Consider the following 144,179-nt stretch of genomic DNA (forward strand, 5'->3'; position numbering starts at 1 on the left):
CTTCAAATATTGATATTTAAAAATACTGTAAGAAACAACAACAATAACAATAATAGATTATAACAAACTGCTATTTTGTTGTTGATTTTAATGATGTAATGATTCCTTTTATTGTTATTATTATTATTTCTAGACAAAAAAAAGAAAAAAGAAAGAAAAAGCACATGACAAATTGAATATGAATAAACTGATCCTTTTTTATGTAAATCCTATCAAATGTTTGCAAATATTTCTACCATCCTCTATTTGTCTCTCATTTGTAAATGTCAGTCTGCACAACTCAACCCAGAGAGCCAATTACACACATTAGAACAGCAACTGACTGTAAACAGATGTGACTGCTCCAGGTCAGGGTCAGATTCAGATTGTCTCCCTGTCAAAGTCAACTGAAAGACAAACGGACAGAGCTGGACGTTCACTTTACAGCAGAACCCAGTGCAGAGGGAGGGGTCAGTTCCTAATCACATTAGAGGATATTCAGCATTCTTGATAACGGTATTAGTACTCAACCTGCAGAGGTAATTACATCACCAGGTTAATACCAGCGTTCAGCCTTTGATAATCTCATTCTGCTTAAAGTGGGAGAGCCAAGCTGTTAAAGCTGGTTTATTGGGTTAGTCACTATCATTTTCAGCAATTCAGTGGGATTTTAACAGAGTTCAGTGAGTGATGTGCCGGCCTGCTGCATCCCCAAGGAAATCAAAAACAAATCGAACATGATGAGAGAATCAAAAGCATCATTCATCCATCAAAACAGTACATCTATCATCTGCTCAAGAACCTCAGGATCACATAAGTGTCTTTCACATAGGTGTCTTCATACATGCGTACAAACCTTAGTCTTGATATAGCAATAAAATAAGAATCAAACTTTAAATAGATTTGGTGAGGGCATGGCTCAATCATCAATTTCCACTAAATGAAAAAAAAAGAAAAGAAATATAAAAAGCAATTATATTTATTATTCTGTTAAAACATTATTTTTAGTCATTTAGGGTTTAAGTTGCTAAGTTGTATAATTGGATATAACTTTACACTGATGTCACGTCATCACACATATTACTTATGTCTTAGCTATACTATTAAAAAAGTGAATATTTTAATATTTACAGATTGGCTCCATTTACTTTCAGTGATGTTCCCAGTCATCACGCTTTAATTAAAATTTTCAGATTAGAAATACTTTATAACCATTAAAGTAACTGATACTTAAAATACTTAAGGTTCAAAAGTACAAGTAAATTCCATAAATAATAGAAATAAGTTCTTAGAAAGAGTCAACTTAGTAAAAGTCAACAAAAATATTTATACTTGAGTAAACTATAAATATCCTGCATCATTTAGAAGTATTTGTACTTCATTACTACATACCTGTGCTTCAGTTGTAAGTGTCACTTTCCTGAGGAATCCTGGATATCTAGACTAATCAAAATGCACAAATTAGAACCATTTCAATTTGTCAATTATCACAACAAATGATTTCATTCATTTCAGAAACAGCGATCCCATCTATTCCCAATGGTCTAAGAAATGCTCAATTAAAAAGATAAATAATTCATCATGAGACTGAATAAAATGTCATTTCATATTAAGACTTTATAAATATCTTGAATTTATTACCAACACAGTTCACCTCATTTTCATGTTACTATTGTGTTGTCAGTTGTATTGAAATGGGCCATCCAGAAAACTGATGATATATTTCCAATTTCAAGCTGCAAAATGCAAACTTGAATTAACATCTCATCCATTACCAAATGATGCCTCTAAACAACATGTAGTTGTTCACCAGTATTAAATTACACTGTGGATGAAAATGATTTATTTGAATGTGAAGAGATTAGTGGACGAGGGTAACCCATCTATCACAAGAGAATCATTACAAACATAATTCTCCACCAGACAACACAAACGACGTGAGGCATCCCAGACAAACAACTGTCAGAATGCTCTCCATTTCCACCATCTCCCCTCTTCCCTGTTATTTACCCCTTCTGGCCTTTTTTTGGATGTGGTGTGCTTTGTAAATTTTGCAGAGAAGCCTCTTACTGACTTTGAAAGGCTAAAGCTTTGAGGACCCTAGTCAAGACCCCCGATAGCGACTGCTCTATTCACAAAGCCTAAGCAACCGTACTAAACTTGAGCTCAACATACATCCATATTTATAGAAAATGTCTGGTGAGCAACCCAAAGCAACTACCCTAAATCTGAGAAATTTTCTTTAAAAGATTTCTGTCTTGATGTGCTGCTTTGAAGAAACAATGCATGACGTAATTAACCCAGAACACCGAGGTGCTCCGGGAAGCATCTATTTTTAATGTGTCAGCCACTACTCAAGCCGAGGTAGAAAAACACAGCTACTCACGCTAATGAAACCAGGGTGAAACTACTGTCATGATATTGACAAGCATGTGTTACTGATCAATAACCATCTTGATTCTGGAACAACATTCTTATTCGAAGGTCAGATTTTAGGTTTGGGTTACTGTATTTGACAGAATGTTGTTTCGAGACCAACACATGTTTTCAAACAGGGACAATTATATTTACCATAATCTTATTATTATTATTATTATTATTATTATTATTATTATTATTATTATACAAAATTACAGTCATCATGACATGGTTTTCAAATCAGATGGCACGGATGATACAGAAGAGCATACACAGCAAATTGTGATATGGAGAGACACAGAGGAGACTGTTGACAAAGGAATTATTGAATAAAGTTGTTATTTTTGTTTTCTTCGCTTACAGAAAGTTTTCCCGTCGCTTCATATTAACCTAGATTGCACATCTGATGGCAGATGGAGTATTCTGACGACGACTTTCTTAGCTTCTTGGGACCTTGACACTGTTATTTACTTGGCAGTCTATTCAACAGTCTCAAGCCTCCAGGTTTTCATCCAAAATATCTTAAATTGTGTTCCGAAGATGAACTGAGCTTTTACAGGTTTGAAACGACATGGGGGTAAGTGATTAATGACAAAATTTTCATTTTGGGGTGGAGTATCCCTTTAAGTCTCATGAGATGTTTTTAAGAATCTAAAGGCTTGCTGAATGTTATACCCTCCAAGAGAATCGTCTGTAACCAAGTTATCATGTTAGTCTCACTCCATCTCTGTCCTGTTATCATCAACTTTTACTAGCAAAGCATTTGGAGTTTTATATTGGTGTGATTTATGTGGACTTGCGGCACATTAATGATGCTAGCAAGACTCGCCCTTCATTCATATTCATGAACAACTGTGAGGAGAGGCTGAACAGAGGAAGGGGGAGGGGAATGGAGATTCTGCCAAAACTCTTGCAGGCACAATCCTGGAGAGCAACAATGCCAGTTTACCAGCCCACAACCAGGTGCCCAAATGTAGGATTGTCCAAGTGCTTGAGTCAGACTCATGAAGACACAAAAGACTCACTAATGAGTGTAATAGCGCTATAGAATGAAGGCAACACTTTAGAAATATTACCAGCATGACGTTGTCTCAACTATAGTCATTTCTCTTGCTTTTGAGTAAATAATGCATAATAAAACATAGTAACTACTGGTCTTAGTTAGGGTAGACAGCATATTTATGCAAAAGAAAATGAGACCATAGAGAAAGATGTACACAACAGTCTTTACACTCTAAACAAATTTATTTTCTGTAATGACTTATGCTCTGACATAAAAAAAAACTAATTTATTCAGTAATTATTACATTACAGTAGCATTTCTTTATACAGTAGGTTATACAGAAAAATTAATGAAAATGGAAAATTAATAAAGTTAAAGCAGTTTATTCCCAATTGTCTTTGTTAGCACAAACTCTTAAGCAACCCTCTGTACCACACGATGCAATGTCACTTCCTGACCCAGTTCAGTATCATCTATTTCAATAAAAGAATCACCAGGACTTCACCTCTTATTAACCATCATGTCCTGATCAATGAGCTGTAGTCTTAAAACAGCTGACACCTAATTAAAGGGGCAGTATGTGTGTGTGTTCAGCTATAACAGCAGTCAGGTAACCAGCGGTAATTAAAGCTTGGAAGATATGTCTGTCCAGTGCCCGGCAAGGTGGGAGGTAAACTAGACAGTTCAAAATGAATGGTTAGCTTGTCTCCAGAGCCAGAGTCTAATTTGCTCCACCAGACAAATCAATAGAACAATTTCTTCTCAGGCACTTGAGGAACAATGAACACAAAAAAATAATGAAACATAACAGGCACATCTTTAGGGAGTAGGCTGAGTTACATCTTTTTATAAAGCTATCAGGAAAACAGTCTGACAGGTTTATTGTACAACAAAGTTCTGGTGGGATTTTTTTTTTTTTTTACCTGAATTTGTTCAAATTTGAAAGGATCATAGCATTGAGCAGAGATCACCAATTAGCAGACCCCTAATTAGGACCATAAATCATACTGCATAAATGAATAAGCCAGTTAAGCCATCTTTGCACTGCAAAGGTGGCACTGAAGCTGCATCTAAAAAAAAATATACAATGACAATGTGCATGTACAACTGTTATAACTGTTTTGTGACACTAGCACTCAAACGTTTGGGCTTTTTAATTTGTAATTATTTTATTATTATTATTATTATTTATTTTAGATTAATTTCATCAAGGATCCTGTGACACTAAAGCTGCTGAAAATTCAGATTATTATTAAATTCAGAACATTATTGTTTTAACTTTATTTTTCATCAAATAACTGCAAACTTGGTGGGAGTTACTGATCCTAAACTTTTGAACAGTAGTATATATATATATATATGTATATATATATATATATATATATATATATATATATATATATACACACAAACTACTGTTCAAAAGTTTGAACAGCATTTTGTTCAGTACATGTATTTTCAAGTCTGATAAACTGATGAAATAAATAGTAATATAAGATATATTACAATGAAGGAAAGTTATTTTAGATTATATTACTATTTCACAAATTGTTTTTCCTTGTATTTTTCATCAGGGAATCTGGGTGAGCACAAGATATTAATTTCAAAAACATAAAAAAGGACCAAAAATCTTTGAATTGTAGCACACATATATATTTCTAAAAATATAAAACTGGGAGTCAAAAGCCTTTTGCAACCATAGATACAAATTTGCTAATTACCATTCTAAGCAACATCCAATTGTAAATTACAATTCACTGCCTACATTTCATGACATGTGTTGGCTACCCTACATTCACTGACATCTCCAGCTGTCAGATTGATTTCTACAGATTTCAGCACTTCAGTGTGTGATCTGTGCTACTGGGTGAGGACATTCACAACTATTCATCCCGATCTGCTTTTAAGCTTACAGTAAAACAGAATTTCACATCATGCAGCAGTGCTGAAGTCAGCATCATGAAAGAGCATCCATTAAATCCAGCGTTATGATTTTCAGCGGCCTTAGGGATTTCCTGCATTTCTTCTCATCAAGCAACCGTGCTGTAAAAGTAAAATAATTAGCTATCCAATAAGTTATGAGTTTCTTCAGACCTTTTGATGCTGAAGTCATGAGAATGGCTGAAGACCAACACTCCTGCTGTATTATAAAAGGTCAAATGGAGTGTTTCACTCACTGCTTCATGTAGCAGAATAAGATGTTCTGGAAAGATCAAACATGGAACCATATAATTAGCCTATATATAGCACCTACTGGATAGATAGATAGATAGATAGATAGATAGATAGATAGATAGATAAATAGATAGATAGATAGATAGATAGATAGATAGATAGATAGATAGATAGATAGATAGATAGATAGATAGATAGATAGATAGATAGATAGATCGATAGATCGATGGATGGATGGATGGAAGGAAAAATGGACAGTGAGATGGAAATACATAGACGATAGATGGACAGACGGAAGGCTAGACAGATAGACTGACAGAAGGATGGAGAGATGGACAGAAGCACAGATAGACAGACAGACAAATACATGAATAGACAGGCATGGATGGATGGATGGATGCACAGATGGACAGACAGACAGATAGACAGAAGGATAGATGGATGGTTGGATAGACAGATAGCTTGATATGCACACACACACACATGCATACATACATAGACACACACACACACACACATATATATATATATATATATATATATATTATATATATATATATATATATATATATATTTCACCTTACTCCTTTTGTAGCTGACTTTAATGTTCAGTCTCTTCTCAGAAGCAAACATTTATCTCACAAAGTTGACTCTGCTGCATCTAAAGATGTTCAAAGCACATTCTTTCCCTTTTCTCTTTCGCTTTTTATGTGCAGGCAGCCAATTTGTTTGCCAAAGAAGGTTATGCTATGACCTTCTGTGCATTCTCTGGTAGAGGAAGCAATCAAGCCGCAGACAAATCAAATGTCCACCTGCGAATGAAACATAATCAGGAATAGACGCCTTCCAGTGAGAAGAATGGCACAAAGAGAACACGAAAAAAAAGACTCAATTTGTGCATTCCATCCAAGAACAAGCCAAACTCATGAATTCAATTCATCTTATCATGTTTCTATAATGGAGAGCAGACTGTGAGGAAGAAAATACAGTTAACCTGTAGCTGAGATGGAGACTACATTTAAAGCATTTTCCCTCGACTTCTAGTCAAACATCAAAGCAATGAACATTATAATTCACTCATAATTACTACAGTTGAATTGTTTGTTAGTTTTGCCCTCCATCTTGAAAATTGTTCTGTGAAAAGACTAATTCATAGTGGAAGCCTGACAAATGGATTAATGATCCCATGTTGATGGTTAATACTGGTGGTTAATTACATTAGGAAGGTAAAAAGTACATGCTTTTAACAATGGTCCCAGGATGCAAAGCTGGTTATCCCAGCAGGGAAAGGCCATGTCATTAGCAACAACAGCATTAATCAGTTCTGCTTGGCTATGGGGGGGCTACACGACCCTCACTCCCTGTTGATTTTCCTTTTGTCACCATTACATTAAATCAGTTTAACATGCTTGAAGAATAAACCACCCTCCAAAAATGGTAAAGGTTGACACAAGAGAACCCCTCCCCCCACACACACCACCTCACCAGATCCAGCTCCTCGCTCGATTCTCTCAGCACCTTTCTGGCTCACTGAAGTGGGAAGAAACAAGGGTGCCACTTTGAGATCATAGAGCTCCCAGCCCACCAGATGGCAGATGCCGGGAGCCTGCTGCAAGGCCAGTTCGCTCAATGAAACTTTATTGGGGAGGTGGCCATACGAGGTGAATAAACGTCCATGGACAGGCTAATTAAAAGGGTCTTTTTCATTAGAGAAGTCCATCTGTTTGTAGCACAAACCCAGTGGAGTCTAAGCTTCTTGTAAGGAAATTCACACTAGCTGCAAATAAATCCCTGTAATAGATGGTTGATTATTTGGGCTGGGATTAGTGATTTACATATACATACTTTTATTCAGCAAGAACACATTAAATTGATCAAAAGTGACAGCAAAGATGCAGGTTATCACAACTATGATAATAATAAGAAGCAAATTTGTTCTAATTAAAATGATTTCTGAAGGATCATGTGACACTGAAGACTTGAATAATGGCTGCTGACAATTTAGCTTTGTCATCACAGGTATAAATTACATATTAAAATGTATTAAAATAGACAAGAGTTATTTGAAATTGTAATAATAATCCACAACTTTGGTGTTTTGTTGTATTTATGATCAAATAAATGCAGCCTTGGTGAGCATAAGACATTCTTTCAAAGAACTAAGTTTTTGACATGGTTACATTGAAAAAATCAGAAGGAATTCTTCTTTGAATAGTCCCTGACTTTGACTCATATGACAGACTGAACTGAAATTTCCAAACAGAATTTTAATACATATGTTTCATAAACTATGAAAAAAGACAAAGAGCACTGAGGACGTGCCTTAAACAGCATGCAAGGAGTCATTAAAATGCAAGACATATACACACTGAATTCTGCCATCACAGCCGGCTGTTTCAGCCAACTACTTTCCTTGTATGCAAACACAATTTAATACTAATTTATTTCCTTTCACCACAAGACACTCAAGCTTTGAAATCGACATTTCCCAAATGACCAGACCTAAAACATTGCATTCTGCATAACAAACCAAGTGCAGTTGTCTGATTCTAATCTTAAGTGCTGCGATCGACTGCATTCCAAACACTGATTATAGTGCGGACATGTGTGTGGTCTGAAGGAGGAAAATGCTGCAGATGAAAGTTCTAGATGTTGTTCAGCAACTGCAGTGTGAAGGTTAGGATGTTTCGCAACATATAGGATTCATGGGTGTCTATGACAACATAAACACACAAATCCAAATCCAGTAGCCTAAATCAAATGTCTGTTATGGTTGATGTTCTAAAATTCAGAATATGAACAACTTGTTCATAAAGAATAAATTCACCCAAAAATGAAAAATCTGTCATCATTTACTCACCCTTATGCTTTTCCAAACCCAAATTACTGTATTTTATTAAATGGAAATGGCACATTCTAAGCATTTTTCAAGCTTGTCTTTGTGAAAAACATGTTTACCTCCTGCTGCTGCCGGTGCTGCTGCTGCTGCTTCTTCTTCTGCTTCTTCTACACACCAACATAAAACATGCATTTCTGCAAGGCCTGGAGTGTGAAACAATGAATTGCGTACATTGGATGCCATAATTTCTTATTCTAGTTTTTATGGTTGTCGGCAGTCAACAAAAGGAGGGTAAGAAGCAAAATAATCCCTTAGAATCAGATGCATTGAATCTGTTAAAACTGTTAAAATTTCTTAAATTTCAGGGTGCTTTTCTCCAAAATCTATCGGGGGACTTGGACAATGATCTGTGTGTTTCAATAACTTATTTAATGTTAATATACCAAATTTCTAAAAATCTGTAGAATCCCTTTAGTATAGGGACCAATTCTCACTATTAACTAGTTGCTTATTAGCATGCCTATTAAAGTATTGGCTGTTTATTAGTAGCCTACTTATAAAGTACATATTCTACATGACCATATTCTACATCCCTAATACCTAAACTTAAGAACGACTTTACTAACTATTAATAAGCAGCAAATTGGGAGTTTATTGAGGCAAAAATTGTTAATGGTTTGTTAATAGCGAGTATTGCACCTTAAAATAAAGTGTGACCAATTCTTTTTTTTTTCTTAATGTTATGACCGAGAACCAATATACGTTTTTTGCTAAACAATAGAGGAGAATAATAAAGATATGAGGATGCTGGCTTCAGGTTTGATGGGTTATAAGGCATTGTGTGAGCCTAATTAGCACAATCCTCTCTCTCAGTGGTCGATCCAAGGGTCACCTCTCTGAAATCTTCTCCAGCAGCGAGACTGTCTGACTGTATGCAGTAGCTCAGTTGGGGGGCGAGAGTAGAGAAAGGATAATGAAGAGGACATACCAGCCTGGCCGACTGCTGCCAGGTTGCTGTCAGTCTGGATCAGACCTGTGTCTGCCACACATCTCTATTATGCTGAGATTCTGAGCAGCAGCTGGAATAACGTTAGCTTGCCAACTGAGCTGACAGGTTCACATCCATCCACACAAAGCCCATGTCACACTCGACAGCCACATTTAAGCTAACAGTGTGTTACCTAAAGGGATTGTTTGCTCCAATATTAAAAACTGAATCAACCTCACGTTACTCGAAACTACAACTAGTATAGAGTATCATATGTCTTCTGAAGTCATACAATAGTTTGTACGATGTCTGTTGGGTCAATAACATGATGCTCATTTTTAGATCTAGTATTTGTTCAAAAATACATTTAAAATGCAAATCATACATCCAGTGATTTGAATACACCTGTTCTTTGATGATCATGTGTTTGATTTTACAATTAAAAATTGTTTTGATAATTTTGTTGGGGATATAAAGTCAAAAATGTCAGGGTGATAAAATCAATATTATAATAAAGCTTATTAAAAGAATACATTCTTGAAAAGAAAACAGTTTAGCATAATTGTTTATTTTTTAAATTTATTTTCCATTTTAAATAAAACAAACAAACAATTATTTTAATAAAACTCTTTCACTGCTTATTCATATTTCGGGGGTAAAAAAAAAAAAATGTCCACCAACTCAAATTCATGTGGTGCAGCCAACATACCAAACACTAAATACATACATACACACATACATACATAAATACAGGAAATTATTTCAAAGAAAGGTTTCTAGGTTAATAAGTCTCTTAAATATAAAATATTTTTCCTAAAATATCAATACTTGACCATTTTATGACAAGACAAGGTTAGTTCAGGTTGTAAAATGGCATGATGTGATTCCACAAAAACATATATCATGTTTAGGAATTAATAATTCATGAGATTTATTAAATAGGTAAGTAAGCAAGCAAGCAAATAAATAAATAAATAAATAAACATTTTATCCTTAAAATATCTATTCAACAGGCTTTTTTGAAAACAATAATTATGTACATGTATTCAAGATGTAAAGAAAATATTTAAAATTAAATATTTTTTTAAGCTATTCAGAACCACGTGAAACCATTATGAATTCAAAGAGTACATTTCTAAGAATTTAGAAATAGATTTTAAATAGATTTTTCCCCCTTTTTCTTCATCATAGGCACTTTCATATGTCCTTCACTCTTCTAAAGCCTTAAAATCATTAAAGATATACAAAACAATCACTAAAATCTCTTAATTCATCTGAGTTTGTGGTGTTGAGAGTACTGTGCAGTGATTGTATGCAAACACAGAAGTTCTCATATGAACACAACATAGTTTGAGTAATCTTAAGTGTGTATACAAAAGTGTTTTACAAGTGACATGACAGTGATTAGATGATGACAGAATTTTTATTTATGTGAGAACTTTTCCTTTAATAGTACAACCACTACTTTAATTTAATTAACATACATTCCAAAATCATGTTTGCCCATGTGAGATCTTTTTTTTTTTTCTTTTTGAATGCATTGGAAAGTCTCCAATGTAACCATGTTTTGCATCATAAGACAGCACCATATATGAGAACACCACATTCATAGTCCCTTGAGAAGGCTCAGCTTAAAGCAGTGGGTAGTACTGACCCACTGGACAGTGATATGTGTGTTAGTTAGGGTCTGTCAATAGTTACAGCACCCCTGAAGCAACCCTAGGCAGGGTGAGGCATGTGCGAGCACTAAATCTAACCCACACACTCGTGTAGTTTAAGGTCTTTTTCTGAACCAGCTTGTTTTAATTACTTAGAGTAAGTGGCAGCATTTGGCTGAGTTTATTGCTCTTCTTAAAAGAGCAGGCCCCTGCTTTAGAAACAAACTCTGCCTGATTGCAAAGCTGTAAATCCCTACTCTTGCTACTCCTCTAACAAAGCCTGGGCCGGCTGCTGTACCCCTTGACTGGAGGGCACTCATAAATTCTCTTTTAATTTTCCAACTTGCAGAGACAATGGGTGGCACAAACAATACCAAAGTATCAAAGGATACAAAACCGAAAAACAGTCTAAGCTTGCATGTGGAAAAGGAAAGGACAGACAAGGAATCATATCCTATAATGTAATGTAAATAAATATATAATTATTATTTTATTTTATTTTACTATATTTTATTTGTGATACCTAAAAACATACAAAACAAAATATTTTTACATTTTATAGGTGTCCATGCTACAGTACTGAGTAATAGTGAGTAATAACATGTACTTACTATGGATTAATTTTCTTTCATTTAGTAGCTTATAATTATCCATAATTAAATTGTTATTACTATAAAAAATATAAAAAACATAATATAAAAAACACCGTTACAAAAACACACTAAAAAAAAGTTATACAAAAAAACATCTTTTTGTATTGTTTTACCAGTTTTCAAAACAAAATAAAATAAAATAAAATAAAATAAAACTTTATATAGTTATTGTAGAACGTTGAAATTTAACTTAATTTTATAACATTTGGATCATCTATTCTGACAAATCTTTTCAATCTACTTGAACCAATAAAAATGGAGCAGCATTAAAAGTCAAGGTGTGGAAGAGAACTTTTAGGATTGAAGTGTAAATACTGCTCTGGCTAAATTAATCCATGAACCTATCATGTCAGGTGTAAACCAAAATAAATTATAGGGGGCATGATGATGTTTTCCTTGATCTACCTAAGCAATATAGGGATTGGTTCAGTTCCCTCACAAATCAACTGTGCGTTTTTATGGGAGTGACCGACTGAGAGACCCTGTGCCATTAAGGTGCTGAAGGCTCTACTCATTAGAAATGACAAGAGGAAGTAAATCTAACAATCACTTACTCTTGGTCTGTGCACTCAGTATTGCTGGAAGCACCAATAATGTTTCCCGCTTGGAGACGGCACTTCATAACTTACATAAACAGTCTTAAAATAAAGTAAAAGGAAAAAAAAAACATCAATAAATCAATTACTATTCTGATATTTTATACCATACAAGATAACAGTGGTTCATTCAAAATGTATACTGTATACTAAGTCTTCTAAAGTTATGCAAAAGCTTTGTGTTAGAAACCAACCTATAATAACATTCAGATAAAAGAGACAAAGATTTATGTTATTTGAAAGGTAAGTAAATGATTATCTAATAAAAAAGTATGGGGTAAAAAAAAAAAAAAAGTCTATATTATAAAATATTCTAAAATAGTAAGCACTAAAATAGCTAATCTAGACAGGTGGAGCTGGGGAGGTGGAGGATTTCAGCAATCTTTCAAGCAATCTTTCTGGAGTTTTATGAATGAGCAAGACATATATTATGGGAAGATTTGTCAAGAAATTGTTGTTTTTGACAAATATTTAGTAATCAGTACATTCCTGATTTATTCCATACTTCTAACTCACATGAATATATCTTGGATTGCTTCTGGACTGGTGTGGTTTCTCCTGAACTCCTCCTCATCACATTGCTGTCACGTTCTATCCCCTGCTGGGGCATCCAGATGTTCTCATTTCAGCATCAGGGTCAAAATGGCCCTTTGAAACCATAGACTCAGCAGTGTAGCACATCTCCCTACAGCAGCTCTGGAATGTCTCCGTGGTAACAGATCCACTTCTGATAGGTAGAGTGCAGGAGCTGTGGCCCTTTCTAAAAGCTGAGATCTCTTAGAGAGAGTTAGAAGGGTTTGTGGGTTTGAAATGCTGACACACACACACACACACACACACACACACACACACACAGACAGACAAACACACCAGAGAAGTTGGCTTCATAAGTTAATAATGCATGAGCATGAATAGATATAAACTCAACAGGAAATATGGCATGAATGTGACAAGGAAATATTTTGTTCACATACACACTAGGGTATCTTTATGCATACATCTATGGCAGTATATGTGTGTATGTGTGCTGTTGAGGTTTGTAGGTACAGTTTTTCAGCATATATAATATATTTTCATGAGTGGCTGTCACTTTTTAGACTTGCATCAGATCCCTACATTTCCAACAGCATACAAATGCATGCTATATTTTGCAGATATGTATAAGCTAATATTAAGGTGACATTTATTTTTCATAGTTCAGTTTAGACATTCTACTAACTATAAGTAACTTTTTCAAGAACATGTTAACTTATTCTACTAGCCTTAACTTTAACCTTATAGTCTACTAACCTAATGAAAGTTAGTTGACATGTAGTTGTAAAGTTACTTGTAAGTAAAATATCTAAAGTGGACTATCAAAATAAAGTGTGATGAATATTAATTTAAGTTTTACTATCTTTTTCACAATCACATAACTACAAACTGTATGATCACATTTTTATGGATACTATTCTGTATTATATGCCACATTAATAAGATGAAATAAATAATAATAGGACTGAAATAAAGTTGTTCACAGCTTCTAGTTCACCCAGACTTCAAATAGATGGATTAATGACAACTCTCAGAACAGTTTTAGCATGTAAATGAATCTGACAATATTAATGTGTTTGATCTTGGCAGACTACATCTGTTACACACTGCTGCTGCAGCAAATCTAGTATAGACATGCTACTGTCAATAGATACATAGACAGACTGCAGTGAGCATATCAGATATGTTGCCACTGCATAAATACGCATACATAAATCTCTCAGACAGGATAGAATGTAGACAGGTGAAACTGGGGTAGGTGGAAGGTTTCAGAGACTCTTAAAAACACACCTTTAAAAACAAGTCCATATTCCAAACCATCTAAAACCATATGATAACTTATAATTCCTAAATGTAAGTATTCAAGTCCATACGATTTGTACACCATATGCCAAACCATCTAAAACCATATGATAACTTTAGTATTGAAGTATTGATATATAATTCCTAAATGTAAGTATTCAGGTTCAGAAAGATTTCAGGGTGAAGAAATGAATAAAAAATATACAGAAATATAACAGAAATGTAATATTAAACACATAAGCTTAAAAGTATCAAAGTAATCCTTTGGTAAAATGCCCAGAACCTATGTAGTCCTATTGTCACTCCCAGTTATGGTGATTATACCAGTAATAAATGACACAAAAATAGGAAATAGTAACCCAGAATAGATTGTATGTACATTTTAATCATTGTCATTGGAGTGATTTGGCACTCTTTCCTGCTGTCAAAAAGCACTCAGGGCCAGCTAGGCTAAAGGCTACAGATTTGATTAGCGATACAGTGACCAGCTGCTGCAACACAATAGCCAAATCATTACTGAGGCTTTCAGTAGAATCAAGACAGAAAGACTGTGGGAATTATAGGGCCAGGGAGATTTCAACATATGTACAACGTAACTAGCTAGCATTTGCATACTGTGCAGCTTGGTTAAAGACTTGCATTTTATTTTAAATGAGGGCCTTGTGTATTTTGGATGTGCAGTGTGTACTGTGAAATACCTGAACCATACACAACCTCTTTGTAGAAGAAAGCCAAAGTGTTATCTTAGATTGTTAGGTTGATAAATTGCAAGAACTGAGCGGCGCATTTATCAGTAATCACCCCCATGGACAGGTAAATGTGTGTGTTTGTGCATGTGTGCTCAAGTGTGTGTGCATTTGTGTGTACGCCCAATCAAATAGACTGCTCGTGTGTGAAAATCAGAGCAGGTGGCAACGCAACAGGATGACGAGGTGACAGGACTGTGTTGAATGCATGTGCATGTGTTTTTTTGTGAATCTGTGCTGTGCTGGTTTGCCGACACAGCTCATCACCTTCTATATTTCTCTCCAACACCTGTGGATTGCTGACATATTCTGCGTTCTTTATATAGTACTTGCTGTGTTTACCAAGATGGATAAACCATACTAGAATGATTGATTTATAAACTAGAATTCCACTGTGTTTAAATAGCAGCTTGGTATTGGATGAAATTTCAACTTTGTGTTTATTAATACTCAACAGACAAAATATTTACGATTTCAAATGGCACGATAGATAAAAATGGAACTAAACAAGTTCTTGCAGATATATTAGAAACTAAACTAGTTTATGATCACGTTTTTAGCCATATGTTTGTCCTTGACATTTACCATATCTGAAAGGCATTTTCAATAACACAAGTGTTCTTTATTTACAAACAAAATAGTGAGGGATGCTTTGCTGACATGACTATTATATTAAATATATTCAGACACCAAAATCTGCACTGGTTGTTTTGGAAGGTGTGGCAGTCACGCTGTTTTGCAATGTGCCACAAAATATTGTCCAATCAGTGGTAAAAGTACAAACCTGATAGCAAAGCAATGGACCTCACTAAAAAGACTGCAATCATATATTTATGTAATAGTATTTTAAATTAATATATCATATACAAAAATAATTTTCATATTAATATTACTGATGTTTGCAGATTTTATAACTTTTAATGCTAATGCTAACCCACAACAGCCTAGTTTTTGCATATTTTCTTCAGAAAACAAATTCGCCTATTACCAACCCCTTTCTTATGAAACACGCATCTAAATAATGAAATAAATATTCATGAAATATCTGTAATAAAAATTGGACAGACCAAGACATATAAGAAGGACATTTTTATTCACAAGAAAACAGTGTTATCCCAAGCTGCCATATAATACATTTATACAGAGGGTCAGAAAATTCTTTACAAAACCAAAAAAGGTAGAAAATATGATTTGATATGAAATATGACGCAACAGATGTTGTCAGCTTTTGTTCAAAAAAAGTTTCAGTTTGGTGTCAGTTAATTCCATGTACTTAAAGTATAGTGAATGCCAGCATAATCATTACAAAATTTAAAGAAAAAAGAATACAGTTTAGAAGAAAAAAATACAAATCTCATGCAGCATCTTGAAAAAGGGCCTGAGAGTATGTTTATAAAGGTAAATAAATCCAAGAAAAGGTTTTGAGTTCCTTAACGTCATTGTCAAATGAGATCTAAAGCTCATTCACAGCCTTTGACAGACAAGTAACAGGAAAGTCATTCTGGCAGCTACATGTTAAAAGACTGAATCACTTTCACCAGCAAGTTTCTGTGATGTCATCAGAGAAAAGCAGGTGGTCTTTTACAGCAGTTATTAAACAGCACATTGAGCGCTGAAAACACTGTTTATACAGTATGTCCTGTAAAGGCTAGTCTATGAGACGGTCATTTTCTGAGGTTGTTTGTTTTAAGACCATGATTGCATGGATGCATAGGACTAAGGCTTGGATAGACATCCACAGTGGAGTTAAAAAAACCTGCAATGAGTCATGGACTGGACCGTAATAATATTTAGGCTATATAGACTGTCAAGATTTTAATGACAGAATCAATGTTCCCCCTTAGTCTACAAAAAGTGTGTGTTATTAAATATGCCATTGAGCAAGACAGTGTTTAAAATCTCATCAGATATTTTTATGATAACTTTTAAGATGCTGTTGTCTGAATGGGTATGGAAAAGATTTCTTCCTGTACCGCATAAATGTCACCTCACCCCTCTTTAATCACACCCACAGCTCTTTAAATGCAACGCACTCTGTGTCCACAGAGAAAGGCTGAGCTAGACATGTCAGGTTACACTGATGAATGCCCTTTGCCAAAGTGTCTATTTAAAGTAAACAAGAATAAGAGGCCAATCAGCATTTTAATAGATTTCGCCCCTCTCACTCGCAACATGCATCCATCACGAGCATAACAATGACACTGACTTGCATGAATTTATGTGAACAAATAGCAATGCTTGAGATTTTACATTCTTGGGGATTTTTTGTGTTGTTCAAATCTTTTAAAGTACATTCAACATGGCTAGGAAAACGTAGTACCAATTCAAATCACCTATATGATTCTCTGGGAAATAAACATGATTAAGTCGGATATGTATCCATCTTTAGTCCGACTGGAAGAGTCAAGGCAACCAAACCAAACACGTTTATTAAAACTGGCTTGCATCACATATGACTGTCCATTGCTGTGATACCGTGTTCCTTAAAAAGACAGATATTTGATTTGAAAAGTAGAAAAAACACTCAGACAGAAAACTACAAATACAACATAAGGCTCAAAAGGTTTAATATCAATATGCTGACAGAGGTGATAGTTCAGGAGGCAAAGGCAAAGCACGGGAAGTCAGCTTATTGCTCTCCTTTCACACCCAAAATGATATTTCACACACTGTATGATCATATAAATACACTATACAATGCAATAAAAGAACAGAAAAAAAGATGGTTCGGCTTGGGTATGCTGGTCATAGCACTAGCACCAGTAGAAAAAATAATGATTGACAACAAATGTACAAAACAGTCATATGAAAAAGGCACTTTGTGGTGTGGTTGAATAACTCTTCGGTAAGTGAGAATGATTCTTCTTTTTCCTTGTGTAAGGAAATGCGTCAAACACATCGTTGGCTTTCCATTTGAGTAAGTCTATTCCATGTTTGTTATGAGGCACTGCATATAACCAGAACAATTTTCTCTTCTCCAGAAGATAAGTTCCTACTTCATGCAGAATTAAGTGTGCCATCCTATTATAAAGATCATTCTTTGATCCATTTATGTTTCCTCGGAATTGCCGGACCAGCTGCTACATTTCATTATCTTTCCTTTGAGACATCCAGGGTCCTGTCTTCCTCCATTACTTTGTCACTGTCCATAATATCACCTCATTCTGTTCTTAAACCTCCACTTCTCGCGGTCCTTCCTGCACGTCAGATGCTACTCGGATGTCAAAACAGGTCACCATCATGACGCGGGACTTGCATAGATTGACGCAGTATTCCAGTTCAGCCGTAGCCTGCTCCAATGCCTCCAAGTACTCTTGCGACTCCTGATCCAAATCTTCATCCACCTCAACTGCAAAACAAAACAGAACAGAGTTATTACAAATTAAGGGATTGGAAGAATTTAGCATGAACATTCACCTCTGTCAACAAGAAGCACTACAAGCACTAAATATATAATACTTACACTCTCCAATCCACTTGCTGGGATCCATCATTAATCTAGACTTTGTGTCCTCCAGCTCTTCATTCAGAGTCTTATGCTTGGCTCTGAGATCTCTGATTTGCTGCTGCCGTTTCTCAAGAACCTTTAATTTAGTGTTAAAATACATCACACCCTGTGGACAGAAGATTGACATAATGGTTAAAATGAGAGTTTCGTAAACTAACTCATTTTGGGCTTATCTGGATTGACTAGAAGAAATGCTGGTTCCTTACTGACTGCAACATTTTCTGCACAAAGGAAGAATGTGTTACAGAACTACAATAATAGTGTGATATTTTCCAGGCATTGTATGGAAGAATAAAATATTCCTTGCATTACATTCTGGTTCATTTATACAGTCGAGCTACATCCATGCCAGTTAATTGAACATACTTTCTCAACATCCTGAACTGACTGTTGAAATAAAGAGGAAAATAATGTCTATACTAAGAAGTCAATAATACTATAATACCCCTATGCTTGGATAAATACTCCGGTGCATGCTATAATGCTATAGCATAATGCTATAGAAGACACATGCTTCGAAGTAAATCTTGTCCAATAGACAACATTCTTTTAACTGCATCATTTTACTTCAACAGTTTTACACCCCTTCTTGCTTGCTGTTATGCTTGCTTGCTCCTGCCCAGACCAATTCATTTCCAGAGAGTTGATAGTTTTCCATCATTCTAGTATTTGAAATGTAATAATTTTTCCTTTTCCAAATAAACAACTGTTTTTCTTGTTCCCTATTACTGACAGGTTAATGCCCTATGCTGTACATTATCTTAATACTTTTAAATAAGAAGCAAAGGGCCAAAACCTTCACTCAGTGTCCAGAGTTTGAATATAATACATGAAGCATATCACTGAGCTAATAATATTGCTCTTTATATACGAAAATCTATCTTAACCTAGATCAAAGCAAATCTTTGGGAAGGTAGTTATGGACACAATTGGTCTCTGACATCTCAGCTATGCACTGTGTAAACATAGTTATAGATAGTTGTTCATCTATGTATTATTCATGACATATTGCAACTTTCCATGTATGCTGCATAAGCAAGCAGATATGACATGTTTTACATTCCCATGAAAATGGACTAAGGTTAAATATGTATGCACTGAACTGGATTTCAGTTTCCAAAAAACACCCAGACAACCCATTCTAACCTCATCTGTCTTTTCTTGTCTTCGCCGCTGAAGCCTCTCCACGTCATCAATTTCATACACTTTGATCTCAAACGGCTCTTTCAATGGGCCGGACATAGGGGGAAGGTCCACCCACTGACCCGTGGTCCCAGACTTCCCCAGGGAGGAGGTGTCCGGTAAGGGAGCTGGGATGAGGCGCCTCCTCTGGAGGCCTGCTCCATGGAGAGACAAAGGAAATATGTTAGATAGAAAAGTAATTAGGGCACAGAAACATTACATTTACATTTATGCATTTAGCAGACGCTTTTGTAAGTAAGTGACTTACAATGCATTCAGGCTATAATTTTTTTTTTACCAGTATGTGTGTTCCCTGGGAATTGAACCCACAACCTGCAATGCTCTACCAGTGAGCCACAGGAACACAGGAACCACAGGAACATTGCATGGATGGGTAAAGAAATAGCTAGCAAGCCAAAATATACTGAGGAATAGGAAAATTCTAAGCCGTGATAGTTATTTTTATATGTATGAGGATGTAGACTAAATTGCATGTGATGTGCAGATGCATGGTGTAAGCATTACCTGTGCTGTATTCCTCTCAAGTAGGCATATATTATTTATACAATAACACTAAAAAAATTTCACCTGTTTCATAGTCTTTTTATCTAGAGTAGCTATTAGGGGAAAAAATGCTGTTCCATGTGGGCTTCAATGTTAGCATGGTTAATGCTTGAGGGCCATTAAAAAAAAAATACTAAAAGAACATGGCTAACAAAAACTTCATATCTTCATAGACAAATGAGATGCTACTCACCATTTGACCTCTTCTTGGGTGCTTTGGAGTTTCTTGTGCGACCAGAGGAGGACATCCCACTCTCACTCATGGAGTCATGGGCTGAAGAAGCACTACCAGTAGCTTCACTATCACGGATCATGCTCTCATATCCACTGCTCCCTCCACTGTGGTAGAAGAGTGCAGTTCGTCCCATGGCAGGAGGCAACTCTCCACTTAAGACACTACTGTTATCACTTCCATGGCCACTGCTGTAGCGTTGAGGTCTTCTGGGGGCTGTGATCTTACTATATGGGGATGGGAGAATGGGGATTGGGGTATGCTTGTCATCATTGAGGTTCACTCCACTGTCATTGTCAGAATCACCTGAGCCCTTTGCATGTTTCCCAGAAGGACTGGCCAAGGCCAACTCACTAACGCGACTGTTTGCTGCCCGCATTGCTTGCTTGGTACCCATTATTGTTCCTCTTGTGGCTTTACCATTGGCTCCTACTGTTGCTCGAGGTAATGCAGTCTTTCCTGAAGGTGGAAGGTTGGCATTCCTTGTTGCAGGTGCCACAAGAGACTTAGTGGATGAGCTCAGGGCTTTGGAGTTGCTTGCAGATAATGTACGAGCTTTATTTGCATTAACAGGTATTTGTTTTGCATTAAGGCTGCCTTTGACAATCCCACTTTTTACAGTGGTTACTGGGTTTATACAAGAAGGTGGAGAGGTAGCAATTGGAGAAGAGGTGGCAACAGGTGATCCAAACCTACCGACAGACTTGCTTGACTTGCTGTTGAGACTAGCACCACTGTTTTCTCGACTAAGAGCAGGTTTCGACCCCAAAGATGACAAACTGTCACATCTGTCTAGAGATATCTGGCTCCCATAAAGCTGACCTGCATCACCTCTAGCTCCTCTAGCTTTGAGACTTGAGGTTGCTTTTATCAAACTATGCTCTGACTTTAAGTTAGATGTTCTTAAACTATTTGAATCTCCTCTAGAGCTAAGATCAATATCATCCTCTAAACCTGTAGCCCTTGGTGCTAAAGACTTTCCTGCCTCATACACAGACCTTAAGGCACTTGAGGGAAACAGGATTCGATTCTTTTGATCCAAACTAGATTTGCGAACTGGAGGAGGAGGTGGTGATACATTGCCAGGTTTAGACATACTCTGCTCTTGCTTGCTTGCCTTTCCACTTTTTCCTAAAGAGGAGAACTTTAAACTTCCTCCTGAGGAACCAATATCTTGAGCAAGCTTGACATCAATGGATGAATGTATGACTGGAACTGTCCCGAGTGTTGTTGCGCCTCGTCTGAGCTGTGGCATCTTGCTCGGGGACTCCATCTTCCTGTTGTTGTTGGATTTTTCACATCCATCCACCACCCTTTGGGATGGGTTTGACCCAAGTGTTTTGGGCAATCGAGGTACATTGTTGCTGCTTGTGCCTGCTTTTCTTGCAGGAATTCCACTCATTCCATTTTTAACCAGTCTGGATGAACCTGAATTAAAGGTTATAGAAGACTCCAATGAGCTATCTACTTGGTGCCATGGATCTGGTATGCAGTCTTGGCTTGGTGGCTCACGTCTCCAGTTGCTACTGGAGCTGCTTCCACCGATACTGCTACTCTGGGCTGTGGATGAGGTAGGTTTTAATTTCCTGGAAAGACTACACTGAACAACTTGAGAATCTTGAAAAGACTTGGGATCGGATAAATTAATGGTATTTGCCTTTGCTAGTTTTGGTAAACTTTTGGCAGAATGTTGTGGGGCCTCTGGAGAGGATGGGCACTTGCTAAGATATATTTTGCCTGATATAGCACTGTCACTGTCCAAATCTGAGAAGCTACAGCCACTATCATTCAAAGAGTTTTTAGGTTCCTTTTGAGGGCTGCCTTGGAGCATCCTAAGAGAATCAAGGTAGAAGCTGTTGTCTGGGCTGGTATGACTACCTTGAGGGAGAAATACATCTACTGTTTGGGCACCTTCACTCTCCAGAGTACAGACACTTACTTCACTAAGCCATGAAGTAATAGAGGAACCACGGCTGCCAAGTGAAGAACATGCTTTCTCCTGTAATGGTGCCACCATTTTAATGTTTGCCTCTGCAGTACCAACATTACATGTATAGGCATCAAATTCATCATTGATACTGCTAATGATGCTTACTGGTCGTGATCCCGAGGCAAGGGCCTGTAGTGAGCAATCACTACTGAAACTCACAATACTGGAGGGCCTTCCATTGTCCACAATGTTGCCAATTGATAACTCTTCCACAAGAGTGAATACAAGCTCATCCTCACCATTTAGCTCCACTGGCTGTTTAAGGGTTACAGTTGTCCTCAATATGTCTTTCTCCATGCACCTTTCCCTAAGATTGGACCTCATTTCCTCTGAAGTCCTGGGATTAAGGCGATGGAATTTTACTGGTGAGTTCTCATTTGAATCACCTCTTTTTTGATGACTCATCCCAACTGGTGGTATCCTTGTGGCAGACTTTTCTTCACTTCCACTACTGACCCTGACATAGTCTTTCTGTTGTGGTGGTGGGGGAGCAGGTTTGGGTAACTTTTTACTGAAATAAACCTTTTCCCTAACCACAGGCTCTGAATTTTGGGATACTGTTGGTTTACTTTGTTTTCCTGGAGTGCATAGGAGTGTTCCATTATCTGACATTTGCACCTTTTCACCATCTGCACTTGTCCTGCTCGCAGACATGTCTCTGAGATCTTTGTCCGATGTGGCACTTTGCAACTTGGAATGTTCTAATTTGGATTTGTGTTTTGGACTGCCAGGCAGTTTACTGGCTACAGAAATTGACTTTTTGGATATGCTGTCCTGTGTTGATAAGAGAGCTTTGGTAGGATTCTTGGGAGAAACTGAAATGCTACCAGAGCCTTCTTTCAACTTGGTTGCATCACGGTCCATTTTAGGGCTTGCAGAATTTCCTCCAGATTCTCCAGCAAAGTCTGTAGGTTCCTCACTACCATCGATGCATTCTAATCGCTCCTGAAGCTCAGCAAAGGTGTTACATTTGAAGTGATCATGGTCAACTGGCCCTTCTTTCCCTCGTTGCTTACGGTTAAGAGAGGGGATGATTGGAACAAATGCTGGGGGTCCTTCATTGTCACTGAGCTCTCGATCAGAGATGGCAGCACCACCAGGGCCAACATAAATTACAGTATCACATGATTGCTCACTACTTGAAGAGTAGTCAGGATCACTGAGGAATGATGGTAGATCTGGGTCAAGGGCCACAGTGCGAGGATGGAAGGGCCGCAAATGTGGTGGTCGACGGATCCTTCCTTCATCACAGGAACTCTCTCCTCCAGAGGAACTGGATGCATACGACAAAGACAACGTATCATTAAAAAAAAAAAACAATGGAGCTAGTTGGAAATATTTGTAATCATGTCACTAAAGTATGAACACAAGGTCAATACATCAATTGACTTTTTTATTTATTTTTTAAAGTTTACTATTTTTTATCATAAAACTTATGATACTCAACTACAATCTCATTATAATTGTTGATGTTAATATGCACTAAACATATTTCTATGTTGTTATTCATAGACAGTTGATTTTATTTGGTCTAAAACTGGATTTTAATTGGATTAAAATCAGCAATGATCCTCCAAATATAATATACAGTTATTATAAGAATTCCTAAATTCTAGTCAGTTAAAAATTTACCTTTGATTTCTTTTTCCTCATACGATGGATTCGGGAGGCCAGCTGAATGGTGGTAAGAGACTCTGCATAATTGGCAGGGGAGTCAGAGATGTGGGCAATCATGGTTGTCCTACAGTTGATGTTCCCCAAGGAATCTCGCAGTAACATGGTGAGCTTGCTATCCCTGGAAAAAATACATTTTCATTGTCAGCATAAACACAGGTTGATAAATTGTCAGCAGAAAGTCAGCTGTTTACTCAAGTACTGAGGAAGCCTGGCCGTTAACTGTTCTCTAAAAGTGCAGAACCGTCAAAAGGTTCACTATACAGTCCTAACATGACATTAATCACAAAAAGCTACAAATATGTCTATACTGCAATTCTGCCAAATGTGAATAGGTTTTCAATGGTGAGAAATAAGGTGAAAATAAAGTTTTTTTTTTTTTTTTTTTTACATTTTTAAAAAGAGGTGCATGTTCTATGAGTTCATTAAAATACAGATAAACAACAGTGCATTAGTCAAACAATAAACCTGTCAACACAAAGATCACAGGTCCAAGCTTGTTGCTCACATCATTCAGTATGCACTCAAACGCTTCAGTATTACATCCTCTATAAAAACGCATAAGACCTCAGGAAGACATTCAGAATTATCATGTAATTCTATTTATGCTAGTAATGTTATTTGATTAGAAATATTTATATCAAAGATGCTAGAACCACATATACACATTTGAAGCAATATGACCCATTTTGATTTCTTATTATTTTGTGGCAAAAATTTAGATTATCTTACCTGTATGGAACATGTTTAGCTCCATTGGCCAAAGCCAGTATCACGTTTCCTAATGCAGTCAGAGACAGACACAGACCTCCTCCTGCGTCCCTGCTCTTACAAAGCACCTTCTCACAGCTTCCCAAGTCAATCAGATGCAATCTGCTCCTACCACCAGACACTGACGGAGGGAAAAAAAGAGAGAAAATGAGATGTGATCCCTGGTGTCCCACACTACAACCAGTGCAAACATACTGTCCTTCCCAAAATAAAAATTTAATTCAGTTACATGTACATCAGCTCTGCTTTGATCTAGCAATTCACCTTCATTAACATTCATTGTATATGTTAATTATAGCAAAATCATGGAAAAACAATAGCGTTTATGATTATTTAGAGACATAAAAGCCAATAAGCAAAAACAAATAGAATGGTAAATGGCAATTATTTCATTGATATAGCTCACTGCATATTAAACTACTTACATTATGAAGTTTAATTCCAAAGTATCATGGTTGTAGACAAAGCAAACTTGACCGAACAAAATAAATGAGCACAGCACAGATGATTACTTGAGAGGGCAATATCTCATTCTGTATGGATAATTCCAGCACAACCTTCCTTGTAATGGAAGATACAAATACACTGTCAACCCCACTCATTACTGATATCACTGAAAGTTTGAGACACTGCCAGTGCAGTTATACCATGCTGACGACACTCCCACACTGAGGTAATGTCGGGCAGAGTGAGGAGTGGCAAATAACAGATATATTAATAAACATCCCCAGAGAAGACCTGCGGCTGACAAGACCGTGTGTGATTTATTTATGAGTAAGTTACCCAGCCCGTTATGATTCAAAGACAGAACAAGCTGGCCTAGATAAACACCTATGTTCATACTATGCTCTAAATATATAGACAAGTGAGTCTCTTTGATCTACTCATCTTTGCCCTGTGAATATAACAGTCCGTTAATAGAAACAAAAGGTTAAGTGTGTGTTAATCTGGATGCTGTACTGACGTAGAACTGTTTCAATGATTATATCCTCAGCAGTGGCACAAGTTTGCTTTGAAAAGTGGTGGGGACAAAGCGCAACTCTTTTAGCTTTTTTTATTTATTTTTTTTTTTCATTTAATAATAATTAGGTTTAGATTTGGAAAAACTTAATTTTCATTTTTCAAAAATACAATGTTGTACCAGGGGTGGCGCCAGAGATTTTTGAACGCAGGTGCTGAGGGGGTGCTAGATCATTGACAGGGGGAGCTGGGCAATTCATGGCTTCAGACTCATTCTTCCCATTGGTCACTCTTTTGCAACTAACTTTCTCAGCTGGTTGCACGAGCACGTTTTTTTTTTTTTTTTTTTTTTTCTACAACATGCTATTAATCAATGCATGCTGATGAACTTTTATCATAGTTTATGGTTATATGGAAACGAAAGTGGTTAACATGGAACACGTTCTTTTTCATCAATAGTATTATTTGAATTTTGTGAATGGGAGTTCCTCTTTTGCTATGTTATAAGCCCGGCTTCGGATGCTTTCACTTTCGATTTCGCGATCTTGTCAGGTTTTACAATAAAAGACGCTCCTGTAGTGCTCCTGTAGCTCAAGTGGTAGAGCATTGCATTACTTAGCGCAAGGTTGGGGGTTCGATTCCTGGGAACACATGATAGGTAAAAAATTGATAGCCTGACTGCACTGTAAGTCCCTTTGGATAAAAGCGTCTGCTAAATGCATTAATTTAAATTTAAAAGATAATTGTCTGTTTTGCTTACATCTATACACCTTTCACCTTTTAAGACTAAAAAAAGATGGATTCATTGTTATTTTTAATATTAATTAATTTTTTACAATAAAACAGTAAGATTCAATGACAGACTAGCTTACAAAATTTATTAACAAAAATAAATAAGATGAGGCATGGCATAGGCCTACACTACATGCTGTTTTAGGCTCTGTAATGACTAATAAATTACAGAAAGTTTAGCAAACACTGAGGTATCAAATAAAAATCAAACAAAAAATAAATAAAAGAGAGCTTCCATAGCATAACGTGAGTTAAACAGCAAAGATAAGCTTTTCAAAATGAAAACAAAACAAAAAGAAAAGTAAAAGTAAACTTGCTGCCGGTGACAGTGCTTGCATACGGTAGGATGCAAGCACTGTCACACACAAACACACAAGAATACCAACATGTTCACCTTCTCTGGCTTAAGAAGCGGTCTTTTACTTTACTTTAGCATGAAGACCATCAATATTTGCATCATTTTTGCTGAGCACACTTTCGTGCTCCTGCTGACACGGCGAGTATACACTCGAAGCGCTGTGCAGTTCAAACGAGTTGCCGCTTGATGTTTCTCATATGCAACAGAAATGGCAGCTTTTATTAGTTGAATAACGCGGTGGTTGCACCAATGCGACCAGTCACAAAATATAGTCGGTTGCAGTCTAGAGACCTGCAATTAATAGTAAATATAACCAAAACAGGTTATTATTATTTTTTACATGAATAATAAAATAAACATAAGGAAAACTCGCCCATTCGATTTGGTAATATTCTTCAATTTTGTAGTTGGTATCAAAAAAGGTGCGTTTCTATTAAAGGCACATTCATGTGGAGATGGCGAGTCAGCGTCGGCATTCGGCAACTTCATCTTTGCACCTGACACTGACTCAGAAAGCACTAGTTTATTAATAAATAATTAAAATGTCTTCTTTTCCCCCAACACGTTCATAATCACTTTGCCGGTGCTTTGAGGCAATTGCTTTATGCGCAAACTTGAGCACGGAATAGGCTCTAGCCTACGCCTGCCTATATATTAAAGTATGGTTAATATACTATTATAGTAATCAATTTAATATAATGTGCATCTAGTTGACTAGAAAAATCTTTAGTAGAGGGCAGGCCTACTAAGCACAAGGAAGCACTCAATTTTAAAAAAAATAAAATGCTATAATGACATTACGAAACTGCAAATCATGTCATTATTGCACTGCATGAGTTATGCATGCGTAAGGAGTCAAATGTTTTTTGTGTTTTTTTTTTATCAACCTAATTAGATTAAGAAGAATGATTTGTTGATCTTGTGTTCCCTTTAATACATACCTTCCGCAAGATATTTTTCAATTAGCCTACTTTCAAAAAGGGGTAGGGACAATATCGACCCTGGCAAAAAGTGGTGGGGACATGTCCCACCCGTCCCACCTGTCCCACCTGCAAATTACGCCTATGATCCTCAGCTATGTCTAGCAAGGACAATGAATATACAGTAGTTACTGCTCAATGGCTATAAGAAGGACAGTAAAATACCTTCTTAATTCATGGTTCAGCTACAATTGTTTTATTTCACACAAAATCATACTGAAGGATGACAGGTGAATTGACAATCGATCTTTAGAACGCTATGTTAGTACACATGATGATCCAAAGAAACGTTAGACCTTGAAACACTATATCATTACATTTGTGAAAAGCATGGGGAACCTATTTAATCCATTCCTAGGCATTTTTTTGTCTGGTTCTTGCTGTTTTTGTTTTCTGTTTTTTTTTTTTTTTTTTTTTTTTTTTTTGTTTCTAAAAGTGGTTTAAAATCTGCAGGCTTGATGAAGCCATTTAAAGAAGCTTCCATGGCAATTTCACTGTTATGGGATGGTGACCAACAGTGTATTTACCTATGCAAATTTGCAGCATGATGGCACAGTGACAGGTACCTCTATACTATGATTAGAGCTGTTAGCTGCTCATGAATTATTACTATCTGTTAAAATTCCCATTAAAGTTTAATGAAGTGGTCAAAGCAGACATGATTGATTTCCCTCCTACCATGATGGAGCGAGAGGCAAATTGAAGGGATTCTGGTAGCTCTCTGATTTGGCCTGTAATATCACAGCTATTACATTAATAAGCTTGAGATGTATTTTCCCTTTCACTGGGAAAATGAGGAGGAGGAGAAGGAATTAGACTAGACTGAGTATAATCGATTTAGCACACGCAGAGCCTTCAACAACGTGGCAGTATCATTTCACACAGTGTAAACACAAGACTTACTTCCACCCTTGCCGCTCTTCTCCATGCGGTACTGGTAGATGTGTAAGGTGAACAGCATGTGGGAGTTGCGGCGGTCTTCTTCATCTGCGTCTGGCCGGTTGGTGCTACGTGCTGCGATGGCGGCATCAAGAAACAGGGCGGCCTTCTCTGCAGTGGGAGCCCTTAATTCGCTCTGGTTCTGGAGCTACAACATGGAGAGGATTGTTAGGTTCAAGGTATATATGGTTATATATGGTTTTTAAGTCCTATATGGTGACAAAATATATTTTTTGGGCAATTCTGGTTATCTTGAGAAATTTTCTGTAATTTTTTTTTTTAATTTTATGAATTATCATATTTAAAATTAAATATTAAAGTAAATAGAAACAGATGTTATTCAATTCAAAAGTATTATTTAATATTGTTTAATTATGACTACATACTATAAACCAACAACTGTATTTTTTAAAGGTCCGACCTGCTAGAAATAGAATCTTCCAATTGTCAACTCCAAACTGTACTATTTTATATACCGTATTTTCATATGGTTTATCCCTAGTTGGAGTTGACGACGAAGGAGATCAAGATAACTGAGCCTCTTTACACAGTTCTAGACAATTAAATTGAGTCTCTGGGGCAATCAGAGAAACAAATACGCCCATAGAGGGAGAGGGATTAATGATGAGAGTGAGTGGTTGATAAAGAGGGCAAGAGGGCAGCATCTCTTGTCCCGCAAAAAGCCTGTTGGAACAAAGGGAATGAAAAATCCGCGCTGGCCATATTTATGGTCTTCTTCAAGGAAACAAGCAATTAGGCTAAATGGAATGGATCTTAGTTCCCTGCATGTTTTTCTTTGATATTTCTGATACGCTTACTGACTCAATCAGTTTTTTTTTTTTTTTTTTTTTTTTTTTTTTTTTAAAGCAGCCATCAAAAGCATATTCCTTTAGAACAATAGTGGCCACTTTCCTGCAGTGTTCGCTAACCGCCTGTGGCCAACAAGCTACTCTAACACTAAAGTGAGGAAAGAATGCTGTTCAAACACACTCCCCAGATTTGAACTTCACAGGCCTCTAGGCAGTCTTTGATGTGCTGCTTCATATGGACCCCCCAAAAAACAACATCTGATGCCAACACCTGGCACCGCTTTTAACTACCCTCTACCTACCCCCAAACTCTACCTACCCCCTTCTGATATTTACCCCCTTCCAATAGAAGGTAAGGGGGAGGGTGAAACAGCGCAGCAGCTCACCCAGATGGATCCTGATGGTGCACTGAGTAAAAAGAACCACCACAACATCTGGCCTTTAATTTAAGATTAAGAAATAGAAAATAGAAATTGTAAAATAACAAAATTATATAATATAAAAATATATTTATATTGTAAAATGTTATATTTTAAATTTAATTTATTATTTTAATATTATACTTTTTTACATTTTATAATACAAAAAATATATAACACAAAATATACACACTTCATTGATTGATTAATTGATTGACTGATCGATTGATCGATCGATTGACAGGAATTAACAATTTTATAATAATTTATTAATCAAGGATGTATCATAATTACCTGTAAAAACTAAGAGATTCTTCAAACTAAATTTTGCAATATAAAAAAATTACAATAATATAACATCAATCACTGAAAAGCCTTAACTTAGCAATAACTGTTCATTTTCACTTTTTAAAGTGTATGTTACAACCATGACCTGTAAAATAAGATGGAAGGTGCATCTTCGTAACATGACTCCCCATTTTCATCAAACATCAAATTACTAACTGAAAACCAAACTTATTTTTTTACTATTCTTTTTGGCTGGCTCATATCCCATTCGTGTACATGGAGAAGGGGCAGGGTTTCTGACCTATACTCCAAGGAAATGATCAAAATATTTTGGTTTAAATTTTCAGGACGTGCGGTACACTTGGTAACTACATGAAAAACAAGACTGGGAGGGCTTTATCAGGAAAAAGAAGCTAACTTTGACCTATAGGTGTGGTGTTCCTGACCTGTGTGCCGCAGATGGGGTCCTCACGCAGGTAAACACCAGGCGACTGGCCGTCCTGCAGACTTCCTGTAGGCACATCAGAAAGCAGGTCCTGCAGGCTCTCGTCCTTGCCGTAGATTTCCACGGCTGACACCCGTACAGAGAAGCGTGTACCAGTCTTCTCCTTGCGCTCGTTGATGAGCTTGAACAGCCAGGAGATGGCACAGGGCGCAATGCCAAGGCTCTGCGTGGAGCTGTCCGTGCCAATCATAGTGTATGTCTTGCCTGGTGAGAGACAGACAGAGAGAAAGCTGTTGATTCTGGCAAGGTGATGAAGATGATGAGCGCTCAATGAGCAAGTGTTTTAAGCACTGATACTTCTATCACTGATTTGATGAGATATCCCCCATGGATAATAAACCACCATCATAACACATTATTAGTACATGAATAGCATCTGATGACAGTTTTAAACTGCTGACTCAAGGTTCTTGCACACTGAGTCCGAAATTTTCATATGCATTTTTTTTTTTCTTATTCGTAATCCTTTCCTATCAAAATTCTTGCTACGGATGCGAAAACGCAGAAAATCGAACCTGGTCCAAATTTTTTTTATGATGAACAAAAGTTTCGGAGGCAGTGTGAAAATGTGATTAACACAATGTGAGGTCATATTTAATTTTTAACGGGCGAAAATTTCACACATGAATTTCGGACTCTTAACCTTAAGTCCGAATTCCGATATTTTATTTATTTATTCTTTTTTTTTTTTTTTTTTTTGAATTTCAGATTTTTTCAGTTTTCACTGTACCCTTACAGATGCTTTGGCAAGGGGACGTGGTAAAACAGAGCTGGCAATGGGAGAACGATACAGGAAAATCCCTGCTATATTTCCCTTTAAATATTCAGTTTTATATGTCACATCAGCAACGTTAAAGAAAGAGCATCAGTTATATAAATAAAAAACTTGTGATGAATATTGTTCCATATGGACAGTCTGGCTTTAAAAGAGTCGTAAATAATGCTTAAATGCTTAGACCGCATGTAGTAAATGATGCAGGAAACCATCGCAACATCTAACTAGCATAATTGGCAATAGTGCAGAACTCTGATGCAGTCTACTGTGAGGGTCAATTAGTCAGCTTTTAATTACACTCTCTAGCCTCTGGTCTCTCATACAGACACACACATACAATTAAATGCCCCACTCATGCCCATTCTGAAAGGCAAAAGCACTTTTTTTGACCTTCGGTTTTGATATTAGACATCAAAGTGTCTTTGCAAACTGTGGAACAAGATCAGTGGGTATCATATTCAGTAAACCGCAAAGTATTAAGAATAACTTACCAACTTTGACATGACCAAAGCAGAAAATACACCCATCGGCTCCATTAACCACTGATTGAATAACTTCAGCCACTGTCCCTGAGCAAACTTCAGCCTGCGGAAAACAATAAAATACTCATAACTTGTCTGGTATTATAATAAGTTAACACAAGCATGAAGTCAACAGGGTACAAAATACTTATACATACATACATTTATATATAAACATATATGCTATAAAAGCAAAAACCATTTAGACATCCACGATCATTTTAAAATGTACTATGTTGCAGTTCCTAATACAGTACTGTAAATAAAGTATATTTACTTTTTTAAAGGGCACTATTCTGTACTGATGAAAACGTTTATTTCAAAAGTCTAACCAACTGTGCACACCAGAGTCTTAATAAGCAATGTTCTGATGGTTTTTAACATTCAGTTGAGCTGTGAAATGTAACCAAGTCTTTTTTGCCAGAGTAGACTACCTAATCTTTTCTTTGATCCGGTGATCATTGATTTATTCATCAGCAAAAGAAAACCACAGAAAGCACCAACAAGGCAGATCCTCATCACAGATTCATCAGACATGGGGTTTTTACACCGGCTGCACTGTGCGGCCATAATGCTACAATCTGTTCCACTAGCCCCAGTCCCTGGAGACAATTTGGGACTGCAGAAATTTCCTCCCATACATCATAACACACACACATTCTTACATAAAAAAACAGAACAACAGCTCTGTGCTTTGCTAAGAAATATGTCCCTGCAGTCCCACTAAACCACACACACAGTAGATTTGGAGGATTTACAGTTACATCATTTCACTGGCACTGAGCACTGAGACCTAAAAGCCTTGTGCTGGTCATGAGTAAAGGAACTCCTAATCGATAAGCTCTATAGATCTTGTCTAGTGCATGCGAGTTTTTCAACTGAAATTTCTATTACAGTTCGGTTCCTAAGCAAAGTAAATGGCTTTTCTGTCCACTATCCACATATGAAGCTGCATGCAGCTGGAAATGCAGCCTGAAAAGTAAATGATTTGGAACATTATAGGCAGCAACTCTAATAGTTTCAATAACAGTAGGGCCTTTCGCACCACTTTAGTTCCAGAACTAAATGTACAGTACTAAAGTGACATATTATGACATATTTGAAGCAGAAACTTATAATATCTGACTTTTCTTATGGTTCTTTACAAGAGTACTTCAAGAGACAACCTTATTAGTCTTGAAGTGGCATATCTAAATTGTTCACACTTAAACATCTTCAAGTTTCTCAGTCTTCTAAAGTTCCTATTCCCTATTTGTGTCCATTTGTTAGCCACTTATCTTAAGATGGATGTCGCTGCAGCTTTGGAGGACAGATAATGAACTGTGAATGAGCTGCTAAATATGCGAGTCTGGAATTCAAACTATTTTCTATACTTAAAGAAACAGCTGTTGGGCTCATACTTTGAAGAACGGTGGTGTCCCAAAACAGGCCTTTTTACATTAAGCCCCTTGCCCTGCAAAGAATGTGTGCGTGTGCTTCTCAAATATCTTTTTGACACTAACAAAATATTTTCACTTCAAACCTCAAAAGCAAATGCCAACAAAATGATAACATCTTCACAGTGGCTCTTACTTGAGAGGCATCTTGGGAAAAAACAGCGTCAAAGGCAAACATCTTTGGGGCGGGCAGCACTGCTCGTCTGTGCACTGAGGTGGGCTGTGTGTTGATTGAGGGATCGTAGAGGGTCAGTTGTTTCTTACGAGTGTCCACCTTCAGGAAGGACAGGGACTCAGATGAATCCACAATCCCCAGTGATGGACAGATCCGCATCATCACTTTGACCTGGAACAAAAAAGAAAAAAGGCTATTGAAGCAAATAATTCCATTGACACTGTAATATAACATTGTAGGTGACATAAAGTGATTGATAAGCTGATGACAAGAGTTTCCACGATTCCAGAGGGAAAACAATTTAAAACACATGGCAATTTCTTGGAGTGTAATCTTTGCTTTCATGTTGGTTCCATATAGTTTTGAGAGTTACAACTCTCAAAATTACTTTTATAAAAGCATCTGACAAATTTATACATGTAAATGTAATGTAAAATGTAATTTGGTGTAACCATGAAGTCAAAATTAATGACATATTTTCCTTATACCTTATGTAACCATGTAAGTGAACAGTGTATTAATAATTGATAGAAACATTCGTTTTGGTAAGTCATAACACATGACGTTACAGTCTGAACTAACAATAACATTGTTATAAAAAGGTCAAAATATTTTTACTTTTCATGTTTTTTCTCCACAAATGATTTGAGGAAAAGTATTCAAAACATTAATAAACTTTTTTTTTTTTTACAAAAACGTATAAATAAAGTAATAAAATTATACCGAAATATATTCACTTTTAATAGTCATATTCATAATTCACTTTAATAGTTATATATATATATATATATATATATATATATATATATATTTTTTTTTTTTTTTTTTTTTTAAATGCCTTATGACTGGAGTAGCTGTTACTGTTTCAACAATAACTGATGTTATAAGTCAAACAGCTGAAATATGAAGGGAACATTCTGTCAAGGAAAAAAAAAACGTTATCGAATCATCGCTGTTGACCACACACCGAGTAAACTAACAAAACCAGCCATTAACAAATAGACTGCCTGTAATACCACACATTGTCACAGTTGTGTCACGGTGCACTGCTAAGACCATTTGCAGCAAATACAGTAAAGCAAAACAAACATACTGTAAGAGAACCTCATGCCATTAATACAGCATTCAGAGCTGCACAAAGCCACAGTATTCCACGGGTGATTTGTAGCAGAGATATAATTACAACATTTGGGCTCCAGTGCTATGAAACAATGTCTGCACTGCTGATCCTATTCCACGGCACCCGGGGCCAAGCGTCATGCCTGCGCCACAGCATCGGCCTGGCCTGAACTCCCCCTCACTGCTCCATAGGGGTCGATTACACTGATGGACATGTGCACGTGGTGAACGAATTACGCCGGCCGTGACATTGGAAATAGGCTTCCATATATGACTGGCCCCCGAATGGGACCAGACACCACATAAATGTGGGTTTGGGTTAAACCATTGAGTTTTACATTTGTTGGCAATTTGATACGTGGGGAGAGTTTGATCCCCCTAGCGCGGCTGCTGGCTTCACCCTTCCTAAACTTGGGTCTAGAAATGATATCACACAAGTTTCTGAGGCAATCCGAACAGTAATTATCTTGATGTGTCAAAATCTACTGACAACTTGTGTTCTGTATGTTTTGATCCACAAAAAATATCTATGAATAACAAACAAAAAAAAAAAATAAAATCAAATAAAATAATACAATTCAATTTAAGATTGACTAGTTTTTGTGGTGTGTTTCGTATTAGTCAGACCGTTGTCAGCGGCTTTGGAACCAATTAAGTATGTTAAATCATTGCTGGAGCCTGTTAGTGAGTAAGATCACTCTGATTGGCTGTTTAACTTAGCGAATCAGGGAACAAGAAAAAAAAATAGAGAAGAGACAAAAGCTAGCTAACAAAGTCAATAGGGCACACAATGAAGTCTCTTCTATTTTTTATCTTCATCTTAAGTGTGATGATTATCATCAAATCTGTCTTTAAAGCAAAGTATATGTACAGTGATAGATCTTCCAGTTTTCATTTTTGAATGACAAATACAGACTACTGCCACATGCTGGTGTGGAGAGCTTTTTCCTCTCACGCAGGTGCAGAATGTATGTGCCAGTTGGCTATAGTCTTTGTGGTGTATTAATGTACAACTAATAAATTCTGCACAATTTTGGGGCCTTAGTCATTTTTCACAAAAGACAAAAAAGAAAAAAAACCTTCCCCATCATTCACTCAATCACATTTGCAACCATTCAAACTTGCATGTCACAACTGTTCATGAGACACGTGAGAACCAATGGCACCAAATTGACATCGGTAATGACATGTGAATGGGATTTCAGAGCTCCACTGGAGCTATTTTCAGCTTGTTCCTCATACAAATCTAATGCATGGTTTCTGAAGACTCGGAATAGAGTGCAAGAGTCACAAGATCCACTTTGAAGTTGTTTTTGGCATTTTTTGAAGCATGACAGCCGCTGGAATTACAGCACATGTCTTGCATCCTTCTGGACAATTTGGTCATTGTGCAAACAAAATGGTTACAGACGGCTGGGCTATTATTCTAATGCCCATTGCTTTTTATAGTTCTCCCAAAAGCTGCCAACAACTGGAGCCCATTCAGGCAGCATCAGATGCGTGTTTGCAGTTGTAGGAAGAGGAAGCTCATTAGTGAGGCTGGGATGTAATGAGTCCATTCTCAGTGGGTACTTATCAATCATTTCAGCAGGCTACAGCTTCTGGCATGATGTTCTACAATCATCTCTCAGAGCAGGTGGCATCTAATCTGGAACAAATCCTCTCCATCACTATATATATACTGTAATACGGTGCTAAAGACAAACCCTCTGGACAATGTGGAGGGGTGGTGTGTAGATGCTGAACAACTTGCTACTCTTGGCCACGATCCCAATCCGAGATCCCAAATACACAATCTGTTCATAATCAGCAAAATAACTGTCACTTTCTATTTAGGTTCGACTGGATAATGGATACGGAGTATTGCAAACATTCTGCAAAAGACTAATGGTGAGAATTCCAAATCAACAAGCTTAATGGTTAAGTTAAAAGAAGAAAGTGTTTGTCATTGTACACTGATGTGGTGCGGTGGGTGCCTGACCTTGCCCATGCCAGGGTTCTCCTTGGCCTTTGACCCCGCCCTGAGCAGACATGGTGGAGCAGGTGGAGGTGAAAACTGAAGGACAGCACTAAAGTTAGTGGGGTAGATGGAGGGCTCCTGGGGATATACCAGTGGCGGCTGCTGCTTCTTCCGTTTGGATGACAGATTCAGCTTCTGAGCAGCCCTGAGACAACAGACAAAAATATAACACAGATTAAAAGTTTATAATAATGAGTCAAATGAACCCACATTTTTTTTTTTTTTTTTTTTGGTATGGTTTGAGAAACAGATACAAGTCACAGCAGAACCATAATAACGAAAACATGTTTACAAATATTCAGCAAAAAATCCACTCATGATGAACTTTTAAACGGACGGTTAAAATGACCAAAATCCTATATCGCGATATGAGTAATTTTATATCAAGGTAGAAATATATATCATAATACAGTTATTTTTGCTGTAAATAAGGTCTTTATGATGTCACAATTTTTGATACCATAGAAATGACATAATTCCTGTTACCAGTATCAATATCACAGAAAACGAAATGTGATATTATAAAATACTAAATGAAAAAATATATATATATATATATATATATATATATATATATATATATATATATATTATATGTATATATATATATATATAAAATACTAAATGAAAAAATATAAAACATATTCTTCACTGTTTAAATTATATAAATTATATTTAAATTAGATAGATAGATAGATAGATAGATAGATAGATAGATAGATAGATAGATAGATAGATAGATAGATAGATAGATAGATAGATAGATAGATAGATAGATAGATAGATAGATAGATAGATGACATGAAAAACAACATTTTGGTGTTCTTTGGAGACTTCAGTAATAATAATAAAATATATGCTAAAAAGGTGTGGAATGAGGTATTTTTAGCATTAAAAACAAAGGTTCCTCGAAGCAGTTGACTGAAATCTCTCAATTCCAGTTGCTCTGTCAAAGGGGGTTCCGTTAAAATCAAGCCAAATCCCTTTGTCACCACAGCGAAAAGTGATTTTCCAAGGAACCCTGCATGTTTTAAGAATATTCTTTTTCACTCAGTCAGAGGGGTGTATGTCCAAAATTCATTTTTGGTCTTTTCCTGATTGATTTAATGGTAGAGCTTGACATTTAAAACTCAATGCTATAAAATCAGACCTGAAAGGTCAAAAGCCCCCTATCGCATTGCCAAAGTAAACACAGACCAACTCGCTCTTTCTCCACAGGCTGCCTTCCCCCTCTTTATTTAACTAAATAGGCACACTGTGCTCTGAATCCCTTGAAAAATATCCTCTAAAAATTTAAACTCCAGAAACAGTAGATGAAGTGGTAATAATGGCAGGTTCAAGACATTTAGCCAAGTTACAGCTACCTTCCCAACAAGCTACATCATAAGACTGAACATTACAATCGTTCTGCATAAAATCACAGCATGAGAGGAACAAATGAGTGTAAGTGAGGGAAACTGAAAGATTGGGAATGAGAGAGAGAAAAACCAAAGGCTATCAAGTGACGTTTTGGGGCTTAGCTCACATTAAGAGATGCATTAAGGCTGTTCTCTTGAGCTGAAGTGTAACAGTGGAGAACTAACTAAAAGAAAGCTGTCCGCAGCAGTCTTTAACCATGACCGACTGATCACACTAAATGCAGCAATAATCAAAAGTGAAGTGCACTGAAAATCACACTCTGAACAATACTTAAATGCTAAGAGCACACATTACAGTAGCACATTGGATCTCTAATGTAATTGCCATGCCACTCTTCCTTTTTTTTATCCCTTACACATTTTGGAGAGCATTTTTTAAAAAGAGTAAAATACCAGATCAGGTAATATGTGACTACATGATGTTACCTTTAGGTAATTACACTCATTTTAGGAAAGGTTTACATTTATTGAATTTATAAAAAGTAATGTGGTGTAACTATCAAGTAAAAGGTAAGTTACTTATTTTTAATGCATGTGAGGGTACACATTTTAAACAATATTTTTAAAGCTGTTTTAAAGAAAAAAAAAATAAGGTAGAAAAGCACTTGTTTAAACATATAATGAATTATTAATTTATGCAGATAAGTATGTTTTGTTATGCATGACATTTTACAACCTGAAATAACCTGAACCAATGTCAAATAATTTTCTTTTTTTTAAAGATGTACTGACCTTGACACAGATATCGCCTGCTTTTTTTCCCTACAATGTTTCTGCATTATGCATGTTGTACTGCATGACTTTATTGGTAAATAAATAAATAAATAAATAAATAAATATTTTTTATTAATACATACTACAACTATTAATTACATTAATATAGTATGTCACATGGTTAAACCATTGTTTAGAGATTGCCCATAAAATGGTGCTGTCAATTATTCCTACAATGCAAAAGTGATGGATTTAGAATTTCAGAAATTATGGAATAATTGTGTGCTAATAATGTTTGTATAACCTGTGATAAGATCAAATCAAATGAAAGTCAGGAGATGGGAAAGCAGATGGGAACAAGTGGGAGTCAGTAAAAGCTGGGCATTATGGAGTTTGCTTGTGACAATAAATGTCCGTCTTGTCTTTTTTTTTTTCTGAGACACACAAGCACTGATCACAAGTGTAGGCACCAGCCCTTTGGACGTTCATGTGTGTGTTCCCCAGTATGTCTGGCAATTCTACACCCTTTTTTTTCTCTACCCCTCTCTGCATCACTCCATACCTCTAGAAGTGACAACCCCTCCCTTCCTCTTTTCTCTCCCTCCAATTTCTCTGCCCCACCCCTCTTTTCTCTAGCTCAGTTCGGCCCTCCACGTCAGCCCAAGAGCGCACTCAGAGAACACACCGCTGGCTGATGAAATAATTATAACATCCAGGAGGAATACATGAGCAGCCCCTCCCCCGGGGAACCGTCAGCCCACAAGAGGATGCAAGAGTGTGTGTATGTGTGTGTGTATGTGTACAAACAGACGAAGAGGATTGAAGAAATGTTTGAGCAATGCATTCAGAAAGCATTATGAGTGAAAGACAGAGAAATGAACAAGAAAAAACAGAAGGCAATAGACAGAGAGAGAGAGCGAGAGAGAGAGAGACAGAGAGAGAGAAAGAGAGAGAGAGAGAGAGAGAGAGTAAATCAAACAAATCAGGTTTTTGTGTGATGTTATATACATATATTTCTATTGTAAAATTATCTTTAAGAATATAAAATAATTCACTATAAAAAAAGAATATTGAACTGAATTTCTTATGGCAAAATGTAAAAAAAAAAGAAAATACTTTTATTTATGTTTAAAAAAATTTAGAATACTACAAGATTACATTTATAATCAGTTTGACCAGAAATGTGAAGTAGTATTTTATGAAGATATTATGAAATAATAGCTATAAAAAAGGGGTGGAAAAGAAAAATGTTTTCTTTAAATTAATCTGGTAATCTTTCAAAAACGATAACAAATAAATAGAATGAATAACTTATTTATTTATTTATTTATTTATTTATTTAAATAAACTGTGTTGTACTTTAGGGACTTCTCATTGAAAATATATTTTTATAAAGCATGAACAGACTGAACATTATAATCTATATTCATTTAAATATGCAACTGATAAGTCGAGGAGGTTTGAGATTAAATGCTTGTACAGTAATAAAGCAATTCATGAATCCACAACAACAGCTCAAGCATTCTCAGCACACACACCTGTACACTAATGCTGAAATTAATTGCTTGTTGAAGCACACATTCTCTCTCACTCTCTTTCTCTTTCATTCTCTCCATCTCCTCAAAAAAAAAAAAAAAAAAAGAAGCTTGCTCAATTCATGAATGGAGAGCGGCTATAAAGCACATGTCCATGTGCTTGCACTTTCTACTTGTCCACCTGCTCAAACTCATTGCAGCACACACACGCTACGCTAAACAAACATGCTTTGACATGTTCCACAGTCAAGGAGCAATCCATATCCCAAGTATGTATAAACAATCAGACAGCAGCCTTTGTAGAGTTTGGCAGGTGAGCTCAGAGGACGGAGAAAGAATTCCTGGCGTTAAGACGGGTGTGTTGCAACTGACATCTATGGGTCAAAACCCACTGCACCCACACACACATACAAACACATAGAGAAAAAGCTTTAAAAGTACTCACACTTCTTTCCAATCCATCATCTAACGTATTCACAACTCATAGCCAGAACGACGCAGGCGAGATGCAAAAAAACTGTACTGTCTGTGTGTCTGTACCCACATTTTGCCATCAAAAAAGAGTGATTTAAAAACAAACAAGTTAAAAAGGCACTGCAAGTGCTTCTCCGGTAATCACTGCACATTCTCAGTGCACAAACATCTGCAGATTATGGAAGTTTAAAGTCATTACAATTATATCCAGAACTTTTCTTCTTCACGTTCACGTTTTAATTCCTCTTTGCACCATTCAGCGAGCACCAAACCACTAGTACTTCTCTCTGTCTTTAATGCTCTCTCTCCCTGGACCAGTCTGTGTCAGTTAGTCCATTTCTTTTGTCAGGCATCCTGGTCCTTTTTGTCATCTGTGCCTCTTTTCATCCGTCTCGCAGAGGAGAGGGGCTGGAATCCAGCAGTCGGGATTTGCCTCTTGCTGCCGGAGCAGTGCTGGCAGCTGCCCTGCACTCAAACACACGCGCACGATTCCTCCCACTCTCTTTTTTTACACGGTCCAGCCCCTTTTCACTCCCCACGGCCAGAAAAGGAATCAGAGCTTTGTGAACACTCAGTCGCTCACTCTCTCTCTCACTCTCTCACTCACCCTCACACACACACAACATGCCCCTTACTGCATGAATTCTTCATGTGTGAAGGGTCTCTTTTTATTCTACCCCAGACTTCAAACAGATTTGCTTAGTATGTGCTGCATGCCTGTCTGTTTGTCTATGTGTGTGTATGCAACTGCTTTAGGTGTTTTGTATGTCTGTGGAGAAGAGTGTGTGTTGTTTAATGTGTGTGTTTAAAAAAATATATATTTTTCTGGTAAACAAACAAATAAATAAATATTCCTTGCTTTGGGGATATTCAGACATTATTATTGGAATTATTTATTTATGTACGTTTGTACGTTTGTATGTATGTATGTATGTATTTACAGTGCATAATGTGTGTGTGTGTGTGTGTGTGTGTGTGTGTGTGTGCGCTTTAGGTGTGTTTTGTGTGGAGGGAAGTGTGTGTTGTCTTATGTGTTTACTTAAAATATAAATAAAATATATGTTTTTTTCTTTTTCATTAATTGATCTGCAATGTAGAGTGAATGAATGAATGAATGAATGAATAATCCTTGCTTTGGGGACATTTAGATATTATTGGAATTGATTGATTGATTGATTGATGTACAGTCATGGCCAAAACCTTTTTTTTTGACCATGCTTAATATGTTTATTTTATTACGTAAAAAATAAATCAATAAAAGCGGGGGGAGGGATATAAAAATGTAAAAAAAAAAAAAGTGTGAGTTGTGTGTCGCTAGGGTGTTGCTATGCATTTGCGAGTGACATGTCTGATTGGTTAGAACAGTAAGAGCATACTTCTCTTCAACAAGCTGCACAATTTGAGGTACGATAAACAATATGGGTGGAGTTACACCCTGAAGGTTAATACGGAGCGTTAGGAGTTTGCTCAAATTAGCCTCAGCGAGCGCCGTTAACAAAGGAAAAATACAGGGCGCAAGGAAGGGTGTTTGTCCACGTCCTGCACCTGTGTCTCTGTGTGTGCTGAAAATCTCATTAAGTGTTTGCATTGTGACAAACATAATTGCTCTGACGGGTGGGATAAAGCTATTAATCATCGCATACGTGAAATAAGCACACAGCATATGCTAGGTGTGGTGTAGAATAGTGTGTGTTCAGGTGTTAAGAAAATCAAACATCTCTGGGCGACCACCACTTTAAAATCATATTCCAGACACATCCAGTGCTTAGAGATGCCCTTGGCCTGTGGGTAAGGGCAAGATGGGGGGAAAGCAGCAGCTGGAACAAGTCTAAGCTCTTTATGTGAGAGAGATCTATTCCCTAAACTGCTAATTTGAGCTGAGGAGCAGGAGTGAGACAGAGAAAGAGAGAAAAGGAGAGAGAATGTTTGCGAGAGACTCTTTTTCTGTCGGTCTGCAGCACGGCTCGCACACCACTACCCCACTAACACACTGCCCTACATATCAACACAGAGCTCAAACTCCCACTGCTGCCCACCGCTATCCAAGAGAGGGGCACAATCAAAGCTCCCTAAGTGCACAGACTACATGACTGAAATTACATACTCTGATAACGCTTTAAAAGGAAAATCCATCTTGCTGGAAAGATGTTCTTTGGATTAAAAAAAAAAAAAAAAAACTGCTGAGAGAAGCCCACAAAAGGACTGATTTGTAAGATGAAAGACAATACTTAATTTTAAATGCTCTGAAAATACAAATGTTCCCAATCAAATTAATCATAAATGACCATAACAATGTTCTGAACACCTTATTTTTCCTCTTAATTAAAATAAAAGTTGTACATTAAATAAATAATAACATTTTAAACTCTGCATTCAATGTACATAATACATACATAATACATTAACCACATTGTATTTTTAAAATTTATTTCTTTCTTTATTTGAAAAATTGTAATAAATATATTCAATTCAATCAATTCAATTCACATTAATTTGTATAATGCTTTTCATGATACAAATTCATTGCAAAGCAGCTTCACAGAAAATTTACATTATATTTAGGAATAGCATATCAGTGATGACTATGTCTAGGTTTTTTATAATTGCTTATAACAAACCAGAAATGTAATAATATATAAAATATTAACATAAAATATATATAATATATATATATATATATTTTATAAGTTTAAAATATATATATACATATATATATGTAATAAAATGAAGAGTTCATTTGCAAAAACCGATAAATGCCACTTAAAAAAAAAAGAGCTGAGTGCCATGCTTTTTTCTCCACATACAGCGCGATCTGAGCCCTGAACACGTTTTGTCAAAAAAGCGGGTATTTCAAGGCATCGCGAGTTCACGTTTTACTGCAGAAGCCGACAAGTGCCCTTGATGTTTGAGAACAGAAACCGATAAGTCCATTTTAGCGAATCAGTGTGCTGTATTCAGGTCAGGTGACAAGGCTGCTTTCACTTTGAAAAGACATGCTAGCAGAGAGGAGTTTCTTCAAAGCTGGCTAAAAGCGATCAAGGATGGATAATTTTGACGAACTTGATGAACCTGTTGCATCTTCTTAAGAACATAAAATGAAAATAAAAGCTGTTTTCACGGAACCTTGCAAAAGCAGCACATTACAATGGTGAGGGAAAATATAGGTGTATTGAATATAATCACATCCACACAGTCTATGATCACAACAACGTTTGTCAGGCATCTTCATTGTCATCTGAGGTGATTACCAAGATAAAACGAATGTTTTTGTTTAACTGAGATGTGGAGTTATCTGCTTTTGCTACAAAACAAACTTTTGATATATATAATAAACAATGAACTTGAATTTGGTAAGTTACCTGTGTTTGTTTAAGTTATTATTACTTAATCAAAACAACCCAACTGCTGTTTGATTGATATTACTTGGAATGCACAATAAAAAAAAAAAAAAAAAAAAAAAAAAATGTTTTCTGAAAATAAATAAAAATGGGAGTTATCTGATTTTGCAAATGAACTCTTCAAATATTGAATTGAATTGCTTACAACAAATGAGCAATATAATAAAATTTAAATAAAAATTCACATAGGTTTAAACTTATAATTAACAAAAAATATAATGATAATCTGAGAAAACTACAAGTCTATGAAAAGGATGAATGGGTAAATAAATAAATAACCCATACTGTCTTTTTAGTCTTTATTTGAATTATCCAATATTTGTAAGTGATGACAGTATGCTTTTTATTATTATTATTATTTCTTTTTTTATCTGACATGAAATAACATTAGTTCTTGTGCCACTATTCAAGAATCAGTGAAAGACAAGATCAATAATTTTCTCCAGCTCTCCTCAACAAACAGCACAGAAAACATCTGCAAATGGCAAAAATAAATGGCATACATGGTTGTCAAGCAATATAAAAGGTGCGGGGAGCTTTTGTTGAAATCAGAATGGATTTGAGTGTGTGTGTGCATAGGGCTGGGGGCTGAGGAAGGGGATTTTGAGTGTGTGTGGATGTGTGAACCAATGCACGTATCATGCCTTGCTTGCTTATCTACTGTTGTGAGAGCCAAACCATTTGGCTTGTTGTCAATAATCTTTGCAGGCAGCCTTCTCTGCCTTTCAGCTTTTGTCAAATTAGAAAGAGGAATTCCTCAAGCCGACCGAGTCATTAGCCTGTAGAGCCATTAGCTTGTTGTAAGGATTTCTCCCTGTCTTTCTCTTCGTCCAGATAGCCTTTGTAGCTAATTGCCATGTTGGCCCTATTTACCATCCTTGACATTTCTTTTATTGTAACAAGGTCTTTTTTCTTACTCTTGACAAAAGATAACAAAGCTACGAACACTATGGATCACCGTGAGTGATATCAGACTACATTATTAATGTTTCCATACCTGTATCTCCAACTATCATCCATCACTGTAAGATCTGCAGGTTTTTTTTTTTTTTTTTTTTTTATCCTTTTATGGATGCTATGAGTTATCAAACTACAAACAAATCTAAAAGTATGACATATAATGTTCTGGGATAAATAACGATGTTTTTAAAATAACTATCAATGTGAAGAAATAATCAAAAAGTATGTTTACATTTTGCCATGAACACCAATAATCAGAACATTCAATGGGAAACAACATCAGCTACATCAATTTTCCAGTTTAGGATGATCTACATTATGAAATTAGAGCCAAAACATATCAAGTATCATAGTATGTCTCTTATACCAATGAAGGTACATTAAGTCCTTAATTACTTACTAAAGTAATGAATGTGCCAGTCAAGCCTTAACCTCTTCCTGTGATTAAGGCATTATGACATCATGGGCATCGAAAGATGATGTCATAATCTTTCACCCACATCCACTTGCCTGAAACAAGATTTAGTAGTCAGCTCAAAAGGCTAAGAGAGAGCTTTCAGCATCCAACAAGATTCAAGCTATTGCAACAGTTTGCTGTACAGTAAGAGGGTTTGCTTTTGTATGTTGAGTTTTCAAGTAGTCAGACAGAAAATTATATATGTTAGCACACCCACAGTTCATTCCAATCTAATTATGACTTTATTGCAAAAGGAAGATGTTTAGCAGAAAGTTCAAGCTGCTTTTTTCCATACAATGAAAGTGAATGGTGAACACGGTTGTCTCAGACTCCCATCTACTTCCATTACAAAGTAAAAAAACATGCATCACATGAAAGAAAGGCAGTGTTAGACAAGACAAAGGAATATCAATTTTTAGGTGTACTGTCCCATTAAAAGTAGCTTACAGTAGCTACTTTCTTACATCAACATCTATTTCTCTCATAGTTTATTGAACATTTACCTAATACTCAATGGCTACTGTTCAAAAGTTTCTCCTAGCCATAATAAGAGCCATAGATGCAACATAAGACAAGTGAGACAGGATTTCTTAAAATAACCAAAGACATATGGAGCTGGCTGTACAGTAACCAAGAGTTTTAAGTTTCTTTCCCACCGAAGTAAGAAACTGTGTTGTGACAGAATGAAATCCAGAAAGAGTATGTGAGAAAGTGATGTTGGTCCACAGCTGCACACTGACTGAAATGATCAATCACTTGAATATCATTCTTCATACCTTATGCAACATACTTTCTCACAGTATACTTTAGTGCTACAGGGTTTGATCACAAGTGCAAAGCAAAAATCTCAATCTACAAGAGGTACTAATTACAAAAGTAAAAAAATAATAATCTAAACCTCATTCACTGGAATAATCAGATGGACAGTCCAGATATTCTTTTGTTGTAAGCAGTGGGATAAGGGGGGGGGGCACTCTCAACATCCATTACTAAACCCTTCCTTCGAGCACTTCTGACCCGAGGCGTCAGTCACCCGGTAACATTATCCCTCATTAAAACAGAGTGTACATGAGAGCACGCTGTGTGATATCTGTAAAATTGGAGCATAATGTCAATACGGAAATCACCACAGGGCAACGTTGTCTGTTCATTGAGCTACTACTGTAAAAAATAGCCTAATCATAATGTAGTGTATCTCATAATAACCATAAATCATTGAGATGTGTAAAGTGACGGGCTACTCCATACTGCATATTACAGTTGTGTAAATGAGATCAGATGCACTGTAGAGTTCCTTAATCCCCCTTGTGGAGAGAATATATGTTATAAAAACTGGCCAGGTCACAGTTATTAAATACACTTAAAATTATTAATTATTATTAGAAGCTAAAAAAACTATAGAAATTATTATCTGTGGTAACTGACAGCATGCTAAAATGTTGTCCATAGATATTAATTTAAATAAATAAATAGCTAACAGCTTCTAATATTTCCAATGCATGTACCAAGAAGATTTAAAATAATCATGATAATAATCCACACAAATCCAAAAACATCCAAAGAGGCATAAAAAAAACACACAGAGCATGAAAAATCAAGAAAAGTAGAGATAAAGGACAAGGTGGAAGGAGAATAAAAAGCATAAAATTGAATCAAATGTGTGGAGAGCGAGGGACAGAAATATATGGAGAGACAGAAGGAGGGAGTAAGGGGGGGGAGGTTGAGTATGAGACAGAAAGGTGAAAAACCAGAGAGCCAAAAATCAGAAAATGAGATGGAAATTAAAAAAGAAAGAGGGTGAGGACCTCCCGAGAGTGAAGAGAGACAGAACACGTCCAGAAAGTGACAGAGAAAGAGTGTCGTCTCAAAGGTAGACAGCGAGAGTGCTCGAGTGATCAGTCTGGTCTTTGTATTTTGGCTGGGAGCCAGGCAGCGGTTGTCTGAATGGAGGTAAATCATTTTGAGCCTGAGAGTAGCACATTGAAAAATGATCGCTCAAGTCGGGCCGGGCTCAGCTAGGGATTGTCTCGTTCCCTCAGCAAGCCCAGGGTGGAAATCCCCAGCCAGACCCAAATAAATGAAGCAGTCTGAATCTAAATGGAAAATGTTCTAATTAAAAAGAAAAAAACGGAGAAGAAATCCCCATGGATTACTGTACTGGGAAATGCTGTGATTCTTTAGACTATGTTTATATTTGCATGTTAATCTATTTATCTATTTTATTCAAAGTAATTGCATGAACTTTTACAATGCATTAATTTAAAAGTGCAGATTTCCACACCAAATAGTTGGCTGACTTCAAATTTATTTTAAAAGCATTAAAATCTGTTGCAAATGGTTGGAAAGCTCTGCCCATTCTGGGCTTTTCTCAAATTAACTTCCTGAGGTGCATCATTGGATGTTTTTTCGAACTGTATTGAAGGAGTTCCCATGCTTGCCGGCATTGTAAACCACTTTTCCTAAACAAACCCTAAGCTGGTTTGCTCATCTTTACTGGTCTCCCAGCCTGTTCTGGCTGCACTGTTGACTGGTTCCAGATAGGTTTTGGGCTCTTTTCAGTAGCAAAGACAACAACACCACACATTCACAAACATAAACATCACCATGAAAACCCAACCAAACAACAACAACGGAGTAAATGAGTTTATACATATAATACAAAACTAACATCTAAAAAACAAATTTAAAGCATTTAAGCCAGGGCTCTTCAGCTCCAATCCTGAAGATCCAGTGTCATGCAGACTTTAGTACCAATCCCAATTTAACCCACCTGTTTCTAATTTGCAATGTGTTTGGTCAGGACAGGGGGGTCCAATCCTGCTCCTGAAGGGCCACTTTCCAGCGGAATTTAGCTCCAACACACCTGCCTAATGATCATGAAGACCTTAATTAACTGGCTCAGGGGTGTTTAATTAGGATTGGACCTAACCTCTGCAGGACAGTGGTCCTCCAGAAGCAGGGCTGGACACTCATGGTTTAGGGTTAAGCCAAAAATATACTTCTCATCTGCATTCCCCTCTGTCTCATAGACAGTTTGCATGACGTAATTTTCAGCATTAGTACAGTCTGCTGATGTTTGCAGAAGCAGCACATTTCAGAATCATCACATCAACAAAAGTTAACCAAACAACAAAAATTCACCATACCATCAAAATACATCCAAATATAAAAACACAGAAGACTTTCAAAGGCTTGTGGATTTAACTGTGCATGAGAGTGAAGTACAACCAGAGCCTTTAGAGCAGGGGTGTCCAAACCCGTTCCTGGAGGACCACTGTCCTACAGAGTTTAACTCCAACCCCAATTAAAAACACTTCAACAAACTAATTCAAGGGCTTCAGACTTTCTAAAAAGTTGGAAAGTTGGAATTGGTTGGAGATACACTCTGCAGGACATTGGCCCTTCGGGACTATAGTTAAAAAGAGCCTTGATTTAAACATTAACCTTTTGGTTAAAAGGTTTCTACGATCACAAGAAAGTGTGTCCAAGTTTTTAAATTGTACTCTACAGGAGTGTCTATTTAGCAAACATTGTCTATTTATTAAGTGTTTGTTGTGGTTTTGTGGCCTATTGTGCATTCACTAGCATGCTCGGCTAGCAGCTAGGTGCTAACACTTCAGTTCCTGCTTCCTGTACTAGCTAATAAAACGGAATATATATAAAACTCAAAGTACCACCAAACATGTCCACAATGTCAAGCCTACCCCCTCCAATAATACCAACAGTAAAGAAAAGAGAGCATGATTCTGTTTACAGTGCATGAAAAGGGCTGCAAAAGCATTTTCTAGAGGTGGTGAGCGAGTAAACAAGAAAATCATTGTTGTCTTTTTGCTGTTCCTAAATTACCCCCTCAATGGCATCTATGAAGAGACAGGATGTGCAGCTAATCCAGGCTTGGCTTGTTGTGGCTTAGCCACGGTGGGGAGGCAGAACAGAAGCCATAAATATGGCCAAGGTTTTTTTGTTATTTAATGAGTTGCAGCGTTCAAACCCAGGCCCCTGGGGTAAAGCTCTGGAAAGCCACAAAATGAAGATAGTAATGGGGTTGTCAATTTTTTTGAAGATGCTCTCTTGTTATTCATGTGAGGTGTAGACTGGTTGCTCTCCCAGAGTTTGTTTAAAAGCACAGCAAGCTAACGTTTAAGGAAAATCAATTCCATTTCAGCAGAAAACTGACAGATAACCAAAACTCACGTCTCTCTCGCACACTCCCTCTCCCTGTATACAAAGATTACCATCTACTTCCATCTCATCCATGATACATCTCTCTATCTCTTCCCTCTGCACCACTGGGATTTATTCTACAGGTAGGCAACCCGCAGCATTGGGTTTCACTAAAAGGGTGTTGAGAAAAAGGAATTTAATTACAGGACAAGTGCGTGGAACGGGATAATCCTGTCTCCACATGCTACAAAAAGTGCAACCCAAGTTAGGAAGGTGTTGGTAAAACTAGCTGACGCCACAAGGTCCGATCAGACGCCTGGCATGCTCTTCACCAGGACCTTGAACTATGCTTACATGATTATGAAGTTTCAGCCTTTTCAGACACAAAACTAATTGGGTATAACTGACTGTTACAAATTACGGTCACTTTGCACATTAGGTACAAACAGAAGCTTTTCAACGTAGGGTGGCCGAGCCCTGCAGATAGGGAAAGGGGACAACAAAAGCATCCTACCACTCCTCCTCGCCTCGGCACTCATTCATTAATCACTGCCTGGCAGGGAGGACACCTAACGCTTATTTATTTGCACTCTTTCACTCGGAGGCTATAACAACAAACAACCCCAGTGGCTGCTGGGAATATTTGTGCATGATTAATCAGAGATGGCCTGGAACAACAGGGTAGGCGATGAAGAGGGGAAAGAGAAAAAGAAAGTGACCAGGGAAAGGATAGAGGACAGAGGAAAAACAGATGTGCTGGAAAGAAGGTTGGGGGATGAAGGTTGCCTTTCGGTTGTCATAAGATCATTTTGGTTATACTGAAGCAAGAGGGAGTTTAGGTAAAAAATAGGGTTGACAGTCAAAAAAAAAAAAAAAAATAAAAAAAAAATAAATATATATATATATATATATATATATATATATATATATATATATATATATATATATATATATATATATCACTGAAAATACATACACAGAACTGAATAAAAAAAAAATTAAGACGAAAAAAATCCTGTTTTATGGACATGCTTTTGCCACTGTCACTGGTGTTTGAATTAACATATTTAGAAATTTGATAGTGTTTTGCAATGTGCATTTTTCACTTGTTGTGCTTTGATGATAATTAAATTTCTCCATGTAAAGAATTCAAATTATTTTAATGTTGTTAATGTTGTTAAATGTCCCATCTGGGTTTGATTTACAAATAATTGAGCCATAAGTTGGGATCTTTTAAATGGGTCTTTTGTGTGCACTGCAGCTCAAATTGGGTTTTGAACAATTTTTAGAAATCACAAGAAACAGCTATAAATGTCACATAAATGTCAAATATATATATTTATTCTCATTGTCGTCGTTAACAATACATACAAATGATTAATCATATATATATATATTTACATAATATGTGAGTGTGATTAATCAAATAAGTTTTTGTTTACATATATATTTATATATATATTAGTGCTGTCAAATGATTAATCATATAAGTTTTTGTTTACATAATATGTGAGTGTGATTAATCAAATAAGTTTTTGTTTACATAATATATGAGTGTGTACTGTGTATATTTATTATGTATATATAAATACAAACACATGCATGTATATATTAAAAATATAAGAAAACTGTTATTTTTAAAATTTTATTTTTTTTATTTTTAAATTATATATAATATATCATAATATAAATATATAAATGTAGAAACATGTAAATATTTTTAAAATATAAACTATGTGTGTGTGCATATTTATATGTATATATATATATATATATATATATATATATATATATATATATATATATATATATACATAATAATTAAATAGTACACATATATTATGTAAACAAAAACTTTTATTTTGGATGTGATTAATCACGATTAATCATTTGACAATAATAATACATATATATCTCGTTAACAATTATTTAATTATATATTGAAATAATTGACAATGACTTGACTTTGACAACCATAGTCAAAATTATGTAGGTAAAGACACAAGGCACCAAGGGAAATCAACATCCATCTGTACTATTAACCTCGCATCCAAAAATGCAATAAATATGTCAATAGTCTTTATTGACTAATGATCACGTTGTCATAGACAGAAAGATGGATGTTCCCCTAGCCATACAGGATGAGACATTACAGTTACTGGATTCATAAGACTAATAACATCATTCAAATGACTTCATATAGCCACCAGTGTATGAGAAGATTATTACATTCAGTGGTGACCTTCACACTGCAATATAATCATTACCACCGCAATCCTGCTCTTACACGGCAGGAATGCTATCAATCCATTCGATGTGATGCATTCTCACAGCTTATAGTCTTGCTACAGACAAAAACCAAGAACCATGCCATTAAGAAACCCATAAGTTATAGCAATAACACAAAGTATGTCCATTAATAACAGTCCTATGTATAAGCTTTTACGAGCGCCCTCTGGTGCTACTGCAGGAATTTAGGGTTTGGGTACTAGCAACTTAATACTGAAAAAGACAGAGTGAGATAGTGCTAATGGGATTCTCAGCTCTCTGCAACAGGCTCTCTCACATGCTGGGTCATGAACTGATTACAGGCTGTAATCCACTCCATTTCAGACAATCTGCATGCAGAGTAGCTTTCAAGAAATAAAAACAGCAGATAAACTCTCTCTCGGTTTCTCATTTCCACCCCTCCCCACTCTTTACCACAAACCTTCACTGCCTCAATTTGCTGTGAAAACAATTTTATATCCTATAAAATAATCATTAATATTCTATGAACCAAAATTGAGAAACTTCAAACTGCTGAGACTAGTTTTACAGACCGCTTACCTGAACAATTGTATGGGCTACATACAGCATGCAGTCAACGTATGGCTAGCCTTAGGAAAATTAACCATGGCTTTACTACAAATAAAACCAAAAAAAAAAAAAAAAAAAAAAGGTTACTATGGTAACTACAAATTAGCCATGGTTTTGCTAGGCTAACCATAGTTTAACCATGGCATTTGTAGTAAAATTGTGGTTATACAAAAGGTAATCAACACACCAAAAAAAGAAAAAAAAAAACATGGTTACACTTTTACTACAATAAATCCATGTTTAATTTTCGTAACAGTAGTTAGCATGATTTTGTTTGCCCCTATTGCTAGATACCATTGTAATGAACAATTTGGTCTGCCTGCTGAATCCAGTCTAAGCTACCATGCTTTGAGCTTACACCTAAAAGCTTGCAAAATATATTCAACTATGTTCAAGAGAAAAAACCTTTGGCAGACAGTCAAGTGGCAAAACAATTTTATATCCTTTAAAACAAACATTAATATTCAATGAAGCAAAATGGACAAAAAATAACACTGAGAGAGAATTTTATAGACCAGCTTTCTGAACATTTAGTCCATCCGTTGAATCAAGTATAAGCTAAGCTAGCATGCTATAAGCTAACACTGAATGGTTTGCTTAAAAAAAGAAAACTCGCTTACACAGGCAGACCCAGTTGTGTCTAAAGCGCTGACAATAACGGGGCAGCAAAAAACATTAGCAAACAACCTGGCAGCAAAACTGAGCACCCATGAGTAAAGATGGCTGATTTCAATTTCCTGCACCACCTGGGCAACTGCTATAGAGATTCATACGAATGCTAACATACTCTGCAAGTATTATAGATATCCTTAAGCAACAGTAGAGGCTATAGAAATTCCTCCTTTGACAATAAAACTTCTTAATTTAATCAGTAGTATGTGTATAATCAGTAGAGTGTGTACGTAATGACAAGCAACAGGGATCTCATTAAGTAGTCTGGAATTTTGCTTGAGTTGCGGTAAAACATGCTACATGAATAAGTATGAACTGTGCACTTGGGTGGTATTGGGCTGGGAAATCAGAGGAAGGTTGAACACTAATTAGACATAACGCTGTTTTCAGATTTTTTTTTTCTTTTCCTGCTCAGACTCAAAGCTTAACCAGGTGGATCGAGATGGGATTGTGAACTGCTGCTTTTGTTCTCTCCAGCCACAACAGAGGATATTCAGGCTGGATGACCTCATGGGAATTTTTAACTTCAACCACATCTGCGGTCTGAAAAGACAATAGGTAATAAACCTTTAAATGTATATTCCACTCGGTCTGGTAACACAATTAATAACCTCGGTTGATCTGATCTGTATTCCACAAATCCGGGTAAACCGGAGACCTCTTTAGAAGAGCCGCCGGTTCCCTCTTCTTCCTTATTTACTGTTTTCCCTAGTGAAATGGGTTTCAATTGTTATTTAGGGTTTGTTTTAATCAGCATTCTCGAGAAGTGGAAGCTTTGAGACGACTAATAAGGTGGTGACGGTAACTTGTCTGTCATGCATTGCTTACTGTGTGAAGTACAGAGCTGAAGCAATTAAGAATCAATCCTTGTTACGCTACCAAACCGTGGGAAGCTTGAGAGCAGCTACAGCCTCTATTATGAGTACCAGCATACATTTCCAACCACCAAGAATGTATTTTCCTGCACTATACAAGAGATTAACTACAGTATAATCTCAGTTCAAAAAATACTTTTAATAACCTAAAGGCCTGCAAAGAGCATCACTTTTCCCTGACTGACATATGGAGACCCCCTAGGTCATAAGGCAGTTGGAATTTGACTGATTTGACAGAATTTATTTCCTCTATAGTGTTGCAGCAAACATCAGCTCTTCCACAGCCCCACGTCTATTGAGTCCATTCACATGAATCAGCAGATCCATGCCATCTAGGGGACTCGCTGATGCCTGCTGCTCTTCCTGTGGTGACCGTATGCAAGTGGGCTGGATAGTCTTCCTGACACAGCAGTTTTCATGCTTTTCCCTGAGCTGTCACAGACCCCCAACTGTAAGCATGAAAAACACCAACTGTTTGTTGTATACATACTTGTTTATTCAGGAAAAAGGTTTAGGTGGGTGCTATAGTATGCCCAATTTGCATAATTGTCCCCCAAAATGCCATGTTTTGTATCTTCTGTTCTGCCCTGTTCCATACTACAAATTTAATTTGAGCCCTTTACACTTCCTGGGTGTTTCAGTAAAGTGAAAGGAAGTGTATCACTACCTTCAAACCACCTTTTAATCTGTCAAAGGATGCATAAAGCCCCGCTAAATTTATTGAATAAATGCTAAATTATGCATAACTGTGTCCCAGACCACACTGAAGGGTCATCTACTTGCACAAGGACTTCAAAATGATGGACACTAATGGTCAACAGTTTAGAATAATTATGTTTAATGTCTTTGAAAGAAGTCTCTTATGCTGACTAAGGCTGCAGTATCTGACCAAAAATACAGTAAAAACAGTAATATTGTAAAATAATAAGTTTTCTGTTTCAATGTTTTCAAATGTCATTTATTAGTATGATGCTAAGCTGAATTTTCAGCAAGTCCAGTCTTTAGTGCCACATGATCCTTCAGAAATCATTCTAATATGCTGATTTTGGTGAGCAAGTAACATTTTTTCTTATTATTAATGTCTAAAATCCATCTTGTTCTGCTTAATATTTTGGGGGAAACCATGCTACATATTTTTCAGGGTTCTTTGATGAACAAAGTTTGAAGAAAAGCCGCAATTTGATATCTTTTGTCACACTATAATTGTCTGTACTGTCATTTTTTACCAATTTAATGCATCCTTGCATAATAAAAGTATTTATTTATTTTTAAAAGAATCATAGAGGCCCCAATCTTTTGACCATAGTGTATATCTCTTTCTCGGCTGACTACTTGTGATCTGATCTTCCAAGACAGATGTCAATACCAGGTGTAAATGGGGTCCAGATGTCCAGTCAACTGAGGTTTGAATGCTGTTGTATCATGTGAGAACATTTCACTGTGAGAAACATAGATGTGCAAAAAGCTGTTCGAGTAGCTGGTGATGTTTTGATGAGGAAACACACTCTTTCCAAGTTTAGTTATCTGGAAGTCTATATTCCGTAAATTAATTGCTGTCACTACACTTCTAAACAGAGTGGGGACATACAGTTAACAGAAACAAGTTTGTGTAGAACAAATGCAGACAGCTTCAAGGTTGTGGCATATGAGAGAAGATCCATTGTGATGCTAAAACGCTGACAGTACATTTGTTTCACAAGTGCTTCAAAGGTAAATCTGCCTCCTTTCAGACAAAACAAAGAAGCTTTAGTGTTCTTCATGTTTTCTCAAAGGTGATAATCACCCCAGTGAGAACTGTTTGGGCTGAGAGACTCACAAAATGGGGGTTATTCACACAACCTGGGGGTGTGTAAAAAGCAGGAAGATGTGGGGAATAATGGAGAGTGGGTGGGAGACATTCAGCAGAGGTGGTCACAGGTTACAGAGGAGTGGTTTTAAGTGATGACATATTGTTAAGGTGTGGGGGGTGAGGACAAGACAGAAGAAGCAGGACAACTGACTTGATGTCAACACTGTGTGTACAGTATAACAAACCACTATTTCTTTTTTATTGTATTATTATATTTCAATGATATTTTGTTCTAGACATTTTAAAAGTCTGCATGTCCGTGTGTAAAGTGCATATATGTGTACATGGGAAACATAATGATTTTTAAATGTTTTAATTAAGTCTCTTATGCTCATCAGGACTGCATTTATTTAATCACAAATACAGTAAAAACAGTAATATTGTGAAATATTAATAGAATATAAAATGTAATTAATTCCTGTGATGCAAAGATGAATTTTCAGCATCATTATTCCAGTCTTCAGTGTCACATTATCCTCCAGAAATTATTAATTAATTTATGTTATTAATGCTTTGAAAATGTAACATATTTATAGCATATATATATATTTTCTGGATCTGTCCATTTGGACACATCAATACTTCAATGCAAACCCCCTGAGGACAGGAAGTGGGCTTGGCTTGAGCAGATCCCTGGGGCCGCTGGCCTAGAGTGATAGATCCATCAACACCTCCATCATCCACCCTCACCACCCAAAAATCACACAGCAGAACATCTCACGGCCCACCGCAGGCTCTTCACACCTGGACATTCTGCCCTGAGTGCCCATCCCTCCCCTCCTTCCTTCCCAGCCTTTATTTTTCCAGTACCAGCCTCACTGCTCTGTGACCATTACGCAACACACACACACACACACACACACACACACACACACACACACTTACAGACAAACTCAAGCTTAACCAGGTAATTAGGACTGGAGATCACCAGCTGGAGGTTCAGCCAGAGTAAATACACAGTAAAACAACAAGGCACATCTCAACACAGAACTGTCAACAAAACACATCCTACTGCAACTAAAGTCGATGATCGAGGAGATCAAATCAAATGTTTGAGAATGAAACTTCAGTGTTCACAAAATACATAGTATACACTACTTTTAAAAAACTTGTGGAGAAGCATTTGCAAAGCAAGATTTATTTGATAAACTGATTCATTGATTCACTTGAGTAATAACTAGGGAAAAACTCATGCAAAAGTATTTGCAAAGCCAGAATCAAATTGAATTGATCAAACAAAAAACAATTTTAAAAATCATTCAATAAACCACCTTAAAAAATATTAATCATCAAACAAAATTCATCAAACAAACACTTTTAAACAAACACCAAATAAACACAAACAAAATATATACGCCATACACCTGAGTCATGCTTTGCAAACCGGTCCAACTCAATGATTAAAAAGAATCACACAAAAAACTCAGATATCCAGAAGGCCCCAAAGAACCATCATTTCTCAATTTAAACCAGCAATTTCAGTAAATAATCTGAAGTCAAACTTTTAATCTCAGAACGCAAGTTTCTCTAAAATGGTGACTTACTTCAGTTTCATGGTGCCGCTCCACTTATTTTCCTCCACACTCCATGATTTTCTCTCCCTCCAGCTGCGAGTGTCGGTGTGGAGCATTAGTCCGAGTCGTCCCACCATGTGTGTGGATTCACCTCACTGCCTACCAGCTCACTGCATCAGTGTTTTCAAAGTAACTGCCCATTGGTGTGTTTGCCACTATCAGCCTTGACCGAAGCGCTCCCGTTTCCCAGCTCTCGTCACGCAGCTGCGCAGCAGGGCCCGGCTCCGCTCCAGGGCCCCGACCACTCAGCATTAATCTGTTTTCCCAATTTGTTCCTGTCAGGGATTAGTGCTGTCACTCAAAAAGCAGCCATCCACATGGATCATTTGCCTGTTTCTTTCTCCTCTGCTCTGTTTCTCTGTGTACTTTCTCTATCTCTCCATCTCTCTGCCCCTCCTCTCTGTTTCTGGATATCTTTCTTGCTGTAATCCTCGCTGTGATGGGTGGCCTACGGCGCTGACGTTATCAGCTTAGCTGAGTGCTGTTGTGACTGTGTGCAAGAACTCTCAACAACCCCTCTCTTCGCATTCACTCACCTCTCCACTCTGCAGTCAACCATCCCCCATGTCACCATCCCATCGGCTCCATTAGAGCCCCACCCCCTTGTCCCACCCATCAGAAGACCACTGTCCACATTAGCATTGGCACAGCATGTGGGTGGAAAGGTGAATGGCATCCCCCTGCTTACAACTCTTGGGATGCTTTATCACTATTGCCCCACTACAGCAGTAAAAGGAAGCAAATCATCCAAACAATGAGATTAAACATGCATTTATGTACCTAATTGAATTGGAACACACAGTGAGAACTCAAGAACTGGGGGCTAGTCATAAAGGGGTATGCGCCCAAATGCATCAACTGACTTTTCATTACAAGAGGAAGAATTGTTAAATATCAACTAACTTATTGTTAGCCACTCATGAAAGGTTACTTCAAAGCTTTGCAGTCTCTGGTAACATGTAAAACAAATCAAAGTGCAGGCTAAATAGGGGCCCTTTAAATGTGAAATGTAAGAAAAAAAATGCGTTATCTGAATGATGTACACTCATGAGATGAAGACTGTACTAATTTATTTACTTATTCCTCATGCTCATTGGCTCTGTAGATACTCAAGTAGCTTGTTGTTTGGTGATGTGAAGAGGGAAAATTTGACAATATAACACTTATTTTGTATCTTGCCAGCGGAAACAATGGGAAATTAATACAATAACAGCATAAAAAAAAAAAAATAAAAAGACAAAATAAAAAAAAAAATGTGAACAAATGTACCATCTATTCTAGTTGGAACAATTGCACTAGCACCAGGAAAGCAGTTCAGATATAGCACAAAAATGAATGTAATTTTTGCAGTTCATGTGAACTAACACCTCCCTTTCCCACTTTTATCTTCATTCAAGGCCCAGCATATACATGCCATGAATTAACTTCCCTTTGTTTCTATGGTTACTCCCTAAGACCAGTGCAACAAAGCACTTTGGCTGCTCAACTCGTCTGGTGACAGTCTGGATTGTTGTGCGTGTAATTACGGTGGAATGTTTACCCCAATCATAGTCATTACTGTTCAAGCTCACCTGGACAAGCAACTGAAAATGAGTGCTAGGCCATAAAAAACATTTAACCGTGTGTTGTGCTCAATGCCACTGCAAGTCCGCATACCGCCAAACAGCTGTGCCTCTCAATGCTGACCTGCATGCATGTACATACAAGTATATACCCTCCATTTACACACCTAGAAACCTTTGAATGGGCAGTCAACTAATGAATTGTGGCAGCAGTTTAAAAGAAATGAAGTTCGGATTTCACACAATGTCTACAGCACATGTGAACGAGCATCACATGTAGACAGTGACAACAGCACCGCTTTAATTGGAGAAGCCTTGTCACGTCACCACTCACTTCTAGGGAAGACACTACAACCCTCTCAGAGGAGAGCTCTTTTGTCACAAATTCACCTACAAGTATACATTTCTTAAAGTGAAAGGCATTTTACACCAGCATTGACAAGCACCTGTGTGAGGGTTATGAAATAGCAGCAACTTTCGTTTAAAAAGAGTACTTAGAGTAGGCTACTTAGATATAAGATATTTTTATCGGCCAATTCATACATATTTTATGAGATGGCTAATTCATATGACCTCACTTGTAAGTTTTATGACAATTTGTAAGATTTTTGCCAAATCATACGTATTTTACAAGTTCCCCAATTCATATGAATTCATACAAGTGAACTACTCCTAACCCCGCCCCTAAACCTACTCTTCACTAGGGTCTAGACAAATCGTAAAAAAACATACGAGTGAGATCATATGAATTCGTACTAATTAGCCATCTTGTAAAATTTGCACGACTTGGTCATGAGATAGCATTGGTCATAACTTCTGGAGAGAAATAGCAAAGACACTGGATTAAGATGAAGTTTTCCAGAGTGTATGTGTCAGCCGCCTCTCAAATGGAGTATACTTTGTAAGGCTACATGTTTGAATTTACACATGCTAGCGTACACGTACAAAAAACTGAAGTATATTTTAGGCTTTATTTTACCATGTATTTGATCACTCCTGATTGGTCAACAACATACTGCAGCAGCAAATAATTAAAATATATACAAGACTAATTAGGTGCTCCAGTGAAAGGATTGTATTTGGCACTTTCCCATTTAAAACTTTTGACACCCACATATACAACATACACACACACCAAATCTTTTAGCATTCATTGTACATTTTTTACCCACATGGACAGCTGCTTTGATCCCTAGACAGAAAAATCTCTCAACCTCATTTTCTTTCTCTTTCTCTCATCCCCTTTGGAGTCAATAGAGCATGTGGTTATCTAAAACAGTCATATCCTTTTAATCAGTTCTACCCCAACTCCCACCTAGCAAAGGCTCAGATTATTCACTCACATGACCCTGTACACAATGTTCAGTTCAGGGTTGTTTTGAACTATTTCATCTCATGGAGCACTGAGGTGGAATAGCAAAGCACAGCAGACTGTTGAGTGTGACAGTGCATACTGAAGCTCTGGGAAGCTCTTTTGGCCCTCTGTCTGTATTCATTATAGGAGCCAGCTAGAATGTCAATACACTAATCATATGCTCCGTCACTCTGGAGCATATGCAGGGAAGAGGGGTTAAGGAAAAGTCAACTTCTCAGCCATGCATCTAGCCATCATCCGCTCCTCTGTTTACTTACTAGATGCACACTAATATTTATACAGTACAGGCTGAAATAAAGAAAGTTAAATCACCTTATGGAAGCCAAAGATGCCTTACAAAAAGACTATGGAAACATGGTTCAGCAATCATGGCACTTTGATTTACCTTGGCACTGAGTGCCTTATACAGACTAAGATACTTAAACAGCACTTTAGGTGGGTACATTTTGTGGGTGTCCATTTCTAAGTTAATACCATTATATATATTTTTTTGTAAAGCAATTGTAAGGTAAGACCTTGCATTAACGTGATTGAATTACAATAAGATAACACTTAATACAAGCCAGGTTTACAATAATTGGACCCAAGACATATTGTGATTCAATCACTGCAACCACATTCAGAGGTGGTCAGGGATGGATTCCGATCACATCACTGCTGTTCTAAAAATTAATTTTCATAAAATGTTATTTGAAATGAAAGATCATAACAACACCTAAAGTGTTGACTGAAAACAGACTGACCATGTCCCTCGTCACTTTCTCCTCCAACTCTAATTTGTGATCTAATTAACATTTTACTTACAAGAGAGGATCCAGCCTACTGCTTGTTTTACAAACAGGTAATAGACCCAATGCACACAAGCAGAATAACTGCAGGTCTGGATGTTCACTAACAGCTCTTGATTTAAATGTAGAAGTTTGATAATGACTCCTTTATAGGATGCTCTTCATTAATTTTTTGGCATGCCTGAAAGCAAGGTGTTGCACTGGCATTTCTTATTCTGCATACTCTGATCAAGTCAAACATCGGTGAGGGAAAAGGTATCTGGAGGTCTTAGTGAACTGCTAGGTGGAGCAAGACAAGTTATTAGAGTCTTGATTTTAATTAAACAGCAATAAATATTTTATACCAGTTTCACACTTTAAACAAGCAGTTTACTGTTAATCCATCATGTGTCACTTGTGCACAAACTAACAATAATGCATATGTATGCCTAGAAAGCAGCTAGTCAAAGTCTTTTTAAGGAAAATCACACAACAGGCCCCATATTGAGAATTTGTATCACTCATACATGTATGGCATATGCAATCTCTGAAAGTGCAGTTCTTCAATTTCCCAGCCTTTGGATACTAATTTAATGCCAGTTACATGAATTAGTGGCTGTTAGGCTGTTTTCAGGGTGTCCAAAATGATAACTGACCTCATTCCAAACCATAACAATAAAATTCCTGGTAGACACTAGTATGTGGGAGGAAACAAGAGGTGGTACCCAACATAACTTCCTACTTCTTCTGTTCATCCACCCAGGAGTTTAAATTAAGAGGGAAAAACAAATCTATTTTCTCTCTCTTCCTCGTCATTCTGTTTCTGTGACATAAGCAGCCTCCCTGCTTATCCGCTTCTTTTGAGATCAACTCCAAAGAAAACAGACGTGCAATTATACATCAGACTGCAAAAATTAACCTTGTCCTACATGGGGTCACATCTGTCTGTTGTCTCAGAATGACCTGGAAGTGCTTGGGCAGGTGGCAGCATCCCAAGCGGATCTAAAAACTTAGCTGGCTTCATTCTCCACAAAGGGAGAGGCCCCTGATCACTCTTTAATGTCCCATGTTGTCACTTGGCTTGAGAAATGTGTCAAATGTGTTTTCCAGGACCATTCCAGAAGCATTCGTGTCACCACCCTTTTGCAAATGCCAGTGGAATTGAAAGTGACGAAAGTGATGAAAGTGACGAAAGTGATGTGACATACAGCCAAGTATGGTGACCCATACTCAGAATTCGTGCTCTGCATTTAACACATCCAAAGTGCACACAAACAGCAGTGAACACACACACACCGTGAACACACACCCAGAGCAGTGGGCAGCCATTTATGCTGCGGCACCCGGGGAGCAGTTGGGGGTTTGGTGCCTTGCTCAAGGGCACCTCAGTCGTGGAATTGCCGGCCCGAGACTCAAACCCACAACCTAGGGTTAGGAGTCAAACTCTCTAACCACTAGGCCATGACTTCCCATTGATAAACTTATACATTGAAACAGTGATCTAGTAGATATGCAACTCTACATGGATAATCCTACTGGAGCAACAAAGGGTTAGGTGCCTTGCTTAAGAAGGAACCCTTCTGGTTGCCAGTCAATAGCTGCTATGCCACGCCATCCTATAATAATATACCGCATCACACAAAGTCCAAAATCTGTAACCTTGACATTAAGTTAAGGTAAAAATTCAGAGACATCTAGTTTGCTATCATGCTTTGCTGCATAAGGATGTTTGAGGATCAATGTCTACTTACGTCATACCTGTTGTGCTGGTTAGACCCTGCTCTGGAGTAGAAGCTAATTTGGTTCTCGAAAAAGGCAGTCCGGTACTAAATCGCACCTAGTTCTTGCGGTGTGAAAAACGCCCAAAAGTGGGTAGTTCCACAATTAGTTCTGGTACAATGAAAAGGTTCCTACAGTGCGAAAGGCCCTCATGTTAAATTCTTACCTGATGAAAAAGGATGCTGCAGCTGAAGAAGGATGGTCAGAGGAAGCAGACACAGCCTGGCCAAAATTAACTGGACTTCTCTGTCTGGAGGGAGTCAGGGACACTCTGGAGATGGTGGTATCTGAATGCCATTCGCTCTGCTCTGCTTGACCTACGAGGCCTTGTGTCTGGGGTGGGAAGAAGCAGGAGAGGAAATGGTTCAAACTTTGGATCCCAATAATATGACATTAAATTACCTTCTTACATAGTTCCATGAATCTCACGTCTAGGTCACAGAGGATCACACCTTCTTGAAGGAATAGTGCAAGATTTTACAAGGAGCAAGAGGCAGTTCCCTTACAGATTATGTTTCAAAGGTCACATATAAAAAGAAGGAGGTAACACTTACTCACATGCATTTATCATAAAGTACATAATTAATAACCAGGGAGGAACATTCATCCCTGTACTAAAGGTATGAACAGGGTTTCAATGGGTAGAGATTAGACTGAGTCACAAGAAATGTGAATTTCTTAGCCAGAATCACAGTAAGATTCAGAGGTTGTCAATCCAGACAAGGGTTCACCAGGTCTCCTATGACTTGTGGCAATACAGACAAGCTCTCGAGAAAGTGGACAGGTCAAGAAACTAATCTTCTATCGGTGTCTCCAATGGTGCTCCCACAAAAGTTAAAAATCTAAGTGCTTGAGATTCTACAAATCGCCTCTACACTGTGATATTTGAAATGCTGTTACATAATTCTTGCATCAAGTCTGTGAGAAATAGCTTTTTCGCAGATAATAAAATAAAACATCTAGAACATATTGGCTTGTAGATGTTAAAATCATTCACTGCCGTTTTCATTATTTTACCAGAGTCACTCTTTGTCTCCGAGGCATGTGAGTAACTAAGTAGCTTAAACCCACAATCTATATGATCTGTCAAGTGCTTGTTTTGAATGTAGGCAGTGTGCTAAAAGGCTTCAGGTAAGGTTGGGCAATTTCCCAGATAATATCATAAGTTACACATTGAGCAATAGACAACCATGGCTTTAGTGGGTTGTGTATGTTGCGGTGGTTGTGCATAATGACTGGATTCGTGTTTGCTCTGGATTCATGTCTGGCAACTAAAAAAACATCATTAACAATCTTTTTATGAAGCATAGTCCATCCAGTGCGTGATGCGTCAATAGAACTCTGACAGGAGAACTATTTATATACCTTGGATGACATATGAGCTCCATATATCACAAACCTTCAGACACATGGAAGGATTACTCACATGAGACAGAGTATGACAAGCAGCATCCATTCTGTTTCTAGTCTGCACTTTGTTGATCTGTGAGATTTGGCTGAATAGTTACTATTACATAAGCTTCAACTGATTTGAGGGTTGGAGGATTTTGAACAAAGGCAAAAGGTTTTGTTTTATTTGAGTTGTTTACGTCTGTTTATTCAGATGCTCCAGGATTGTGTTTATGTCTATAATTGCTTTCTGTGTACGGTTGAAATCAATAATTGTTATGTCTGTCAGTTCTGTCACAGAAATGGCAATTCCATTGTTCGAAATTACAAAGTATGCATGTGGACATGACTTAAACTTCAATTAGTTTTTTGGGGGGAATGACTATATATACACACTAGCTGTTCCTGCAGCTTTTTATGTGAGCTTTTTTACAGTTTAGGCCGGATTAAAAACGATTCTGGTGTCCAGGTTTTTGAGCCCGTGAGAAGTCATAAAGGGCTCCTATGAACTTAGCATCCACGCATTCATCAGCGCAAAAAACTCCATGCTGGATCCGTGACATGACAGAGCCATATTGCAGCGCATGGCATTCCGGTTTCAGATGAGCCATGATAAATCAAAACAGCATCATACTGACAGTGAATGGTGTCTATCTGGACCGAATGGTAATCCCCACGTACAGATAAAGAAGGAACGGGTGTCACATTTCACATCAACAGGATTTTTAAAGGGGCTACGCAGTCGAAGCGAGACACAAACATAGACATTAGACACACATTCAAGCACACACACACTGAAGCAGCTGTCAAAAAACCCACTATGGGTTTTTGAGGACTTAAGCCCTCCAGTCAAGCTGTTTTCATGAGTGTCAGACACAGAGCATGAGGTGCACACGCTGTATCCCCAGGTCAGGTCATTAAAGTACAGCTGCAGAGAGCTCCAAGCCTTCGATAAAATCAGGTATTCTCTTTATGCTACACCCTACACCCTCTCTACAAACTCATCTCTACACTAGAGTCCAGAAAATCCAACTATTCACATCTCCTTCCGAATGTCTGTCTTTCCTTTTCTTTTTTGTGAAGGAGCAGCATAATTTCTCTCTCTTTCTCCTGCTCAGAGGGAGGTAGATCACAGTCTGTTCACGCTGCTTAAGGATTCCTGGTTTTGGGCTCCCAGTAGGTCATCCTAGCCCATATGAAACCCATGTGAAAAATGCCATCCTGCTATGCCCTAATAATTTTATCTGCCAGCTTGAATAAGAAGCAATAAACCTGACGGTAACATGCTCTCAAGACGGATTTATTTTTCTTTTTAAAGGTGCTACTCATCAGATTATAGTAAAAAATGTTTGACCAAATGCTCTAAGAAACAAACTTTTTTTTTTTCTACTGTGTTTGTTGTAGTGTTAATTTTGTTAATGAAAACTATGATAAAAAATGTTGGTTGACAAACTTTTTTCCTATGACTAAAATGTGATGATGACAAGACGACAATAAGGTAAATGAACGATAACTCCGACTAAAGACTAAAACAACATGCAGTATCGTTGACGACGAAAGAGGTGACCAAAATGTATTTTAAAAATGTATTTTTATTTTCGTCAAAAAAAAGGAGACAAAATATAACTGTAGACTATTATAGAAGCCTCTGCTACGCAAGTTTTCATGTGTGCGGTTGCCAGATATCAACAGTTGAAATGACCAAATATGAGCTTCTGTCTTAAAAGGATACATTTTCTGCTTATTTGTTCGCAATCTGGCACCATGCACATGCGCTCCCTCTTCATTATGGAACTGCCGATAACAAATGCTATACCATCTAACAATTTGGCAAGTTATTTTAGAAGTTTTGTAACAGCCTGAAATCAGAAGTGTGGCTATGATCTCTAAAAATTTGGCGTTTTGGAACAGAACTTCAGTGGCAGAATTTTCAGGTACTGTAAGTGGCTTTTGTAAAACGCATCATTCGAATTTTAAAATAACAGACTCGTTCTTGAGTGTGTGTATGAATATGTTCTTATTCCGCTTTATGAACAAGTATTATGATGGCAGCACATCGATAGTATCAGATGGTAATATCATGGTACTTGAATATTGTAATACATTTTTACCATGGGCAATACAGTTTTTTCTAGGCTTGATTGTGTTTATGGGGTGCAGTCTAACATGTGTTCATGATTCGTAAAAAAAAAAAAAAAAAGAAAACATTATTTTTCACATAATTTACATTTATTCCACACCGTGATGTCCCTTCTCCTATAAACGTGCTGATCATTTCATGCTTTTATAAAGCCTCCCCCACCCTCTTCAGAAATACGCGATGGGCTCAGATTGGTTAGCTGGCCCAGTATATTGTGATTCGCTAAACCCCCATTACGCGTCTAAATGTCCAACCCCTCACCTCAGCAGCATGTTCTCCGGGTGTATTGTAAACAATGGCGTGTCTATATTGCTTATCAATTCGAGCCCGATTGAGACGCAGAGGATATTAGTGAAGAGGATTGTGCAGAACCTGTGCAAGCACAGCTCTTAATGGTATGTTTGTTTGTTGGTGTCTCATACTTTAAGATATGCTGTTATTTGTAAATGCTACTGCTTATGTTAGCTTTTAATATACAGTTTTATCCTGATTAAACCTTTAATACAGCACGGCAACTGCATGTGCATCCATGTATAATGCTTCTCATAGCTATGTGTATAATATTAATTGGAACATATCATTGTTGGAGCTGAGCTAATGATCTCAATGAGAGAGAGAGAGAGAGAGAGAGAGAGAGATGCAGAACGTGTGGAGCAGGGGGATGTGAGGAACAGTATTAAAAACCTCTGCTTTAGAACACTGATTTTTAAACTTGTGAATCCATTAGAATTGTTAGAAGACAGAATTGTGATTCATATATGAATAGATTTTTACGTGCACCCCATAGTTTTCTCTTCCTCTTTTCTAAAGCAGCGCAGCATGGCCTCTCCCCCTTTGTTGCATGTTCCCAGGGGTGGGGTTTATCTGGGTTTGTGAAGACACAAACCAGGGAAGTAACTCATTGTAGTCCCTTCGAGCCATTTTTGTAGGCAATAAACTGCCAGAATTTTAAAAGATATCTCCGTTTGCATTGAACTTTCAGCTTTGTAACTTTGCAGATATTGTTTATGCTCAAACAGCAACATTAAACACTAACGTTAAAAAGGTGAAATCACAACTAACCACCCCTTGTTAAAAAAAAAAAAAAAAAAAAAAAAAAAAAACACATGTGGTCTAAGCATTTCAAGAATTAGTGTGAATCTAAACCTGATAGCTGTCAACTTCTTTATTTTGTGTTGATGGTGAATCTCCTGAACTTTGCATCAAAGTGTTTCTTGCCATTTGATGTTTCACTTCTTGCTTTCCAGGAACTCTCACCTGCTTCAAAAGTAGTGATGTGCCTTTACCAAGTAGCACAGACATAAAAATCTACTTCACAGAACACAAGACCCCTCCAAAGACTTCCTGTCAGACTCAGTCCATCTCAATTGCTTTGTCTCCTCCTCTTTTCTCCTGCTGCTTGTCATTTCTCCCCACAGAAATCAGATGAGTTAAAGCTCTTTGCTCAAGGCTCGGCTGAAGTCCCAGCGCACTGTATGTGTCATTGTAATTCCTCCAACCTAATGAAAGGAAGGAGCTTTTCCAAATTATACAAGGCACGTCTTTGAACAAGGGAAAAGCATAGAGCTCAGAGCTATTCCTGTGCAAGCCAACATGTGCGAGCTGTGTGTTTGCGTAAAGCAGACAGCTTCTGTTGGTTTTTCAAGACGTACTGGGCCAGCAGTTGGTCAGATTTTTTTATTCAAGGCTTTCTGCTTTGTGCTATGTGCACAAACATGCTTGTTGCTTAAAGCTTCAGTGGCGGCTCGCGCACAGGAATAAAAGCACTTGTTGACATTAACTCAAATAGGAAATGCACAGGCTATTGTTAATATCCTGTCATCAATATCGGTAACAGTTGGCAGAAATAAAAAGGATCTATCAGAAGCAACTGCAAAAGATTGTAAAAGCAACATCAATACTACAGAAAGAGGTTATATGTATTACAATTAGACACGGCTCTGATGCAACAGAGACTCAGATATGAAAGACAGTCAGGAATAGTTCAGTTGACCACCTGTGGGGGTGAGTTTTGTTTAGTTTAACACGCTGAAGCTATACACTTAGTACACATGAGCAGTCCACTGTGGAATGTAACAGTGCCTTAAGGCAGCTAGTCAATGAAACGAAGGAGTAATAAAATGAACTCCTCAAGCTGTCAGTCTGCCAACCTGCATTATGGTGACCGATCAGATTTATGGCTGAGACCAATATTTAAGCCAAATGAATAATGTTAACAGTCAATAACCTTCCCTGTTTAATTATTTTAATTGCTGCATACATACACTATCATTTTGCATTTATTTGATATATATATATATATATATATATATATATATATATATATATATATATATATATATATATATATATATATATATATAATATATATATATATATGGTAATTTGGTGATAAAATAACTTTTCTTATTCTTTTCACATTTAAAATCAGTTCTGCTTTTTAATATTTTTTGTGGAAACCGTGATATTTTATTCCTCAGGAATCTTTGATGAATATAATTGTAAAAGGAACAGAATTTCTTTTATTAAATAGATTTTTTTCATAACACTGTAAAAGTCTTTACTGTCACTTTTGATCAGTTTAATGCATCCTTGCTAAATAAAGGTATTAGTTAATTGTAAATAAAAATAAAATACAAAAAATAAAAATAAAAAAACCAATAAAATAAAATAAAAAAATGTAATAAAAATAAAATTAATAAAAAATCTTACTCATTTCATACTTTTGAATGGTAGTGTATATACTACCTCATTGTAAACATCACTGTAAAGTGTAACTGAAATGTGATACGCATTTCCAAATCACTCACTCATAAATCAGCAGGTGCATTGACAATGCACTACAAGTGTACATGAGTACACTACAATCTGTAAATGAGACAGCATAAACTGTGAACACACTGTCTCAGTGCATTATGTTTCAAACATGCTCTCTGTATAACTGGGTGCATGTGATTCAGTTGTGCAGGTGTTTTCAACTCCAATTCATTCAGACAGCTGTAGGCTCAAATAACCAGACCAATCGTCAACTGCTTCAACTGCTTCAAAGAGCCCTTCAAATTGAACTTTTCCATACCTCTCAATCACTGTATGGCAGCAGCTCTTTTGACTTGGAAAGATGTCAAAAATACATCCAAACAACTGTTATTTTCAACCCCTACACCCTTTAAAAGCTCCCATTGTGAAAGATGAAGACTTTGCAGGGAATAAACATGTTCACTTCAAAATTCTAAACACAGTGAGAATTAATGTTTTAGTAGTAAATGGAATCAAATAATTACCATTAAATAAATTTAATGCATAAACAAAAGAGCTCATAGTTGGAGAGAAATGAAAGGTTGTATACCGGGTTTGGCTGAGGCAGGAAGTTATTGACTCGTGAGATGCTCCACATGCCCTCCAAGTACTGCTGGGCTTGAATGGTGACTGAGTTGATGGTCCCCGTCAGAGGTCTTCCTCCCATGGTCACCTGCACACTGGGTTTCATTGCCCCAGAGCTGGAAGACGGGTTCTGAGACCAGCCCAGCTCACGCTGCCGCTCCCCCACAGGCAGGACACTGTGCGCTGGGTGAGGTATCCTCGATCTGGTAGGTCTGGAGGAAAGAGTGACCACGCTGTGTGTTGTCAGCCTGGTGGGATGCCCAGGGAAGGTGTTGGGAGGCAGGGATGGCATGTCGGAAGAAGGGTACAGATCTTGGAGAGTCTTCAGTGCATGCTGTTTTAGCTGCTGTGCAGGAGTTCCACACACCTGACACCTCGTTCCTTCATATCCACCTTTCAGTGACCATTCAGGCACTTGCAGCTGGTCGATGATAAAGGAAGCAAATCCAGGGTCCTACAGAAAGCAAGAGACAACAAAATAAAGTTACAGCTAAAAATGATGCTTGTTTTGATTTTGTTTTCAGCATGAATTCTGGTTTGGTTTCTAAAGTATAAAATAAGAATACAAAAATGTAAATCTCAGAATTTTTTAAAAAAACATTTATTTTTTGTCGTTAACAATTGTGTATATATATATATATATATATATATATATATCTATATATATATATATATATGTATATATATATATATATATATATATATATATATATATATATATATATATATATATGTATATATCAGATTATTTTAAAATTGTGTAGCAACAACAATAAATGTGTAGTTATTATTATTGATAATAATAATATCAACAACAAGATACAGACAGACACATGTTTATTTTTTTTATACATATAATAAAATAGAAAGATTGGAATATTTTTCACTATATTATTTTTTGTATTATTAATATTATTATTAAACAATAACAGTAATAAAAATTTTATAACTTCTTTTTTAGTTAGATGCAGAATAAAATGATATTAAAGTATATATTTTCTTTTATATTTTCATATTTAGCTATGCTTGCGGACAAAAAATAAATAAATTAAAAAAAAAATTCCTCAAAGTGATCAAATAAATAAATAAATGCACATTGTTTTTATCACAATAACCAGCTTTTTATTAGCAGGCCATTTACAAATATGCCGAAAATGCACATTTGCATGCGTTTTACTGATCTAAACCAGCAAAGCCATTGCCTGCAGACATTTAGACAAAATCTTCCTTGTTTTTCCAGAAGCCTCATCTTAATTATAATAATTCAAACTAAGCAGAGCTGAAAAGTGAGAGTTTTGTGGGTGGAAGGATTGAGCGGTGGGGTGGGGAGGGGAGAGGAGGGGTGGCGGGCGATAGGGTGTAAAGAAAACAACAGCTGAGCCCGGGCATGAAGCACATTGCAGCGTGTATTTACATTTGATAAGACTCCCAGCAGGGAGAGATATGACAAGAGACCCAGCATGAAAATAATCATCTCCCATTCAATGCCAAGGGCATGATGCCAGTCTACCTGATGGACAGGGGCTTATCTCTGTGTACTCACACTCACACACAATGAAGAGCTTGGAGCAGGTAACTGTTGCTACAATACAGGATCACTTATCATGATAATACTACTGAACATAAAGGATTACACAGCCACCATTAGAAAAATACTTACACAAAAGGTAAACAAGGAATTGATAGGAATTAAATTACACTGAAAGCAGTTTTTAAAGGAATGATTCACTGAAAAAATAAAACCGTGTCATTATTTAGTCAGTTTTAATTTAATTTCTTTATTTCTTCCATTGAAAACAGAAGCTCAAAAAGGTTTAGAATTACATGAGTAATTGAGGACAGAATACTCATTTTAAAGCAAACCAGTCACATATTTCTGATGCTGTAATTTCTCTCATATATCCACACACACTTGTTGTCTTCTGAGAGACATATCTCACATTCTAGATCAGTATTAGTGAGGTTAGACCCTGACTGGAGCCCAGGGCAGCATTAATGTTTATGGTGCCTGATTTTCTCAGAGCCACAGCAGTAACCTGGATGAGTGAGAGCCCAAAGGCACAACTTCAGCACATAAATCATCCACTATGAGACGTAAAATAAGGATATTTAGTGGAATTAACGCCGTAATTACTACACAAAACCCTCTTAGGTCTCTTCAAGCATCTCAATTAAGCCAGGCTTTAATATGTAAGCAAAAATCATCCCACAACTCCTTTGTTTAATAAAAAATGAGGTCTCCTATGACAGACGATTATTAGGAATGCAGGCAGATATGTTTGTGATTTGTGCCCTGACTTTAAACTTCTCAACTCAGGTGCACTGGAGTCCAATTATTATAAATATTCTGTGTGGGACTATTCAAAAGGGCATGAATATTTAAAGATGATCATTTAGATAAATAGTTGAATAGTGCAGGCTGGGAACAGAAAGCTAGCAATATATATTTAAAGACATTGAGAAGGAACCAGATAAGTTAGCCATGCTGAGATGATTTATGTGTGTTTTCAAATGGAAAATTTCAGAATATGTGCTCATCTGTAATTTATGTCAAAAATGTTACCTGTCAGATGGTAGAGCAACATTCTGCAGATGTTTTCATTAAAGTTTTTTTATTATTATTATTTTATTTATTATTATTATTATTTACACTGTATGGTACATTGATGCTCTGGAGTAAAGATGTGGAAAATTCAACTTTTCCACCACAGGTTATTTTATATAATGTATTTTTTTTTATTTCACTACAGTAAAATACTGTAGTATTTTTCACTCACTCTTGGTGAGTGAAAAACTTTTGAATGGTAGAATAAATCTAATTTTAAAACATCATCTCGTTGGATTTTTATGATATATTTCAGGTGAAATATGGATTTCAATAAAAGAAAATGAATAGTGGGACTTGATGTTATCCATCTGTAACTGATTGGATACTGAAAATACATACTAAAATGAAGATCAGAAAAGTAATTTCAGAGGTGGAGCAAGTTTCTTTGTTTGTTTTTTCATCTTTGAACTAACGTGCACAAAATCATGGACAAGAAGACAATACACTTGTGTTACGGTTGTAAATAAGTTGAATTCTGATTTCACATTGACTTAAAGACATACATGTATTTACTGTGGTACAGTAAAATGCACCACCATTAGCATGTTACCATCCATCCACCAATGCCAGAAAGAGAATTACCAAAAAAAAAAAAATGAAAAGTGAGAGAGTGAGCAAGGTAAGATGAGGGTTAGACCCCTGGCCTTGGGGCTTGTAGTTGGCCATTGTGTGACTTTATTGGCAGTCAGCTCTGGGTTTTTATGAAGCTCTGGGGATGAATGCAGGAGCCTATCTCCTGATTAGTGATGCACTAAAGAACAGAAAGGGAACAGAAGGATAAATGACTACATGTGTGCCCTCAGCCCGCTAGTCTGACTGTCTCTAAAACTAATGATGATGAGATATGAGTGTGGGGAAAGGACAGAGAATACGAGGGTGGGGGAGGACTTACAGAGATAGAAAAAAAAAGAGAGAAAGAAAATGAGATGCAGAAGATATAACTGACAATGAGAAAGTGAAAGGAGAGAATAATACAAGAGATGATGGATGATAAAAAAAAAAAAAACTTTATCTATGATATTTGACCATTACTACGAATGAAAAGGATTAGTTAAATAGCATATTTAATTCAACAAGACCAAAAACAAGGCTATGAGGAACAGAAGTAGCCTACAGTCCGTTCAACACGTCAAAGAATTCCCAGTGGACAAAAAAATGCTTTTGAGAATTAGATGTTCACCTTATGCAGCAACTGTTTAACTCCCCCATTGTCCAAAAAAAAAATAAATAAATAAAATAAAATATTTCTTCAAGCATTTCTGCTGACAAAGCAGAACTTCCAGAACTTTCAAAAAAGCTTCAAAAATAAAAACAAAAGGTGTTGAGGGAAAATATTTAATAAAAGAAATATCATTTATTAAAGAATTTATTTTAATTTAATTTAAGTCATGAAAATTCTGTGAAAAAGTTTACTCATTTACTCATTCTCATGTCATTCTAAACCTGTATAACATTTATAAAACACAAACAAATGTGTTTTATGTATGTATGTATGTATATATATATATATATATATATATTATATATATATATATATATATATATATATATATATATATATATATACACATACAAACACAGAGAATGTCTGTAAAAAAAATGGTGCAAAGTTGGTGTGTTAAAAAAATTATGTAAATATCTGTGGTGTCCAAAATAAAACTGGACCACATTGACATTTCTTTATGGACTCACCACCAACCTTGCCTTTTCTGTCTTGTCTTACCTTTCATTGTATGGAAAAGAACAGTTGAATCATTCTTTAAAATATCTTCTTTTGTGTTCCATAGAAGACAGAAATTCAAGCAAGTCTGGAACAACATGTTATCTTTTACAACCTTGTCATCAAATTAAAGTAGTATACTGTATTAGAACAGCCTACAAGTTTGAAACACTAAAATTACGCATGTATTCATTCATAAACGAATACACTACTGACTGAGGTTCAAGCAACTGGTACAGATGACCTGGCACTTTTGCTGCAGGTATTGAGGGTGGAGAGCGGGTTACGTGAAAGTCCCAGGAACAGCTGTTGCTACACACCCTGTAGTGAAAAGGTGAGCGCTGGGTCTTCTCACAGCAGGCCATTAATACAGATTCCATTTACTATACTCTAAAAAGCTAAAGACCACATCCAGCATTAATCCCCATGGACCTCTACACAAACGCACACACACATATGCCATGCTCAATCTACCCAACACCACTGCAGCCCATGAGGGATTCCTAAGCAGGGCCATAATGTAGGCTATAGAGCAGGAGCTCTGAGAACCTCTGGGCCTCTGTGGGTGTGATTACAGGAGCAGGAGCATATAGCTTGCACACCTGCAATCTATATCTGTGTGTTTGTGTGGAATAAAAGCATTTGGGGTTTGGCTTTCCTTAGCTGCCAGTAAATAAGAAAAAACTTGTAACACTTTAGATTAGGGAGCACAATCAACTAGTTGCTTATTAGCATGCATATTACTAGTATATTGGCTCTTTATTAGTATAAAGCACATATCAATGTCATATCAATGAGCTGTACATCTCTGTAAAAATACACCGAAGCAAAACCAGTGAAAACCAGCAAAGCTCAGCTCCTATTAACACATGTTTACTGCAGTAAGACGATCACGAACACTCACACCACAGGAAAATGAGACAGAGGGTCATTAGAAACACAGATGTTTGTCTGTCTGCTAAATGACTGTCTTGACAGGCCACAGTTGGTGCTCTCTCATTACTGTCTGATTGATTATATCCTCTGTCAGTGGCATTATTTCTCGTATTCTGCACGTGCATGATACAACTACTTATTACATGGCTCTCTCGATTACTTTAATGTAATTGGCCAATCACAGCATTTCGCTGTCAGAAATTTTTGTGTAGTGAATGCTTAACTATAATTGCCCGGTTTCTTATACAGATGTAGTGTCACAATCCACTTATAATTCTGCACTTTAGTATTTCTGGTACAATTAAATAATTTTAACTTGAAGTGATATTTCATGTCATTTATTTGTTTGTTTGTTTGCTGTCAAATTAAAAGTAAACTGTACAGACTCAGGAACTTCACATTCAGTTCTGGTTTTCTGGTTAAAATATTCCCAAAATTACATAATACAATTAATTACATAATGCAAATATTGATTCATTAATTAAAGTGTCTATTAAAAAGATTTCATAAAGTAAATCTGACATGCATTAATATTTATGCAACAAAAGATTAAGACCTGTCTCAAACTCTGGCCTGCTTTCACAGAATCAGTACTAAATCTACAGAGAACAAAACATACGATTACTGTGCTGAAGTTAATCTCACGTATGTTTTTCTGAAAAATTTATTTATAGTAATCTGGGTTACTGACCAGCAAAAACTGTCTTGAAAAGTCAATTTGATCAAGTAGCAGTGTTTTTAAACATATATTCTGAGTCAGATAAACTTTACCTTGCAGATATACTTTATGGTCGATTTCCTTTATTTTTGCTGTTTTATAAAGACATGCACCTCTCCAAACTCCAGGGTCCGTGCAAAAAGAATGCAGGTATGTCCCAATCACTATCTGCTCTCGGACACGTAAATGGCTTTTCCTGCTTACTGGGGCTTGAAAAAGAAACCAGTTTTCGCCTGAACTGTTTGGATAACCCACAATACTGTCTCCTTTCTGTCTGTCACCCTCCCATTCTCTCTTCTCATGGATCACTCCAGCTGTCAGTGACTCGTCAGACCTTGCATGGGCAGCAAGTCAGTACTGAGGCTGCAGTAACCACAGACCATTATTTCCAAAGCTTCTTTAAGCTTTAATTGCAGTTTATTGCTGCAAGACAAACTATAAACACTTGTCTGTGTGTTTCTCTTCAGCTCTGTTCCAAAACCTTTGAAAGCCTGTTTCTGCCAAAGAATTAAAAAAAAGATAATAGTGACTTATTTTATCTCACACTTATGACTTTATTTTTTCACAACTCCAAGGTTATACCTCACAATTGTTTTGTTAAATGTAATTTATGTTTCATATTAATGCACAAAATCATTTATTACATTCACAAAAGGAATATTTTTGTTCACAGCATGCATTTTGTGATCCAGACGGAGCCTTTTGTCCACATTAGGTGCCCATCAAAAGAGATATAATCTGAAAAAAGGGTGGGGGGGAGATTGAGATGTAAACCCATAATCAGAACTGCCAGACGTAAATTTTCAATTCTGAGGAAAAAAGTATGAATTGTGAGATTTTAATTCACAATTGTGAGATAAAAAGGTTACAATTACCTTTTACATATTGTCTTTATTCTGTGGTGGAAATGTGCTTCCTCAAAAGTGACTGACCTGTAAAACACTTTAGCAACTCAAGAGATAGAAACACACAAGAGATGGAACTCACAAGAGATTGTGGTATTAGCATGTTGGTAAGCAAAAAAAATACAGTCATGTGGCGTGTATTTGGCTGAGGCAATAATGTTGCCTTAAAATGCTGTCTAAATAGGCAGCTCACTAGGTTTTGGAGCAGAACTCATAACTTTGTAACATGAGAGTGGCTGCATGTGATTCAGCTGAAGTTTTGCAGGACCCAGGGCTAATACAGCAGTTAAACTTAGTTAAACCATCAATGCCGCCTTATGTTGCACTGGAGACTTCTGCGCATGCATATTTATACATGCTTACCGGCTTATTTCCCACAACTAATTAAAATAGTTGATTTGCTGAAACTGTCTGGAAACTCTCCAGACTGCTCTTGATGATTTATTTATCTATTTAGGTGTGTTCAACCTCACAGCAGTTCAGTCACTGCAGGCTGCCAAGTCGCTGTACTTTTGGTTGATAGTACTTCTACATGACTGACTTCGGGCCGCACATGTTAGCCAACCATTCTGATTAAAAATTCTGATTTATCAATCATAATCCAAAATAATGTCCATAATCTGTTTGAAACACATCAATTAGGCATGACACAGCCAAAAACAAGAATACTTCAGTTTTGACAAAAAAAAAAAAAAAAACATATTCCTACAGCAAAATGTATATCCTTTTCTAAAGTATACTTTATTTGATAACATGGGCGAAACAATGGCGGGCAACAAATGCGTGCTAGAAAGTTTCTTCTTGGTCCAGTGTCTGCACTATTTCTCTCCAGAAGGTATAAAGGATAGGAATATCTTCCCATTCTTTAAAAATAGAGTTGCAGTTGCCTCTAACCCCTATTAGAAGCACTAGTCAAGGTGTGAAGTCCATTGTTGTTGTGCCTCTGGTAGTTTGTTGTTGTTCCGTCTCTGTAGTGTCTTTTCCGACAATGGAAAAACAGGTAGGGCTAGTGTCGCCACCTTGTGAACCAACTAATTACCATCAAAAATTCAGAAAGTGTTTTTGCACTCCACTGATCTGCATTTGTTTTTCTGTGAAATGTGGTAGACATGTGTTGGACCATCATTCGTCTCTCACGCCTTTTGCAGGGTCTTGCACAAAATATGTCATTCATAAAACGCTGCACCCATGTTTTCCATAAAAATACATGTAATAGGCACAATGTACTGTATTAATATGAAGGAATTTTCCATGTTAATTTTTTACAAGTGTTTCACCTGTATTTTGAAATTTGCATTGCATTGCATTGTGTTATCAGAAATTAATAGATAATGTCCTGGCAGACAGAATGTTGTTTTTACTTTTTTCAGTTAAGGCTTCAACATATAGTGCTTTCTTAACACCAGCCAATTAGTCTTTCAAACAACCTACCAACTAGTCGAGTATGAAGATGCATTAGATTAGCATTAATGAACTAGATGCATTTCCATTACAGAGTTGTGTAAAATTTGATAAATGTCAGTAAAAAATTGTGATGTTTCCATTACCTGATGTTATCCGACTAAAACATATGTTTTTCCTCTCATGAAGAATGTTGGTCGGTTTACGTATATATCGCAGCCACCACACTAGCCATTATTTTTTTATCGAAGAGACGTATGCGTGTATCTTTAGCAAAGCAGCATGGAGAGCCGCTTCTAGGATGCTTACGTGCAGGGCTGTCCTTAGCTGACGCGGGGCCCGGTGCGGGGTAGGGAGCGGGGCCCCCCTCTGTCTGTTCACCGTGGGGCCTCCTCAAGTGACCGCACCAGTTGCACCCCCACAAGGACGGCCCTGCTTACGTGCCACAGCGAAGCTGGTATAAACAAAAGCATTGACTAGAGTGTAAGGGGTTAACCATCCAAGCATTAATGGCAAGAAAGCCCCTTATACTTGAGAGGATGAGCCATTTCTTGGAGGCTATAGTATATTAAAGAATGATAATGTAAATTTAAATGCGAAAAAAAAACTGTTTACATTGCAGTTTTGCGATATATTCCTTTTTTTCGAATTGCCTGATAAACCACCTCATGCGAGCATAAAAACTTTTTGCAATATATGGGAGTTTTTTTTTGGTTTTTTTTTAATTGACGTGCTTTCAATTCACAATTTCAATTTGCACAATTTGAAGGGTAATGGAAACGCAACTACTGGTAGTTTTGCACATAACTACTAATTACTTACTGCTCTCACATGCTTCATTACTTTAGCTAATCTGGATTCATATGTGTAAAAATTGCTTTTGAAACTTTCTTTGCACACAAGTACTCAACTTCTATGCACATTAATCCACAAACACTGCACTCTGAAAAGAGCTTCTATCCAACTTTCATGAACTTTTCCACAGCTCTAATCCTCCTCTCAACTTCCTGTAAGCCCTCCCAGAGCCATCTGCTTTCAACAGAGACCTGCTCTCTCGGCTCTAACACACACCAGCCCGTGTGGGCAAGAGAAGTTAATTACCTACTGATAAATGCAAACAGGAAGAGGTAAACACACAAACACACGCGTCAGTAATTTGCATGAGCTCCACTCGTCTGCAACCAGCAGCACGGGAACTGATGAGATTGCTCACTCTAAAGCACTCGTCCCAGGAACTCAATCTCCAAAGTCACATCTAAAGCAGCACATCAGCATAATTAGGCAGAGTAATTCACACAAGAGACTGATGTCTTAGACCGCTCGGAGTCTGTAAACTTTGGAGTGGAATGTGATTAGATGACTCCGGCTACTACATAATTCACAGGACAACATCTGTTAGACAAAATATGTGAAAATATGAAAACTCTTTTTCTCTACTGCATAAAAATGTGAGGCAACTTGCGGGCTGGAGAAATTACTGTCAAAATGTCCTTTAAAACACAATTTAAATCCAGAAAATATATACAGATAATTTACAAGAACAATGATGAAAGATGGCAATCAGTGACACAAACCATTTTTCATTGGTAACAACAACAATCACCTTTCAGCATAATAAAATGTAATTCAATTTGTCAAAATAATTGGAATAAGGCCAGGTTTGACCGACTCAAAGAAAAGAAAAATCATGAGGTCTTGTTAATCATGACTCTCATTTGTTTCTCCTAGACAGCAAATCATGTTAAATGGAGAGTGAATTAAAATACCCGTTCAATTCTACAGCTGCTCAAAAATCATTTTAATAAACACTCGGAAATCTCACATTTCACGAGTTTCAGTTAAAACAACGTCTGAGATTTCATTATGAGCTCAAACATTTATCATCGACTCTACTAATATCAAATCATCTGTGTAATGCTATTCACAGCAATTATCAGCAACTGTCATATTTATCTACTTGTATTTTTCGCAATGAATTTTGGGATAAACATTTTAGTCAACACTTATACTTAATATAAACAGTAAAATAAAATGAAATGGGTCACCCTTTATGTTAAGGTTCAATTCTCACTATTAGCAAACCATTAATTACGACTTTTGCCTCAATAAAGTCCTAATTTGCTGCTTATTAATAGTTAGTAAGGTAGTTGTTAAGTTCAGATATTGGGTAGGATTAGGGATGTAAAATATGGTCATGCAGAATATGTGCTTTATAAGTACTAATAAACAGCCAATATGTTAATAATAGGCATGCTAATAGGCAACTTGTGAGAATTAGTCCCTATACTAAACACTGAAATCTGTACATTTAACAACTAAATAGATTGTTTTATTTATTATTATTTGTTTGGCTGTTTTGCAGAAATAATAATATCTGTTAAATTTGTCAAAAAAAAAAATAAATCCATCAAACAATAATATATAATCCAATAGACATCAGAATTTAATGAGCCTTTTTGCTGCAGATATTTGGACACGCATCAAGACAGCCATCCACGACTCTCAGAGATTGGCAGGTTTGAATGTTTTCTTTGGATGAATAGAGATGTCTAGACACAGCGAATAAAGATAGACAGAGATAGACAGAGGATTCCCAAACCCTTCTCCGTCTGGAGCAGACATAAGGAAGAGCACACAAATGATTCGCCTTAATGACTCTAAAAAATTCTTATCACCTTTCCTTTTTTGAAATCTTTGCTTATCAAAAATAGTAACAATAGGCATTTATACATCTTGTATGATGGTAACAATGGGGAGGACTACAAATGGCCTTGACGTGAACACCGAAAAGGCAAAATCTATCTGCTACCCACTGAAGGCGGTATGGTGAGGTGACTTATAATGGGAAGAACTGAAATAACTTAATTATAGAAGGAGGGGGGCGGCCATTGTGAAGATGGGATGGGTAGAAAAAGAGAGATTACCTCGGTGCTTTAGGTTGTTTGTACTGAACCAATATTATAACTGTCGTTCATCATAGCTAAAATGTCTCTTTTGAAGGAAACAAGGCAAACAGAAAAGAAAAACTGAACTCTCCATCCTGATTTAAGCTCTCTCACTGAACTCCATTCAAAATATGTTCAATTTGCCATGGCCTAGAAGCACTACACCTACATAAATGCATCTCTCCTGCACTTACAGAAAACGTTGATGGATTCCTACCGCCTGTTGGTCCTCTGTCCATCAAGGCAATTAAAACATGAAAGCGTCCAGAGAATATCTCCACAGTGATGTCACAAGCGTCAGTGTGCAATGAGGGAGCAAAAAAGGCCAGGGCTGAATCCACTCTGATTTGCATATGAATGAGAGCCCATTACATTGAGCGTTCATTACATTATTTTTAATGGCCTGACACATTCAGTCATGTACTCGGTTAAAGCAGGGCTGAGCGGAATTACGGACTCTCTTTATCGAGACGAGGTAGTTTCAATGAGCACTTCCTGTGTGATTCTAAACCTCATCCAGTGTGGCTCTGCTGTTCGGAATTTAGAATCATACAGATTCAGGACACAAAGTGCAAAGTTCATTTAAAATAGCATATAATTGAAAACCAAATTTGGCTTGATTTCTCTAAATAAAATAGTTAAAAGTATTATTTAGACACTTTCCAGCTCCCTTTCCAGTCTACTTAGATCATATCTCCACCATGACAATATTTGAAAAGAAAACGTTTAAGTGGTTTTTGTTGTTGTTGTTGTTGTTGTTTTGAGAATAAAGTTGTAATATTTTAAGAATAATGTCATAATAATTATTTTATGAGAATCGAGTCAATAGAGTGAAGTCATAAGATTAAAGTAGTAAGCTAACTGAGACTTGTTATAGCACATGAATATCACTGCACTATTGCTGATTTTGATTGCTTCCTTTTTCCTCATTTGTAAGTCGCTTTGGATAAAAGTGTCTGCTAAATGACTAAATGTAAATGTAAATGTAATATTACCAAAAAAAATACAAGAAAATAATTATAGCATTATGAGATTAAAATCAAAATATTAAGACAATAGTGTTATAAGGAACTTCAAAGGGTACTTTCATCTAAAACATTAAAATTAAACAATCATACAAAAAAAATGAACTAAAACAACAATAAAGTAGGGATGTAATGATCCATATGTGATGATATGGATGAGATGTTAAATGAATCGTGATACAATTTGAGGTCAGAGTTTATGTGATTGTATCTCTGAGGGAACTGACTGTCTTCAGAAAAGTTTAGTTTAAAGTAGTGTTCATAGGCTCAGGTTACCAAGAAAACACTATATTGTTGCTGCTCCACAAGCGCCACCTGCTGTCAGAAAGTGAATTTGCATTTTCATTCAGCCCATCTGCTGGTTTTGTTTTGTGCAGATGTTTTATGTAGTATAGCTTCTCAAAGTTGAAGACCATTCTGTTTTTGCTTCAAATTTTGAAATGATACAATCTAATTCAGATTAAAACTGCTCATACTGCATGTATGAAGTATCTTTATTTGGATTGTGATTAGAATGCAGTGGTTACCTCTACTTTTAAATGGAAAGCGCTCAGACAAACCCTTAGTTTGTTTATATGAAGAGGTTTATTTTATTTGTGTTATTTATTTGATTTGAGGTTTGTTTTAAAAGTTCAATTTAGTTTTGCTATTTGCTATTTCAATTTCACTAAGAAACATGCAGCCATACTAAAAGGACACCTTTTCATTTATAATTTGTCTTAAATATAATTTAATAAAAAAAAAATTTGTGAAAAAATCATATTGCGAATTGTATCGCATTGTGAGTTGAGTGAATCATTACATTCCTACAATAAAGGTGAACCAAATTTACAACATTTGCTTGTTATAAACACTATTTAGTGCCAAATGTAAGGTTAATTAAAATTTTACATTCTGTTTTTAATAAAATGTTTCTCCATATAAAAAAAAAAATAATTTTTTATAAATAATATTTAACTCACAAAAAAAAAATTAAATGTAATTTTAATTTTAAAGTCACAACATTACAACTTTTTTTTTTAATTTTTAGTTTATTTATTTTTTTACTTGGTGCTAAAATGCTATTTTTGACCATAGAATACAGACACTAATGTCCACAATAGTGGCCCTGTCTGCAATTTTGAGAATATAATGCTTACTTGATGAACTGCAGCCTGAAACATTTCATATGCAACAAATCATGAAAAAGTTTACACGTTATAAAATGGTCAAGTGAAACTAAATTATGGACTGTTTAATTTGCTAGTAGAAACCTTAACTAACATCATAACCACAGGGGAAAAAAATAAAAGGCTACAAAAGTGTATAAATTGGATGCTTTGTAGCAGATATTAGTTTATCAAATATATAAGCACAGGCATACAATGTACACAATTAAGGCAAGCATTAATAGTTTGGATGCAGAAAACGAAATCGAGTCAGACACTACAAGAGGTGTGACAGAGTATCATATCCATTACTCAAAGCAGCCTTATTAAGATGTCTACCTCATTCTAAACAAACACACACAAAATACAGGTCAAAGGATGTGTAAGCATGTTCTCTGTGCCGAAGGGTTCATTGGCTGATGAGATGTCAAAGGTCAGCTAATTGTGCAGCTTCTGAAGGTCAGGGAAGGAGCCCAGTGCAGCTCCAACAGAGTTAAGCATTCAGGAGCACTGACATTTGACCCCTCACCTTCACCACTCACAAAATAACCACACACATTGCACATCCCCACTGAGTTACTGTTACTGAAATACATAGATCAACCCACCCATAATCACATATTCAAATACAAACATATCTAAATTCCACCCTGCATCAACACAGGAAATTCCTGTCCAGACTCACTCATGACTCATGGATTACAAGTTAGTCACACAACTTGATTTTGATTGGTCAACTGCCTTTTGCATAGTTATCTAACTTCCTTTCACAAAAAAAAAAAAAATCAAATCCAAATCCATATTCAGGGGTTTCTTTTGTGATAATGACATACTGACTGTACATATCCATTACTTATGTTATACACCTTGGAGATCCAGCCTGGTGAATCAAAGGTTGCTGCTTCAAACTCCAAAAGGGACGGTTAAATGGTTAAGCTCTTGACAAAGACATTTAATTCCAGGTTGCTCCTGGTGCACTGTCCTTGTAGTAAAACTGGTTTGGATATAAAAATCATCTGCTAAATAAATCCCAAAATAATGCAGCATTAAATAATTTAAAAAGGCAGAGTAAACAGAAGGTCAAACTTCTAAAAAGAAAGGTAGTACTGTATACAGTATATCAAAGCATAATACTTTCCAAGAATCTAAAACAGAGGGCTTTTGTGTGCAGTTGATAGCATGCAATTGCTTTCTCTCTACAATAAAACTAAAAGTAGCATTTAGAGTAAACCGACTCCAGGCTATAATGAAAGAAATGAGGAGTCTGGTGCCAAGGTTAATAATCACTGAATTTCCTAATTAGCTATTTAAGGCAATGCATAATAGTACCGGGGCAATCTGGCTGCCTGTCAATGTATCTAGGTTGCAATCTTAGAAAGAGGCTAGTCTAAAGATTTAGCTTAATCACAAGTACTTCTAAACAGCGTCCAGAAATAGAAAAGTTGTCTGCCAGTGTAGGGTGGAATTGAGAATTTAATTCATTTTAAACATTTTGGTAAAAAAAAAAAATTTTTGAGATTTGCTTGACATTGGATACAATATAAAGATTAAGTGTTATTAAATTATTTTAAATATTAATTTAAATGAAGGCAAAGATGAAATTAACATGTTCATTTTAATATCAGCCAAAACAGCTAAATTAAATAAAAATAAAAAGTTTTAGTATCCCAATTATACTATTAGTTTTTAATCAATATTTTGAATAAGTTGCTAGTTTTATATTTTCTGCTTTTAATTTAATTTTAATAAAAGTTGCAGTTATCTTGTGTGGTTTTTTTTTTTTTGTTTGTTTGGTTTTTTTGTATATTTTTTTTTAGTATGACTTTATATAGAGATATTACTAACTTTTTACAAACTATAAACTATAATCATAGGTGCCAATACATTATGTATCATTAAATTTATTCCACAAGCAAAAGTGCCTAATTCTAGAGCCTTGCATATGACATCCAGGGGGAAAAAACAGATATTGTGGCTATAAATTAAGAATCTGTTCCCAGAACTTGTTTTGTGGCCACAATTTAGTTAAATAGTGGGCAAACTGTACTAGTTTTTATTTTTTTTTTTTTTAAATTTAGTTACTTCATGGAAACAATTTAACTACAATGTGGAAATGAATTACTTTGACGTGGGCATGATTTACATTTACATTTCTTCATTTTGCAGATGCTTTTATCAAAGATAAATTACAATTGAGGAGTACAATAAGCACAATAAAGCATTCACTAAATTAATTAAATCCTAGAAACAAATTCTTAATGTGTGGCCATTGTTTTATCTCGTTTTTCTTTTTTGTCATGTGTGGGGCTCTGTACCCAATAATTACAGTTATCAAGACAAAGCGAGTACTCGACTAGTCATGTGATCCTCCGTTTATGAATCAGCAGGTGGTTATCTCCACAGGGCAGCCAGCCACTTACATTTGAACTTAAGTGTCAGTTGAAATATGGTTCTTAGGTCCATTATAACATCTCAGCTCAACTCCCACTGAGGGAAACTAGGTGTGAACAAAGGAGACGACTTCCCTGCCCACAGAAAGATGGATTACAGTGATGGATGGAATGTGATGGAAAAACAAAAGAAACCGGTGCTTTCAAAAGCACTGCATTGTATGCGGGTCAAAAAGAGCGTCCTGGGGAGAAAGGCACCACTTCAGAAATGATTAACAGCATTCCCCACAAAAGTTTCCTTCCCTAAACACATGCGGCAGGCCAATCTCATTAACAGGGTGTAAGCGGTCGGTCAACGTATGCGTGCAACTACCTGAGGACAGCTGACCGTGCTACCCAACAGTCCACTGCTCTCGCTGTTTGTGCGAGCAAGCCATCTTCCTCTGCTTCCTGTCAAAACAGGAAATGAGCAAATAGGAAATTGCTGTATTGATGTGCATTGGCTGGAATCCTACTCTTGTTTTCACAGTTCAGAAAACAGGGATATGAAGGGTGCGACCCATGGCAGGACACCCTACGTGTTATTTATATCACTTCAACATGGTCGATTCATTTCCCAGGAATTCTTTTCAACTGTTAATCAAAGATTGTGGATATTCATGACCTTCATGACCCAAAATATGTAAGGAACACCTGCCAATATCAGTAGTGCCAACTCAATTCAGAACAAGTTGTCAGATATCAAAATTTCTGAATATATTTGGATTTGGATGCTTGAATTGCACCTCAGTTTAAAAGACTAAGCGACTTTATTCAAACAATATATCTATCTATCTATCTAAACAAAAAAAAAATAACCAACCAACCATATATATATATATATATCTATCTATCTATCCATTGTTTATTTATTATTGCTTGCTTGTCTTGGATGAATAATTACTAACAAAAAAAATATGTTATTGCCATTATTTTATTAATTTTTTATATCTAATTTAACATTTTCTAATAAAAGGAATTTGTTAATTTTCATATAAATTTTTGCTTAGGAACTGACATTTATATAGAAAATAATGAAATTTCACTGGTAATGGTGTCGACTACTGAAATGTAGCTTTCCTGACAACCCCACCCTCTACAATGAAGCCAGACAGACAGAGCACCAAAACAAAAGAGAGAAAAAAAAAACAGAACAATGCATACATGTATGCGTATGCAGTGCGAGTGTGTGCTTAAAGCATCCTAATGAATGTATTCTGCTGTCTGCATGTTCGGGTGGGAGGTGGAGCAGGGGGGTGGCGTTCACTTTGAAGGCCATAGTTTGGTGTTGACAGGAGTTCCTCCTCTCTCCACACGTTTTTTTATTTTTTTTGGGGCAGTGTGTGTTCCTTTCATGTGTTCAGGAAGCTGCTCATGAGGAGACACAACAAGCCCCTCACTTGGCTCTCTGATCTTCACTGGTCCATTGTTCAAGAGTTAATTAAGAATCACGCACAACTGCAGTTCATACATACCCTCTCTCACACGCCCCGCAAAAACACACAGACAAAACACATTCACTTCTCTGTTTCTACCCACAGGCATATTTGCATTTCTGATGCTTAATTTTTAATCTTTTTACAATTTCTGAAGTCATGCCCATTCAAAACACACTGCCATGATGCTAGACTGGATACCAGACATTTATATATATATATATATAATCCTTCTAATTTTATGATAATATTGCACACTTCAACTTTAATGATAAAGACACAGAGGACCAATATCATTGGTGAACTTTCTGAATGATTTCAATATTGATGTTTCTCAGTGACAGCCAATTAGAATCCACACATCTTTAAAGAGCTCAAGTATTCAAAGCAGAAGATGACAAAACTGTAATGTGCCCTTATAATAAACACAACATTATCATGCATTAGTTAATGTTTTAGGTGTGAAAGGTACTTTAAGACGAAGTTAAATATCAAATGGGACACTTCATCCCGAGATAAATTCTGTTATCATTTACTCACCCTCAAATGGTTTCAAATATTTTGCTTTGTGGTGGATGTGGACTTCAAGGTATTTTCAAAGGCATTCAGTTTCAAACACACAGGTATGACAGCATAAATCATGTCCGAGGATAACAAGTTATGTTGCATTCATGTCATGTCAGAAATTCCTTAAATATGACATGAGATTCTCAGTTATTACTAGTTTCTATTTAGATGCACAAATAGGCAAAATCTAACTTGATATTATGTGATTAGTCTTCTTTGTCCATAATTCAAACTTAAAGGCTTTGTAAAGGAATTTTTCAAAACATTTAAACTTTCAAGGCTTTAAGTCAACTCAATATTCAAATTATTGCATTTCTAATTAAAAAAAAGATATGAATTTCAATTCACTTTAATACTACTTCCTTTTTGTTGCCTCAATTTAATTTTAAGGCATGTTCAACTCAATTCTGAATCATGCACAACCCTAGATCCCACACTCTTTTAAAGATACAGCCAATGCATATTATTCTACAAACCATTTCATAAAAAAGAATACAGCCAATATATACCTACTCTTATTCTAAAAACCCTTCCCTGCACTTCTAAGGAACATGATAGAGTGAAAGACAAACAACTCTATCAACAGTTGCTGGCTCAGATAGTGTGGGAAAGTAGAACACTAGATTGCTCCACACCACCCATCGCCCCTTTACTAGTATAACAAGCATACATTAATAGCTGCGTCACTGATAATTAAACTCCTCCTTTAATGGAAGGACCACTAGGACAACACGCAACTTGTAACTGAACTGCTTTAAGACTGTGACTTCACAGTCCTGTGTGAAACTCCCCGCTGCACTGTTTAAGTGTCCAAAAGTGATCTTTTACACAGAGGACCGGCGAGTGGTTGATGTCTGTGGGAAAGACTGCAGTGGGGCTCATAAAGGGAGGTGTGAGGTAAAATAGCTGACACGCTGCAAGGATAAAACGCAAGCTCTCCAGGACCACGTTGCAATCTGACATCATAAAAGCCGGCTGTAGTAACTTCAGGCTAGGAGAAGTACGCTAGCATTTTGACATCATAAATGGTGCTATGGTAACAGATGGGCTAACACAGAGCTGCTTTTGTTGCAAAATCATTAGCAAGGCCATGGTAACAGATTGGGTTATACAGAACACTAGCGAGAGAGGCAATTACAGGCCAGCCTGCGGTCTAATATGGCACTGACATCATAAAAATGACATTTCTTACAGGTTTTCATGTAACAAGCTAGTTTTTCTAACAAGTAGCTTTTTAGTGTAGCAAAATGCTACATCTCGGTTTTTAAAGCTAGCTGAATAATGAAACATTTTCTCCTAAAACGGTACATTCAGACAGTGAATCAGTTCATTTAATCAGTTCATGTAAATTAAGTATTTAAAAAAAAGATTTTCTCTGATTGTGCCTTGGTGGCACAATTACTAGAGGCTGTGACCTTTTTAAATTGTTTGAATGAATGATTCAATGACTCACTCATAGGCTACGTTCACTCTAGTGTGTTTTTGTTTTAAAATGCATAACTTTTGCGTTTTTGTTTACACTACTAAGGCATTTTCTAGACTTTTGAATATGCTGCAGACCCCGTTTTAGTTTGAAAACTCCAGGGTTGTGTTTCAGTGTAAACGGACCAAAGCAGAGACTTTTGAAAATGATGCTGTGGCTGCCCACATTCGCTCTGTGCATCCTTGACAACCACGTAAACAATAACATCATGCTCATTGTTGTACCTGCATGAATGAATGTTTTCATTTGCATAGTGTGGACAGAGATTGTTTCTGAAAAGCAGTGAAAACACCAGTGTATACAAGAATTGGTTTTTTTTTTTATCGAAAACACACTAGTGTAAACACGGCCATACCTACTTCACTTGTTCCATTCCTGAATGAATCGGCATTTTAACTGAATCTCTTGAATGAATGATTCAATGGCAAATATTTTTTTTTAACAGTCACTTGTCTCTGCCTTGTGGAGAAACAATGTAATCAACAAATGTTATTTGAAGCACCAATTTGAAGCGAAAATTACATTCGAAAGATGATTTGCTCCATTTTGATTGCTACCATGGACATCAGTGTTTATATACCTATACAATTTTAACCCAGTACTTCAGTGATAATATGAATGATTGCAGGACAGAAATAGTAGGCTACTGTGTGGTTGAAAATAGTTTGTGAAGCTGTTTTATCCACCTTTTTCTTGCTGTAAAAATGGGCGTGGCCATTTGTAAATTCTATGGGTCTAGCTTCCAGTCTCATCCGCGTCCAGCTATTTTAAGCTGTACAAAACAGTTTGTGTTGCTGAAAAATATTCAAAATACCACATCATACCATATTATTTTAGTGTAATATTAATAATTAACAAAACACTTGTTTGTAGTGCAAACAGTTTTACCGTTTACTGCACGTTGTTATTCTTATCATTATTTCCCTATAGCGGATAATTATCCAGAAGTCTCACCCATATACTTACTTCCACGTTTAGGAATAACTGCTCTCTCTGTTTCGCGAACACAATTTTAAATATACCAGTATGACTTTGTCAAAGGTTTAATAGAATCGGTGTCATTTAGAAATATAATCACGTGTGTGTTTGAATCGAGATTGCAATCGTTTAACTATTAATCTTGCAGCTCTAACATAATATATAGTTAAATGCTAATTGTCACAATGCTTTATACTCATTTTTATAAATTAGGGTGTTCTACTTGATGGTAAAGTTGTATTTTGTGTCTATTTTAGTTATATAATACCCTAATTGTGGTTCTTAGTGTTTTGTGAAGAAAAATGTAAAGTTAGCTACTGTTTGCTAGTAATACAAGTACTTTATCAACAGTGTCTTGACTGCAGTTTAACTTTTAGTCTTTAGGTCTAGAGAAACATACCTCACAGGTTTTGTCAGAAAAGTCAAAAAACAAAGTGTAAATCACAGGAACTGGTTTAGGAAACTCTCTTTGTCGGTAGATGAACCGCGACCAACCCTTGCCTCCTAGGGGAAAAACAAAATAAGGGCAAAGATCTGGCACTCTGACAGCACTCAAAGACATGCGAGTGATTAATTTCTCATACCGTCATCTGCTCTAATCAAAGTTCAAAGAACATTAGGCCATTATTCACAATAAGGCATAATAATAATGTGCGATCTTCTACCATGTTACAAATGATCAAAGTTTTACGTGTCCGTCACATAAAAGAAACTCACTATAGATAAAAGAACATATAGTAACCACAACAAGAAAATAGAAGTAATTCTTATCTGCTCTTTGTCATAAAAGTCTGTCTGTGCAAAATGTGAGAAGAAGCCAGGTGCCATGGAATTACAAGCCCATAAAAGAGAGATTAGAAGATCCTTGTAGGAAGCCTCAATTTATCATATCATGCTAATAAATGCTAAATTAGGTGATCAACTTTTTATTATGGCAGAAACTGAGAACTATAGCTGAAATGCACTCGAGTCAGAAACTTTGAATACTTGAGAGGAAAATAAATCACTGCACAATCGTCGCAAACAACCCTCTGGTACCCAAACTGTGATCAGTGAACGATTCCAAATGGTTGGTGAGGTCACTGGCTTATTAAAAAAGTTGAAAATAAATAATGTAATAATTTCTCAAAAGCACATACACTGAATTATGTGAATTCACTGATTAATGAATTCATAACAATAAAAACACTGAATGTTTTAACAGTGATATTGTTTTATTTCAGAAACGTAACTGTTCTGACATCAAAATAAAGTAGTTGCTGGTGTTGTAGGTTATCCGCAATTTTTATTTTACCTGAAAAGTTTAAGAACCTCTGCACTATTATCCAGAAAGACAAAGAACTGAAAGCAGTGGCTTTTTTTTAATTCAGTGAATCACATCTGCAAAGGTGAGACAAATCATTTTGTACTGTGATGGCTGATTAATTTTTCCATCTTTGAGAGAAACCTTTTCATAGAAAAGCCAGAATCAATTCTGAACACGCACATACTCTCAAACACAAAAAGAATAAATGATAATCATTCCATGATAAAGCAGCATATTTTTATGCAAAATCTCACACATAGACTCACGCTAGCATGCCGCACCACACACGCAGAGGAAGACGGTGAAGCATGAAATGAACTTAGGTGTGAACTTTGACTGGCATTTCCATAGACAGATTTATGGGGCCCACATCTGACTATGAGTTCTGTGGAATGGAGAATAAATAAGGGCATACAAAAGAGACACACACACACACATACATATAACACTTACACATGCCAAGCCAAACACCACAGGGGATCCTCCCAAACTCACATGAATGCCAACCATACAATTACAGGTTGAGCTGACAGCTGACCCACTGACCAGCAGACAGACACCGATGTCAAGGCCGGAAAAGCCAGAATGTTGCAGAGTTTCCAAAAGAGTTTACAGTTGTTCAGGTTTGTAAAATGGTATCCAGTCATGGCAGGTCTAAAAGCAGTAGCCATGTTCTTTATTATCAATCACATTTTGAGGGGTTTATTAGCATTTCAACTAGTTGCTATTGCTAGTCAAAGGCTGGTGTATTAGAGTGATGTGCATTTTCATTCTAGTGAGATTAAAAAGAAGAGGAAGGAAGTGACTTCTTAGTATTCTGGTGAATGTTCCCTCCGGTGGACTGGAGAGAAGATGCAGGCCAAACTGCCAATCTGCTAAAAGTGCTAAATGCTAAAAGTTAAAAAAAAGGTCAACTTTCAGTCGTACACTAGCATATAGATGACTTCAGACTCATTAGAATTTTAGCTATTCGATATTGCTAGTCAGAGGCTGGTTTGTTGGGGGAGGGGCATTTTCACTCTTTTCATTCAGAGGATTAAAAGCAACACAATGCTTTTTTTAATTTTTCAATTGCATGGGGTTATTAAAATTAACATGAAGGTGGTGTTGTGTAGTTGCTAGTTCAATTTCAACAAGAAGTGCGCCATCATGCCTGAGCTATGAACAAGGCACTTAACCTCTGGTTGCTCAAAGACAGTTGGGGTTGCCAGGTCTGCAAAACCAAGCCAGTCCAATTGCTAAGAAGAACTAGCCCAAAACTATCCCAATTGCATTTATTACATGGTTTTTGTCCTGGAGGGGTCCTCCTCCATCGAAGTAGCATTTGCTTAAACCTACTGAGAAAAAAAAAAAGAAAAAGAAAAGTACAATTAGCCCAATTCCACAGTTGAACCACAGACTTGGCAACACAGAAGGCAATTGTCCTTATTCACAGTGCTCTTCTATTATGGCATCGTGTGAAAGTATTTGAAAATAATTTCAGTGGTTGTGTGATGACAACTAAAGATTTTATTCTATTGTATTCTATTCTATTTCATACACAGTTTCATCTGAACATTACAAAACACCGACATGTTTTTTTGTATTTGTCTGGTGAATTATTTGCTTTAGAGAGAATGAAAACACTTTTTGTCTAATGTTAAATCTGCATTCTAAAGAAAAACCAGTTGAAGTAACTGAACTAAATACAAAGTTCTATTTCCTGTGCTGAAAGTTTACTCAGTCTATGAGTACAAAGGAAAATAAATATTGTGCTGATCAGCTGATGGCCAGATGTACTCAAAGCTAGAACTTCAGAGCCAGTGCAATATGCCACATGCCTATGTCTTATCGGCTAGCCTGCAGTCGGTCTGACATTTAGTGTAATAGCAGGCAGGACTGGACAGAGAGAGGAATGACAGAGAATAGCAATTACTTAGGTTGGAACATTCCTGGATGTTCTTTTTCCTCAAAGATTCAGACGTGTGGATTCCCAAACACTCTGACAACAAACATATGCCAATGTACTCGACCATTTACACACACACACACACACACACACACACACACACAGCTACACAGCCTTTTGCTCAAGCCCTCTTCAGCCTGTTTCCTGTGTCACACCCTACAACACTGAGAAGTTTCCTCTCACTGCTGGCAGCCTGGGATAAAATACAGAATACAAGAAGAGATGGCTATAAAATGGTCAGTGTGAACTCTTTTTTTTCTCTGACATAATTTTCACTGCATATCCTGCAGCATTGTTCAAACTGAGGGTGGACTGGAGAGACTTTCAAGAGCTTTGACACAATTTAATCACTGTCCTGCAGTGCTGGTGCTGCATCTCTCTTCTTGAAATCATTTTTCTTTCTTTGCAATTCTGTCTTATACTCCCTTTTTATTTTGGTCCCAAACTTATTTAGACAATAAACACACCTATAAATGCAATATCAGTATGCTTGCATCAAACCAAGTGGTATTTTCTTTTTAAAATAGCACACATATTAAGATAAATATTTTACATAAAATGTTTTAGAAAAGTAATTTGTGTTCATTTTGAATAACATATAAAATCAAATTAATTCATTAGATACATTTAATTTAACCTCTCCTATACCAAAATAAAAAGAAAAAGAATTCAATAAAAAAATGTACATGGGTGCATTTAAAAGAGAAGCCCATGCACCTCTAGAGGACAAGAGAGGAAATTCAAGATCCATCTCTGACAGCTTCAAACAACATGCCTTAATTATTTACATAAAATAGTAAATAGGTCTCAATATTCAAATACACTCCGTAGGAATTTCTTACAACATATATATCTGTAAGCATCAATATATTTCCTAAGAAAGACAAATGCAAAACAAGTGCTTTGTTTCAACATCAAAAGCCTGAGAGTGAGAATAAAACAATTGAGGAAGAGCTTATCATAGTCGTATCAGCTGAGCACACAGCTTAACAGTGAAACAGCCCAGAAGCAAACAATGAGTTTAAACACTCACTGATTGAGAATCAGATAGCAGGGATCACAGGAGTAAACATCAATAATGCAATGCACTACTCGGCTCTCTCAACCCATCATTTCCTGTGGTTTACATTCTGGTTTCCCTATGGGCAGGGTCGGGTTAAAAGGTTAAGAGGTAGACAAGAGCAGCATGCATAAAACGTCCATCTACAGATTTGGAGATCTGAACCTCTCTGAGGTGAGTGAACCTGGGGCAGCAGCTTCCAGGCACACGCTGTTAAATATTATTCTCACACACCGTCTGGAATAAAAACGCTACCGGTTAACAAACTCATGCTGTAAAGGTCTTTGTGAATGGGGGGTAATTTTTCAAATTATATTATTATAATACTTTTTTTTTGGTGGGGGGGGGGGGGATTTCTAAGGGAGTTGAATATAATAAACTGTTAAAAAGACATAAAATTCAATTCAAACAAGCAATACTATGTTTTTCATTTCTGAATCAAAATTTGTTCTAATTCTAATATAACATTCGAGAAAAACTCGAGAATACAATTCTTATTAAATGTGATACTTTATTTCAACAAAACTGCTTCACTGCTTATTAATATTGGGGAAAATAAGTCTGCCATGTTAACAGGTGTCATCATTTGCATTTGCAACATGCAGAAGCATGCAGGAAACCACAACATTTATGAATTGTTAATTCATAATTTTTGTAATGAAATACTATGTAAAATATATATTTTTAAAATAATAATAATAAAAAAAACGTTAGTTACATCCAGTGCAACTTTTGTTTTATTAAATCATTATAAATGTTAACAGTTAAAAAAAAACACTAAAACTTATATACACACCCCCACATAAAAAAAACAAACAAATAAAAAAAAAACATACATAACAAATAACCACACACACTTTAAATAAACTAGATTTTTAAAAGGATTTTTCATTTTCTTTAAACATCATTAATCCATTAAACATTGTCACAACATTTCTCTTTCAAATAACATTAGAGATATATAATGAAAAGACAATTCAAGGAATCAGGTGTGGATTGGCGGATTGAAAATGTTAAACAGTTGCCACCCACCCCTATGTTTCGGCAGCATTTCACGTGTTGTTATGTTCTGATCAACAGCTTTGCATTTCTTGCAAACTCCAAGCATACGAAAGTACAAGAAAAGGGCAAGCACGGGAGCAGAACTGAATGAGAAACTATTAAAGGCAATAAAACTTGAGTGATTTACAGTTTCTGCTGTGGCATGTGCTAGGCAAACCTCCCCTGCAGGGTTGAGAGTGAAGAAATGAAGTAAGCAAGTCGAACCAGGACTTCAAGTAGGCCTTCAACTCCGCTTCAACCAGCCTCACTTCTCGTGAGAACTGTGAGCTTTTCTCTGGTAGGGGTGTGAGGAAATAATTGTCCTCAGAATAAACGTTTGAACAGTGCCGTTGGGCATGCAGTCACATTTAAAGTAACCTGGAAATTCAGATGAGCTCACAACAGCGTAAATCTTATTGATGCATTTCTCTCTATAAAGAGAGGATACATTCTTTAAAATAAACATTCTTGGCATTGATAGTTCCATGAAGAACCCTTAACATCCTTTCCAATACACAAAAGTTTCTTTATAACGGAAAAAGGTTCTTCAGGTCATTAAAATGTTCTTCAATCTGAGAATAAATGTTTCTTTTAAGAACTGTGCATGACAGCGTGAGACTTATTGACGCACTTCACTGAATAAAGAGAGAATACATTTTTAAAAATAATAAGTCTTGGAATCTATGGTTCTACAAAAACATCTACAGAAAATGTTCAATCCACAAAAGGTTCTTTATAGTGGAAAAGGTTTCTTAAGATTATTCAAATGATCTTCATCTTGATATTCACACTTAAGAGTTGCTTATGCAACTTCCAATTGAATAAAACAATCAGCCACTGCTCTGAAAGATCTCCATCTTTATTGCCCATTTACTGTAGTCTAATCAGTCGAGGTCCACCCATTTTCATACTTGGTTATGATTCTTATCCCATAACAGCCTAACGCACTGACCTTTCACATGGTGGTTACAGGCCCATTGTTGCTCATATGCACATATAGACACACAGCTGCAAGGGTTAAGTGCTTGAAATGATAACGGCAAACTGCAAATCCATCTAGCTTTGCTTTAGATGATCCTCCCATGGGGTTTTTAGGAGGTCTGGTCACAAGAGAGTTCAGGGAGATGACTGACAGCAAAGGAGAGCTAAGTATTCTCATTACAATCGTCGTCTAAGGTTTCACCCAGCATTTGAAGGACGCAGGGGTGCAGGTGTTTTCGACCTGCCTGGTGAACGGACTTTCAACTTCTTATATGTCACAACAGAGAGCTTATAGACCCTTAGAACTGTAGTGGCTATTATAATTGATGACAGCTATTTCAGTGCCTCTCTTTGGACAATGGAGATGAAATAATGGCCGCCCCTAAGCGCATATTCATCTTATTAAACATGATACCATATACCATGTAGTCCTTCATCACAATAATGGGATTGGGAACGTTACATTCCAAACTGCTAGATTGTTCTAACCCAGGTGCGAATGGCCTTAAATTTTGTTGAATGATCTTGTAATCGAAGCGGACAGCCAGTGGAGTGAAAGAAGTTGACGTTAGACGTCTCAGATTCAGATTCTTACTGGTTAATGGTTAACGCTGGCCATTTTCAAATTGCGATTATGTGCTGGAGCTTTGTGACTAGTTAAGTGCCAATCATTGTAGGCAATGAAGTCTTTGTCCATTGTCCTGTGTTAAGCTTCCAGGCATTCCATCCTCAGGCATTGTTCAGGTGTTAAGTGCCTTGACATTGAAGTGGATGAACTACTGAGGAGAGAGCTTCTTTATGGTTTGAAGAGAAGAGACTATTCCTCACTGATATCAGCCCAGGGAATCATTGGTAATAAATAATAAAACAAAGGATGGCGCGCGCTGAAAGCAAACCTGGTGAAAAAGAGTGAAGCCATTAAAAGCTGTGGGGCGTGAAGAAAGACTAATTGCTGCCTGCAAGCGTGTGCTTGGCAGAAGACTGCAAAGAATCGGCCTGTCACACAACGGGCTGTGATGCTGACCGCGCATTTCCTGGAAGGAGCCCAGTTTTGAACAAATTGTACAATTTTAGAACATTTCAATGAGGATTTTGTTTCTAAGTCAGTTTTCAGTTTATCCATATTCAAAATCATGTTACAATTCATTATGTCACCCTTGACATTACAACATATCAAATTTAGTTTCATTTGTAACGTTTTATTGTGTACATAATAATAAGTTTAATTAAAGGATTATTTGATAATGTAAGTGGAGAAAGTTTAAAGATGCAACATAATAAATGTGTCAGCAGCAAAAGGGAAAGTGAGTGTGAGGATAGATAGATAGATAGATAGATAGATAGATAGATAGATAGATAGATAGATAGATAGATAGATAGATAGATAGATAGATAGATAGATAGATAGATAGATAGATAGATAGATAGATAGATAGATAGATAGATAGATAGATAGATAGATAGATAGATAGATAGATAGATAGATGAAAAAAAGTCTGGCTCTGCAAGCCTGCTTGAATGTTGCCACTGAACTGTTCAACTGCAAAAAAAACTTTTCGGCAATTACACAAAAATAATTGACTAAGAGGCCAGTGCTCCTTGCCAACACAAGCTGGCCGAGGATAAATGAGCTCTAGTATGAAGCAGTGAAGTGCAGCTGGGTCATTAGGGCAGCCTGATATCTGAAACTTATTGAGTGCTGCGGTTCCCAGACTTTACCAGCAAACTGAGAGCAATTTTCATAATGAACATGTGAGTGGGAAGCAGGTGTGAATCACATTTGAAAATCAAGAATAATGAAAATTCAACCAATTTAAGCCTACAGGCCACCCACACTTTGGTAGAAGCCAATAAACAGTAACCCTCTGTAGCTTCTCATCTAGAACCATATCAGTTGAGTCTCTAAGTTCAGGTCAGGTATCCACCACACATCTCCGGCTGGACAAAGCATCCTTTCTTTCCCCAACTGCAGGCAAAGCAGGACTCCCATGGCCAATGCTTCCAGAGTCTCATTAAGCCATCAGTAGTGGGGCCGATCGAGACATAACCTCTCCGGCTTGACCTCATTGCTTTATCCCCCACACCTGGAGCGGACCACACAGGGCAAACAACCATAGAGTGAAACGGGGCGGCCAAACTTGTGATGATTTCAGATAACCACTGTTGATGAGAACGAGTGAGTATATTAGCAAGCTCTGGAAGCACTAACCAAATAACACATCATGGGGTGGGACGAGGTCATACGCATCCTGCAACATTGATGCACACCCACACAAAAACCCTCTCTTTATTCCCTGAGGTAACCTGGAGAGAAGAGAACTTGAGGGGGGGTTCAAAGCAAACCGGAGGGCTTGTAATCCTACCTAAGCATGAGATCTTTCTTGAAACACAACCACAAAAGAAAGCGAAGGGAGGGGAAAACCTGAGGCTAACCCAAGCAGCAAGTCAGACAACAATAAAAAGTCGACAGCCTATATTTAACTGTGGTGGGAATTTGGTGAGGAGTATACAGGAACACTTTGAATGCATGATGAAGGTCAACTGGGTCTGCACTTCCTCCACAGACTGCACAGCAAATCCACTCAACTGTTTTCTCCCCCCAATGTCGACGGACAAGGGGGGAGATAAGCATTGTTTCCCAAAACAATGGGCCACTTCCAATAGCCCCGTCCCCTTTCCACAAACTCTCAGAGACTGGCACTCGCGCATTCTGTGTGAATACAGTGTGTGAAAGTAAGAAAAGCTGTTGAAAACTCTAGAATCGGAAGGTTGTAAGAAAAAACAGACAAACTTGGCTTTAGGAATGAGCAGATAGGCTGTGAACACTCCAAACAAACAATGAAGAGTGGTTTTGTAGATTCAGTTTACCAGCATTCATCAAAACAAATGCAAGGTTGGTGATCTAGATGGTTTCAATTTTTTGTAAGCTTTTTTGTGAGATTCAAGTAGAAAAGCCAGACTTTTGAACACTGGCATCTATCTATCTATCTATCTATCTATCTATCTGAAAATGGCTGTTTTTATAAGTGAGTCATTGAATCATTCACTCAATTAATCCGAACTTAACTAAGTGACTGTTCATGAGTGAGATCAACATCAACTCTTGCTCATGTGATATTGCTTAAACAGCATTAACTACAAAAGAAATGTAACCTCAAAGTTAATAAGAATTCCATATGAATTTCCATTTCGGATAAGACTTTGTTTCAGTAAATTTAGTGGTACTTTAATAGTTCATTTTTCATCCAGATTGCTCTCTGTACATCATGCCCATCCACTTTCTGCACTGGCAAGCATGGGGACACTTTGTGCCACACAGCTGAGCTTCTCACATCTCGCTCCAACCATCCCACTCAAGGCTTGATGAGTTTTCATCACTGTTTTGACCATAAACCAAACATCCAGCAATGAGCATTTCAAACAGCATTTTGTGTTGATCTCAGTTTTATCCAAGCCTATATGTATTTCAGACTGAATATGATTTCAATGCATTACTGATCATTCTAAAGTGCAACAAAGCCTATAGGCCTAGTTTGAAAAAGAGGTCATTGAAATATTTGCTCTCTGTGCTGGTATAGTAAAAAGATTAACCTTTTGATGACTTGGTGAACTCTGTGAATAGGAGCCTGAATAGGATATCAGTTTTCTGATAAGGGAGTCATAAAACTACAAAGAGCGGGCTTATTTGTGTCAACTTTTCATCAGATCGTGAGATTTTACACAAAATGGCCTTTAAGAGGCATTCAATGCATCTGATTTATGTGAGGCTTTCACAATGCCTTGAAAAGAGCCGAGTGACAGAATTAAACAAGGTGAACTCCCAGAGCTCAAGTGAAAGTCAAGTGCTTCTTGAAACTAACAAAAGATTTTTTAGTTATGCAATGTTGCATGAATCAAAACAGTTCCTTTAAAGATAACATTATTAGTGCTGAAAATGCTACAAATAGCAAAGCAAATTAACTTCCCTGTCTTGGATGTGTTTGTTTGCTTTGCAAAGGCACTGAAATAATGCTTCTCACTCACTTACCTTAAAGGAAGCAGGATCGGACAGAGCGAGGGCTTGTCTCCTCAGTTCAGCTATAGTCATCTGACATTGCTTGCACAGATCTGGCTTAGTCTCTTCCCTGTCGGATTCAGGGAGGCTCACAGCTCCTGCACCTTCAGGTGGGGGTCTGCTGGCACACCTTTCCTCCTCCACTGACAGTCTCTTCCTCTGGCTCAACTCAAGTGAGTGTGAAGACTCTCCGCTAGAACAGCCTTCCACCTTTATGAAAGACAACAAAGTCAAGATACAGAAAGACTCCATGTATTTAACATCTGTTATTATACACATATACACATTGTGATTGAACTTTCTAAACGTGTTGCAAATTGCACAACAACAATACACGAACAGCAAGCTTTGGAATTCAAACACAATACTGTAACTTCTCAGCATCAGCTGTTTATTAGAGGACTTACAGTTGACCGGCTGATCTGGAACTCTCCTTGCGCATTCCCCTGTGTTAAATCCATCATCTCGGTATAATTTATCAAAACGCGTACATCTAGTGCACTTTATTGCGTCTCTGTTTGTCTACACTCATTAATTAGAAATACAGTTCATGAATAGTCAGTGGGAGAGCAAAGGAAAATTCCCGTGAAGTTTTGCTTTGCTTTAGTTCCATGACGACGCGCGTACGCGGGAGTGAAGTTTGACTGCTGTCAATGTGCGCGGCTCGGTCACTTGGTTGGAGGGGTGGAGCTGAGCGCTCAGTAGCTATTCAGACACTGTTTCAGAGAGTTTAGACTGCGTTTGTACAAACAAAAAGTGAAAATAATATCGATTTAAATGAATTAGCGAATTCATAGTTTGATTAATTTTGTGTTTGTAATAAGAGGTGTGCGTAAAAGAACTGAGTAACTCATGTGAACTAATCAAAATTGCTTAAAATCATGACTGCATGTATGGTTCATAATAATAATAATAATAATTATTATTATTATTATATATATATATATATATATATATATATATATATATGTGTGTGTGTGTGTGTGTGTGTGTGTGTGTGTGTGTGTGTGTGTGTGTGTGTGTGTGTGTGTGTGTGTGTGTATTATTGTAAGTAAAAGCCTGTGCACTCATCCTTCCCATTTGTATGTCTGGAAATATATATATATTATATATATATATATATATATATATATATATATATATATATATATATATATATATATATATATATATATATATATATATATATATATATATATATATATATATATATATATATAAAAAATGTAAACAAATTACGTCATCTTTTATGTTACAGTTCACTTGCGTTGACTGTTGGATTGCGGGTCTGTTGGAGTCTTTTGCTCTTTACTCTGGCGCCACCCTCTGGTTTTTAACTCAACTGCTCTTATAAACCTCTCGGTTTGCAATAAATTGTGAGAATGTTTGAATATTTAATTACTCATCTCTAAATATTTTATGTTGAGGATGTATATGCTGGGAGCACGTGACATTAAATTGCCACACAAATACTGTCAATCTCCCGCCTCAAAAAAAAAAAAAAAAAAAAACCTAATTCAGTCCTTTGTCTATGACAGCGCAACTAGTCCAATAAACCATCAATAACGGACCGTTTAACGTGGCCGAAGAAAACTGCAAAATTGGCTGACAGAAATTTAGCTTTTGTGACCATCCATAACATCTGAAGCCTATAACTTAATATCTAAAAGACTGTTTCAGAACCTTTATTTGAACATTATTGTCTGTTTTTGTGGACCTTATTAGTGGTTTATTAACACATCAGACTAATGTTGTTGGTTTTTTTTTTTTTTTCTTTCTTTCTTATTTTCATGATTTAAACGGAAAACTTCAACCTAGTTGTAGTACATTTTTATTACCGAGTTAAAAACTAAAATCATATGATCGCTGAGAAACTTTTAATCAAGCACAAAGTTCACTTTTGGATAAAAAAAAATGTTGTTCAAAATGAAGGGCTTTATCTGATACGCTTACTGTATTGTAATGTAATGTATTTAGTATGGTTTTAGTGAAGTTGCTAAAAGCGCAACTGATGGATGAGAGCTGTTCGTGGTGCTGAATTGAACAAACCGTTACACATTACCAATAAAAACTTAGTAGCTATTCATATTTGCGAAACCAAAAATAGCATAGCCTTTAAATACCACAATATTTTCAAGCGAGACAACCCACGTGGAGTCTGCTGAGCTCTAAATGAGTCAACTTGTGGAGTCTTTTGTCCGTTCTTAAAGGCTTACCTTGGCTTTTCGCTTTAACAGATGACTAGTAAATCCAAAAATGATGTCAGCGTCCACGAAAAACGTCCCCAAGTCTATCAAACTGGGCTTCTGCTTGTCCGACCCAGATGATCCGTTAGAGTTTTGTAAATCCATTGTGCAGCTGTGGGTATTTTTCCTCGCCCAGCTTACAGAAAACGTGGAGAAGTCATTGCAGCGCTCTGGAGTTCCGAGACATTTTACAGATGGTTCTCTCTGATTCCAAACAGCGTCATGTTCTTATCCAGAGGTTCCCGCTCAGGTACATCCAACTGTTGACTCTTTAGATCTTCCAGTTCCTGTCCCAAATTACTTGCCGCGTATAAAATCATATATCCATATTTTGACACTCGTTAAAGCACGAAAGAACCCCATACAATCCATAACTGATCCATGCGCTCCCGGCATACATCCTTGTGGGAAAGGCTGTCCACGCCTTGTCTTGTCTACACTGCAGGGTCTAGGAGTGAACTCGCGCGAGCCTGTTGAGGAGACTACCTCGACGCTTGATGCTCATCCCTCTCTCTCTCTCTCTCTCTCTCTCTCTCTCTCTCTCTCTCTCTCTCTCTCTCTCTCCCTCTCTCTCTCTCTCTCTGTGTGCTCTGACATCCTCTTGGCTAGTGTGGTCCCTCTGGCGCTTGATGCTCATCCAGTGCTCGCTGCTCGCTGCAACGCGCTACATTCAGTGCAGACAAAGGTGTTTAAATAATGATTGCTTATTTTTTCTTTAATTTTTAAACATTTATTTTTTTTTATATATATATATATAAGCCATGGTTACTTTTCAGAGCTGTAGTTCAATGGGAATTTCTCACCTGAAAATGTAAATTTGCTGACTAAAAATGTACTCACCTTCAGGCCATCTTCATCTGAACAGATTCGGAGAAATTTAGCATTACATGCACTTGCTTATCAATGGACCATCTGCAGCGAACGGGTGCCGTCAGAATGAGAGTATGAAAACCTGACCATCACCACGACTCCAGTACATCAAGTGAAAAGCTGGGTGCTTGTAAGAAAAAAATCCATCATTAAGACGTTTTTAACAAAAAACTGTTGTTTCAGCTAAATATGACTCCTCTATCCATAATATTGTCATCTCGTCTGAATCAGGAGAGAAATATGCAGAGAGCAATCACAATTTACAAGAGAAAAGATTCCAAAACATTTCGAATCAAATAAGTTGGTGTATTTTGATGTGATGTGATGTGATTTTGAACAGATGATGGACCTTTCCACTGAAGGAAGTGTTATTATGGCGTATGGACTGGTATTTAGGCCAGAAGCAACTTTAAAGTTAGAAGTTTTTTTTATTTTATTTTTTTTTTTTTTTAGCACGCAGTTTTTTGCTTCACAAGATATTATTTGATGGATTGGAGTGGTGTGGATTATTGTGATGTTTTTATCTGATCGGACTCTCATTTTGACGGCACCCATTCAAAGCCAAGGAATCAGTGAGTAAGTGATGTAATGCTAAATCTATGATGGCCTGAGGAAGTTATCTTCAGCAAATTTTTATTTTTTATGTGATCTGTTCCTTTAAACCTGATTCTTATTTGAAAACCCACATATGATCTCTACACTCTAAAAAATGCTGGATTAAATACAACCCAGCACTGGATAAAATATGGACAAACCCAGCGGTTGGGCTACTACCCAGAAGGTTGGGTTAAACATTTAACCCAACTGTTGGTTGAAAACAACCCAATCGCTGGGTTTGTCCATATTTAAGAGTGTAAGAGTGTTTTTAATGGAACACAAGGTCTGTGCATTAGACAATACAATCTTCTCATATTTAGATAAATAAAGATATTTCTTATAATTAACGATTTTATTCATCGTTTTAAACCATTTGTTTAGTGGAAAGACACGATGTGGCTTTCAAAATAACAACTGTCCAAAAGTATTATTTGTTTTTCGTTTCAAGATTTTTTTGAAACAGTAACATTTATTTATTTATTATTTATTTCCGACATAAAATGTCTTTTATAGCTTTGTTGAGTGGCGATGAAAGGCTCGTTTCAAAATTTGCCATTATTTTTGAACGCCAGATCCTCCAACACCAAAGCGGATCCACCGAAAGGGCTCCCTGGTGCGTGCTTTCTGAGCAGCCGAATGCAAAACCGGCCTGTTATTGAGCAGCTTAAATACGAAGCTTAATACCAAAGATAAAGTCGGTTATTTGCTGGGCTTTGAAAGCCGAACACAGGACATTACTGCTGCCCTCTTAATAAAAACTCTTATCTCGAGCATACAGAGGAGCATGCTGTAGATAAGCAGGCAGACATTATTGCAATATTATACTCGTTCCTGTGGACTGTCTTTTGAAGGAGCTGGGTTTTGTCGGTCCGATTAAAGGGAATTAGGCAGTTGACTGTTGTCAAGTCTGATTGTGAATTGGAAGTGATATTGGCTCATCAGCTTGGCCCAATATACAAAGTCGTAAGTTGCATTGATAGCCAGCAGTGTTTCAGATTAGTTTGGATGGGGAAGGGGGTCGCTCATGCATTAGTCCTTTAGGGCCTCATGATTACAATCCATTGTAAAGGTGATTTACCACGTACACAAGCCTTTCTCTCGATCTCCTCTCCGGGATAGCGCAGGGTCATCCCGACACGATGATGAAATTCTTCAGATCGGGTCTCACGGGAGCGCTGCTCGACATCTGCTGCCCTTGCGCATGTACGCAAATCGCTCCGGGCTCCTCGTTAAGACTGCTGAAATATCTTCCACCCTGACTCAAAATACTGAGCTCTGCCAGTGGGGTGCGAATATTGAGCGTTTAGCGAATATTGTCGCTATTTAGGACGCGCCTCTGAGATCAAGAAGAAAGAAAGTAACTAGCGCCTGAGAGGAGTCGGATAAACAGAATAACTGATTGGATTGAGCGCTCATGAATTATTTATCAATAACAAGGGACAGCAAAATATGGTTGCACTGAAGCATTCGACTGGAGCGAGTTTTTGGAGTGAATTATGGGGGGGAGCCATTAAGGAACAAACAAAAAGATTGTGGGATCTAGAAAATTGCACATGCATATTGAAAATTGCAAGTTTTAGTTAAAGTGCGTATTTTCATCTGGCATAAAAATGATACAAAATATTCTATGTCCTATAAGCCTACTATATGCTTATAAATTGCTAATATATATGTATATATACACACAACACATATATATATATATATATATATATATATATATATATATATATATATATATATATATATATATATTATTGTAAAACGTATTTAAATAATCTTTGTTTTGTTTGCTATTTTTAAGATAATTTTTATAGTGTAGCATTTGGCTGAAAATCAATTGATGTTTAGCTGAACGCTAGGGGCGTCAGAGGACGACAAGACAAAGATTACAGAACCCTGCTGGGGGAAAAATAATAAATTAAATTTAAAAATGTATAGAAAAGCTAAAACCCTCCTATGCTGGTTGGCTGGTCTTAGCAAGTTTTAAATTGGGCATAGCTGGTTTAAGCTGGTCAATGGCGTATCTGGTTTAGTCAGCTATTGTCCTAAAAAAGTGGTCAAAACCACGCTAAAACCAGCCAACCAGCCTACTAATCAACTATGACCAGGCTGGAAGACCAGCTAAAACCAGCCAGTGATCTTAGGCTGGTTTCAGTTGATTTTTTTCAGCGGGGAAATGACTCAAAATATCTTCTTTGTTTGTATTTAATGACTCAACAACAGCAGTTGTATAATCTGCAGCATGATCAAATAACATTTAATAGTTTTGTCTTTTTATTATTAAAACGATTGTACTGTAGGCTATATGAAATTCGGTTCTGTAAACTCGGATGCTCTTTGATATATTGTCATTTGTTTGCTATGTCTGTGCCATGGGTTAATCTTAAAGGGATCCACTTTAATTTGCAATTCATTAGATGTTTCTCCAGTCCCCTCTATTTTGCCCCTCTTGATTACAAGACACATGCACAATCGATTTGTCCACAAACAGTTTGATATGTGTACAGTGGGTGTTTGATTCACAGCTTGGAGCCTCTCTATATGGTTTCATCGGACACTAATTAAAAGCAGGGTCACAGGTCGGTCGTCTCCCTGCTTAATGAACTGATGAAACTGTTGAGACGCGATAATTGTGACTATTGATTTGCATGACAGTTTGTCCTCATCTGCGTTTGTTTGCTCTCGTTACCTAGCCGTGTCGTTGTCAAACCTTAAGACAAAGTGCTAGATCTTAAGATTCGGACAATTTAATCATGTGTCCAAGCAAAGACCCTCAATGGTCCCCAAGAGACTTACGAGCTTCAGCACCACGGACAGCACTGACGACACACTGCACCTACCGGTCAGTTTGCTGTGTGGGTGTCCTGGTACCCTTTGGATAAGGAGAGGGTTTTGATGGAGCACAAAGCTTATATGTTGATAATGAACAGGCAAAATGAAAATACATGTTAAGCAATTGATTACAAATCAGAGTAAGAAGTATTAAAAGTTACACAGGGGAACACAAGAGGGCACAAGAGAGAAAGAACTTAAAAGATAAAATTTCTGTATACCATAAATTTCCACAAAAAACAACAAAAACAAATACACATTATATAAAAAAAATATAAATAATAATAATAATAACAACAACAACAATATAATAATAATAATAATAATTAAACAGATAAATTTATAAAAATGCTGAAATATCTTAAAAAGACACTATAATAGACTATAATTAGTACTAACCCAAATCCATTGCTTATATATTTAACGAACAGTTACAAACAGCAAGTAGGCCAACACATTGAATTAAACGTCACATTGGTGGCCACATTCAAATAGCCTAACCTGTCCCAAGTTTAAATGTAGGTTAGAACATGCACCTCCAAACTCCAAAAATTTAAAAAAATAAAATAATAATAATAATAATAATATATATATATATATATATATATATATATATATATATATATATATATATATACAAACAGAAAATATATATATATATTTCATCCAAAATGAAAGTCCAAACTTTACGCTGAAGAGAATGATGAATCAAAAGCATAGGCTACACTTCGAACTATAAATGAAAATGCATAAATAGTACGCCAAATACAAACAGAAAATCGTGCTATTGATTCGCAGAAACTAACTTTGGCGTGCATATGATACTCATCTACCCCACAAACCTAGGCCTGCCCATTGTGTATCATATGCACGCCGAAGTCAATTTCTGCGTATAAATAGTACGCCAAATCGAAACATGAACTCGTGCTATTGATACGCACTTTCATGAGATCGGGTTGTTAAAATACAGCATGTCTTCAGCGTCAGAAACAACGAATACTAGAAAATATTTTACTCTTTATAACAATTTAAACTGGGGTAAATTACGTCATAATGCAGCATAATCCCATCTCAAGCGTTTGCACACCTGTTTAAACATTTGAAAAGTTGTAAAACATTTATAGATCTAAGGAATCGTCTCAAAGCACATTATCGTGTCATCTTTGCTCTAAGCCAGTGCCAGTGTCTCCCTGATCAAGTGGTCCTAAACATTTCACAATTTTGAGATAGAACTGTTGAACTGTTAAGAACCACTGCACCAGAGAGACCAGAAGAGACCCGACGGCATCCACATCTGAAACTGTCCAGGACCTCCTCTTCAGCCACAGCGGGGCTGTCCACACAGGGCGCGTTCCTTGCGTTCAAAAACATCACGACGGAGTGGAACGGAAACTCTCAACACGTGTTTCAAGGAGTTGAACTACGTTTAACGTTAAAAAGCAATGCTCATCATGGTAACGCGACGCTTACTACATCTTAATGCTTGCGCCATAACTTCGGAAAGGTATTTCCTCTTTAAAAAGCAATCTCTCAATAAACAAATATCTCTTGGAGCACCTGCTTCACGTCACCCATCCAACATAAGCGTTCCAATTCGATAAAAGGCTGATTCTAAAGCGCAAACAGTTCTTCTGCAACGGTCTCAGCTCGTCGATAGACACAACTTGTGTGTGCTGTAAGGCTTTTTATACCAGAGGTGCGTGTAAAGTTCACACTGGGCTTTTCATTCAGACTGGAATGACGACTCTTCAGGTCCGACCGGCTTTTCTTGGTTCCTGGGCAGAAAGAGCAATCAGTGCCGCATCTTACACGTCCGTTTTACCTGGCTGTTCTCTTAAAAGTTAGTTTAGTCCATATATCCTCAGTCTTTATCATCAGCATGGTCCTGTCAACATACAGTGGCCCCAAAAGGTATTTGGACACATTTTAGTGTATTAAATATAAAATATCAAACCAAGTGGCAGAAATCTTAAATTCATTAAATTCATCATTTGAATCATCAGTAGCATTCCATAGAGTTTTGTAGGATGGTATTTAGACATTCTTGTGATCAAAGGATGGAAGATTTAAAGCAAATTGAGTCATTTCGAGATCTGAGTCATCATCTATAGTTTTTTCTTTATTATTGGGTTTTGATGAAACAATACTGTGTTGATTATGATATCATGTGAAATAGAATGTAAGTCAATAATTATGAACATTAAAATTTGTCCTTGCGCTTAACACAAAATCAAACTTAATTCTGAAAATGTATTTATTTAGTTAATTAGTTTGTTAATTTGCTAGTTATTCAAATAGATGATTTAGCCATTAAATATTTTGGTTTGTATGTTTAAAGCATTATCTAACTTTAATATATCCAAATAATGTTGAAATTAGAAGCAGGATTTTCTCTGTAGTAAATTATTTTGTGCTTGATAATTTTAATTGACATTTCTAGCAACAAAGCATATTTAAAACAATGACATCACACTAAATGAATATCCATTTTGGTTTATAAGCACATAGTTTTTGATAGTTATTTCCAATTTATTTGACATTTTAAGGGGGAAAAGCAAATGAAACATCTTTGAAACAAACTTTTTTTTAATAGTAAGTTAAGCATAGATGTATCCTTCACTGCCTTTGATATCCCACAATCCTGTGCATTCCATTCCGTGACTTTTGAGATAAAAAATTTTTTAAAGATGGTGTCTGAAAGTTGCTTTTGTCAGTCAGTTTGTGTATAAACGTATGTTTCTGACTAACTTTTTGCACTTTTGATGTTATTTCTAGTGAGAAATCAGTATTATAATAATTAAATATTCATTTTGTTGTAGATCATTAATCCGCTTCGCTGCCTCAGAAGCCTGTCCGAAACCAGTTTCATGAGGTGCCTTCATGCAAAAACGCTGCCTTCAAAGTCATTGGCTCATAAGGCAGTGAGACAAGTCAGCTGCTTAGCCTTTTGGACACAGCCAGGGAGTCTCAGGCAACCCCAGTTACCACGGTCCTCAGCCCCAGTGCACACTAGATCCCAATCACCAGAGCACTGATTGCCCACACCTGTCTCAGCTCGTTAAGCTCCCTATATCACCACACTCTCCACACTGCCTCATCATCTAGTCTACAGTTTCCATTACTGAACTAAGCCTGACTCCTTACCTTGGTACTCACCTGTGTTTACTCACCCATAGATGCTCCTTCGCTCCACCGCTCCCGTTCTCCATGGCTCCTTCGCTCCTCCAGATCACCTGCATGAGACAATCATCTGTTACCATCAGACAATTATACTACCCCAGACAAAAACAATATTTTCACATTTTAAAATCTGCTGTTACAGTATTATTAGTTCATGTACTATAAAATTCCCTGAAAAATATGCCTACACATAAATTGTTTTTATGATTCCTTAACAGTGAACATAACAATGCATTAAAATCCAAGTGTTTATCATTGCAGAGGGATGGGGGAAACACGATATGCCTTGTGCTTTTTCCTTTCTTTATTATTATTATTATTTTGTTTGTTTAAAAAAAGCTAAACTAAGAAACTGGACTGATGATAAAGACATAAAGTGACCGTAAGCAGGACGGCCTCTGCACAATCTAGTTGGACAAGCAGTGAACTTGATTAACTTGCTGTTCTAGAGAAAAGACAGGAAAAAAAGAACAACGTAAGCACACTTTTAAAGTCAGCGTGACCGCAGTTTAAGCATTATTTAATTTGTTCATTTATTGGTTTTCCTACATTTTTACTAAAAACTATAGTATATGTACAATAATAAAGATAACGTGCTTGTTTTTTTGTTTTTTTTAATTATCAGATACTTTGTGCTTTATATGTTGTGTTTATATGGATATATTTTATATTATTTTGTAAGTTTAATTAGCTAGCCTGAAATAATAGCTTGATGTTGTGTGTGTATTGTGTGTATAAAAAGACAATTCATTTTCTTTTAGGTTTAAACTTTAGTTATTAGAATTTGCTTTATATAAAAACAAGATAAGTCAAAATTTTGAACATTTTTATCTAGATGTTCTAATTTAGATAAATACATACTAAGCAGCTTTCAGGAAGTCCACAACCTCATACTGTCCATAGGTTTTGCCTAAAAAAAGGCAAAATGCTAATAAAAAAGTCTATGAATGGAAGGATGACAACATTTTTAACTTACTGTATCTTAACATACACATTTGTCATTTGCTTTGCCAACACAGAAGACACGTTTACATTTAGAATTAATCATGGTCTGATGTCTGTAACTTACTCATGCCACTTCATGAATGAAATGACAACTGAACCAACTGAAGTCACCTGTCAGTTATAAACAGCAAATTGTTTGGAAGAATTTAAGAATTCTTGCTCTTTATCAAACTGTCACTTGGCCATCATTTGCTTTGCATAACAGATTGGTGAAACATTACAGCTGACTGACTGAAGGTTTGATAGTCAACAAGACACCTGTTGTCGTGATTAGATCCAGATTCCAGGAATATCTTTGCTGTCTCAATATAATGTTGTTTGGGAGCATTTTAAAAGTTCATGAAAGTCCCTGAATGACTGGTCAGACCTGAGTAAACACTGCAGATGAAGGGGGTGAGATGAAATGTGTGTGTTTGTGTGTGAGAGAGTGTCCTGCAGCTCATCACAGGAGAGGTAAGCTCCAGTCTTCCTCGGGACCTCCACAACATCATTATGCCAGAAAGACAAATAAATTATATTTAGTCTTATGAGTCGTCTGTGGTCCTCTATCATTTGTTTAATTGAATCTGTGTAAAACTAACTTTTACATGATTCAGAGATTGTGAGTGCTGTTTGTTCATGCAAAAAAGTTGATGCTGGGTGAATTTAGGGTAAACTCTTTTTTTGGGTTACCATAACGATCTAGTCTCCAGAGCCCAGCAAGCAGTGTTTTTGAAATCCCTTGTTTTGCTATCCATGATCAGGTTTTTAAAGGCAAGAATGGATAGGATCACCCTGATCTAGAAGGGAAAAAAAATGGACCAACTTAATAATAATAATTATTAATAAATACTAAGCCAAATGTATTAGTTTTAGTATTTGCTATTTATTTAGTAAACCATTAGTATTTATGGTTTGGTTCAAACCTTCAAAATTTATCGAACATATTTATTTTCTCAAAGACAAAAACACTCACACAAAGTAAAACATAAAGTAAAAATATTATTTATTACGAAGACCATACCAAACTTCATCCAAAATCCAAAATGTTACTTAATAATATATATTATGTTATTAGCTATTATATCTTATATATATATATATATATATATATATATATATATATATATTTATATATATATATATATATATAATTAGCTGTAATAAGATAAAACTAAACAGTTTGTTAGTCAATGTTTAATGTAGTTTATGCACTATAAACAATATTTATTAATAAATAATAATTTATTGTGATGTCTTTTTAAAACAAGCATCATATTTTCTCATGTACTAAAAAAAAAATGTATTTTTAAAAATCCCAGAATAATTTCTGCAATCAGTCAAGACAGTATGTGTTGTCTTGTGAAGACAATCAAAATTGTTTTTTTTTTTTGTTGTTGTTGTTTTTTTCTTCTATGTATTATTTTTTTCTATGCAGTGCATTATTTACTTTTAGACAAATTCGAGATTTTCAGATTTTTATGACATGGTAGTTTCACTGCAGATACAAACTTTTTCAGATTATCTAATCTGAATTACCAGTGCTCTAAATGATACTATATATCACAATGTAGGCTACTGGCTATGTAAAGAGGCTATGTTTTAATTATTTTTGATTATTGACAGCTTTCTTTCTTTATATTTATTGTATATATTTATTTTATATAATAAATATAAAGATAAAAAAAAAATTATTATTATTTTTATTTTTTTACTATACTAAAAGAAGCCTACTTCTGCTTTATCTATTTTATCACTAATAATCATTGCTAAAGCAGATCTCGGCTCAGGTTTAATAAATCACTGCCCATCACACATCAGCGGCAGAAGTCTAGACACGCAGAGACAAGCAAGGACACCTAAGAAATCATTGTTAACTCAATTTAATTGGATTTAAGAGTCATTTCACTACCAGCCATAGGATAAGGGTGTGGAGCAGAGGTGCAGCCGGCAATTCATATTTAAGCAGGACTTGAAATTTATTATGGGTCCTGTCTGAATTTAGGGAAACTTGCTGTCATTGGTTGTACAGGCTTGATTAAAGCCTTATAGCTGTCACAGTACAATTCTCTTTCAATGTAAGTCTATGGGATTTTGTTTTATTGTCCACCAGATTGAAAGTCTACTCACTTAGAAAATTAATTTGAAAATGTATTAACAAAGACCACAAATTAAACCTTCTTAGGAGTCTTATTAATCTTAGTTGTTTGACTTGTACTAATATGAAATAATGCAGCAGTCTTACATAGTATCTGGGTGGTTGTTCGCTTATCTATTTCAGGTACTTCAGACCTGAGTTTGGCCCTACCCAACCCGACCTCTGACAAATCTGGTGGCAGTCACCCTTCCAGTTTGTTCTGTTTCTCTTCACTAGTCAGAGTATCTGCCAGACATGAAACTTGAATCAGGTAGGGCTGGTTTAGAAAACACACCTTTCTTTTCTCTTGTTCCCCATTTTTTATTTTTTATTTTTTTAGATGTGTCCTATTCATTTTGACATCTTTATTTTAAAAAACTAATCACAGATCCAAGCAAATCTTGTACGCCCAGAAATCCCGCCAGGAAATGTCACCCTGTGTCACTGTATATTTAAAGGAAAGTGTTTTCCATCAGACTCTAATGACTCAGAGCGAGACCGAAAGCTGCTCCCAGGTCAGTTGAACCTGTCATTGTTTTTAAAAGGGGGTGACATGTTTGGACTTGTACGGCAAACAGAAAAGACGTGGAACTCTGGCGTTTCAATGACAACTCCATAAACACAACTCTAGCAGGAGAATGCACATTTTGAGACCTGGACCACAACCAGATTTTTTTTTTTTTTTCTGTAAATAAACTCTTTAATGGCTTTGAATGCAAATAAAGGCTAACATATATGACTTTAAAAAAAGTCTCCTCGTGATTAATCTAATTAAGCACTTCTAATCATTCTGTCTCATGACACTATACTAATCTCTTAATGAGGTTGACACCATGTGTAGTTCTGATCGTGTGTTGCACCACAGAAAGAGAATAATAAGACGTTTAGAGGCTGTTGATGGTCCATAGAGGATTTGAGTAAAAGGGGGAGATTTCGTCCTAGTTTCCTGTGTTGTGGCATAATTTGCTTTGTTAGAAAGATTATAATGTGGTCATTAAGATACATTTTTATTAGTGTGTTAATTGTCATATAGGCCAAGGTTTTGTACTGTGTCATCTGGCTAGCATACTGGCTAGAACACTAAGCACAGCCCTTCAGTGGGTGACAGATATTCAGCAAATAAATAGGTTAATTATAAAAAATTAACCTTTTTTTTTTTTTTTGCACAAAATGGTCCTAGTATGGATTATGCATTGTAACAGGAATGCTTTGAAGAAATGATAGAAGCAATAAATAAAAGTAAAAACCTTTTTAAAATCCACATTAGTTTAATATGGTATAAGTTATGGTCATATGCTTGTTTCATATGAAGTGAATGAATTATGAATTTCTTTCCTAATAAACAATAATAGCAATAAAATTGCCAAACTGCCTAATAACTACCTAAACTACCATCATTTTAATGATTAAATTTTTTGGTCACACTTTATTTTAAGGTCCAATTCTTGCTATTAACAAACCATATATACTAAAGTGTTATCTTTATTTTTTATTATATTCCATCAGGACAGGTGTATCACCCTGACATTTTGGACTATTTGCTCCCTAAAAAAAATGTCATAATGAAATTTTAATTCAGAAATTAAAACATGCTTATCGTAGGAGAGATGTATTCAAGTTATTGTTGATATTAATTGCATTTTGAATGCATTTTTATATGCTGAATTTTTAGACATTTGAATGTCTTGAAATGTATTGTTGAAGCTGTTGAATGAGTTCTTTAATGGCTGTAACAGCAGTGTGATTTTAAAGACTAACATCTCCGTGTCACAAATTGCCTAAGGCCCAGGGCAAGCACTTAGAAAAAAACAAAAACACAAAAATCTTTTTCATAGTAGGTCAGCCAATCATCAATTGAGATGGAGCATAAAAATCTTAATCGCTTCAGCAGGTTCTCAGAATTACAGGGAGATCGGCAGCGAAAATACGCAAATAAATGCTGTTTCATGAATGAGTTGAGACTTTGATTTCTCATATCACTACACCTTCACAAATGTGTCCATAAATTGGTTAAAAGGACAAGTACAAGACTAGAAAAAAAGAGAAGGAAAACTGAAGAAAATGAATCACTTTAGACTGTAATGGACCTATAAGCAATGTTTAAATAAAGCTCTACAAGGAAAGAATGCCATGGATGCTATAAACTGCTCTATGCAAACAAAACTAAAATGGTAATTGCATAAAAGGCGAACGCTTTAGATGACTTGAAGCACCTTAGTGATGTCAGTCTGAGTAAAGGGAAGAAATGTGTTACATGATAAAAGACCTGTTATACAACATGCCCACACACAGCTCCACACCCGCGCACTAGCTAGGCAAAAACAACAATAAAATAGGCAGTTACTGCAACGCATTCAGTTACATATACATTTAAACAAGAAGACTAATGCATCAGGTGCCACGCTAAAACATCCGGCCTCATAGGCCTATCTACACAAAACACACACAAAAAGATATTTTGGAGAATGCGAGTAACTATAAAGTTGTTGGACCAGAAACTGTTTGGTTACCCGTATTCTTCAAAATATCTTCTTTTGTGTTCAGCAGAAGAAAGAAAATTGCTACAGGTTTGGAACAACTTGAGGGTGAATAAATTATGACAGAATTTACATTTTTGAGTGCACTATCACTTTAAGCACCAAATAAGCATATTAGAATGATTTCTGAAGACTGGAGCAATGGCTGCTCAGAATTTAGCTTTGCCAACAAGAATAAATTACATTTTAAAACATATTAAAATAGAAGACAGATATTTTTTAATATATATATATATATATATATATATATATATATATATATATATATATATATATATATAAAATCACAGTTTTACTCTATTTACTCTATTTGTATCAAAGAAATGCAGCCTTGGTGAGAATAATAGGCTTCTTTCTCAATCCTTCTTCGTGAATATAGGCTCATCTAAATAAACCTTTTTACCAACAAGCTCTAGAGCCTTGCTTTAAGGAATGTGTGATGTGTCCTTTAAAATAATTGTCAGAACTGGTCTTAAAACTAGTCTGAAACAGGTATTTGGATATTTGTTTGGAGGAAGTAACTGAATGGCAGATGGTCCGACCTGACTGACAGTTTGTGTTGTAAGGAAATTCAAAGAATTATCTTGCGTGTAAGCATCTTTAACAAAGGCTTACACAGTCATTGCATAGGCAGGCATGTTGTGCTTTATTTCTGTGTAACCGCAAACACCCAAATGCATGTCATTCTCCGTTTGGCCTCTAAAGACTCAATACGGATGTCATCCAGCAGGTCAGTGTGGTTGTCAGAGGCTGTTACTGCTGCCGCATGTCTCCAAAATGACCCCCTCCATGAGAGCCTTCAAAAAGACCTTGACTTGATGGGAGAATAAATTTCATTTAAGCATCTGAAATATTAATATTAATATTAATGCAGCATTATCTAAACCAAAGTCAACATGAAACAGCATTTATAAGCCAATTTACATACATGACATTATATAAAGAAACAAAATAATGAACAAGAAAAAATGTAGGGTGGGAATTTCATATAGTGATAAAGCCTCTTTTTTAATTCTAACATCTTTTGCTTTTATTGCCACAATTTTACAACACTGTTTATAAAATTACAGTCATGTTAACACATTTTATTAGTTATCTATTCAAAATAGAATGGAAGGTTTTATGCAACTGTTTTATGATTTCTAAATCAAATGTGTCTATAATTTCTAAATTAAATATGTAAATGTGTAAATTAAATATTTCTAATTATAATTAAATATAATTAAATTATATTCTTGAAAGAAAAACCTTTAAAAGTTTGGCACAGTTTTTCTATTATAATTTATTTTCTTAATGAATAATATTAATTAATAGTATTATAATATTAGTTATTATGATTTGAATAATAATAATATGAATTACTATGATTTTTTTATTATTAATATTAAAGTAATGTGGTATGACCAACATGCAAATAAATAAATAAATTATAGCATATCATTTTACCTTTTTAGGTTAGTTTAGGTAAAATACCATATTTTATAGTTTTATAGACCAAAAATATAATGTAATGATATGTGTTAATTAAGAATAATAATATGATGATTTCATGTATTCAAAGAAAAATGTTATTACTTTTTATTGATTGATTACACCACATTACATTTTTCAAATCCATATGAAACTTAAATGCATTTCTAAGATTTTGTTTCAAACTGTATTTTTAAATTATGATCCATCCAGAACCTTAACACTGTGTATCAATTTCAATAATCCTCTTAAATATCATAGAAAAGGTTTCCATTTTTCATGGGCACTCTCATTTGTCATTGACCCACAAAAACATGTAGGGTCTATTGTGATTTCATGCTGATTTGTGGAAAAGCACAGCTTGGCTTTGTGGGATCCTTTTATTAATAGACACCACAAGCTTTTTAATGTTTTAATTTTACACTTTCTTGTGAAGTGTCCCATTGGGATGACCAGCCCATCACGTCGCCACATTGTTATACTTGAGGGTGTGTGTGGCCCAATAGTCCCACAGAGAAAAGAATTAACGACGCTGAAGATTAAATTAAAGCCCTGACGGACCCCACGCCTGCTACGGCACATCTGGAGCTGCTACCAAACATCAGCATGCTCAAGGACGTTTCAGAGACATTGTAGGCACAGACAGTGTGGTTTAAGATCAAATCGAGGATATATCTACTTGATAGCTAGCCGATAAGATACTAAGCCAATAATAGTTTACAAAACTCCAGAAGCTGCATATATAACATAACATAATAGGCAGCTGTGAATGATTACTGAAACTTTGGTCAGCTGCTACAGATGTCTTATAACTGGTAAACATCTACAGTTTTTCATTTTAGACTATTGCAACAACTATAAAGAGTAATAAAATATCCACCGATTTCTCCATATTTCCACTGCAGTTTAATCTAATTCTGAATATTAAGGTTGAGACTATAAATGAACGTGAAGAGGCATAATAAAAAAACAGAAGCTTTTGTGAAGGAGCTGCCATAAAATCCGAGGTCATTAAAGAAGATAAAAAATATGAGGCACCGCATGGCAAAAGAGCCAGATTGAGGTAGTAAATACCTGCTCCTTCCCCCACGCTGAGCTTAATAGAGGTGGTGTAAACCCTAATGCCAATTCCTGGCTTTTTTGTAAAGAATTAGACATGCTCCATAACTCTGTCTCATTACATACAGACCAAATAACAGCATCTGACCAAATAATCCACTACAGCAAATTTGTGAAGTGCTCAAAAAGCGTAACGTCTGCATGTGAATTAAACTCTTAAGACATGTTGCAGATTTCGGTTTCTGCAAATGTTTTGTTACTTAAGATTAAAGATATTTGACATTAATATGTGGCATTATCACACTGCCTTATCAGCGATAATTCGCAGGAGACTCACAATGTGGTTCATTTGTGTGATTTCTCAGTTAACTAAAGAGTATGAAATGCTAATTTTATCACCAGAAAAAAAGACTAAATTAAGTTAAATTTACATCTGGGACTTGACATTAAATCACAAACAGTGGGAACAGAATCCTGTAAAATGACATTCTGTACTAATTCATGTAGAGTTATCATAGTATGGAAGCCCATTTTCACATAAGAAAAAAAAATCATGCTTTGGTAAATAGTAATTATGACATAAAAAATGCCATGAGATTCTGTACTAAGTTAAAGCTATTACAAAAATGTACTTTTTGACATTTTATCTCATAATTATGACTTCCTATAATTCATTATCAGTATAATTATGACTTAGTATCCCAAAAATATGACTTATGTCATAATTATGACTTAGTATCTCATTATTTTTACATATTATGCCATATCAGATCATTTTGTAATTTAATCTCACAATTATAGCAAGTATGCTTACTTACTTATTATGACTTGCTATCTCATGCTTTTGACTTTTTATGCCATAATTATGCTTTAGTATCTCATCGTTTTGAGTGACTTCTTATGCCATTATTATGAGTGTTAAGACATAATTATGTGTTAAAAGTGTTAGGACATTTTATGTCCTAATTACAACTTCCTATCTCATGCTTTTGACTTTTATGTCATATTTATGACTTTGGATCTCATAGTTTAGAATTTTTATGTGATGAATTAGTGTCTCCTAATTTTGACATTTTGTGCTATAATTATAATTTAGCATCTCATAATTTAGACATTTTAGGGAATTGTTATGACTTAGTATCTCAAAAAAAAAAAATGTTTGTCATAATTATGATATTATCTCGTAGGTTTAACTTTTTATGCCATAATTATGCCTTTGTATCTCATAATTTTGACTTTTTTATGCCATATTTATGACTTTGTATCTCATAATTTAGCATTTTATGCCATAACTTTGTATCTCATAATTTAGCATTTTATGCCATAATTATGACTTAGTATCTCAAAATGTGTTTTTTTTTTTTTTTTTTTTTTTTTAATATGCCATGACTTAGTATCTCAACATTTGGACTTTTTATCTTATAATTTTACTTACTTTCTTATACTTTTTCTAATAATTTGAATTTTTAATAACATGATTATGACTTTTTGTCATAATTATGAATAACCAAAACTTTTTCTGTTCTTCGGTCAAAGAAATGGGCTTTATACTGTATGTATACATTATATTAAGTGGCTATATGGAATATTTGTGTTTTCCTAAATTCACATTGTTTCACACAGGACTAAATACTTTTTTCTTTTTTTTCAAGCATCAGTAACTTCATAGTCAGATTTCTGATAGCAACTGTGCATAAATGTTGGAAGGAATCCTGGGATTACTCTCTGCATCGACTTCAGCATTGGCAGGTTTGATGAGGCGAATGCTTTAAAGCTTTCAGAATCCACTTTGGTGACACGATTGCCTCTGTACAGATAGTGATAAAAACAGAGGCAACCAACCCTGAGGCATATTTTCTTGTCCATTAATCAATTCACACATCGTTTCAATAATTTTACATGTCATTTATAGTGCTTCATAGTATTTTTCCTCAGGTTCTAATCATTTCAGTTGTGTCACCCTTCACTGGAACACCTTTTATGGGCCGACTGAACGTGTACTGACTTGTTTGACAAGTGATGTACAAAGATGTTACGTGTTTGTTCTGTCTGTGTTTACGTCATTCTGAACAAGATTTGACAAATTAAACAGCTAAATATGAAAGCCAGAATTAGATTGTAGTTCAGCAGTTTTGTGTAAATAAATGCATGTATTTTTACACAGTGCTGGGTAAAATGTTATATTCTATTTGTTTTGAAATAAACAAATACTACAAATATATGATTGTATCATGCACATACTGCACTTACAAAGGCCACAAAATCATTAATGTGAACGGAAGGCTGTCCCTCAAGAATGACAAACTGTCCTCCTGCGATCAACAGCGCCCTCCAGAGCTTGTTGTCAGGCTTCAGCTCACATTTTATTTTGTTATTTACCCCCAAAAGAAAATTAAAACACATTGTTAATGGCTATTATTTAAAATCTTTTGAACCCAGAATTATTTACATTATATGTAGAAGATTAAATGTACCTATAATCAGGTCTACCATATTATATGATAGTAATATATTATATATATAATATATATATATATATATATATATATATATATATATATATATATATATATATATATATATACTATATATATATATTAATAATTCAATACAAATTCAATAATGGTTAATGTTGAATTACATATTACTGGCCTCTTCAATGGATGGTTTACAACAAAGTCAAAGATTCCCTACAATTAGTTTATTACACAACTTAGTAATTAGTATTTGGTCTATTGTTTAAACTTAAATTATATAAAATGAATATGATATCATTTTAAGGCAAGACACTACATGTAAATAGGGTAAAAATAAATACAATAATACTAATATAATAGATAATACCATACTTTCTCCAGTTGATTAATCACAGCACAATAAGACAATTATTGTAATAGAAGTTTCTGATCTTGTTTAAATGTGAAATAAATAAATGTGGAAATTAGAGAATTGCACCAATTTTCAACTAAATTTGGGGCTAATTTGCATACTTTCCAGAACAGAAATCTGTATTGGATTGCACTGGATAAAGCCAGGTTTCCCTTTCACATATTACAATTAAAATGTAAATAGATAGATAGATCAGTTGGATGGATGGATGGATGGAATCACTAAAGTATCTGCTGAATGCACTTATATTTCCACAAGCATTTTCTTGTGAAGCATGTCATATGAACAAATACTCTTTAAAAAATCTACATGTGATGTAAATGTTCTGTCAAGTTTAGTGATAATGTCAGGCAATTTGCAAGCAACACACATCTGATATTTATGAAAGCTTGAAACACAAGCAGTATTATCTTTAGTTGAATTAAGCAAATGTAAAAAAATAAAAATAAAAATAAAATAAATAAGGTTAGCTCTTTTCAAATGGACATGTTTTTAGACTGCGAGATGGTTGGACCTAAGGTTTTCTCTAAAAAAGGAAGGGGAGTCAGGAGGATTTTAGTCCATTTTAGGGGCCGTCTGCCTGAGCAGCGGGACGTCCCCTCAAGTGAAAGGCAAAGTGCAGATGATTACGCTTTTTAGAGAGCAGGAGGTGGGATGAGCAAATGTTGTGAAGATGCAGAATTCAGACTGGATGTGCACCATGTTAGCGGGGGTTATCGAGGGGCACGCTGGGGGATTTTCCCCGTTTAAACACAGAGAGTGACCAGATTTGCACGACCTCCATGTCCTAATTAAAAACGGGTGGCTTATCCTAAAAGCGTATTAATATTCATGTGGCCCCGAAGTGCCGTTACATTGGGCCACCTTTGTTAGGTGAACAGATGAGCTAATAGAGCCATGCGGCTGCTTATAGCTTGTTGAAAAGATTGCTTTAATCTCTCCATTTTTAAAAAGAAATCCCTCCCAAGCCTCATGACATCCTCCCAGTGAATAAAGACATGGAGGAGGGTGCAGCCCGGGCCTTGTTCAGTGGATCAATAGAACAGCAGGGGCCAAAGCAGCCCAACACACACACACACACACACAAGAGGCCCAACTGTTCAAAGCAGCATCCCCTCAGATGAGCCCAAATATATGCTTGTGATCATTTAAGTGAAAGGGTGCCATAAGAAAACAAACAATGTGCTTAAATGACAAAGTATCATTTACCAAACAATGTTGCTATGGGTATGAATGAGACAGAGAGAGAGAGCAAATGATGTTGTTTTTGCTTGACAGTCTGTTGTTTGACACGTCATTCACAAAATAAATCACTTTTGATTGTTAGTCATTTGATCAGTGGTCTTTCTTTAGCACTTTAGTCAGTCATCTGTGGCCATTCTTCAAAACTCTAAAACTAATGTAACATTAATATAACGCAACTTGTTACAATTGTTAAATAGTAATGCATTAGGTAACATTTTTACATTAATTCTTAATTTATTGATGACAGTCTATAAACGTAAAGTAGATTGATAATTCATTACTGTTCGTATTACGTTAATTTTACTTTCTACTACTTACATGCTAAATACTAATGCAGTAAAAACAGAAATATTGTAAAAAAATAAATAAATAAATAATAATAATAATAATAATAATAAAATACAATATACCGGTTTTCTATTTTAACATTTTGAAATGTAATTTATTCCTGTAACTGCAAATCTGAAAAGCATAATTACTCCTGTCTTAAATGTCACATGATCCATTAGAAATCATTCAAATGCTGATTTAGTGCTCAAGTAATATTTCTTCAACAATATTGAAACCAGTTGTGCTGCTCAATAATTTTGTAGAAAATTGTGATACATTTTTACTTGGATTCTATGATAAATAGAAGGGTCAAAAGAACAGCATTTATCTCATAAATAAATTTTACTACCACTTAGATATTTTTTTTAAATAAATAAATAAATAAAGCTTACTGCCCTCAGTACAGTCGTGGCCAAAAGTTGTGAGAATTACATAAATATTGGAAATTGGAAAAGTTGCTGCTTAAGTTTTTATAATAGCAATTCGCATATACTCCAGAATGTTATGAAGAGTGATCAGATGAATTGCATAGTCCTTCTTTGCCATGAAAATTAACTTAATCCCAAAAAAACCTTTCCACTGCATTTCATTGCTGTCATTAAAGGACCTGCTGAGATCATTTCAGTAATCATCTTGTTAACTCAGGTGAGAATGTTGACGAGCACAAGGCTGGAGATCATTATGTCAGGCTGATTGGGTTAGAATGGCAGACTTGACATGTTAAAAGGAGGGTGATGCTTGAAATCATTGTTCTTCCATTGTTAACCATGGTGACCTGCAAAGAAATGCGTGCAGCCATCATTGCGTAGCATAAAAATGGCTTCACAGGCAAGGATATTGTGGCTACTAAGATTGCACCTAACCAACAATTTATAGGTTCATCAAGAACTTCAAGGAAAGAGGTTCAATTCTTGTAAAGAAGGCTTCAGGGCGTCCAAGAAAGTCCAGCAAGCGCTAGGATCGTCTCCTAAAGAGGATTCAGCTGCGGGGATCGGAGTGCCACCAGTGCAGAGCTTGCTCAGGAATGGCAGCAGGCAGGTGTGAGCGCATCTGCACGCACAGTGAGGCGAAGACTTTTGGAAGATGGCCTGGTGTCAAGAAGGGCAGCAAAGAAGCCACTTCTCTCCAAAAAAAAACATCAGGGACAGATTGATCTTCTGCAGAAAGTATAGTGAATGGACTGCTGAGGACTGGGGCAAAGTCATATTCTCCGATGAAGCCCCTTTCCGATTGTTTGGGGCATCTGGAAAAAGGCTTGTCCGGAGAAGAAAAAGGTGAGCGCTACCATCAGTCCTGTGTCATGCCAACAGTAAAGCATCCTAACACCATTCATGTGTGGGGTTGCTTCTCATCCAAGGGAGTGGGCTCACTAACAATTCTGCCCAAAAACACAGCCATGAATAAAGAATGGTACCAAAACACCCTCCAACAGCAACTTCTTCCAACAACCCAACAACAGTTTGGTGAAGAACGATGCATTTTCCAGCACGGTGGTGCACCGTGCCATAAGGCAAAAGTGATAACTAAGTGGCTCGGGGACCAGAATGTTGCAATTTTGGATCCATGGCCTGGAAACTCCCCCAGATCTTAATCCCATTGAGAACTTGTGGTCAATCCTCAAGAGGCGGGTGGACAAACAAAAACCCACTAATTCTGACAAACTCCAAGAAGTTATTATGAAAGAATGGGTTGCTATCAGTCAGGATTTGGCCCAGAAGTTGATTGAGAGCATGCCCCAGTCGAATTGCAGAGGTCCTGAAAAAGAAGGGCCAACACTGCAAATACTGACTCTTTGCATAAATGTCATGTAATTGTCGATAAAAGCCTTTGAAACGTATGAAGTGCTTGTAATTATATTTGTAATTATATTAACAACTGAAACAAAGATCTAAAAGCAGTTTAGCAGCAAACTTTTTGAAAACTAATATTTATGTAATTCTCAAAACTTTTGGCCACGACTGTAGTTTGAACCAGCACTATTGGAAGAACATTTTGAAAAGATGAAGAAACAGCACCCTCCTTGGGCTACAGGGGAGAAATATCTCTAATAATTTCTGACTGTTTGTTTAACCATTAAGGTTGAACTTCTGTGCAACTACAATTAACAAACAGAATAAGTAAATAAATAAATAAATGAATGAATGAATGAATGAATGAATGAATGACTTTAGTTTTCAAACAGACTTTCTGCACACTTCCCTCTGCTGCTGCTCGGACCAAAATATAAAATAATAAAGGAGCCTTTTCAGGACGATCAGTCTTCGCATCATTTTCCTACAGTATAAAGCAAGTCAGTATCAGGAAAAATAAATAAATAAATAAATAAATAAATAAATAAATAAATAAATAAATAAATAAATAAAACCAGTGTAAATCAATGAATAAAATATAATAAATACAAATATATACTTAGTAGTTCTTAAAACTGACTCTGTCTTTATAACTTCACCTGGCTCAGTATGTTATAAAAAGTAATGTGAAATATAATTTATGTATTTTTGGACACTTTAGTCATTTTCTCTTTGCACATGAGAAATGTACTTTACATTTTTGCAACAAAACATATTTATTGCTTTTTAATGTCACAATGACACTACAAAAAGACAGTTCAGGCATGTGTTGATTTGCAGGTCTCAACAGCATAAACATATGCTTTCATATTTTTATTGCTACAACACTTAAAAACGAAACAATAAAACAGTTTGTTTGAGGTGATCTCAAATTCAACCATGATTCCGTATGAATACGAAACACTGAATTACAGACAAACAAAAATAAAGAACAAGAAAATACTGATGTTCCACTACATTTTGGATTATAAACACATTATTTTTGATAGTTACTCAGGAGGGCACTTCTCTGTATATAACATTATGTATCCTTCCTCCTCACTGTGGTTACAATTGATTTTTCTTTTCTAAATACATTAAAAACACTGAATGAAGACAACAGCCATTAGTCCTGACATCTTCAAATATCTAAATTCATTCTAAATCTAAACAATAAATATATCATATTCAAATAAGGGTGTATCATATTGTTTGACATCAGCATTTACAGTACCTTGTACTGTAATATAGTCTGAATAATGTGCTTGTACATAAATAGTGTGTATGATTGTTTTATGATTGTTCATCATCATGATACATTCAGAACTGATTGCTTACGGTTTTAGAGGGACGGGCTTAAAAGGTATGGCTTGTGCTTTTTATGCTTTAAGAGGATGTTTGCAAAAGAGTGACAGCTAGCAGGACAGCCTCCTCAGGATCTTGGACAAGCCTTAAACTCGATATACTCGCCATTCTAGAGAACAGACAGAGAATAATGTAAAATTAGCACACTTTCACACTTTAAATGCAAAAAAAAAAAAAAAAGATCAATGTGCTAAATTATTATTTACAGTATTTATCAGTTTAACCACTTTCTTTTTAAGAACACATTAAAGCAGTTCTCAACACTATTTTCTGTTCCGTCCAGACCAATGTCTCCATATGTGAAATATTAATGCATCAGCTTATGCATAATCAAGTTATGTTTTTGCACATTTGTGAACATAAAATGGTCTAACATTGTCCTATCACAGCACATCTCAGTGTAAACTACGACTGCACCAGTATGCTGAATGCTATCCAGCTCAACACACAATTTACCTCATCCTCCTCAAATACTGGCTGCAAGAAAAAGACGAGGGATTTTTTATTAACTTAGTGGTTGATTTTTGGTAACTTCACTTACACCCCAATCATGCCACAAAGACTGAACATGAGCACATGCGCCTACAAGTCTTCATCACAGCAATGGATGTTTTACAATACAGGACCACTCACTCACTAAAGGTCGTGAAAGATGCCTTTCAAGCTATTAATTTATGTTTGCCAAAACCTGTATTGTTTTTCTGTGAAAGATCAACACAAAAACCTCCAAATCACACAAAAACATCCACATCACTCAAACAGTATATACTGAGTGTGTGTGTATATACTGAGTGTGTGTGTGTGTATACATAGTGAGATTTTCTCCACATGAAATGAAATGACAGATGTATTTTTATTTTACTCTGATGAGTGAAACGACTTAAACTGTCTTTACCTCATTACCCTCATCTGTCTGATGCTGAAAAGTTAAGAGTATCAGTAAACAGATCAATTATCAAAAAAATAAATAAAAAAATAAAGCTAGTTATTCTGAAACCCCTTAATGTTTATGTTCAGAAAACTTAATATGTAATATGTATTAGTCTACCTGATAAATATATTTAATACTTAAAATATATCAGTCTGTGGAAAGGTACATATACAGTATATACAGTGTATTTAAGTTGTGCATAACTTACTTTAGTAATGCACATGCTACGTATATAAACAAATTAATATTTCAAAGAGCATACTCTTTATACATGCAGCTTTGATGGAATACATGCAATTTTACAAAAATTCATGACATACCACAGAACCATTTAAAATAAATCACTCAATTACAAAAATTCAAATGGCTAAGCATCAATTAAAAGATAATATCATAACATAATATCCTTATAACTGAATATATATATATATATATATATACATATACATTCCTCTCCAAAATTATTGGGACAATGAGGCCAATTCTTTATTTTTGCTATAGACTGAAAAAATTGGGTTTGACATCAAAAGATGAATGTCAGACAAGAGATTTACATGCCAGCTTTTATTTCCAGGTATTGACATCTGGATCTGACAAACAACTTAGAAGATATCACCTTTTGTTTGAACCCACCCATTTTTCATGTGAGCAAAAGTATTGGAACAGATAGAATTAACATAGATTAAAGTGAATAAGGCTTAATATTTAGTTGCAAATCCTTTGCTTTCAATAACTGCATCAAGCCTGTGACCCATTGACATCACCAAACTTTTGCATTCTTCTTTTGTGATGCTTTTCCAGGCTTCCAGCGCAGCCTCTTTCAGTTGTTGTTTGTCTTGGGGGGTTACCCCCTTCAGTCTCCTCTTTAGCAGGTAAAAGGCATGCTCTATAGGGTTTAAGTCTGGAGATTGACTTGGCCAGTCTAAAACCTTCCACTTCTTGCCCCTGATGAACTCCTTTGTTGTTTTGGCAGTGTGTTTGGGGTCATTATCTTGCTGCATGATGAAGGATCTCCCAATAAGTTTGGTTGCATCTTTCTTTAAATTGGCAGACAAAATGTTTCTGTAGACTTCTGAGTTCATTTTACTGCTGCCATCATGTGTTACATCATCAGTGAAGATTAATGAGCCTGTCCCAGAAGAAGCCATGCAAGCTCAAGCCATGACATTACCTCCAGTGTTTCACAGATGAGCTTGTATGTTTGGGATCATGAGCAGATCCTTTCTTTCTCCAAACTTTAGCCTTTCCGTCACTCTGGTAAAGGTTAATCTTTGTCTCATCAGTCCATAAAACTTTGTCCCAGAATTTTTGAGGCTCATCTCCGTACTTTTTGCAAATTCCAGCCTGGCCTTCCTATTCTTCTTGCTAATCTTGCTAACAGTAGATTGTGATACCTTCACCCCTGCCCTCTGAAGGTTGTTGCTGATCTCACTTACAGTTGTTTTAGGGTCTTTCCTGAAAGCCCTCACAATATTTCTGTCATCAACTGCAGTTGTTTTCCTTGGTCTACCTGTTCGATGTCTGTTACTTAGTACACCAGTGGCTTCTTTCTTCCTCAGGACATTCCAAATGGTTGAAATGGCTATGAACAATGTGTGTGCAATGGCTCTGATTGATTTTCCTTCTTCTCTCAGCTTCACAATTGCTTGTTTTTCACCCATAGACAGGTCTCTGGTTTTCATGTTGGTAACTATAAATGCAGTTTGAACAGGCAAAACCCAAATCTGAAACTGAGCATCCACATTCAGTGCTAATTATTGTTTGAATAATCATTGTGATAGGACACACCTGGGCAACAAAATACACCTGTCAGTCACATGTTCCAACAGTTTTGCTCACATGAAAAATGGGTGGGTTCAACAAAAGGTGATATCTTCTAAGTTGTTTGTCAGATCCAGATGTCAATACCTGGAAATAAAAGCTGGCATGTAAATCTCTTTTTCAGTCTATAGCAAAAATAAAGAATTGGCCTCATTGTCCCAATAATTTTGGAGGGGAGTGTATATATATATATATATACTTTATGTTCCATACCTGTGTTTGGTACAGAGTAGTATATAAGTATATATAGTATATATATATATATATATATATAGCCTGCTTTAAGAACTCAATATATATATATATATACTTTATGTTCCATACCTGTGTTTGGTACAGAGTAGCCTGCTTTAAGAACTCAACAACCTCCTCACATCCAGTGGCTCTTGCCTGAAGAGAACAACACAATTGCATTTTTAGCCAATGCAACACTTCATCAAAATGTCTTGCAAGTTCATTCATTAATTGTTTGGTTACAATTATTTATTACATTCAAATCCCTATAAACTCACCACTTCAATGGGTATCTGTCCATCATAACTGCACATGGTCATATCAACCCCAGCTAACTGCCAAATCTCCAATCCTTCTAAGTCGCCACTCGCCGCAAGACTGTAAGACACACAGTAGAAGCTCTAAATGGGCAATCATCAACACAGGAGATAACCAGTTTCTGTTCATCATTTTTTCAAAAAAAAAAAAAAGAAAAAAAAAAGATTTTGTTGAACTGTATATTAATTTACCATTTGGAAAACCACTCTAAGTGTAAGAATGGTAATAACATATATTAATAATAATAATAATAATAATAAACATTTGTGCTATCTAACAAATTTCTGTGCCCACAAGTTTATAACAGCAATAGGAAAAAGAACGACTGAGGAGAAATACGTGAATGTAAATGAGACCTGCACAACTCTGTTCCAGTATCCTCCATTTCCTCCCGGGAAAAATGAGCTCCAGTCTTCCTCAGCAGTTTCACAACCTCTTTATGCCTACAGACATAAAAACGTTTCATATACAGTCACATACATCTTAACTGACTTTACCTTGGAGTTCATCATTTGTGTTTGAAGGAAGAAAGTAATTCATACTGTTTTGGAATGGAAGGTAAGCAAATGCTATCCTAAATATGAATATGATATGCTGAGTTGCATTTAGCAATGTTTATTTTTTTTTTTTCTGCTGTCTACAACCCTGTGAAAACAGACTTTTTGGGTCACAACCCATCAGTTAAATACAACCAGTCTAGTTCATCTTAAAGACTGACTTACCTGAAGCGAACAGCATTGCGAAGAGGTGTATCACCAAAGCGATCCCTGGCATAGACGGTGGCCCCTTTACCCAGCAGATACTCCACCACTTTCAGATGGCCCTCACACGCAGCGATGTGGAGGGGAGTGCGACCATCATAATCTGCCATGCTCAAGTCAGTGCCCTAAACAGAAGACATTAGTCATGTTCTGTATCGTGTTTTGCTGGACTACATTTGGTAGTGCAAACCTTGTGTGAATGCTCCTAGATCACTTTTAATATATTCAGACTCAAACCTGCATAATCCATAAAAGCATGGTTTAACGTATCTGCAGCAGCATATTAGATATTTCAGATTTTGAAAATAAACCAATATTTTCAAAATAATAACTGCAAATGAACTATAATGTCTAAATGCTGAGGAAGATTTAAACAGGTATCAGTATCTTACCATTTCCCTTATGGCATCTAAAGCATCAATGTCTCCGATCTTAGAAGCAACACACACCAGAGTGGGCGTTAGTGCATCTCGTATGGCTTCAAGCTCCTGTTGACATTAATATTATACATTAATATTATAGGTAATCACAACCTCTGCTTCGTATTATGATTCTACCATGCAGAGCTTGACAAACTCTTAGGGCGGGAATTCACTATGAAAAAATCATGAATCATCTGCAAACACTCTCCATTGTTTTACCACCCTAATTACTAAAATTAATTATGTTAATGTGGTTACAGTGCACATATGTTCAAATCATCACTGTTTACACTAAAATACAGTGTATCAAACTGACACAGCTGTTCGTGTATAACAGGGTTGTACAATAATTGTTATTTTAACAATGTGCAAGTCAACATTGAGTATGTCACTCACTTTCAAAAAAACAAACAAACATGACTTGACAGTCCACTCACTGCACGATGTGGCCTATTGAAATGCAGTTAGAATGCCAACCGAAGAGGTTCCAAATAAATACAGCAGTGAAATATTCAGTGTGTTCAATGAAGTGTTAGAGTGAACCAGTTTATAAAAGACAGGGAATTGCTTCGTTTCTGAATGAATCAGCCTTATAAACCTTCTGACAATTAAGTTTCATATTTTGAAACAGAATTTGATTTTTATTAATAATTTCATATTTCAATGTTCAAAATGTTATTTTAAAACTCCAAAGTATCTTATTATAGTAACTGAATTTAACATAGAATGAATGTAAGATCATGTATACATCTAGCTACGAAAAAAATCCCAGTATAAAGATAAAAATATCCCTGGAGATCAATTTAAAAGTAAAAGTTCATTTATGTCACTGCTGCTTATAACCGCACAGAATATAAAGAATTTTTCTGAATATTTTTAGGAATCAGATGTCCACGACAGGCCGGAAACAGCCAAGTTACCAGCAAACTCAGCAAAACATCATCAAATTGTTATTAACAAAATCCCTCCAAAAATATCAGGATTTTGTCAATATCGCACACCTCTACACCTGAGTGTTTGAAATGCAAAGCACTGTTAGAAAATGGGAAACTGCAGGTTACATTACCTCTTTACAGCTAATGCTGAGGGACTTGGCGATGACCTGAATAAATCGACTGTCACTGAGAGAAAGCTTTGCTCCGCCCAGGTCAGCTATCATCTCACCACGCAGATTGCGACTCAGCATCATAAAAAAAAAAAAAAAATTTTTTATTTAAAACAAGTACAGGTGTCTTGCAGGTCTTCAAAAGACAACCTTATTAAGAAGTTGGGAGAATCTAATTAGTTGTAGTATTATTATTAACAACAAAACTGCCTTACTGCTTATTAATATTTAACAAAAAAAAGATCATGTGGTATAACCAACATGCAAAAAACAACAACAAAAAATCTCCTAAAATATCAGGATCTAAAAATATTGACTTTTTACGATAAGGCAAAATTAGTTCAGATTGTAATCTGTCAAGTGATGTAACTATCCCATTAAATAATTCATTCATTAAATTTGTTTACTTTTTTTATTTACTTGGTTACACACTGACTTGGTTATGACAACTTTTAAACATTTCTTTAAAAACTTACGAATTAGATTTTTCAACGTTTTTTCCTCTCGTATGTCAAATGTGGTTTTGATTTGATTTTAATAGACATTTGTGCATACCTTTTTCTTCTCTTCTATACTGAGGTTTTGTTTTGCCAGCACATAGGAGAGTTTTGAAAGAGCAGCTTCCGGGGTCATATCACACCCAGCGACCAAACCAGCATCACTCAGAGCCTGAGAGGGAATATTAAAGGATTACACACTCCTGGAATACACCCACATGAGGCCGTTCTCAAGCAAACACCCCTACCTGGCCAGTGGCGTATGAGGTTGTGACCGAGCCCCTGAGGCACTGGGTGCAGTTGATCATGATGACTCCTCTCTGGGTCGCTTTACGGATCTCATCCAGCAGGTCAGCACGGTTGTCAGGAGCGTTACCGCTGCCATAAGTCTCCAGTACGATCCCGTCCATAGGAGGTTGCAAGAAGGCCCTCACCTGATGAGAAAGTATATATGATAATGAACACGTGGGATGAAGAGATTTGTTGATAATATGTGGCAAATAAAGGCAGACATTACCACACGGCCTTACTGTATCAGCAGTGATTCCTGGGAAGAGTCGCAGGAGACCAACATTACGGTTCATTTGTGTGTTGACAGTGAATTTGGAGGTTGTATTAGCTCGCCACACAGTATCCCAGTTAACTAAAGAGAAAAAAAAACAAAGCATAATACTTAAAATGACAGGTCTGAATAAAACTAATAACACAACAGCATCAGTAATAATAATTCTAATTAATTCGTCACACCACAAGATTATTAAAGTGAACAGCAAAAATATTAAAAAAAAAAAATGTAAAGAAGAAAGAAATTAATACATTTGTCAGCTATCCAATGGTGAATTTTTGCAGTTTTAAGCCAAATTTAAATTTAGACTCAACATTTGTTACTCCTCATGTTTGTGATTAATTGTATGCATCATTAACAAGTTGAACAGAGATGTTCCAAACCATGCAAATAAGCTTTCATGCTTCTAAAAAAATTTATACAAAAATAAATAAATAAATAAATCTTAAATCATATGTTAACTTTCTGAAGAAAGCAATTGATTATACAATACAGCACAGTCACACAGACGACTTTTAAAGGGATAGTTCACCCAATATTAAAATTCTGTCATTAATTTTCCCAACCTCATGTCGTTCCGAACCTATAAGACCTTCATTCATCTTCAGAACACAAATTAAGATATTGATTTGACTTGCTGTCTATGAGAGGGTCAGAGAGCTCTCGGAATTCATCAAAAATATCTTAATTTGTGTTCCAAAGATGAACGAAGGTCTTACCGGTTTGGAACGAAATGAGGGTGAGTGGGTAATGACACAATTTTCATTTTTGGGTGAACTATCCCTTTAAGAGACTTTAATGGTGTTAATTTTGTCTTTTTTGAATCTTGAAAGCCTCATTATAATTGCATAATAAAAAGCACTGGGAAAAAAAGCAGTAGAAGGGAGCAGAATAATATACCAAGTTTTCATAGTCTGGGGTAAACTAATCTTTTAATGCAATAGACTCAAATGGGACTAGGACTGTGTGTGTTGGCAGAACTGTTATCACTTTTAATGTCGACTTCAGCATTGGCTAATGGCGGCAGATTCGGTGAGGTAAATGCGTTAAAACTTCCAGCATCCACTTTGGTGACACGGTTGCCCCTGTACAGCTTATGATGAAAATAGAGGCAAACCTGTAAAAAACAGCAAGCAATTCACTCAAACAGCTTTAAAATCATTTCTTTATAAGTTAACATGCTCCAAAATAAGCATTTAAAGAAAACATAAATATGTGATGGTATCTTGTCTTTGTATCCAAATGTAATTTCTTACAGAAAACTAAAAAACTCACCTCTGGGATGACAAACTGTCCTGCTATCAACAGCGCCCCCAAGAGGTTGTCCCTCCCATCATTCCTCATCTCATAGATGGGCACCTGCCATATACAAGATAGTAGTGAAGCTATTGGTGAAGTCAGCATTATTCTTTTTTTTCATGGCCACAAGTTTAAATGTGAAATAGGAAAAAAAAAAAAGATTTTAGCCATAATAACTACTAGTATGTTGGTGCACTGAAAACTATTTAATGCAAACATCTGAGACATAACTAAAATGCGCATGTAGTTCTTTAAGTAGTCTAAGACTTTTCTTTAAAATCCTTAATTTGTGTTCCATGAAAGAAAGTAAGTCATATGGGTTTGGAAAAACACAAGGGTGAGTAAATGATTTGTGGATGAACTATGCCTTCAAAACGTGTTACCTGTGAGCCAGTGAGGACAACAGGCTTTCCCAGGTTCTCACACATGAAGGATAAGGCAGAGGCGGTGTAAGCCATTGTGTCTGTGCCATGCAGGATGACAAAACCATCATATTGCTCATAGTGTTTCTGTCAACATGAGAGAAAAAAAAAAGTTGAAATTAACAACTGACAATATGTTCACAGAACTATATTCAAGAAATTAGAAGATTACCAACAATTACAAATTGAAAAAAGTTCCCCTTTTGTAAAAAAAAACAACACCAAAAAAAAAAAAAAAAAAATACCAGCATCAAAAAATTAATCATGATCAGTTCTGTTTACAAGTCATTACATTCAGTCTTGTCCAACTCAGGGCTGTGGAAAAAAAAATAAATAAAAATATGTGCAGAAATGGGAGTGACCCGATCAAAGCTCAATAGTTATATAATACAATCAAAGTCCCAAAGTTTCACACAACAAATTTTAAAACATAAAGATGGTTAAAAAGGGAGCACCTCAATGTCTTTTCCAATAGTGGCCCAGTCATCTGTGGTCATATTGCAGGAGTCGAGGAGGGGAGAATACTCTAAAACTGTATATACAATCCTCTTGTTCTGTTTGGAAAGTCTGGAGGGGAAAAACAAAGAGAGAAAATTATTTTAAAAGCATCAAAATTTTAATGTTATTATTATTGTTAAAGACACCCAAACACTGACAACAAGCTCTTAAAGTAAAGCAAAGCTTATTTTTTTTAAACCAGCAAAGGCAAACTAGGGTTAATTAAGCTAGATCAACTAAAACAAAAAAAGCTGATTATTTATTGATAGCGAGAGTTTGACTGATTTCAGGGGCGTCTCCTGTAGTTAAAGCAAAAACCATTTGTGCGTCAATGGATGAGTAAATATTATGAAGCAGCAGACTTCAGACTTTGCTCATCACTCTAGGGGAGGCTCATGGTCTTACTGTAATAAAGAGGGGAGCACTGGGCAATTTTCCATATTTAGGAACCGAGAGTGAGCAGATTAGCATGACCTGCCTTCATTAACAATGGGCAGCCTATCCTAAAACCACATACATATTCCTGTGGCTGTTAAATCGGGCCACCCTTGTTACATGCACTGATGAACTAGAAGAGTAATAGATCTAATAGTAGTAGAGATTTGTAGAAGTAACTGGATATTGGGTTTGGCATGCAAATTGTGCATTGGCGCATCTCTGACACACTCTCATATGCACAACCCAACCATAACATATATCCAGTACAGCATATATTATGTTTGCAAATCAAAAGCAAAAAGCAAAAATCACACACCTTTAATGCACAGAAAACAAAACTAAGGCACCAAACATAAAACTGCTCCTTTCTATTATCGAGACATTATTAGATATCTTTAGGGCTGTGACAGTCGCTGTGACAACTGCATCACCGTGGTGGTCGGTTGCCACCGCGGTTGTCTACTGCCACCAGCGGTAGTGCACGTGACGTCACACACTTTATAACAAGCATAATACAAGGTTTTGGATGCAAGTGTAATAACAGTAATAGTTGCAAATTATTTTATTTAGACTATAAATCTTTGGTAATTCACAAATTACCTCAAATGCCATACACAGCATTTCCTTTAGATTGGCAGGTTTGAGCGCAGGAAAATACAGTTTATGCATTCAGCAAATTAATTTTCTTTTGGGCGATGGACCTTGTTGGGCAACCAAATTCTACATCACCGATCTGAAGCCATCTCCATTCACGTCACCCATCTGAGTTTGTACAAGTTCCTGTGATCGCAAACGCATGGCTGGTCAGGTTTGGTGAGGCTTTCTCCAAACTGGCCAAATACAAATGAGACAGCGATAAATGAAAGATGTTAAAGGGGTCATATGATGCGATTTCAAATTTTCCTTTCTCTTTGGAGTGTTACAAGCTCTTGGTGCATGAAGAAGATCTGTGAAGTTGCAAAGACTTAAGTCTCAAATCCAAAGAGATATTCTTTATCAAAGTTAAGACTCTGCCACGCCCCCCTAAAACGGCTCGGTCTAACACGCTCCCACATCTCTACCTCACTGTGTGGAAATATTTGCGTAATGCTGCCCAAATGTTCACGCAAAGAAAGAAAGCATGGTTTCAGTAACCGAAGTTAGTGATAAAGCAGCCATGTCAGGGAGATGCTGTGTGTATCTAGGCGAATACAAAAGCACTTTATTTTGCCTTCCAAAAGTAGATATATTTAGGAATCTTTAAGATTACTTACAACAGAACAGCAACGCATTTTATGGACGACTGTTTTGTGAACCTAGGAGCATACTGTAAGTATGCACCGCTATTACATCAAATACACGCTAAATACTTCAAAAATAAACACATTTTAACCCCCTTTCACACAGCGATTCCGGCAAATACACGGGTAATGTGTCAAGAAGAAACACAGTTTAACCTCCCATTTATCATATTTCATCTGCCATTCTCATAGCTTAAACAGTATTGTATAGCCATAACCACTGAGCTAACTAGCAAATCTATAACACAAATCATGAAAACATGTGCAAGTACATATACATCCCACAAGGGCAAACATTATGCTACCAGTACTACAGCACCCATGAAATAGAGGATCAGGAGAATGAGTGGACTTCCTGTTAAAACAACACAAATTTGTATGCTCTATAATATTATCAGATCTGTAAAAAATAAAAGAAACAGCATCCTACAAGACAGAAATATTTTTAAACAATGTTTTTAGTATGTATTTTTAGCCTTTTTTAATTAGATAGGGCAAGTAAATAATGACAACTTTAATTTTGGGAGAAGTATTGCTATTCTGGTGCAATAATAACAGAAACCAACCATCAAACCTGTATCTTGTACACAAATAGTTAAATACTGGATCTATGAATAGGACAACACCTCCATAAACTTCTAACCTGATCAGGTATTTTTGTGCAGTGTGGGAACTTACGACAGCACCAGCGTGTTCTCTGGAGGCTTGTAGTATTCATACAGTCTGGTCTGTTGTGCGTACTGCTCATCATGCAGAATGGGGAGTTTGCGTAGAGTTTCAACGAGAGCATAAGGTTCTGGAGAAAGAACTGCAAATACAGAAGAAAAGTCAGTAAAAATGTTATCAACAAAGACACATCTGATAACAAATGCACCATATACAAAGTCTGCATGCATGTCATGTTTGCACCCCTCAGGTTCTTTTGAATAGAATTTAGCAACGAAGCCAAAAAGATACCACCCTGAATATTTGATACTGTGTATACTGTACTGTATCATTTTGCACATTTTGATATTCCCTATTATTGGGCAGTATTAGAAAACGTTCTTGTATCACAGTATTACTAATTTTATACCATGTTAATTTAAGGAAAATAGTTAATTATGCTGGAAATTGATAAAAGAAAAAAAGAAAAGGTTTATTATAACTATTTGTGACCCTGGACCACAAAACCAGTCTTAAGTCGCTGGGGTATATTTGTAGCAATAGCCAAAAATACATTGTATGGGTGAAAATTATGGATTTTTTTTTTCTAAGATCATTAGAATATTAAGTAAAGATCATGTTCCATGAAGATATTTTGTAAATTTCCTACCGTAAATATATCAAAACTTAATTTTTGATTAGTAATATGCATTGCTAAGAACTTAATTTAGACAACTTTAAAAGCAATTTTCTCAATATTTTTATTTTTTGCACCCTCAGATTCCAGAAAATAAAATTATCTCGGCCAAATATTGTCCAATCCTAACAAAACAAAACATACATCAGTAAAAAGCTTATTTATTCAGCTTTCATATGATTTGAAAACTTGTCTTATTATGACTGGTTTTATGGTCCAAGGTCACATTTGGTAATGTATATTTATTGGATAAAGAAATTAAATGGAACACTAAAAATCTCATGAAAAATCCTTTTTGGTGTCCAGGGAAGTAAAAGCAAAATTGCATCATGCAGACCCTTAACAGCAGGTAAGGCTACAACAAATAAATAATTAAATGCAGGAGTCTGTTTCACATAACTTTAGAGTCTAGCCTAGGTTTCCACAGAAGAAAAAAAAAAATACACATTCTGTATGATGGTTGATTTTCACAGATCCTGTGTTTATGTAATGGAAGATAAAACTGTTTTGGGTGGAAAAGGTCTGTGTTTATTGTATTATATAATGCGGATTCTGTCCTTGAACTTTGATAAACAATTTAGCAGAGCTAAATGTTTTTGTGTTTGACCTTGCGAATTCTTTAAAAGGCGCTATCTTTTATTTTTTTTATCAGCGTTTGTTTTAGATAAGATTCTTTTTATATATAAAGAACCAAGTTTGTTAACCTATTCAAGCAGTATTGTGCAAGAAATGGTACTAAAGCCCAGCGTCGGGAAAGATGAACTACTGTTTACAGAAGGCAAATATTTGGACATTCTATTCGAGGAATTACTAATAAAGTCATGATCAGCATCCTTTTCAGACCAATTCAGTTTGAATACTGTAAACAAAACCACTCTTGAAGGACTCTTCTCATTCCCATTTATTACTTTATATAATCAAGTCACCAGTGCTTTTTACAGACTTTCAGCTGTGCAATTCATTATTTGGATATATATGGAGATGTGTTCCGGCTTCTAATGTACATCCATTAATGTACAGCTGCAATTTGGGTTTATTACAATTAAAAACTTGCAACCGCTTTGCTCTCAAAAATGTTAACACTGGACTGGACAAGTCATACTTGAAATTCATGAAATTATATTCTTTTGATATACTTTGATAATCATTAAAATTACTAGACTGACATTAGCAATTTAAAGATGAAGTTACCTAAAAAAAAAAAAAAAAATCCATCCATATTACTGTATAACAGGTTAATGACAATTCATGTTTTAGCACACAATGTAAAATTAAAATTGTTTACATCTAACTGTACTCTTATTTTAGTTTTTGTCACATGCTACTTTGAGGGAGCACAGAGCGAGGAACGAGGAGTGAGGAGACCAGGAGTACATCGTCACAGGAGACTTTAATGGAATCAAGGGAATCAGGAAGACACACATAGTGGAAGACATCAACAAGTAGAACCGACAAACACAAACTGAATGGACTAGGACCTTTAAACACAGGATAATCAGGGAGGAACAAGACACACCTGGAATCAAATTAACAAAATCAACGGGAGACAGAAACTGGAACAGAGTCTGACATTACTCCCACCTCCCGGAAGGCACGTCCTCACGCCACACAACATCCAACAGGGAGGGAGCGGTACCCGTTCGAGGCACCATGGTGGATCAGGAGACTCGGGAGGCCATGGCGGATCTGGGAACATGGGAGGCCATGGCGGAGCAAACAGTTCCCTGGCCTGGCCTCTATGACTGGAGCCTTACTACACCCCCTTGGGAGAACTTACGGGGCTAAACTTGGGGCCTGGAGCCTTCCCTGGGCTTAACAGGGAATCAGGAGCCCTCCCTGGGCTTAACTGGGGGTCAGGAGCCCTCCCTGGGCTAAAAGGGGAATCAGGAGCCCTCCCTGGGCTTAACTGAGGATCAGGAGCACTCCCTGGGCTAAATGGGGAATCAGGAGCCCTCCCTAAGCTAAACGGGGAATCAGGAGCCCTCCCTGGTTTTAACTGAGGAACAGGAGCCCTCTCTGGGTTAACTGGGAATCAGGACCCTTCCCTGGGCCTAACTGGGGATCAGGGAAGCGTTTACGAGGTGCTGGAGCTGACACTGGGGCAAGCTCTGGGGCTGGAGCCCACACTGGGGCGAGTTCTGGGGCTGGAGCCGACACTGGGGCGAGCTCTGGGGCTGGAGCCCACACTGGGGCGAGCTCTGGGGCTGGAGCCGACACTGGAGCGAACTCTGGGGCTGGAGCCGACACTGGGGCGAGCTCTGGGGCTGGAGCCCACACTGGGGCGAGCTCTGGGGCTGGAGCCCACACTGGGGCGAGCTCTGGGGCTGGAGCCGACACTGGGGCGAGCTCTGGGGCTGGCGCCGACAGGGGCACAACCGGCAGGCTTGCCATAGGGAATGCACTGAATGGCTGGTGTGCATGACAACAGCATGGCTGGCGCACTGGACTTCGGAGCGGTTGGTGAACTTGGGGTTGCCGTGGCCGGTGGACAGGCTCTGGCTCGGGGCAGGACGCTCTCCAGACACAGGAGGATTCCTTCCCTGCAGCTAAGTCCCGTGGTGTCTGGGAGGTCCACGAGGCGATGGTAGTTGGCCCCGTGCCAGAACAGCGAGTTGAGGGTGGAGTCATCGAGGACCGTAGCCGCGGCGAGCCTGCAGAACTCCCAGGAATATTCAACGAAGGGGAGATCCATGCAAGCTAAGGCGAGCAGCAATTTCCAAAACCATGGGAAAACAAGGAAAACAAAAACTTTCAAAAAAGGTGGAAAACAAACATGGGGAAAAGGCGCTGGTCACTTTTTGTTTTGGTCGGTTCTTCTGTCACAGGCTACTGTGAGGGAGCATGGAGCGAGGAACGAGGAGACCAGGAGTACATCATTACAGGAGACTTTATTAGAATCAAGGGAATCAGAAAGACACACGTAGCGGAAGACATCAACAAGCAGAACCGACAAACACTAACTGAATGGACTGGGGCTTTTAAACACAGGATAATCAAGGAGGAACGAGACACACTTGTAATCAAATTAACACAATCAACGGGAGACAGAAACTGGTTCACGGAGCACATGGGGAGTGAAAACACACACAAAACATGGAAGAGAGCCTTACAGTTTTGATTTAGATTTGAAATAATCTAACATAGACCATCAAAGATTACTTATGTAAAAAGGAAATAAATTATTTGTGCATGACCAAGTGGCATTTATTGTAAGATAAATAAATGTACTTTTTTTTTTATATATATATATATATATATATATATATATATATACACACAGTGATTTTTTTTTTATTTAATTATTTATTTATTTATTTTTATAATACAAACACTGAAATCCAACTCACAGAAAAATATATTTTTGTTTTATGATAATAATGGTAACTTTAAAATATGGTATACTGCAAACTTACTAATAATATATGGCAAATTCTTTGCTCACAAATGCAAAATGGCATTGAAAAATCATAATTTTACTCATTTTAAAATAGAAATAGGTCACTACTTGTATACTTAAAAAAAGAGAGAGAAACAACAAGGCAAAAAAGTAAATCATTGTCAAGCCTTAAATCTATCCTTTAAATGATTTATAATGCATAAAATGTATATTTCTTGGCTATAGATTTTTTTTTTCGTTTGTTTGTTTCATTTTTTATCCTAATATTTGAAGTGATGTAACTGATATGTAACTGATCTTTCTAAAAAAATATATATATAAAAATCAAGAAGTAGTGGCACTTTTTAAAAATTACAATTACTAGACTGACATTGGCAATTTAAAGATGAAGTACCCCAAAAAAATTCCATACAAATTATTGTATAACTGGTTAAAGACAATTCATGTTTTAAAATTTAAATTGTTTACACCTAACTGTACTGTTATTTTAGCTTTGACTTGAAAATAAAATAAAAATCTAACACAGACTATTTAATATTACTTATGTAAACAGGAAAAAAAAAAGAGAATTGCAAATAAATAAATAATATTGTAATATAATAAAAAAAATACTGAAATACAAATCAAAAAAGATATCTTATTTTTTGTGATAATAATAATGTTAAATTTAAAAATTGGTATATTGTGAACTTACTAATTATATATGGTAAATTCTTTAATGCAAACTAGCATGGAAAAATTCTAATTTTACTCATTTTAAAACAGAAATAGGCACTACTTGTATACATTAAGAGAAATGAGAAATAACAAAGCAAAAAGCTCTCGATTATTTTATAGCCTTAAATCTATAATTTAATTTAGAATGCATAAAATGTATATAACATTTTTTATATATATCATTGTATTTTGATCCTAATATTTGAGTTAATGTAACTGATTTGTAACTGTCTTTCTATCTCTCTATGTTTATAGTTTAAAAGATTGCAATAAAAAAGTGGCACTTATTAACAGGTTAGTTAAAAGATAAAGCATGGCTCAGCATCATTTGTTTACAGATGCCACATGTCACTTGGAATGATATTTATCACACATAAATTTTAATTTTAGCATGTCCGAATACATTTGGGACAACTTTAGATTTAGCCTTAAGATTATCATTAATTTCCAAAGACCCGTGGATAAATGTGGACCCCCAGTATTTAAACCGTTCCCACTGTTCTGTTGTATTGAAATGTGTGAGGGATATCAACACATAATCCCATAAACTTGTCTGCAGTGCAGTATTAGTCGTAAATATGTGAACCTCGTGCAGTCAGGTGTGTGAGCGATGCTGATACAATTTACCGTTATTATGATACGTCATTCCGATGGTTCCGCCGGTGTTTATGACCAGGACCCTCGCCTCGACATTTGGGCTGATATCAGGTGACTCTGAACTGCTGGAGTACCTCCTGCGAGTCTGTCCCGCGGCGCTCCGGCTCTTCTGCGACTGAAACCCTTCTGGTTGACTTAACCTGCTGCGGGAAAGCGCTCGACCCAGAGAGGTCATGCTTGCTGAAGACGGAGCCGCCGTAGTGTGATTCCTTTCCGCCATATCTGACACGCTTAGCTTTCCCCAAACCCAGCGACGCAGTTTCTTAAAGAGACAGCGTCTTGATTTTGAACGCTGATAAAGATACAGATGCTGGAATCGTACAAATCAACTTATTGTGACACTTGAGATATAAAAAAATGTCGTTATTAGCTCAATTAATTGTAAATAATTAATAAGAAATAATACTAATATAACAATAATTAATAATAACACTTATTTTCTATAACTTAGACTCGCCAGGCCACCCATTGTAGCTGAAGTTCATTCATGAATTACCAATTTAATTATTGTAGCTTCCTTGACCTTATAGGCATAAAGATAACATTTACTCTCTTATTTGTTGTAGCCATAAATGTGTGCCGCTGTTGCATTTCCAACCATTTTTAATGTTTGTTCCAGACTGTTCATTAGATGGATTGATGTGACTTATTATGCTTTTATTATAACATTGTATACTGTTACATTGCTTCCCCAGTAGGTGGTGACAAGTGACTATCTTCACAAGTCACTTATGGATCTTAGTATTACACCTATTTATTTATTTAGTTATTTACTGGAATTCGCTGCTCACCAAAATGGTTAGGTTACCAATATAGAATATCTTCTGTTGTGTTCCACAAAAGAAATAAAGTCATACAGTTTTGTAACAACAAAACTGTATAAGGGTGGATAGGAAACAGTCAAGTTAAGTCACTTTTATTTATATAGTGCTTTATACAATACTGATTGTGCCAAAGCAGCTT

At 36.3% G+C, this 144,179-nt stretch overlaps 2 protein-coding genes and 1 long non-coding RNA gene across 13 annotated transcripts; 1 reads left to right on the forward strand and 2 right to left on the reverse strand.

The window, feature by feature from the left end:
- Positions 1–15,965: 15,965 nt before the first annotated feature.
- kif26ab (kinesin family member 26Ab) lies at positions 15,966–103,645 on the reverse strand. 7 transcript variants are annotated; one of them, XM_042742709.1, is made up of 15 exons: positions 103,156–103,645; positions 100,913–101,149; positions 70,216–70,704; positions 63,507–63,673; positions 36,870–37,053; positions 33,731–33,940; positions 32,129–32,222; positions 30,804–31,066; positions 28,806–28,989; positions 24,774–24,933; positions 24,001–24,162; positions 20,339–23,652; positions 19,546–19,736; positions 18,355–18,505; positions 15,966–18,240 (listed from the first exon to the last, which is right to left on the reverse strand). In XM_042742709.1, the coding sequence occupies exons 1-15, from the start codon at positions 103,288–103,290 to the stop codon at positions 18,062–18,064; spliced, it is 6,120 nt and encodes a 2,039-aa protein (XP_042598643.1). In that variant the 5' UTR covers positions 103,291–103,645; the 3' UTR covers positions 15,966–18,061. The 7 variants fall into 7 exon arrangements, with proteins under 7 accessions (XP_042598643.1, XP_042598642.1, XP_042598644.1 ...); XM_042742708.1 differs by having other exon boundaries at positions 19,546–19,739; positions 20,339–23,651; positions 24,000–24,162; XM_042742710.1 differs by lacking the exon at positions 103,156–103,645 and adding an exon at positions 101,347–101,588 and having other exon boundaries at positions 19,546–19,739.
- Positions 103,646–110,314: 6,669 nt separating this feature from the next.
- LOC122140179 lies at positions 110,315–114,865 on the forward strand. The gene is made up of 3 exons (XR_006156872.1): positions 110,315–112,125; positions 113,933–114,059; positions 114,177–114,865. It is a non-coding gene; the product is annotated as an uncharacterized LOC122140179 (long non-coding RNA).
- An 11,072-nt stretch (positions 114,866–125,937) lies between these two features.
- On the reverse strand, positions 125,938–143,470 carry aspg (asparaginase homolog (S. cerevisiae)). Of its 5 annotated transcripts, XM_042742716.1 has the most exons (19): positions 143,187–143,470; positions 137,782–137,911; positions 137,423–137,458; positions 135,343–135,454; positions 134,849–134,974; positions 134,442–134,525; positions 134,157–134,283; positions 133,132–133,244; positions 132,850–133,035; positions 132,660–132,773; positions 132,066–132,185; positions 130,970–131,065; positions 130,539–130,702; positions 130,173–130,259; positions 129,777–129,876; positions 129,589–129,654; positions 127,408–127,431; positions 126,969–126,989; positions 125,938–126,621 (listed from the first exon to the last, which is right to left on the reverse strand). In XM_042742716.1, the coding sequence occupies exons 1-19, from the start codon at positions 143,434–143,436 to the stop codon at positions 126,580–126,582; spliced, it is 1,998 nt and encodes a 665-aa protein (XP_042598650.1). In that variant the 5' UTR covers positions 143,437–143,470; the 3' UTR covers positions 125,938–126,579. The 5 variants fall into 5 exon arrangements, with proteins under 5 accessions (XP_042598650.1, XP_042598651.1, XP_042598652.1 ...); XM_042742717.1 differs by lacking the exon at positions 127,408–127,431; XM_042742718.1 differs by lacking the exon at positions 137,423–137,458 and having other exon boundaries at positions 143,187–143,468.
- Positions 143,471–144,179: the final 709 nt, after the last annotated feature.

The sequence above is a fragment of the Cyprinus carpio genome, chromosome B17, assembly GCF_018340385.1.
Source record: "Cyprinus carpio isolate SPL01 chromosome B17, ASM1834038v1, whole genome shotgun sequence".
NCBI lineage: Eukaryota > Metazoa > Chordata > Actinopteri > Cypriniformes > Cyprinidae > Cyprinus > Cyprinus carpio.

Coding starts and splice junctions, on each gene's coding strand:
- kif26ab (XM_042742708.1), bottom strand. CDS start 103,290: ATGGATTTACAAAACTCTAACGGATCATCTGGGTCGGACAAGCAGAAG. Junction 28,990..30,803: donor ACCCCATCTGCGGCACACAG/GTCAGGAACACC, acceptor TCCATGTTGTAG/CTCCAGAACCAGAGCGAATT. Junction 23,652..23,999: donor TGAGGAAAAAGAAATCAAAG/GTAAATTTTTAA, acceptor TTGTCTTTGTCG/TATGCATCCAGTTCCTCTGG.
- aspg (XM_042742716.1), bottom strand. CDS start 143,436: ATGGCGGAAAGGAATCACACTACGGCGGCTCCGTCTTCAGCAAGCATG. Junction 134,975..135,342: donor CTATTGGAAAAGACATTGAG/GTGCTCCCTTTT, acceptor TCATGTTGACAG/AAACACTATGAGCAATATGA. Junction 132,186..132,659: donor GTATAGAAGAGAAGAAAAAG/GTATGCACAAAT, acceptor TTTTTTTTTATG/ATGCTGAGTCGCAATCTGCG.